Source organism: Limanda limanda, chromosome 7 (genome assembly GCF_963576545.1).
Source record: "Limanda limanda chromosome 7, fLimLim1.1, whole genome shotgun sequence".
Taxonomy (NCBI): Eukaryota; Metazoa; Chordata; class Actinopteri; order Pleuronectiformes; family Pleuronectidae; genus Limanda; species Limanda limanda.
The window spans coordinates 10,742,726-10,869,116 of NC_083642.1; the positions used below are offsets into that span (position 1 = coordinate 10,742,726).

The 126,391-nt window shown below is 45.0% G+C and overlaps 2 protein-coding genes across 3 annotated transcripts; one reads left to right on the forward strand and one right to left on the reverse strand.

The window, feature by feature from the left end:
* The first annotated feature begins 7,290 nt into the window (after positions 1–7,290).
* Positions 7,291–46,361, forward strand: slc2a4rg (SLC2A4 regulator). Of its 2 annotated transcripts, XM_061075500.1 has the most exons (9): positions 7,291–7,788; positions 10,199–10,434; positions 29,119–29,219; positions 31,622–31,860; positions 34,780–34,880; positions 36,806–37,079; positions 38,017–38,157; positions 39,255–39,382; positions 40,213–46,361. In XM_061075500.1, the coding sequence occupies exons 1-9, from the start codon at positions 7,525–7,527 to the stop codon at positions 40,322–40,324; spliced, it is 1,596 nt and encodes a 531-aa protein (XP_060931483.1). In that variant the 5' UTR covers positions 7,291–7,524; the 3' UTR covers positions 40,325–46,361. The 2 variants fall into 2 exon arrangements, with proteins under 2 accessions (XP_060931483.1, XP_060931484.1); XM_061075501.1 differs by lacking the exon at positions 38,017–38,157.
* Positions 46,362–50,349: 3,988 nt separating this feature from the next.
* Positions 50,350–111,119, reverse strand: zbtb46 (zinc finger and BTB domain containing 46). Its single transcript, XM_061075407.1, has 9 exons — positions 111,056–111,119; positions 89,175–89,398; positions 88,097–89,030; positions 64,406–64,687; positions 58,343–58,680; positions 56,868–56,910; positions 56,634–56,756; positions 52,856–53,031; positions 50,350–50,927 (listed from the first exon to the last, which is right to left on the reverse strand). The coding sequence occupies exons 2-9, from the start codon at positions 89,358–89,360 to the stop codon at positions 50,487–50,489; spliced, it is 2,523 nt and encodes an 840-aa protein (XP_060931390.1). The 5' UTR covers positions 89,361–89,398; positions 111,056–111,119; the 3' UTR covers positions 50,350–50,486.
* Between the last annotated feature and the right edge of the window lie 15,272 nt (positions 111,120–126,391).

Below are 126,391 nucleotides of genomic sequence, written 5' to 3' on the forward strand. Positions count from 1 at the left end.
GACCAATCACGCTGCGCAAAGCACGTCTTACCGGATGAGTATCAACTGCTCGCAGACCGCTTGGAAACTTGCACCGTATATTTGCTATTCAGAAAGTTGATCACACAAAGATGCATCGCTTATGAATACTGTTGTGTTTCCATGGATAATCACAGTGTGCAGAAATTAAAAAGGACTTTCCAAAGCCTAAGTCTGGGCAGAGAGTTAAAGCAGAATCAGCCGAGACTTAACGGAGAGAAGAGCAGGCTGAGGGGAGAAGAAAAGAAAACATACAGTGCACAGGCTTCCTCAACAGCTGCAGCCCAGTTTTGAAATCCCCATCATCTTGTGACTTCCTTCCTCTGCTGCACAGAGCTGCAAATTCTGTGTGCTCAGATGCACCCACACTCGCGCAAGTGCACATACGCACATGCACGCACGCACACACACACACATACAAACACACACACATAATGCACGTTGTGTGCACACAATTGTAGCATACGCCAGGGTCTTTGTTTATCCAAAAAGGTCACACAAGAGATTTGTGGGGGCAGGGTATCCGTGTCGCTGGAGGTTTGTCAGAGACGGAAAGAGAGAGAGAGAGAGAGATCTCCACAATTACAGTCACAGCGGTTTTCACTTTAATCACATTTCCTGATGTTATGTTTCTCTTTTGGAAGATTTAAAATACAAAGGCTCCATGAAAGTAAAGGCAAGGCGAGCTCAAAGAGTTGTGTCCATTGTATGTGTGCTCTCAGGTTTCAGTTTTTTTGGAGCAGAACAAAAATCTGTGTGTGAGTTTGTGAAAGAGAGAGAAAGAGAGAGACAGAGACAGAGATAGAGAGAGAGAGATAAAGAGAGAGAGTTTGCATAGCCGGTGTTTCTCAGGGCCACGAGAGCAGAGCTGTTAGTCTGGGTGTGAACACGGAAGGTAAACATGACGACGTCCCACAATCCTCTGCTCCTGTGCTCTCCTCGTGGAATTTTGACACAGAAATGCCAGAGGTCACAGCGCTGGTGTATCCGAATTCCCCAGAAGACCTCACACTGTAAAAAGCGCACACTTGAACAGAAAAGACACAGAGACACTTTATTTGCAGACTCATGCATACACCTGCAGAGAACACAGTCAGGAGAACAAGTACATTTGCCTCATTCAGAGCAAAGTCCATTAATGAACAACACAGTCTTTTTTCCTCTGCGCGCTGGCTATCATCCAGATCTTTCACACCAGTTCTCCTGCCAAAGCAGTTGTGGTGAAATTTTAACAGGTCCGTCCACTGCAAAGCTAACTTTGTCTCTGTGCCTAGACCGCAACGGACTGATAACACAGTTTACTCTGTCTTATCCTGCCCCGTCAAAATAGGTCAGGTTACAGCACAGAGCAAGCTCTGTCAACACATGTGCAAACTACTGTGCACACCCACACAATCCATGCTCACACACCAAATTAAGAGCATCGTATGTTTACTCTCATGTTAACATATTGTTCCTTTTTACAGTTTATAGGTGCTTAAATGTAGAAATGTGCACATAGTCTACTCTCAGCAAATTCAGAAACCTGAGACTGAAGGTGGGAAAGAGTGATACTGTGCTGTATAACTTCACTTATAGAAACAAGAGCATGAATCAAGCAGAGTTACAGTCACCTTCTATTTCAGGTCCTGTCGCCCATAGACTGAAGGACATAGTTGGACTGTAGTTCATTTCCATTAACTGACACCATACCCTGCTCCTGTCTTCTGTGTGCCCTCAGATTGCAGACACTTACTCCATCGTGTGTAAATCCCAGAAGAAGAAACCTCCTATGGAAAACAACGGAGCTAAGACCCTCCCACGCTCCTTCGGTGGGGATAGGGGAAACCGGGGTCGAGGCAGAGGAGTCCAGGGGCCGGCACGTTCCCAAGAGGAGCCCTGCTATGAGTCGGTTGGAGACAGGTCCTGGTCCACATGCCCAATGGCCGAGTCTGATCCTGCGTACGCTACTATCGACAGCCACCGGAAACGTGAGCAGGTGGGAACCAATAACGGCACACCAGGGGGCAGTGCCACTCTGAAGAGAAAGAAGCCGGTGCCGCCGCCGCCGCCACCGCCGCTGCCGAAGCCGCCGCAGCTGCCACAGCCGCCACCGCCGCCACCGCTGCCGCAGCAACAACAACAGCAACAACAGCCGCAACAACAACAGCAGCCGCAACAACAACAGCAGCCGCAACAACAGGCAGCACCAGCGGCACCTCAGGGCTCAGGACCCACCGCCCCGCCTGCTAGAGGCCTGCCTGGTGGGGAAAACTTCTATGAGAGCATCAGTGATGTGAAACAAGGGGGCAACAGCGCCAGCACCACCACCATCTTCACCTTCAATGATGGGATGGAGATGTACGTCACTGGCCTGTAGCTGGCTGACAGTCAGACGGGCCCCAGAACCCTCTGGTGCTGAGTCAGCAACGGGACCCTGGTCACCTGCCAGCAGGTTACTGTACATAGATACAAAGCCCTCTATAGACAAACAACATGAGGATCCATTTTTGTGTTGACATCAGGTACAAACAGGGTCTTAATCCAGGTTCAGACTTCCCTTGATTGCTCTGCACTTCAGAACCAGCCTACGCCTAGTCCAGCCCAAATATGGACCAAATACATTTCAACGACCGAGAAAAAAAAACAAAGAAAAGAAAACTGGAATTAACTGTACAACTTAAATCTACTGTCACTGACCATACTCACCTGTCTGTGCATCATTTTCCATAATATCTTTATTTTTATAAGAACACCGTACTCTTTAAAGAGTATGTGATGAAACTCACAACATGAGAGAGAAAAAAAAACACACTTTAATATATGTATAACTAAAGAAATGTGCATGCATTGGGCAAAATCAAACACAACTGAACATAAAGTGTAGTAGCAAGGAGCCTGGATGTATTAAGAGTGTAAGGCACAATGATAGCTATTGTCACCCATAATCACACACAGCCACAAGCACACACACACACACAGACACACAGACACACACCCATAGGCCTCATCTTGGTGAGACTTATGTAATATAAGCAGATGGATGTTACAGAGATTTGCTGTGCTTAGCTCTCACTGAGCAAACATCTGAAACAGGTTCTCGGTGCACAGTGGGCTAATGCCTGGCCGACTGCATTGTGGTGCCTTGTTCAAACAAAGCCCATATAATTTGTAGTTCTCCTTCAGCAAAGAGGCCAGTAAAGCCTTTTGTCACAGTTACATCAATTACCTTCAACATGTATTAGCAATTACCAATAACAACCCTTGTGATATATATATATATGAAAAGGGACTTCTTGCGCAATAAAGTTAATTATGAGATTAGTTAACAATAGGTGCTCAGATTTGACAAACATCTGTAGCCAGAGGCATGATGACACACCTCAGCACACACCCCTCACGGATACACTCAGACTTGGCGGGGTCATGCAGGGTGAAGTGATCAGGTCAGGGGCATCGAGTGGGTGACAGGTTTCACAATGTGAGATGTTTACTGTGTTACTGGGATCAAATGAGGGGAGAATATTAAGAACTACAAATAAATAAGGAAGTGAAAGTGTCCAAAATAGCACAGGCTGTTTCATTCCATGCAGTTGATATGTCATAACATTTTGGCTTGGTTTCAGGACCAGTTTAATTTTGCACTAGTCAGCTGCAGGACTGGTTTGCCTAATCGTGCATTAGTGTGCTTTAAAGGGTGTGTCCAAAACGCCGTCCTGATTCGCTCCCATGGTCTCCAGACAGAACCAGAGTGGCCCTGAAGCTCACCAGACTTAAGTCTGTTTGAAACAGCAACAGAAGCCTCGGGGTTCCAAGAAAAATAAAGAGCCGGCCACGAAAATTGCCAGCGAGTGTCCTTTGGAAGGTTGCCCCTCGCCCCCTCTCCCCCACCCTCGTCTCCAGCCTCTGAGTTCTCTCCCTTTGTAAACACTGTCTTTCCCATGTAGATTTGGGGAACATTCAAACAGCGGAAGAAAACAAAACATTAGAGCCTTAATAAATGGGCGTAAAGATAAGAGTTGGAGAGGGATACAAACTGCTCACAGGCTGAGACACGGAGGACGCATTAGAATGACCTGCCTGAGACAAACATGAGAAAACAAAGAAAACACGGGTTTTAAAATGTTAGTAGCATACGCTCACAAATGCTACTGCGTCTGAAAGTATGTACAAATGATTGCACTCTGTATTTTATGCACTGTTTCTCTTTTTTCTTACCTACTGACAATACCATTGGTTAAATAGCTCATGCCACTGCCATAAAAACAGTATGTTTATGTTGTTGATGCAATTTTTTCTGCTTGATCAAAAAAAGTGCATGCTTTGATATATGGAGATGAAAACAAATATTGTGGTACTTAATTGATCTCTTGTTCGTTGAACTTTTCTGTTGTACTTTTTTGCCGCGTGATGCAAAGCAGCATTCTACTTTCTCTTTTTTTACAAAGCAACAACTCGGAGGAAGAGAGAAGAGAACATTAGAGAGAGAGAGACGGAGAGAGAGAGAGAGAGAGAGAGACGGAGAGAGAGAGAGAGAGAGAGAGAGAGAGAGAGAGAGAGAGAGAGAGAGAGAGAGAGAGAGAGAGAGAGAGAAAGCACAGAGAGTTTATGGCAGAGAATTGTTTATCCTCCCCTCTGGTGGAGCAAGACAGAGCGATGAAGGTGGGGGAGGGAGATGAAGAACAGCTTGTGTGGAGTTGGATGAGGATCGCTACAAATGGACATGGATCCAAAGGACCCTCCTCCCCCCCATAGCGTGTGTACACTCATACACTGGCAGGCACACACACACACACACACACTGCAACATTGAGCCATGTGCGTTTTCAGTTTTCGGGAAAGAAGCACATTTTGCTTCCACTTGGTCGACCCTTGCACACACTCCTCCCCCGGCTGTGTTCAGCCTCCAGTAACCGACACAGGCCTCTCTCTCTTCTCTGCTCCACCTCGCTCCCTCGCTCCCTGGCTGTGCAGGGGAGTGGCGTTTGATGTCCAGTTCTGAGGGACTCTGGGGAGTGATATGAGGGGGGGGTTGGGATGGGGGGGTTTGGGATGGGGGGGTTTGGGATGGGGGTGAGACAGAGGCTGCGGGTCAGGCCAACCCCACGTCTGATATGAACGATGCACCAACGGCTCAACCACTGTCTGAAATGAGAAATGGCGAACAGCTGAGGCGCTTAACAAGCTCTGCTGAGGCTACGCTTTAGACACCGCTGGCAGGAAATCACTATCACACTCAATCCTTCTCCTCTGGCTGTCACTTTACGCGTCACCGTTTCTTTATCCTAAGAGAAAGCACTGATCTGATATATTTTTTGCTGAGCACTGTCACACGCCAATCGAGACGGACGTTCACTGCACAATCGAAATACAGTATGATGATGTAAATGTGTAAAAAATACTCTGTTGCTGTTCTGATGTTGTTCCAATGTAACATACAGTATACAGTATATTTGTTGAAAAAAAAAAAAGATGGTTATCACAGACACAATGTACTTTGTGGATGCAAAGTGTTTCATGCTTTCCAGGCAGATACAGATGCTGTTTGTTAATCGTCTTCAGATATAATTATGGGCCAAAACTGCTGTGACAGCTGTAGCCAATGTTGTATGTACTTAAAGCACAGGGTTTAGTCTAAAAATAGCAAATATAATAAAAAATATAGTGACAGTGCAGATATGCAAAAGATTGTAATGTTTTATATTAACCTTCATAAAATATTTAAGTGAGTTTTTACTTTTCTAATAAAGTGGCACATTATAACGCGTCTCTGTCTTTTGCCTGTGGTGTTATTGCTTCATGCACTTAATTATACCAGGTTAAATCTCTGGAGCAGCCTTACAGTAATAACTGTAACTTACAATAAATTCATTTTGCAGTAAAAATGGGTTTGTGTAGTATTAAGCAATACACTTTAAGGGGCTCTGCAGGCACTTTAGAAATAGGTTATATTGAGAGACAGGGAAACAAACAATGATATACTGCATCTCTCAATAATAAAACGTGTTGGTGTTCATAAAGTCCCTCTTCCTATGACTACATCAAGGAAGTTGTTACAAAATGATATTAATATCATGTATATGCATCTAATGTTAACAGGAACAGTTCAGACAAACAAATACTTTGCAATGAGACTACATTCTCCACTGTGTATCTATATGCTACCGGAAAAAAAATATTCCCCCATTTTCATATTCAAATATTATCTTTTGCATTGCAAAGAAATGAAAAAAGCAAAGTGTCTCTTAGTGTGTCCACTTTATAACGCAATCAAGTCACAAACTGGACCTCAAAGTTGGCTTGGATGTAAATCAATAAGTGTGGGAAAGTGGTCTCAGACTTTTGGAACCCACTGTAGCATGACAGTCTCCGTGTTTATTGCAGTATAATTGTCTTGGGTTCCTTATTTAGTACAGTGTTATTGTGAGCGGTGGAAGTACATGTATTAGGTTTAAAGGTACTGGTACTTTCCCCTGAATATCTCCAGTTTCTGCTACTTCACTACATGTCAGAGGAAAATATTGTATTTTTACTCCACTACATGTATCAGAAGGTCGGCTACTTCATTTCAAGATTTTACATCTCAAATGCGATCAGTTCAAAAATAGGATGCAACAGTTCAAACATCAGTCAAATCAAAACACAGAAATGGCTCAATCCACTTTTATCACTCTGGGGCCATTTTTGAAACACTTGGAAGCAAATTTACATTTAAATTGAATCAAAGTCCAATGCTAATAATTTTGTTTAACTTGTAATTCAACGTTTATATACCGTGCTATCATAATTTGTACACAAGCAGAAGATCTTGGCTTCTAACACCACTGCTTAGTGTTTGCAGACGCCATCATGTTAATGTTTACACGATGACAACTGGGCTCTTAAGACACATCCCATAATAGATCGAATTTTGAAACTTCTGCTGGAGTAAACAATCTGCATCGATAATAACACGCTTGCACAGTTTGGTTCGTGCACTGACACTAGCACGGCTCTAGCACGGCTCTAGCACGGCTCGCTCTGCAGGCGGGTAAATGCGCAGGTCTCCGGCCTCCGCCACAGACACCGGCCGGTAAACTGCAGGACACGCCCCCCTCCCGGCCTTCCACCCACATCATTCGGATTAAAAAACACAGTGATTGACGCGGCGGCGGCAGCCAATCAGCGCCCGCCTCGCCGTGGAAGCGTGCCAGAATGTGATGTTTATGCGCTCGGCGGACCAATGGGAGCGAGGCAGAGGGGGGCGTGGCGTGGGTTTGGAGGAAAGAGGCAAAACAAGCTTGAATCGTCCGGACCGGGCGGCAGCTGGAGATCCTGCTGGAGGCGGCGGTGCAGGGAGAGAAAACCCCAAACTTTACATGTAGAGTAGAAAGTTCCAGAGTCGGATCCAGTCGAGACGACCCCGATCAATGTATCAAACTCCAGCAATTTGCACTAAAACCTTTAGAAAGCTGGTTTTCTTTCTTTAGTCTCCACTCGCCCCCCCTCCCGGCTCTGAAGAAGAAGAAGAAGGAAAAAAAAAGAAAAATGGATTCCAGATACATTTCGGAGAACTCCTCGGTTGGGACGAGGGTCGGCGGCGGCGGCGGAGGAGGGGCGGACTTCGGGTGCCGGGCAGGCCGTTCCGTGCTGCGCGACGCCCGGGTCCTCCCCCCGGGGAACAGCGGGCCCGCGGTGCCGGTGTTCACCCGCGGGCCGGTGCTCTACAAGTTCGTCATGGACGTCAGCACGGGGGGGGTGAAAGGTGGAAGAGCCCCCGCGGGAGGGAGTTTAATGTTCGACCCGGAAAAAGTAAGTGACGTTCAGAATTGTTTTCTGCGTGTGTGTGTGTGTGTGTATGTGCGACTCCCGTCAAGTGTCAACAAACACAACATGGACCGTGACGCTGTGCACTGGGGGAGTTTGACAGCTTATAATGAGACGTGTGTGTCACCCGCCGCTCCGCACCGTGTTGTGTTGTGTTGTGTGTTCTTTACCGGACTCACAACTCTCCAGCCTCCTCGGCAAAGTGTCGGTCATTTCGCCGACTGACGTCTGCGCTACGTCGCATCCAGACGGATTAAATGGCGGCGGCTCGTTCTGTGTGCAAAAGTTTAGCAGAAAGGGGGGAAGGGACTTTCAAACTACCGGCCACGCAGCCCCCTCCCCCCCGGCAACTTCAGGGCGGAGCTACAGCAGAGGCGTTGTTAGGATGGGTGGGGGGGGAGTCCAGGCCTGCCAAGCCCAGAAATCTCAACACGTCCAACCCACTTTTCAAAATAAACAACACATAAGACACACAACATCCACATCATCATCTACTTCTGTTGCTTTTTCATCACATTGTTTCTACTCAATCCATCGAATATTCACAATGGTGATTTCCACAGTTATATCCATTTGTAAATGGTCTGTATTTATATATATATATATATATATATATATATATATATATATATATATATTGCTTTTCCAGTCAACTCAAAGTCATTTCCACACTCGCACCCATGCACTTTTACTATGAGCTTCAGCATCTTGCCCAAAACAAGAATGGAACCGCTGACCTTCTGGTTAGAGGATGACCGCTCTACCCACTCAGCCACAGCCGCCCGGTCTACTTCCAAAAATGTTTGATAACCTCTCATCGGCCATCTGCAAAATGTCGATGACCCAACTAGTCTAAACTACTCTCTGTGTTCGTAACTATGTGATTGTCGCAGGATTGTGAGGTATGACAACAACGTCAGCCAGTGGAAAGTCCCGCAATAAATTTGTGGTGTTGATTGTGCAAATAGACGTGCAGTAAAAACAGACTGCAAAAGAAGCTAACAAAATAAACACAATCACTATGTGCAAATAGAGTGAAGCTGCTCCGGTGCAGCAGGACAACAAGCTGGGCAAGGGCGGACATTAACATTTAATTACTATGCAGATGTGATGGATTTGTGACCAGAGGACAATAGTGCAATGAAGGAGGTTGCAAAGATGTAGGAACCAATATGGATTATTAATTTACAAGCACGTTGAAGGACCATCTTTAAATGTACAGATAAACTTGTTGCTCTTATTTTCATTTGTTCCTGCTGCCAGTTTTGAAAATTGACCAACGCTTGTCTCATGACTTCTGCTTCTATTGTGAGACAAGGGCTCCTTATGAACTGTGACAAATTCGAACTGTGACAAATGCTCAGTCTGTCCATTCTGATCTGATGCTCTCCTCTTCTTCACCTATCTGTCGGTGTCTTGTCTATCTGTCGCTCTCCTCATCTCTTCGCCTCTCTCCTGCTCCAAAAAAGGATACAATCAAACGTATGTCAACATAAATCTAACTGCATCTCCCATATTAAATGTGACAATTACTTCTTAAACATATTTTATTCATCGCTTTATCAATTAATAGACTTAACCAATTATTTGAACACACCGATCAATATCACATTGGGAAAACTATTAATACCTTAAAGTTGCCAAAAAGTTGCAAAATTGTCATCAATACTAATTATTCCATATGTTTTGATAGTTACACATAACACAGCAGTACTGGGTGGCCAATACAGGCAGGTTTTCAATACAGCAACAAGTGCACATTAATCAGCACAATTTTCCTCCGGTGGATTCTGTGATCTGATAATATCTATATATCTACCACAGCATCATCCCTTGCACTTTGCACCTCTGTTGCTTTTTCAACATCTCCCGCTCAGATTCTTTCTGCTTAATCCTTTGAATATATATAATGGTGATTTAAATAGTTATTATAATTTATAAAGGTCTACTTGATGTGTTTGCTCTCAAAAACGTTTGACAACCCCTGAGCTGGAATAGCTAGGTTGCCACAGAGCACAAGTTTGCAAACAAAGCTCACAAAGTTTGCACTGCGCATGAGCCAAGGTATGGGAAGTAGATCAGCTGCTTGACTGAAACGCAGATGACCCAAAATCTATAAGCAGTAATCTGAGAAAGTTCTCTCTGGTTTTCCTTTTCATATGTGACTCAAGATTTATGTTTTTCAGCTTCTGAACTTATGCTAGCTAATAACAAGCAAACCTGATATGTGTTACTTATACTTAACTTTATAAAATGTGTAAATGGGCAACAGGAAAAGAAATGGGTATTTATTAGGTCCAATAACAGGACTGTATTTATTTTACATGCAAGATATACAGCCATGAATTTTCCAATAGATAGACTGACTCTAACATTCATTATTTTAATTTTCTAGACTGGTCTTGGGGATCATAAAGACACTGGCTCCACTGGGATCTTGAAGAGGGCCAGTCCCACTCACTGCCCTGGCATCAACGGTCTTTTACCAGGTGGCTTCAAACATCTGGACATCAGCAACCCGTGGAAACAGGCAGAGCTGGCCAACAGCTTCAGGGCAGCACAAGTGCAAAACGCACCACCGGCAGAAAGACAACCGCTCCCTTCCTCCCACATCCCTGTCCCCAGAAACAGGTACAGAGGCCATTAATCTTCTTAAACCCCGTTGTATCTTTATCTTTGGTTTTCTTGTGTTTTATCGGTGTTGAGAGAGAAAAGACATCGCCTTCAAGTTTTGCGGCCATTTCATGGGTTTCTAACATTACTGTGGCATTTAACCATGAGGTTTGGGCAAATGTGTAATCACCCTAGTGAACTCTGGAGCACATAGTTATCTACCAGACCTATCTGTTATGGCATAGCTCTAGTTTCAATTCAGCCCAGTCCAGGAGCTAATTTGCTTCGGACTTTGTGGTGTTAAAAACAGTCAACATTTTCATGCTCAACTCCGACCCTGTGTTCTATAACCGAGTCCTGACTGGAAGTGGAATGCACCCTCTAGCTGCAACAGCACAGTGGTTGGGTTATGAATGGTGTGGGGGCGTACTGGTCAACTGACCACATGTTTGGTATTCTATCCAGAATAGTTACGAAATATGCCCTAAGCGAGCCAGACCTGGAGATGAGGGCCACGATTTCCCCATCGCTTGACAGAAGGAAAAGAGAGCAAAGGAATGAGATAGTAACAAGATGTTGGTGTTGAGTATTTATAGATCAGTTTACTGTGTTTTGGATGGTTTTCACTAATCAAGCATCTCAGGGTCTTGCTTGCATTATATTCTGTACTTGTTTACCCTCTTTTCACAGGCCATGCTAGCGTATGTTTCGGCCTGACGTGCTCTCTGCATGTCAGGCAGGAAGACAAACTTTGTTTTGCGTTTTGCTTGATGTCTCTTGCTTCAGTGCAGGGAAGTGAACCTTTGTTGCAAATTTTTAAAGATTTACACCGGCACATGTTTACTCAGGAAATTCTTTAATCGTCCTTTGGCAAACATCCATGCACAGTTGCACAGTTTCACACAGAGCAAGCAGAAAATGCATCCAGGGACAAGCCTACTGTACTGATAAGTGATTATGCAACAGGGAAGAGGACTGGGAGAGGCTGCAGGCGGTGCCTAAGTCTTTGTTTTACACTGCTATTGGTTACTGTCTGAATCAAGTTGGTGCTTATACACATTAAGCAACAGCACTTATACATTAACCAAATACCTGGGACAGTACTCTCTACAATCTCAGCAGCCCTTTATTGAATAGGCATTCAACATTCTACCTTATTTTCTAAACCACAGTATATGATTGTTTCAAAATATGTTTGGATATAAGCATTTTAAATGCAGATAGATGGTAAGCTGATTACAGTGTAGTTCAAGAAAACAGTGTAGTTGATCATAGGTGTGGTGGGTGTGTGTGTGTGCCGCACTTGCCTCCTTTCTTTCCTTCTTTCTTCATCATGTGAGCTTCACGTGCCACTGGTCATGTATGATGTGAGGGAGTGTCTCTGGGAAGCGCGCAAGACTGAACACGCTTTTAAACTAAATTGTGGTGAATTTATCACGTCACAAAACTCTCAGAACCAATCAGAGAGAACAAAGGAGAAAGGAGCTGTTGGGTCAAACCCTCACTGTCCTCACCTGCGCGGCTTTATCCCGATATTTAACATCTCTATTCCACAGCATGTTGACGGCTATCTCAGCACACTGCTACAGCTATAATGAGCTCTGCGTTGACATTACACAGCTGCTAAAGGAGATTGCATAACATTATATAACAGTGTGGTCATGTCAGCCCGGCCTCGCTGCTGCTCCATTGGTCTTTCATATTAAGTCGCTGTCTTTACCCTGCTCAAATTGGCTTTTGTTTTGCAGTTGGTGACAAGAGGCCCTGCTCTCCTCTTTCACCATGAAACAATCCGCTTTTCTTTTAACCCTGAAGCACTTTTCGGTTTAAACCATTTTAAACACAATATTCAGTTGATTGGATGAACTTTCAAAAGCTTATCTCAGCTCTGTCTATTAAAATACAACTACATGTGGCGCTCATCAGAAATGATAAAAGCAGTTTGGACAGGCACTGTACCACATGAACCTACCGACAGTAATTGGATTTGACCGGAGTGCAACAGTTTCACCAAGTTACGTTCGCACAACACTAATACACTTTTGAACTGCAGCGTGATGCAACATTTTTTTCTTCCAAGTACTGGTCACAGTGGCGAGGCTGCACTTACCGCCCCAGTGAGTTTGCACATCTCCGCTTGCGGGTGTGACTAATTGTGCATTTGCTGCACTCTGTGCCCTACTTTAGTTAATGCCAACAAACCCATTTATTTTCATTTGCTCCCCACCACCTTAGGCAATACCTCCGTTGTGTTTCGGGGATTAAGTTTGTTTACCGAGACCTAAGCTATAAAGTCTTTGTGTTTTCCACTGTCTCACTTAAGGTGTTGTTTGTCAGGTACAACTTTCAGTGCATTCACACCTTGTCTTTGTCATTTTGCAAATGCTGCAAAGTAGGTCACTATCTTTCAGGCAAGCATGGGCAAAGCTCTTGGACGAGGAAAGAGGAGGAACCTAGATATTCGCTCACTCACACTTGTGCAGATTCACCCAAATACATTCAAACATACACATATATTTGCACTCGTACCCATCTTATCAACTTTGTCGCCTTGTGTGTCTTTCTCTCTCCTTCCCTCGTCCTGTTAAAGTCTCTCTTTCACCCACACCCTCATAGCAGAGCTTGTTCTACCTGTCAATACTCATCAGCTCAGGATCCAGAGCACTGATAACAGAACAAAGCACAGTGTGAATGGGCCGAAAAACGAGGTCTGACGAAATGAAGCGGGGAGGGGGTATTTTGTATTGATGTGAAACGCTTTTCTTTCTTATCTGTCCTTGGTCAGGTACACTGTCACCACAGTAGGATAACATGAATAGAAAACACTGAGTCTGCATAAACAGGACACCCGAGAAAAACCAGCTAGGGGAGGGTGGTGGGTGGGTGTTGGTGGTGGAAATGACAGCTCTGTTTTTAACATACTTACCGGCCAGCCGTCCACTCAGACTGCTCAGTCATCGGAAGGGCTTAGACCAGGCTGGGCAGTGCGTTGACCACCTCTCCGTCCCCCTTCAACCACCCCACCACCAATCCTCTTCTCCCAAAGGAGACATTGCAGCCGGTTGTTGAAGGTCAGAGTCAGAGGAACAGCCACCCGCCCCCACTCTTGTCTGGGATGTTTAACCCACATCCAGACTGCTGACGAGGACTCCAGAGTCCAGGACTCCTCTCTCAGGTGGTTTATCTCGTTTATATTTTTTCATATCAATAATATTTTCCTCTTTCTGTTTTCAGGTTAGTCTTATAGTTAGTTTTGCAAAACTCTGAATTTCATGCAGCCATTTCTACACTTTTTTGTTGCCCTTTTTTCCCCCCCTTCCAGACCATAAGAGGTTAAGGCTCTTGCACTGACACAAGCAGGGGTGAAAGGTCACCCTCCATGAATAGAGTTATGCAAAGGGGGTTGGTGGCGGTAGGGCTTGTGTGCGGGTCAGATCAGGACATGAGCAGGCATCTGGCACGTCTGCTAGGTCAGCCTCAGGATCTGGGTTAGGTGCTAGTGTAGACAATTTATAACCACAGATGATTATAGCAGACATATAATCACTTAACCGTAGCCTCACTGGATCCTGATTTATGGAGAAGTGAGGATCTAGTGTCAAAGCATTTTTTCCTGTTTGATCTGTGTTTTGCAGCTTTGCACCAGGCTCTGAATCTCTCCCAGAAATGAGGGCCTCTGGGAGAAGCTCCATCTCTTTCTCTCTCCGTCTCTCTTTCTCTCTCTCTCTCTCCCCCTCCCTGCCTGTGTGAGTACAATGCCCTAATGAGACATTAATCTTCTGCTGTTATGCAGGGAAGACGAACCAAGGCAAAATCAATTTCATAAGTGAAGAGTGGAGTAGGAGGCCATGAAGGAATGTTATCTGCAAACCTTCTGCTCCATTGCAAAAGTAGATAGACGATGTTAAAAGTGGATTGATTGTACGTGTATTCTAACTCCTCACATACTTTTTCCACATCTAGTCGTGTACATGTAGGTTGTTTATCTGACCTCCAGCACGGGGCCATAGGGACACAGCCAGAGAAATAAAATCATATCAAGAGGGAAGGAGAGTCTTGTTGCGCAGCTCTGGCTCTGCTGCAGCAAAATACTTTACTGCTTGCTCACTCACACTAATAGAGCCTTACATAAGGCCCCCTGTTCTGCCTCAGCAGCATTCAAAGATACCCCAGTCAACCGTATTTCTTCAATCAGTCTTTCTGTTCTTCTACCCAGCTCTTCATACCAACAGCAGCTGCTCAGAGGCTTGCCCCTCTGCTCACCAGCTCCTCCAAACCATCTCAGCTTTCATTATACTCCTCCTACAAAGTTTCTGGATCTGCAACTCTCATCACTCCCTCAATAACCCTCCCTCTCTGTCCGTGAGTTATAGACTAGCTATAAACGTGTCAAAAGAGTTCCTCAGTGAAGTCCGAGTTTACTTTGACATTGTTGTTTACAAAGCTTTCTCCATTGTGAGGCACGGACCACAATATAATACAAAATTGTTCCATGGTCAGAAGGTTTTTGCCTTTTCCTCATTTTGTGAACTGTCCCCACCTCCCTTTTTTATGTGTTGTATCTGTTCCATACATCCCATTTTCCCTTTCTCTTGGCCTTTTGCCCTCTTCTCCTTTGTCTGAAAGACACATGCTAAATCCTTCTCAATTCCAAAGAAGATGAAATCCTCTGAACAATGCCAACTCCCTCTCAAACTCCCCCTATGCCAGAAAAGATTATTCCATACTGCTCTAGAAAATAAGTTCCCTTCCTATCTGCGTGCATGTATTTATCTTTCTTTTTTTCTCAAACAGCCATAAACACACATCTTCAGTGTGTATGTTATATTGTTTAATTTCCATTAGTTTAAAGTAACTGTGTTCATTCACAAGGCATGAAAATCATGGCATAGTCATCACAGGAATGTTCACTATGTTTCTATTGGCACTGAAACCGCAGATTCTCAGACATTACACTCACAGGCCAAGGGTTGATTTTCAGTTCGAAATATTTCTTCACTGCTGAGCAAGTTCCACGTGTTGTTTTTCTTAAATTTAAACAGAAAATAATAAAATTATACACTTAAACTGAACATTATAACTGTACTTCTAAATGTGGCCTGTTTTATTTTACCTCTCACAATAGCAGATTACAACACAGTAGGAACATGTTCTGAATCCACTGTGCAAAGGCAGCAATGCAGTTGCAAATGGCCTCCAAAAGCAGATCCTTGGTGTGCGAAGAGTTGGCTTTTTAAACTCTTTTCAAAATGTCCTGTACGTTCTTAGTTTAATGGGGTTTGCTTTGTCCTGCGCTCAATCGCTGCACTTATAAATATCCTCACACACAAACACACACTGTGTCTTGCGCAACTCTGTCATAAGTCATCACGGTCCGCCAACGACAGGCAGGGAAATTCTGTCCAAACCGCAAAGAGAAAGAGGTCTGAGAAACCGCTAATACTTTGTACTGTGCAGCACTGAGTGGCTGACATCTGTTTTAATGCAGGTACTTTGCTTTTGTATCTCTTCTCAGTATTTGAGTTGAATATGTTTTATCTTTTCTTTTTAATAGGTGACATATTTTAGCTATAATCCTTTATTTCCATTCAGACTCCTAACATTTAACCATTCTTTGATTTTAGGTAGTTTGTTTATAATTTTGGAAAAATTACATCAGACTTGAGTTCCCCTCATCTCCCCTTTGCTGTGTCTGTGACCCATGAATTAAGGAACATGGCTTCCTTCACGTCACTATGGCAATATGAGAGACATGAAAATTACAGTGCTTTCTGACTGCTTCCTGAGGAGCATCACATGTTCACGATCTCACTTGTAATTAAAAGATTATCGACTGCCCTGTCCTTTAGCTCGGCTGTGGAAGGAGAGCCGCACTGAACTTCTGAAATCCCCATTGATTTCTCGTTGACACAGTTTAGTGATGTGGGAACCTTTTTAATGTGAGCCTGCAAGGAACTGGGTTAATCAAAGTGTGAATGAAAACCCAAAGCACAGCATAGATTCAGTGGCTAGCTCCTTCATTCAAATACTCAGCTTGAAATAAACTAGTTTTAAACAACATGCCGCACCCAGACTTCTAATACCAGTGGGCCCAGGTCAGGTAAATACTCTGTGGGTGTCTACAAGTGTGTGGGTGTAGATATGTACGACTTTAACAATAGAGCGGTGAGGGCCAGGAAAATGACGCATCCTTGTGCTGTCTAACAAAGCTGCTGGAGGACAAAACAAGCAATTAAGTAGCTTTGGAGGTGAACAGATTGTGTTTTCCCATTTCCTCCCCCTGCTTTTTCTTTTCTTTCTCACCTACTTGCACACACAAGCTAAATTATGTAGCCATTGTGAGGTAGTCAGGCTTCATTTGACACTGATGTGCTAATAATGCTGCTCTCCATCAAAGTGTTGGCTGTACCGTGCCGAGCCAGTCAGCAATATTTGCACACAGGCATATGTACAAAGTCACACACCCCTCAATTACATATGAAAGAATACTCTTTTTGAACTTTGCTATCTGATGTTCATTCGCTCTTTGTGAGCTAAAATAAGGATGTGAATAGTATCTTACATGCAGTTCTTCACTTTGATTCTTTCCCACCTTGTGAATATTGCTTGCACTACTTTCTAGTGGAAGATCAATGAGCAGATGAACAAATGGAGGTGAGATATATCATCTTTTGATGATTCTTCTCTGGTGAATTTTGTCAATTTTTTGCAGCTCTAGTTTCAAATTAGTCTTTAATTTTACGTAATGTTAAAAAATACATTTAACAGTCATACCTAGTCTGTATGACTCCAAAAAGTAGTTTTGGCTAAGATAAGTTTCTTTCCGCCGAGAAGTCTCTTTAAAACAGGAGCCGACACACACCCCTGGACGCATGTGACTGCTGCCAAGATAACGTGGAGATTTCCGGCCTGGTGAAAGTATCCACACTTCATTTTAGTGGTGGCGGCTTCCAGCACCAACATGCCACTGCACAAAGCACTGAGTGTGTGAAGCTGTTCCGTCAGGTGCAGAACCCTGATCACTTCCCAAGTAACCCCACAAACTCTTGTAGCTGTTCCTCCAGGGCATGGGTGTACTCTGAGATTTTCACTATCTGGTCATTTTCACTCTCCTCTGATGGACTGTGTTTCCACCTACACTTGGTTTTCACCCAGAGATGCAAATGGTCACTTTTTTCTTCTTCTTGTTCTGTTCCCTCACTTGTGATTTATGAGAGGACGGAGCCGATCTCCTATTACTTAACAGCTTTTGCTCCTCCTCCCTCCTGTTCAATCTGCCCCAATCTGGTTTGAACCAAGAATCAACACCATGGTCACTATATATATACAAACTTGTGTTTACACAGTGTTTTGTTCACCATAATTACACTGTGAGGAAACGATGGAAGAACGAGGGCTGGAGAGACAGGGAGGAAGAGGAATAGAAAGTATAACACAAGTAAATGTACGATTTTCTGACTGTAATTTCCCTCAAATTAACACCAGTTTTGTTGCATCATATCCCATATTAAGAATGTATATCTTTAAAAACACAAAGTGGCTCTATTAAAAATATTTTTTTTTATTTTGACTTCCCTTCGGTCCCTTTCTTTCATTTAGTCTGAAGAAGACATCACAGGAAGAGATCCCTCATAAACACGTTGTTCATCACATCCCCACCCTGTTCTTTTAGATTTAACAGTGTACTATTAACAAATGGCACACATTGCACAGTTACAGGAAATGTGATCAAGATGTGGGTTGTAGCAAATGGACTATAACTACGTGACGACAATGTTGCCCTGTACGACTGTCAGGCCAAGAGCAGAGGAGAAAAAAAAGGATGTGAAAACAGGGGATAAGTAAGGTCATCTCTCTATAGGGGAACAAGGGAGTGCTGTACATCTTGTATATGTAAAGCTGAGCAGCTGTTTCGGTCTGCGGGGTGGCATGCCAGATTCTGTACATTGGACCAGATTTATTACGAGATGTAAGTGCACTACAGGGGACTTTATGTTCCAAGTACGTGCATGTGTGCGCGCCTGTGAGTGTGTGGATAAATGTGGTGTAGCGGTATGGTGATATTTCTGACGCTGGATCTGATTTAAGCTTCGGTAGCTTCACACAAGGCTCCTGTCTAGTGTCCCAACAGCATTACACAGCCTTTAAACCTTTAAAACTGTAACGGCCCCGATTGGCGGCTTTTTATCTGCTGACAAGATTAATAAAGTTAAATTATTAAAGCATCACTACATAACTTTTGCAGAGCAACAGCAGCCTCTGCAGTCGCAAATGCTTAATAATTCTGCTGTGTTGTGGTTTTCCTGTGCAGAAAACAAAGTCAATCAATCTCTCAAGCGTGTAGTCCAAACCCTGTGTGGAATTCTTGATATTTTAAGTGTCTTCACCCAATACGTCTTTTTAACTGATTTAAAGTCAAACATCACCGACATTTTAAGCTGCAGACTATCACTCTGTTTGGCACCTCTGGCAAGAGATTGAACCCACACACCAAAGTCACATAGTGCAAGAAGTGTGGAGTGGGAATGAAAGAGGCAACATTCTCCCTATAACAAGTCAGTGTGACATGAAAAAGGATTTTGAAGCTGCTATTTTAATGTGAAATTGTTGTCTCCTGTTGTTTAAATTTAATTAGATTACTAAATTATCCTGTGATTTTTTTTAATTGCACAGTATTTTGAGAAAAAGCATTAAAACACTAGATTTGACTGTCCACTCATGACCTTTGGAACAGTAGTTGACAAAACTCAGTGTGTGTAGGTGTTTCTACTTTAAGTCAACAAAACCTACTGTTGTAATTTAATCTTCAAGATTTTGCGATAGTGTTTTTGCTTCGTCTGTCTGACAAAAATACAAGTCACAACTTTCCTTGGGCCAAGGCTGGTAGCTGAGTCTGAACGTTCTCCCATCTGCCTGTTTGGAGGTTCAGGAGAACCAGTCTGCTCTGATCTGACCCTTGCTCAGGTTTGGCCATGTTATTAATTACTCAGCTCTCACATCCAACAAATAGTCATTGTGTTTAGAAATGATAAATGTCTAAAAAAAAACCTGAGTCAGGGTCCCGGATTACTCTCTGTTTTATCATCATCTCTCCAGTGTTTTTATAATGTGCTCTTATTGCCTCCATTCATCTTGTTAACTATTCTGTTGTTGGCATTGAAGGGTGATAGAGGGGCCATTTTCCTTTCCTTATTCCCAATAGTTCAACTGCCTCCATCTGTAGGATGTTGAAACACTGATAATTTGGAGAGGGGTGAATAGCTTTTGGAGGCACTGGGCCAGAGGATCTACTGGGAAACTTAATTTTTTTTCTATATCTGGCAGTATCCAGTCTGATGGGGCCCAGTTTGGCCTGCGGATAGGGTGAAACACAGGGGCTACTCCTAGTCCTAAGGATAGGAGCCACACTAGGGAATTTAAAGCACACTCACTCCCACCATTAAAAAGTAAAAATAAGCTTCTCTTTCACACAAACTATCTTAACACACAGATACCATGCAACATGTATATTATGAGTATTGTCTAGGTTTGTAAATGCTAAGCACAGGTCTGTTTTTCACTTGGGGTCAGTTGAGAAATTATTTTTTATTTTTCATATTCTTTCAATACTTATGGCCTGTAAATATGTAGATATATATTTAGTACCTAGACCAAGGTGCTTTTCATTTGCGTTTGTTTGTTTGTTATTTAGCAGGATTATATCAACATTTACAAAGTGGTTTATCATAAAAGTTGGTGGAAGGATGTGGCATGGGTCAGGAAAGAATCCATAAAATTTCGGTGAGCGTAGAGGGTGGGGGTGATCTAGGATTTTTTTTCTTTGCGAGATTGAACATTTCTTAGAGAATAATTCATGGATCTTGATGAAACAAAGTCTGACATATTTAGGAGACTGATATTTATGAGTGTGTGTAAAATGGCCCATCTCCAAATCTGGATCTGGTGAATTTGAATGTGGTTTCTTAAGGGGACTGTTGGGCCTTGGCAGAGGAATGCACTTTCCTGAGTGCTACTCTAGTCGCATTTTGTAGTTCAAATGTTTTGGAGCCGTTGTTAAATTCAAATGCGTATTTAAAATGCTAAGATATAAACCATAAACAATTCAAATGGGAGATGTTGTAGGTGCGACGGACTGAGACACTCAGCTGCTTGGTGGACAAATCTCTTTCTGTTAAGAGCTTGTGACAAAGCAGCTGAGGCAACAAATAGTTAATTTGAAGTGATGGTGGGAGCTGCTTTATTCGCTTAATGAATCAGACTCGGTCATGGCTGAAAATCAAACTATTAATGTGCTTAAACCGCTACTAATCCTGTGTTGTTATAGTTGTTAACATTTGTGTACAAGAAGAAGCACATACAGGCATTGAGTGTTTGATAGGGTAAATCTATTAATTTGTTCAGTTGAACAAAATGTAAATGTATTATTATTCACACAGACTTACGAAAAAACACAAAGAAAGAAAAAGAGTCACACTTCCTTTGGAATCTGCAGCAATAATTCTTCGACACCTTTCAATGCTTTCAGCACTTCATTCCTCTGAGCTCCGAATCTGTCACTTTCTCTTTCTAGAAAAAAAAAAGATATGGATCAGTTTATTTTACTGGCTGGAGTTGTTGTCTGTGTGGTGCTGCCCTGCAGATGTTTGGTTCATGGGAGTTACTAGAGCAGAGTGGCTTTGGAACAGCAATGGGCTGCTTTTGCAAAACACAGGAAACTAGGCAAAGGCCTGCTCTGGCTTGTGATGGCAGAAGGGCAAATCTGAAGAGCAGGCGAGAGGGGGAGAAGAATGAGGAACAAACTAAGAATGCTGAAGAGAACGGACTGCTTTGAGGCACTCCAGCATTTTAATCTGTGCTCCAAGACTTGTTTCTTCTGTTTAATTTGGGTTTTATTTCCCTCTTTTCTTGGCTATTTTACTTGTTTTTTCAGAGTCTGGGTTGTTACATCCTTTGAATTCTTTTTTTTTTCAAAGTCAGATGGAAACAGGCATAGTTAACTATATGTAGATTTAACTTTTCCTGCTGTGATTCGATCTGGTTTCTCTTAACAACATGATCTGGTTTCTCTTAACATCCACACAATGAACAGGCAGTTTCTTTTTCGGAGGCTCAGTGGATAACACACATCTTGTTTCTGGAGAATCAAAACCTTGTGAAAATGTAATGAGAAATGAAACTGAAAATGGACTTTTGATAAGGAGGCATTTTTTTGTCTATCATTGTTGTCTCCCTTGCTAGAAGACGGAAAAAAGAGAAACTGCCCTGCTCTCCCTTAGCAACAGCATTGTTACAGCAGGGACTGAGAGAAGTTGCGGGGGAAGTTGCTATAGCTACAAGTTAATCTTTCTGTTTGGCCTGAAGTGACATGGGGGTAATAAAGTGAGTTACCTGTAGCTGTTAGTTAGTTTGCTTATTGACCAAAAGCAGTATACTGGTGTTGTGTAATGTATATCCTCAGATTCTTTTCTCCACATATTGTCATCTGTTTGATGGTGTTACATTTAGCAGCAGTATGTAATACTTAATAGAACATTATGTAACTTATAATTTGTTGGTTAAAGTCAAGCAAAGGTGCCAAACTAATGTTCAACCAGTGTTTTTTCCAGCACTGGTCTGACATGCAGTGTGGGACTCGTACTTCAGATGTAATGACCCACAATTGCACCACGTTTAGCTGCCTCCACGTGTTGTGGGCAGGGCATGCATGTCGCTTTGTGCGTCAGGATCCTCTCTGTCGTCAGCCTGTTAATTGCTTTTGCTGTGTCAACATTTTTCTCTGTGTGGAACTTGCGCTACAAGCACGGCTCTGATCTAGATCCGAGATGTTCATACGAGTTACTCCACGCAGAATAAACGCCCGTTCACTGACAGATGACTTGTCAGTTTGTCGTTAAAGTTATATATGTTTTTATATTATTGTGTCTGTGTAGTTTATGACATGTAGGTCAGACACCTCGGCCGCCTGCTCCGTCTATCCTGTCCATTATTATTTTCCCAGAACAAAGCAGTCCGTTGTTTGTGTTTGGCCCTAAGGCGACAGATTGCATTCGAGGATCAAGAGAGAGAAAGAGAGGGCCGTTTGTCCCAGGACTGAATAGCCATTACTCTCTCAGCCCACGTTTAAGAGACACGGCTCCTGCCTAACAGCCCCTGCCTCTCTATGGGGTTCAGAGCCCAGGGAGTTTGGCAATGGGCAACACAGTTATAGACTGCACACACACACACACAGACACACACATGCATTCACACATTGCAACAGCAAGGCCTAAAGCTTAGGCACAGGTTTACATTTAAATTCATATTAATTGCGCATTTGCCAAATCTTCTGTGTTGTACAAAGAGATCATAGGAAAAAAAACTGAACAAGAGTCGAGAGAGTGATCACGACAGAAGGAGAGGATCACGGCTGACAAATGGGCGGGGGTGTGAAGCCTCGTATTAGGTCAGGGGCTAGACTGTTTACTGCTGACTATCCGTCTCTTGGCTGGGATAGAGGGACAGAGGAGGTTACATAATACTGTGGAGTCGAGGCGTGATGATGACGAGCAACGACTGAGGGATAGTTGGACGAAGAGCGGTGGGTGTTCTATTAATAGTGGGTGTGGATGGGGCAGCTGTCGGGGGGGCACACAGCAGACAGACGACCATCAACACCAGCCTGGTCAGTTTTAATAGCCTCAGTTGTCACAACTTTACCTCATTATGCAGGAGGAAATCGTTTGATTACATCATACCATCGCCTTCATCTACATCTTCATTTATGATTTTGAAAGCTTTAGGATAACGCATCCGCAGGGCATAGTCCCAGTTCATTTTTCGAGCCAATCTGTTTGCTTTGAGCCTCGAACAGACCCAAAGGATAAAGTAAAGAGAGATGCATATCAGGACATGTGACAGAAAAATGTATGGTTAACAATTCTCGTGTGGTTTTGTGGTTTCCATCTCTCTCTCTCTCTCTCTCTCTCTCTCTCTGCCAGCCTCCCTCTCGTTCTCTCAGAAGAGAAAGAGAACATATGTTTTTAGAGATGAATTGACAAAAAAAGCTTCCCCTAAGGAAGACGGCTGCCTCATGACTAAAAACATAACCCTCATGCTTGATGTGCGTATCTCGGCCGCCATGTGCATTTGCATTTGTTTGTGTTCAAGAGAGATAAAGCGAGAAACAAAGGCGAGAGAAAAGCAGCACGGAAACTTCAGCGGGTGTCACTGTGTATCCTATCTCGATGAGCCATGTTTGAAAGTTGGTTTTATTTATACGTGTCTGCGTGACAGCGTTTTTCGACTCCTTAATCGCCAAGGTCACACACCACTCTCCATGCCAGTCTGAGGCATACATAGCTGCCTTGGATATAAAGAAGTCGGCACACTTGCAAATGCATACAGTTCATACAGAGACACAAATACACCCGGTGCCTGTTTTGGGGATGACGCTGATCACATATTGGAAGGATAAGTGCTATTTAAAGTGACCACCACCAGGGCTCAGGGGGGAGAGCAGAGATTATTGTTGGCGGTGTTCATCCCGAGTGAAAACAAGACCTGCCATATTAAACTCTGCACAGCTTTGAATCATCCTGATGAAAAATGGATAAGCTTTGTGGTCAGCCAACTCAAAACAATGAAATCCACTGATACTGCCCAGGCCCTTCCACTCTGCCTTTCTCTTTTTATCTTGACCTTCTAAAACTCTTCTTTTAAGCCGCCTGTGTGACGCACAGCTGTTTTCCCTCTGGTAACGAGATAGAGCTTCAGTTTGTTGTACAGGACTTCAAGTGATAATCAAACTACAATCTGACATTTGACAATGACACAATCACACATTGTATCATAAGACTTGGAAGGTTTCTCTAAAATGTCCATCGTCTGCTCTTCCAAGCAAAGCAAAAGATGCAATGTAAGATGGGGGGGGGGGGCATGTGGAGTCATGTTCTGGTAAACTGAATCTGAGCTCTGCCAAACAGGTGGGATACACATGGAGAGAGGGAGAGTGATTACATTAGGTTAGGCAGAAAACAGAGATGAAAAATACACCGTATATGAAGGTCAATGCACCGCAAATGAACATGCCGAGTTTTTGCCGTGTGTGTGTGTGGCCTGACCGGCCGGTTTGTTGGCTCTCAAGACTGATGTATTTGTGGCACTTGGCCTCGATCTTAACTGGGCTTGTACCATGTGTGTAATAGGTGCTATAAACCAAAAAGATCCGTGGGATTTCTTCTGTGCTGGTAACTTGAGCAGAGTTGCTGTGTTAAATATAGAGGTAAGACCCCGTCGCCTCCCCAACAACAGCAGAGAGCCCACTATAGTACCGGGTGGGATCGGTGTGTGAGGGGGGGCCAAACGGCCAACACGGTGGCATCACATCACCATTTTCAGAGTCAAAGTCCGAGTGTCCTCCCAGGACCTTGTTTGGAAATCGAATCCACTGTTGGAAGTGTTTTCATATTCAAGTAATAAAGTGAGTCGTGAAAATCAACCCACAAAAATGCTCAGGCTGTTCCTCGACTCGCTGTTATTTACTGCACCAAGGAATAAATGATGGTTACAGCGCTTAACCTTTATTAGCACACAACATATAGACACACACGCACAACACTTTCTCCCTCTCTACACTCTGAGCCAGTTGTTGCTACTCATCTCTCTCTCTCTCTCCCTCTCTCCTCAGTGTGGGTGTGTGTATGTGTGTGTGTGCATGTATGCCTGGCTTGTTGATTTGAGTTGGCCCATGTGTTGTGCTGCTGCCAGAGGGGAGGGGTTTTGGCCTAGTCAAGGCCAATACAAGCTGAGGGGGGAAGGAAGGCGAGAAAGTGGGTGTTATATATGTGAGAGTGGGTATTTGTTTATGCATGCATATTTTATAGAGCTGGGATAATATGTTTATCTCTTGATTCAATACTATCACGATGGCTCTTGTTGACTTTTTCAGTTTCCACTAATGGTCCTTAAATCTGAGATATTACTAACAAACTGGTGACTTCTGACTGTCTTTCAACAAACTGTAGAGCTCCCCAGTTCACTGCAGCTAACAGGCTAACTTGCTAGCTCCTGGGCTGATGAATGTCATTACACCTGCTTAAGGTTACTATTAAATTAGAGGATAATCCAAGAATCAGCATCATCAGAAATTTGCATAAGGGTTTGAAGATAAAATGACAAAAATAATCAAATACTTTATATCAACTTTTCAATGGATTTACAGTAAATTAGCAATATTGTGAAGTAGTAAGTATCAGCAACTCAATTTTAAATGACCCATATCGGGATGCAAGATTTTGGTCATATCACAGCGAAAATATTTAACTGTGCCAAATACATCAACCAGAGTATGCGCTATGTTCATATCCCACACACACACGCACATACACAAGGGAAGTAAAAGGAGGTTAAGATGTTCCGATTGATATAATACCCGTCTCATTAAGCACATTGTTTCAGTGACAGGGGATATAAATTTGACAGCTCAGAGCATGAATGGTGTCACTCCTCTACATAAATACATCATGTTACCACTCAGGGCCGGTATGTGCCTACTCGTATTCATCTGCATATGTGGGAGGAGACTGTTATGTTTATCATGTCATCATTAGATTTACTGTTTGCCGTAAACGCAAGGTGGTTGGACTGAAAGGTTCGTGTAAACATCCATATTTGGGCGCTTGAAAACCAAGAAACCCCAAAACATCCTTGTCGTCTAACACACACACACACACACCAGCTTTTTGTTGACAGAGATCTCTCCAGCCGCCTCTTTCTGGGCACTAAATAAAGGCATCCCAAGTTTAACTTGCTCGAAAATAAAGCCTCACATAGGAAGAAGCAGACAGATTTACTCCCTTGCCAGTGCAGCCACTCTTTAGCTTGTCCTACGCCCCCACCAAGTTTAATGGCTCCATAGTTATTTCACAGAGAGGCAGGATTGTGACATTTACAGTATCTGCTCATTAGAGCGAGCTGTGAACAGGAATAGCAGGGCCATTATCTGTGGAAACTGGTTTTATGGTGGCAGAAGATGGCAACATCTGCTCCTAACTTTAACACTGATATGAAAATCAATCTAATGACAACATTGGATTAGCTCCACCTCTGTCAGCCTGAGTAAGAGTCAATCAGCGAATTGCCCTCAGAGAAAGTGTCTCACATGTCGTTGTCGTTGTTTATTGCTTAATACATGCACACACACACACACACACACACACACACACACACACACACACACACACACACACACATACACACACAAACACTCACACCAGATGTAATGCAACTGTGGTGGAGTATCAAGGTTCTGCCGGGAAGCAGAGGAAGGAAAAAGCTCAATGTCAGGAAACCAGAGTGGGTTGGGAGGGTGTGCGGGTATTAATGGGGTCTGGTGTGTGTTGGTATCTGTGTGTGCGAGTGTGTATGTGAGCGTGTGTGTGAGGGAGAGAGAGAGAGAGAAATAAATAAGTGACGGAGAGGGGAGAGGGGGATATTCAACTTTGAGATAACTCCGGAATCAACAAATAGTTTTGTTTTTCCTTATCTGTCACACACACACACACACACACACACACACACACACACACACACACACACACACACACACACACACACACACACACACACACACACACACTAGAAACAGACATGCATGACTGCAAGTGATATGCTATTAGTAAACCACTTTTCCACACAGGTCAAATCGGACTTTACTGGGACTCTAAACATGCATTTTGTAGAATTGAAGGCATAACTTCTGTAAAGCTGACAACACGTTGTCCATGTTGGCGGCAGAATGAGGAAAAACAGCACAAAAATGTTATTAAAAAAATAGACGGGTCCATAAATCAGGAGCTTGTCCCTGGTCGGCCCTGTTCAGTGCTGAAAAGAGAGCTAATGACTGAAACAGGACACGGCTAATCTTGTTATCTCTTTATCTCTCCTCCAGACTGTGAGTGTGTTTATGCATGTGCGTGTTTGTGTTGTGCGCGTTTTGCATTAACCGCCTTTCCCCTTCTGTGTTATTCTTTTTATACTGTGATATTCTCTATGTTGTTGTTTTAGAATTGGCTGTTTTGGCAACGTTGTATTCAGAACTCACACACACACACACACACACACACACACACACACACACACAGACTATAACCTTAAACATGTCTTCATTTTATGATTTAATGAAATACGTCTTGGGTACTTGCTTTTTGTCCCCATAAGGATGGTATCTCTGTGTGATTTGACAGTGTAAAGCGATTTGGGTCCCCACAACATTAGTAATACGTCGACCACAGACTCACACGCGCGCACACACACGTAGCCCATGTTTTGAGACGCTGAAGAGTAACACCAGTGTGTCTTGTGTGAACATCACTGCAGGACGTTCCGATTCCTTCATATCTGGTGCATTCCTCTGCAAACTGTTTGCCCCACATCCAACACATTCTCCTCAGCGTGGGAGCTGGGACACTCTGAACTTTTTCTGTGTCATATAAAGTTTTTTTTAAACATAGTCACTTCTTGTGTGTGTGTGTGTGTGTGCGTGAGTAGGTACACGTACGCTTGCAGATTTTAAAGTGTTTGTGGGCTCCAGAGTGAAGTTTTTTTGTTGAGTATGTGTGAGTGTGTGCACGGAGACTCGGAGTGGATGTCTGCCAGGGCTCAGGGCTTGGCTCACAGAACGCCTCAAACCAGTTTGCTCTGGTTGTGTAGTGGAGGAGTCTGTGGGCGGGACATGGACCTCTTAAAGCTGCAGACCATGTGTATCTCCGTCTGTGTACCAGTGTCTGTCTGCTTTGTGTTAGTTTGTTCGTTTAACCTTTTACAGCGTTTGGATCTGTATATTACACAAAGTGCCTGGTTGCTCACCACATTGTATGGCTCCCTTTTTTTACGGGATTTTACTAAATAAGTAAATAAAGTACTTAAATCTTTTTTCTGCTTGTGTGTGTCTGTGTTTACGTGTGTGTGTTCTTGGCCCTGACTTGGATAATTTCCACTGTATTTAACTTTCAAGGGCAGAACGGACAGAGGTGCAAAGTGCAAAATAGAATAGATTGTCCGTCTGGTGAAGCGTGTTGTTCATTACAGGATGGCACAAAAATTACTGGTGTTCCCAGTCACGTTTTTTATAAAAAATGCCAGATGCCAAAGCATACTCATTACTGTGCATGTATATTGTTATTATTGTGTGTAAGTGTCTGTTGCCAGTTCAAGTGGGTAGTATAAATAAGGTTTAGGCTGAGCCTGGACTCAGCTCAGCATGGGGTGCACTGAGCAGGAAGGGAGGAACAAGCATCCCTCTCCCTCTCGATGTGAAGTTGCTCAAGCTGTGCAGAAACACACCACAAAACCCTTTTTACTCTGGAGGCTTTCAATTGTACATACACGCACACACAGAGACACACATGCACATACTCAGGCATAAGAATAGTAAGTTTCCCAGCTATATCACGTATCTGTGCACTGGCTACTATTCTTGTTGGATTTGTTTGCTCCATCAAATTTTCTTGATATTTTTGGGAGGCTACAGAGGTTTGAATTTTTCTCTAGGGACAAGGCCTGGCTTGGACAGAACACTTATTAAACCATTTTCCATTACTCTGAGAAACTGTCCAAACAAAAAAATAATAACTAAACTGGCTTCGAGGTGAGCTGGGGACAAGAGATAATCCACACCTGTTTATTTATTCCTGTTTGGTCAATCTATATTTGTGTGTTTTGCAGGAAGCCCTCAGGTCACGCTGATAAGGAAGTGATGGCTGCCACCGTCCTGACCTCACTGTCCACATCCCCTTTGGTGCTCCACCCTTCCTCTGCTTCTACAGGTAACAGCCCCCCCAGTGTCAGCTTCATGTAACACAGCACACAGCTGAAGCTCCTTCATAAAATACTGACTCATCTACCGAGTTAAACAAATCTAGGACATTCACTTCATATCATGTCAGGGGTTACTCAGTGTCATTAAGGTGAAGCAGGGGACAGTGGGAAGAAATACTCTTCTTAAATCATTTGATGTTCGCACAGACTGAGCTGCTGATTGTTCACCTGCTTTAACCTTAGTGTTAATCTGTATCCATCCAATGGAAAGGTAGTTTTACTATTTTTTTTAAGCCCTGCTCCCTTATCTTTGTACGCCTGCTTGTTTACCCAAGCCCAGTACTTGGTGCCAACTGTTCAGCCCTGACTTTATCACTATGGTTCCTTTTGCTGTTTCAAGTCTTGCTGCGGTTGCCATCACCATGCCAACCGCACCAGATGGTCAAAGTCCTGTCAGTGTTAAATAGTTTTTAAGCCCAGCATTAAATCAAATCTATTGTTTTGCTCTCAGTAAAGCAACATGTTGTACTTCATATCCCCGAAGGCCCAGAGGCATCCTGATAGAAATGGTGGTACCAAGTGGGATCAAGTATAAACAAATGAAACTAGAATGGCACTCAGTAGAGCACATACCTCCACTAAGGCCCAACAGTCTCTTTAAATTCAATCGAGCAGCACCAAAGTGCACTCACTCATAGATATCAGTCACTTTAATCTGCCAGATTTTTCCATCAAGATCCATGAATTATTCCTTTGGAAATATGTGAAAATGTGAAAAAAAGAAAGAAAAAAAAAGCCCTATCTTTCAACGCTAAGGAGAGTTTAAATACCCTGGATCTGCTCCAAAATGAAATGGGTTCTTTCTTAGTCAATGTCCCTTTCTTACTCCAAGTTTTGTGGAAATAGGTTGGGTTGTTTTTGCGTAATCCTGCTGACAAACAAACATGCAAACAAACGGACAGGGACGAAACCACCTCCTCTGTGGATGTAATAAATCTATAGCTCTATACGTTTTTTTTGTATAATTCATCAATCTTCCAGTCTTGCTTGAAGATGCTGAGGGTTTGGGAGGAGCTATGCTTGATGAAAGATTTATTTAATACGCAGTGTTGCACAGTAGGAATGCGGGTTGAAGTCTTTGATTCATCACAGTTTGGTCATAAAAATGTCTATGTATGTTCCATTGTGCGTCTCAACTCTTAACACCACTCACTCCACGCCTCTCTTATAATGTCTTTTATGATTGGTGGAGCTTGTGATTTTAACTTGTTTTTCTTGGTAATTCACAATTTCCCCATTCTGTCTCTTTAAGGAACTCAAATAGATCTTTTCATGCTGTGATTTGTTTCCCTTATCGGTGTGACACATGGTTTACTACAGCGCTATAGTCACTCTGTGAAGTGGGACACATGACTTAGAGTTCTCAAAAATAAGTATATGGAAAATGTTTATGCTGTGGGTCAGCACCATAAAGCACATGACACTGTTATCATTGCCACAATCATTCACCACAGTAAACCTTACATGCCTCATGATCGATGTTGGAACAGGCGTTGAAAGTTATGCTTGGACTCGGAACAAAATTGAGACTCCAGTTTCTGACTGAGGACAGGACCAAGAGCTTATACTTATTACCACCCCTCAAGTTAATGTGAGGGTTCATGTTTGTAGCCTGTAGTATGGCTTTTAGCATCTTGAGCTGGCTTTGACTTCAAGTCCCAGGAACCTTTTTGCACAGACAACCACCACCATCAGTTAGCCATAAGGACTACCAGGCCCTGGTGGGCTGCTGCTTCAGTGGGCTGGTGGACCAAGTTTCAACCCCCACTTCAACCACATTTATAACACCACATTTTCATTGCATTAAGCCCTGAGTGCACTAATCCTACACAAGTGATCTATGCTACATATTCATTTGAGCTGGGATTGGTCTCCTTACATTAATATAGAATAGTTATGGTTTGGTATAACTTAATCCAATGGGGATTAGTATGTCAAAGTGTACGGTTGGATTTTTACCATGTTTTGCCACAGTGTAATTATTAAGCTATATAGATTTAGCATGATTGTATTTGTTGAGAAGCCAACATGTATAGAAAGGGTTTGTGGGCCAAGACTAGAAATAGTAGATTATAAACCTTGTAAGGGAAATTAAAGCTGTGTTTAGTTTAATCAGTTGAGCTCAGCTGAGCTTGATGAAAAATGTTGTGGCTGTGTTTACTATATGTAATATATGAAATATATTTGAATGTAAATATTAAACCTGCTGTCATAGCTCAGGGCTTCTCAGAGATTTTAATGTCCATTTCTGATTTGTTTGCCAGTTTGTATTTCAGGCCTTTTAAAGTAGGGCAGTAGAGCTTTTTTGCTGTTGATCTGAAGTTAAATGTGTGCTCTCTTTAACCTGCAGTCCCAGAGCCAGCCAGCAGGGCTTGGAAAGAGGTGCTATCAGCTAGCTACAGCAGTTCGACCAGCGGCAACTGGAGCTGGGATACCAGCGACCAATCGGTGCCCTCCACACCGTCCCCTCCTCTCTCCAACGATAACACCAAGAACTTCCTGCTCTCGTCCCAGGGTGATGATGTCAATGAGGATAACACAGAGAGCACGCACTTCATGTTTGAGGACCCCATACCTCGGAAGCGAAAGGTAAAGATGGGAGATGTGATGTGAAGTTCATGTCTTGTCCTATGTTACAGCTTGTAACAGTGAATTTCGTTTTGTAAATAGCTTCATATGTATATTCAGTGAATTTTTTTCCATATATTTATCATATCCCATGGGAAGCTCATCTCCCAAAAAAAAAGTCACTAGAACGTTCTGTGAATGCAACATAAGTAATGCAGTACTTTTCACTTACACGCTTATTCTTTGTGAGTATTGTCAGCAGTAAGGTATAAAGAAATGCAACACCTGTGTAATTGTCCAAGTGAAGTACAACTGGAATGGCCCCTCAGTAGAGCACAAACCTGCACCAAGGCCCAACAGACCCCTCATGAAACCACATTTATATTCACTAGATCAAGATTTTTATTTTTATTTTCAATGCCCACTCTCATGATTATCTGTTTTATTTTTTGAGAAATTTAAGAAAATGTTTAAATCTTTTTGACTGAATTGATGATTGAATAGAACCTTTCGAGTTGTGACAGATTGAGTCTTCCAATGTTATCTCTGTGCACTATTAGACTTTTGATCAATGTGGCTGCATTTTTCATTGTTTTGGTTAAAGATTTGACAGTGAAAGCTGAAAGACCTTTATTGTGTATTTTAGCTTAAAGCCTCCACAGTCGCTGTCACAGTCGCTGTCACAGTTTCTCTGTGGTTTTGCGGTTAGCATGGAAGCCCTAGATGTCGTTAACTCCATTTTTAACCCCACGTATGAACATGTGTCATAATGTGACAATACTCGTCCACAATTGCAGAGAAGTAACTCAGATTTGCTTCAGTCACTTTAATTAGCAGTAGAGCAGTTGTAGTAGCAGGGGCAGACTTTGCAAAGAAGCACCAGAAACATTGGGAACATGTAAGCACCATTCAGTTTTACAAGCCTCTGATGTACGGCTCGTCTCTCTCTCTGCTTGTGTGGGTGATGTATTATGTTCAATGTCGTTCAATCCTCCCCCTCTCTCTTTTTGACTGTAGCAACAGTCCAGAACATCAAAACGATTCACTGTAAAGAAGCTTTCTCTTTTCCTTTCAGCCCTTTCAGGGGGGAGAGGTGGGAAGGTTAAGTAAGAATGAAGGAGAGGAGGCAGGCGGGGGAGGGATGTTCTGCAGGAAGTATAAAAGGGTTCATGGGATGTATGAAAACGAGGACAGTCAGAGGAGAGAAGAATTGATGCTCAAGTTAGTAACGGGAGGTAAAATGAATCTCAATATTTCCCTCCAGCCATATGGTGACAGAGGAGATACTCATATACTGCACAGTTTGTGGGAGTTTGCAATACAGCCTCCCTGGAGAGGGGCAGCAGTGAAGATTATCGAGCCGCAGAATACATGAAACCACAAAGACTCCAAGGACGATGCTGCAGGAGACCAATGCTGTAGCATAGATAAGCAGACAGGAAATGAAGTAGTGGGATGACACTGGGAGGAATAGAGACACATGGGTTGTGTTGAAAAACAGCTCAAATGTGAGCGTACTCTCTCTCTTGTGTTGCGATGTAGCTGACACCAACACCAGAGGTCTCAAACTTCCCTGAGCAGATGCCCCTTGAATTGTAGACTGTTTGAATTTGTGCTGGCAGTGAGTTAAGAGGATTATTAAACACTGCAATCACCAGTCTTACTGTAACAGTGTTAAGATGCAAGAAAAACACTTAGGGAATTAAGTGATTTGTGATTGTTTGTGGGATTAACGTCGGACTTTTTCTGTGTAATTTGTATTAGGAAGGTTGTTTCAAACAGCGTGACAGAGCGCGGCCAGCTCCACTCAGCTAGTTTAACAGCATGCTGGTGTCACATTAAGTGAAAGGAAGTGATTTTCAATGAAAAATAGTTCAGATTAATAGTAGCGTATTCAAACAAACAGAGCCATTGATTAAAAGACCTGTTCACCCCCGACTTCTCTTGATCTATTTTCCTCTTTCTATCTCTCCTGCTCTCTTCCTCCCTCCCGTTCCTTGCCCTTCCTTCTCCGCAGGCTGTTGAAAGGTAATGAGAGTACACACCCACTGCCTTTCATTAGCAGTGATGCAGGTCCCTGCCTGCTCACGGGACAGCTGCCAGCCCCTGATATGAGGATACGAAAATGAATTGAAACAAGAACACCCACTCTCTCCATCTATCTTATTGCGACTTGCTTCTAATGCATGGAGGGTTATGCTTGTTCTTTGTGTGTGAAAGATTTCAGGAAGATCAGACAGGGCAAGCATTTCCGAATGATTCCCCTTATCGATCGGAGGTTAAAAAGAGGTCTCAGACGTGCTTGTGTGTCTGTGTTTACATGTATGTTGTAAACATTAAGGTGACACCCTCAGGCTGCATCTGACACCCATTTCTGGTACAACAGGTCTTCACCTCATCCCACAGCCTGCACAGACAGCAGCAGGAGGTCAAAACAGTGCGTTTAATTTGCTCATCATTCTGCCAGTGAACATGAAAGTACTGTGAGGTAGACAGAGGAAGGTGTCGTTTTATTGTCCCCTTTCTGTCCCTGTCTTTTTTTTTTTATCTGTCTCTCTTCCTCTTTCGCGCTTGTATGTGTCTGAACTTGTCACATATCTGGTTTCTATTTTTATAGACTTGCTGCTCTATTAGCTTTCTAATGAGGTGTAGTGTTTGGCCCCATGTAGAGTGGCACTCAATCCCCCACGAAGGCATTTCTATTCAGTTTGCCAGTCAGATCCACACAGAGGAACATGAGAACACACACTGCGTAAATCTCTGTTTCCCTTAGAATACCCGTCCGAGGAGGAAACCGATCTTAGTCTAAAGGAAGAAGAAACATTCAAATCCCAAGAGCAAAACCAAAGACAGATGTTGTCGCATAAATGCATAGATTGAGAAGTCGACATCAGTAACTGTCTAACGTATTTATTTGTTTGTTTGAATATTGTCCTGCAGAACTCCATGAAGGTGATGTTCAAGTGCTTGTGGAAGAACTGTGAAAAGGTCCTCAGCACTTCCTCAGGGATCCAGCGACACATCCGCACCGTCCACCTGGGGTGAGTAGCCCGTCATCAAGGGAAAATCAAACACACCCTTAGTGTGTCCTGGATATCAACTGTCCCATATGCAGGGATCTTATCTGTTTGCCATAAAGGTTCTAATTTTAGCCACAGTTGTTGTCTGAGCTAAACTCTTACTCACACAAACGCACACCTACACCCACGCGCCCAGGGAGTGTGATTGTGATATTGTGACTCATGAGCCACATTGATCATCTTAATTTTGTCATTATTTAAGTAATCCTACATCATATTCAGAATCAATGTGGACACTGATATACATTTTATAGAACTGCAGGCTTGTTTATTCCACTTTATTAAAGACATTCACTGTGAAGGTGTGAAGTGAAGTAATCCCTCCTCCAGAGCTTTAGAGTAACAGTGTCAAAGTGTGATGCAGATTGTGTGGTACGACAGGGAAAGGGACACACATCTGACTTGTCACAGCTTGGCTGCCGTCCAACTCGCTGTCTTCACACATGACGTGGGAGCCAGTGTGGTACCAATGAAAACACGTGCACATTTTTTCATATATGAAGTTACATTGTGAGGGTTTTATCAACACAGCTCTTGTTACAATTTCCTGCTTTTATCCAGCACTGCACTATAATAAATTATTAAATATGTCAACCTGTGAAATATGAAGCAGCAGTAACTGGGTTTGTATAGTTGTTATTGTAAGGATGTTTTTAAATGGATTGGAATTATGGTAATTTATGCTCACATATTAGTATATGCAGACAGAGAGAGAGACCTAGTGTCTTTCTGTGCATTAGTTAAACACTAAACAGTTTTTGAAGACTGCAGCATCCACTGAAATTACCCTCACAGTTGTTGTCATTTCATCAGCAGCCTGTTTGTGTGAGGAGCGCTGCAGCACACTGGCTTTACACTGCCCCCTGCTGTCAGGAAGACTAACTCCTTTCCAGCCTCTTCTGTTACATAACAGACAGCTGTGCTTCAGACAGCTGTGCCGCCATCAGTCAGCCACAGCATTAAAACCAGTAACCGGGTTTATTGTAGTGTTAATGTACTGTAATGATGGTAACTGGGTTTAATGTTGTGGCTGTGGTTTACAAAGTGGTCAGTAGTGCTTAAGTAAAACGGAACGTCTACACGGGCGTCTTTCTTGAGCACCATGATCCCATGACACCATTCAAAGTAAATCTTTTTGAAGAATCCATTCATTATGCTCTTCCTCTCTTTATGTTCACAGTTTATTATAAAATACACATGTAGTGTGCAAATTCTTTGGTATAATTATCAGTTGCTCTAGGCAAAGTTATTTATTTATGACAAAGTCAAGTTTTCTTTCTAAAATAAAAAACGAATTTAGAACCATTTTTCAAAGTGGATCCCAAACACTGAACTTATATTCAAGTCAACCATAAATAAATAGTAAACACCTGAAATATTGTAAAGTGGAATAAATATTCTTTAGTAATTTACAGAACGATTTCCTACTTAATATCCAGAGTAACGTCAGATGAAAATATTGGGCTAAAGGCAGTGGTAATATATCACAGACTTTAGTCATCAACCCGCCTCCTGCACAGAAAACAGTCTTTAGACTAATGTACCTCAGAGGAGCATCTATTTGAGATCATGGACCTGTGCCACCAAATTAATGAATCAGATAGAAGTGAAGGTAATTATTTCAGATACATACAGGAAAGTAAGTGCTTCTCATTTTCTGGTATTAATACTTAAGCGAATGCACCAATAAAAATTATGTGGTCACGCAATTAGCAATTAGCAAGTACAAGTACAAGAAGTACTAGTTTGAACCGGCCATGTGTTCCTTGACCCAAACTTCAAGAGGCCCCAGGTGGTTTATTATCACCTCTAAGATGGAATTTAAATTAAACCCTCTTAAATTTGGGGAGTCAAGATTTTCAGTTGTTGCTGTTTCTCCCCTTCAGGCGAACCTGCGACTCCGACTTCAGCGACGGAGAGGAGGACTTCTACTACTCAGAGATCGAGGTCAACATGGACAGCCTGACCGAGGGCCTGTCCAGCCTCACCCCCACCTCGCCCACCACGGCCGGTCCTCCGCCCGTCTTCCCGCCACCGCTCACTGATGTCCCTCACTCCGAACACATCAACATGTATGGTTTGCAGAGCCACGTCCCAACACTGCTCAGCCAATCAGCTCCCTCCACGCTCTGCCACATCCGCACTGACCACGCCTACCAGGTAATGCACCACCAGTCAGACACTTCATAGACACACACAAAACACGAAACATTAAGTAGTCCATACGTTACCTTGCAACACATTTTTTGAATTCATTGAATTAAAATTGTTGACATCAGTGCAGCAATAAAAGCAATAATCTTAGGTTTCAAATATTAACACAATTTTACATTAAGAATTAAGTCTAGAAATGTTTAAGCCTGGAAACTTGTAGTCATGTGGCTTAAATCTGCTGGAAACACTTCATGTGAAGTGCTGTGCAGGTCTGGTTGTCCGTGCCTTCTTCCTCTTCCTTTTGCTCGTTGTCTTCATTTTACTTTCTGCACTTCTAACAGTTACCAATTCATGTGTGTTGCTTACTTTTACAGCCTTGGAGGTAAACAAAATTGAAATGCTTTCAGCTTGAGGTAGAAATCTTTAAAATATTCAATATTGAATTCAGTCCTGCGCAGCGGTTCAAGGTTGTATTGAAGTTTTAGTTGCCATGACAACACCAAACGCATGTTAAAGTACGCTTACGTCAATGCATATGCAGTGCAACAGCTTCTCATGTTTCATTTTCTCCGGATTGCTTATACTCATGCTCCTCTATTCAACACTGATCACCGTGTTTTCTCTGCTATTCTTTATGTTGACATAGAAACTGTTTTGTGCTGTATTGTACAGAACCTGCCAGGATTCTTGAACTATTGTTGTCAAAGTTTAAAATTGTCAGTTTGTGCAAAATACAAAAGACAACTTTGATCTTGATTCATGATCAGTGTTGATATGAAAGCACGTTTTAGTTTAAAAAGTGGAGAAAATAATCGGTCCCGCGCTAATTATGTGATCTCTGTTTTCTGTACCCTCTTTCTGTCTGTTTCATTCTGCACGTTTCCTGTCCGTCCTTGTTTCTGTCACGTCCTCTCCTGGCTGTGGTGGGGTGACCATGTTCCAGGCCACTGCTCCAGTGAATATCCCAGTGGGTCCCGAGCTGGCAGGGTTAGACAGTGGTAATGGGACCCGGCCTGGAACTGGGATTGGGAATGGCATCAGTGTGTCGTGGCAGTCCCCTCCTGTCATTTTCAAAGGCACCCCGGTGAGTGAGGCTCTGTCTCACGCCTTTTTATCTGAATCTTAACTACGCTCCCGCTGTTTCTCCACTTGTGGCTATTTAAGCTGTTTGTCGCTCTAGTTTTTTCACCCCGTGCTTGACTGAACCATCATCTTTTTGTATAGAGCAGCATCATTCTGTCTGAACATTGCAGAATTCATCCAAAGATGCTATTTACGGTCATTTAAATAAATCTGAAGTGCATGCAAGGTTATGCCACATTTGAATCGTTGATACTTGATGTGCTGTTTCAGTGTTATGCATATAAGAAGAGAAATTCAAAAACAAAATGCATATGTGTCAAAAACAAGCTTTAAATATTGCATCGTAAAATCCTCCGTGTCTTTTGCAAACCATTGAGTGCGGCACGTCCATGAATCGGAGTCTCAGCTCCAGCACTCCACAGGAGACACTACGAGGTCCTGAGGGATGTTGGAGGCACAAACTGTATCTTAAAAGCACATCAGACGTACTCAGGCACAGAACTGTTTAAAGATTTACGATCCAATAAAAGGATCTTAAAATCAATAATAAAACTTAAGGGCCTCCTCCGCTGCAGGGACAGAAGAACCTGTGTAATACCAGCTTCTCTGGTTGTAGATAAAGACATACAGATGAATTTAAGATGAAATGATGTTGAATGGTGGAAACAGGAAGGTGAGTAAGATTGAGCCGCCAGTTAGTGATTATGGTGCGTGTAACGAATGCTCTTCATCTGATAAACACAGAAAAACAGACATTTTTAAGTCATATTAATCAAAACCACAGCAATGCATGTAACTGCGTATGTTACTTGTCTGTCTGTTGCTTTTTGACGTTGCACAGCACAGAGCGCCACAGTTATTGTTACTAAAGCTATCTGTGTTCTCTGTGCCTGGTTTTCATGTCGGTTACAATGATAATGACCGTAACAAGTATAATATCATATAAATGCTTGTTGCTGGAGCAGAGACGGTTCATAAAACAGGAAACTGTTTCACTGTAAAATATGAAAAATTACTTGAGAAACATACTCTGAAAAACTTTAGTGACAGTTTCTGAATACTGGGTGCGGCCCTCATGGTGTCTCCTCTCTCTTGCAGGGGCCTGTGACCCACGTCCGAACTGTCAGCATCGGTGAAAAGCGGCAGCCGGCAGCCAACACACACACCACTGTTATTAAGAACCCTGCTTTGGTAACGCCACCAGCTAAGTCGATACCAGGAACCAGGTATGTAGCAGCTGTTTACTCACAAACTCAGTCTATCATATGTTTTGCATTTGATTATGTGCAATGTCCCCATACATAATTTGTATGAATACAAATGAGTAAGAAGATGATGATTGCAAGGACAAAGTGATTCAACAAAATAAGTTGATAGACTAAACTAAGCTCCGTAGATTCATGAACAACGTGTGAATTCAGTCTGCAGACACACAACATACAGTTACACAATAACATGTTAGTGTAGTTTTAAAAGCTTTGACGGACAAACCATGACATTTTGTCTGAAGTCCCCACATCATCCTTTGAGCTCAATATTAACTTGTCTTGCATTCAAAGTTCTGCAGACAGGAGACCATCTTGGATCCAGTTTCCCTCTGCACTCTCATATAATCCAAAATAACACCACATTTCAGACTCAGTCCTCGTAGGCTAACTTTAGGATTTAACGTGAGCTTTTTTAAAGTGCAGCCAGCAGAAGCGATTTTAATTATAATTCAAATCTAAATCACGCTGTGGGGAATTTGACTGTGAACCTGAAGCTGTTTTATCCCTTCCTCAGTAGGAGGTCCAGAGTTTTTCATCTCACATGATTCTAGTCTGATTCTAGTTTACATTATTATAAATTATCCTGAATCTTTCTATAGAAAAATTATATAAATTCATTCTCAGTTATAATTAATTGTTGATGGGAAATGCACCTCTATGCAAAGGGATACATTTAGGTCCCACCGAGCACATTGTACATATGTGCATGTTTTTGGTTTTATTTGCCTGTGTGGGTGCCTGGATGTCTGTGTGCATGTCCTTATGCTGTCACATCTGCTGTTACCAAGGAAACCCCGTGGGGAGGCAAAGAAGTGCCGAAAGGTGTACGGCATGGAGAAGAGAGACATGTGGTGCACAGCCTGTCGCTGGAAAAAAGCCTGTCAGAGATTCACCGACTAATCCAGTCCCCTTCCCAACCTCTGTGAGATGAGCTCTTCCTCACTGGGAGCGATGGCGAGGTGGACTCTTCCACTGAGGAGACGAGGGGAGATCTCTTCACGACGGAGCTCTCGGCGCTGCTTCCTCCAGCCCAGCCGGGGCTTCGCCTTCTCTTTCTCTTTCCGTTTCCAAACACAAAGAGAAAATAAAACCGGTGGGTTAATAAAAAAAAAGAAAAAAACGGCAAGAAAAAAGAACTTTATGTAGGTTTGGAGACTTTTTCTAAGACTGAGATATTTTCACTCTGATGATGAATAATAAGAAAAAAAAACGACTTTTTAATTGGATTTTGAAATGTCTGATTTGATTTTTGTTTATCACATTTTTTCTCAACTCAAGGCAATGTGTAAAGACTTCAGATACGCTTTTTGGTATACTCTGTTGTTCGTTACAGGAGCATCATGTAAGCTACTGTTTGTCGGCTGGATCGTGACTCTTTTCGGAGGTTTAAGGGTTAACCAGATTTGCTTGGTAAGACCTCTGTAGCATTTTGTTTCTCATTATCACTGTTTAAGGGACTTCAAACCTACCAAAGGCAAGACGCCGGTTCACTTACAACCCACAGCGTAGGTGTGAGCTCGATACCAAATCTAACATCACTGTCTCCTGCAGTCGTACTGTGTATCGACTGCATGTTATTTCAATATCTTACCCACCAATTAAATTCAGTACAGCCAGCGACACGTCTATGAATTTAGCAAAAAAAGTGCACAAAAAACTCACACCAAGTGGTACAGAGTTTCCCCTTGACTTTCCAAAAAATATTTTCTAGAGATGTACACAATCCATGAAATATATGTCCCTCTCTCCTTTACTATAATTTTGCCCTAGAGATATGCTCCTTGAAGAAATGAGTCATCTTTTGGAGTATCACTGTAACCGCAGCAGAGAGAGCGGATATCTATTTCGTATTATAGAGTTTATTTTCGGCGATGAGTTCTTGAAGCAACGAGCAGTTGCACTGTGCAATCAGCAGGATTACAGCATTTAATATTGTATTTCTTTCTTTGTGGTTGTCATTTGCTGACAATTGATGTTCTCAAAGAGATTGTTTACCACGGTGAATGATACATGAATGATAACTGCCCTTTGAAACTAACTTATAGTCTGACTGGTGTAAATTGTATATGTAGGTAAATAACATAGAGATTGTAAACCAACAATCACTACCTGATAATAAGTCAGGCCCTCTAAATCATTTGTTACAGTTTTCAACGGAGAGGTTACGCAATCGGTAGTAGTTTGAAAAATGCTAATTAACCAGCATTGAGACATTTGTAGATTCCCCAAGTTAACTTCATAGGAATCAAGACTTTCCCTGTAGTAGATGTTTAATCTTTTTTAAATGGTCTTTTACTCTGGTCTCAGACATTTGAAAGAAAAAAAGTAAGAATCTGTGAACGACTGTAGACTGATTCAATTGGAAGTAAGTGTAGCAAAAGTTTTAAAATGTTGTACCAAAGTGGAGTCTTACTTTTTTAGAATAGGTCTCAAATATTAAATAGTAGCGGCCCACGTTTTCCAACTTTAGATAAAATACAGGCAGATTTGTAGTTTGTTAAAAATGTAAATTTTTTTAATATATCCCTTTCCATTGGCCATTCTTAGAAAATGTCATCCTTTAAATTTAATCCCCAATTTGTTTGTTGCTTTAAATCTGTATCAGCTGGATATATATATAAGATATAAAACATTAAAACAAAGAAAAAATGCAAAGACAGCAGTCATCTTACAATTTGAGATATTTGTAAAAGACGTTCAGAGTTTTTTCTGCAAAAGTCAAATACTGTGACATGAGTCAACTACTCGTTACCAAACTCAAAATGTGCACCTGCAGGCTGAAACGCATTTGTAATTGACCTGATGACATTTATAGACATGATAATAATGATAATGATGAAAGTAGAAGGCAGAGCCCCACATCAGTAGCCAAATTTAAAGGTTCAGTGTGTAGAATCTAGTGACATCTAGTGGTGAAAGTTGCATGTTGCAGCTGAACACCCGTCAGCTCACCATCCCGTTCCAAGCATGAGAGAGAACCAGTGGCAGCCTTTGGTTTTCACAGAAAACTCAAAAAGATGTTTAGTTTGTCCAGTTTGGACTAATGTAAAAAACATGGCAGCCTCCGTAGAGAGGACCCGCTCTGATGTAAATATAGAGTATTTAAATATAAAGGGCTCAAGGAATATTTTATATTAAATTTCTGCCAATAGACCCCTTTCACCTTAATCTTACACACTGAACTTTTAGAGTAAATCCCTGAACTTTCTCATGTTTCCCCTCATTAGTTGTGGACGATCTTCCGAGTCGCACTTTAGATTTAAATAAGTTTGTTTCTTATAGCCCATACACTAAAGCCAATTTATATATTTATGTAGCCCCTAAATCTCAAATTTGCCTCAAACTATTGAACCTTCATCAGGCGTGTTACTGATCTGGAGGCAGAGTCCTGACAGTAGATGTATATTTTTGAGGAGATTCGCTCTCTCGCTGTGTGTCAGCAGCGTTTTGAATGTAGAATCCGTGTCCCCTCCTCTCTGAGTGCTCCTGACACTGACCTTACCTAGTCACCATGGCAACGTCTGACACACACACACATGCAGAGAAACAAAGAGTGCCTGTCCTTCCCTGTTTAAAGCAGGACAACTTTGAGCGTACTTAGAATCAGTGCGGCCTCACACATCTGTCGCCATAGAAACACCTGCACTGTCCTCTGCCGCCACAGGGTCACTGGTGCTGTCGGCTGATGCCACCTGGTCGTAGCTGACCAGTTAGGATTTCTCTGGAAAGGCGAGAAGCAGATGGCTGATTGTTCACTTCCAGCTCGAGGTCAATAAGCAGAAAAGAAAAAACACGAAGCACACATTCGATCGCTCTGGCTGTAACAGTACTTAATTAATATGTCCTTCAGTTCCTGTTGTGAATCCACCGTGATGTTTTTAAAAATTACCAATCCTGCCTGTAAAGTGTTTATTCCAGGGGTGTCCCAGATAAGCTAGGCCCCCCCTCCCCCCTCTCTCTCTCTCTCTCTCGGGAGGCCTCTTCCGGTCAGAAACTTCACAAAGTGCCAATGAAAAGAACATTAAAAAGGAAAAAATGTATACTGACCTAATGAAATTGCACTATGTTGCTCTGCGCAAAGACATGTTTTTATACATGGACATTTTATATACTTACATTTTTGAAGTTTATTTTCGAGGGGGGTTGGGAGGGGGGTGTCGTCACTGCCCGATGGAGTGAAATGGGGTATCAGGGAACGGGGGTCTCTGTACCTTCGGGTGGCCCCCCCATTATCAGCTCGACAGATGATGTCTTGCTCTCTGTGTCGGATTTTATCGCACTAAACATCGTGGTGCTGGCAGCCGTGGAGGTGCGGTACTGGGAAGTACAGTGTGGTACTTGGGTCACTTTGCCTTTCCTTGGAGGAGTGCCAAGGGCCGAGAGCAGCACCTGCCTTGTCTCAGTGATGGGAAAACACCGGTCTCATTCGGTAGCTACACATTATCGTCCTGGTAACAGATGCTTAACAGCGTTTTATCGCCTGGAGTTTCTTTCATATAACACACACACACACTTTCTATCCATAAAGCTCCTCTTTGTGCTTCCTTTACTTAAACAAAAAAAAACAAAAGACAAAAAAACAGGTTCAAGCTTCTTTACATTTTACTGAGCTGAGGTAGTTACTATTATTAGTGCTGGATATCACTTTTAATTCTGTTATCTCCAGTTTGGTCAAATATCAAGTGTCAAACGCAGCCCATCAGCTCCCTCTCCATCCTCAGTGTAAGCACTTTTAGATTCCACCAGCAGGGTCAGAGGTCGGTGCTGATGCCAGCACTGAACAGGCCTGTGAGCACGTGATCCGCTGACAGGCTCCTGCGCTGGTTGGCTCCGCTCCACCGCTTTTTTTTAGATGCACTAAACTGGCCAGTTGCGATTGAGGCCCAGGCTGCATCGTTAAGAGCTCGGCTGGGCTGGGACGGGTGGGGGAGGGCGGGTCATCGTGGCCAGAGAGAACTCTGGGTACAAGGGACAACAGATCCGTTATTGGTGGATTTCTGCAAAACAGATCAACAATTAAACAGTTTCCCGTAGAAAGCGAGAGGTGGAGATTAAAGCTGAGGTCACGGGCGTGCAGGGGAACTGGAGATTGACGGGGGGGGGAATCAGACGCGAGACGATATTGATGGATTTTGCTGTTTCAGGGCTATCTTGTACATATGCAACAAAAGAGAACCGTGAGGCTTTTTTTTCATATATTGTTGTTTTCTTTTTCTTGTTGTATCTTGTTATATGAAAAGGAAACTTTTTTTTTCTTTTTTTTTACAGTGCAGTTGCTCAGAATATTTTTCTTTCATTTTTTTTTTTTTAAAGAGTCGATTGAGAAGCTATAGTGAACATAACACGTAATGATTCAATGTATATTGTAGCTTAGAGGCAAAGGGGAGAAAAACAAAAAACCTGTTGAATGTAAAAACCCACAAAAAGAAAAGTCTTTTTTTGTCGTTCTATTTGTTGGCTTGTTGTGTACTGCCTGTAGAGAACCAGTAGCGCGTCCAGATTTTTTAGCCTCCGAACCTTTAACACCCACAGACAGCTGTCGCCACACTGCTAGATCATAACACAACCATGCAGTATTGCTTTACTATCTTACTTTGTGCAATCGTGTGCTTTATAATGGAACAAGAACTAACTTGAGCTTTTTTCTCTGGTGACATCCGGGCGACTCGCTCACACTGTTGCTGTTTCGTCTTTTTTTGTTGATGTTATTGTTGATGTTGTTGTCTTTTCTCCCTGCCATTTAGAATTTGTTTTGGAATGTGTGGTTATCGTGGATGTTGTTTGTGGTTGTGACGTTAAGGTGTTGATAGGCAGGATAACCTTCGCCCTTATTTTGGGGGGGGTCATGATAAAAACGTTTTTTTAACCTGGCGGGAACCTGTATCCTGCCCTGCACATTCCAACAGACGGCACGCTTTTAGTGTTTTCCACTTGTTTCCTACTCGACATATCCTTCCCATTTCCTTACTCACTACAGTGATTCTTCTTTAATCACCTTGTCCTTTTCCATTTCCTGTTCGTGTGCTCTCCAGCTTTACTGTGGTCCCACCTAAGCCTTTACCCAGTATATTAAGCTAAACTAAACCCTTGAAATGTGCATAAAAAAAAAAGCCTTCGTATTTTCCAAATATGTCACAAAAGTTTGTGTGCTGCTTTCTTGTCAGTTTTCATTTGTGTGTAAACCAGCAGCAGCAAAGCCAATAGATCTCCTTCCAAATCAAATGTAATGCATTGCAATGGCAGCTCCACTCATTTTTCCGGCTTCTTCTACTGTGCTCGTATCGTTTGTCCACAGGCTTTTACACTCTGTCTGTCACATCACGTTTTCCCTGTCGTGTTTTTACTGAGCCTTAAACTGGCTGGGGTGAAAACTGACTTTATTTTTTTTAATTTTTGTTTTGCTTTGTTCCTGTTTTTCTTATTGATTGATTGATGATTGATTGATTGTCTGAGTTGAGTTTGAGGTTGTTTTGCATGTCTAGCATCGCTCATTTCTTTCCTGTTTTGTTTTTGTGTTAGGAGAAAGAACACTGAAGGGTTTTTATGTGTTAGATGTCCCCCCCCCCCTTCAGGAACTGATGACCCAGGGCTGATGTAGCTCGTTTCCCTCTCAATGCAAACACACTCGCCGCTGACCACATGTGCAGGGCGGCGCATTTTGAAGGGAAACGTGAGATTAGCCTCGGGTCGTCACTGGAGGGGCGAGATTCCTCCTGCGTGTGGGCTCCGCCTCTGGTCTTCAACAGCACCCCCCCCCCCCCCCTCCCACGCACGGAGGAAGCACTTTCTGAGGAGTGGTGCACTCAAAGAGTATTTGTGTGAATGTCAAGCCCGTGACTAGTGCTTGAAAAGATGGATGACCATGTATGATGCTGATAATGTGATCAATGTGATATAATGTGACAGAAAGAAAATAAATCTGAATGGAAGAAAAGAAGGCTGGTGTCCCATTCATTTTTTTTTTTATTTAATATGTAGATGAGTCACTTCAGGAGATTAGTTTATGATAAAATTTGACGTGCGGTGATGGAAGCTAATGTTGACTGGGTTCATCCCTGTATCTTCTTTGTTTGACTTGTCTATTCTGACCCCTTGTGGACAGCGGTTGCTAATGACAACACACAAAAAGGCACAGCACACAGTCGGTCACTTCTTTACAGCAGCAATTTCAAAATTTATTGAGACTGATTGGTTTTTGCAAATAATACTCAAGCTAATTCTTCCACTAAACATGAAGTTAGAAAGAGGCTTGCCCGCCCCAACATCAAAACAGGAGGCTCATGGTAAAAACGTTTTTGTGATCAGTACTATCAACCGAAAAATATCTGCACAAGAGCACTTAAATCTGCCCGAAACAAAACGGGTGTAAAAACAGGACAGGCTTTTTTTTTTTGTTGTTGATTATTTAACACATTTTGTTACAAACACAGGTTTATGATAATCATCAATATAAAGTCAGTATCATATTGAACAATATTCCCAATGAAAATAAACAAACCTCAAGCTGCAAGGGCAAACTTTTACAAATTAAACACCCTCTGAAACTCGAGGGGGAAAATAAATAATATATAATAGTAATATAAATTCATATATATGAAGGTATACACACATCACTCTTAGTAGAAGAACAAAATCTAAAGTAAAAAGCGCCAAATTTTGAAATATAGTATAATATAGATATACCCATATCTATGGCTTCATGATTTTGCACATGTGAATCAAGCTGTACAGGCTAAATGAGGATTGCAATTTGTACACGTCTAAGAATACCCATATTCATCTGCAGCAGAGCAAACAGTTCCAGTTTTGCATCGTGTGGAATGAGACGGTTGTGTGCAGATGCCGAAGACGTCGCTTTGGTATGACAAAAATGAACACAGGCATGCAGTTAAGACCACGGAATCAGGGCACAGAAGGTCATCAACACGCGGCGGGAAGGAGAAATCGTAGGCGCCCATCATGATTTGTCTCGTCGAAAGTTATCATCCTCTAATATGATCAGTCACATCTCGGTTAATCTCTCTCCGTCGACACAGGTGGTCACGGAGCAAGCACTCTCACAACAAGCACACACGGGTGGAATGTCATTGAGGCACATATTTGAGGGGCTGATGGCAGACGTTTTCCTGAAGTAAAACCCGGTATGAGGAAGAAGACATACGGTACAGGTTGTGAGAAGAGCGCAGGAACAGGGGTGGGGGGGTGGGAGGGTCAGGGGGGGGGGGGTCACACACATACATCCAGACGTCTCCCGGTGGCCACGACAGAACCACGGGAGACAGAGATTGGTCGCTGATCACGGGCTCCTTCCACACCCAACATTAACATTCGTAGAAATCCTACCCCATTGTCTTTCTTCTATTGTCGCCTCGGAAAAAAGTACTACGTAAAATGGGTCCAACACAAAAACAAAAACACACAAAAAAATATCCAATAAATAACACCAATCAAATAAAAAGACATCGCCGGACATGAAGAAAGCATCACAAATTGGATTGTACTGGTTTTTTCAGTGGGGGTTGATGGGAAGTGCAGTCAATGGCACCTGTAGCGGAGGCCTGATGTGTGTTTGTGTGTCTGTATGTGTGCGACCAGCACTGGCAACAACATGTTTCCCAGAGTTTCTTCCCCTTTACGTGAATGAACAAGAGAGGAGTCATTAAAACGCCAGTGGACAGAAACACAGCACGTGGACTCAACCCCATCGTCGGCGTGTTGCATTTCTACTTGATTGTGTCCCTGTGAAGGCGTGAGACAGTCGCACAAAGGAAATAGACACAAAAAAATCTGCTTGGTTCTAAGATGCAGTCTTCAAAAGCTAGCCGGTCCTTTCACGCAGCCCTTCATAGTCACGATAATACCATAACATGTGCACATTTTCAAACTGTGACAAATAGTGACAGGTTCAAAAATAATAATAATAGTAAAAAAAACAACAACAACAAAACTGTTAACCACAACAATAAATCAAAAAGCACCTGCACACACAGACTGTGAAACAAAAGCACTTCATGTATACAAGGTACTAGATCGGTTTTGGTTCGATATTAATCAATTAGTTTACATTAGTGATGCAAAAAAAGCGTGTGCGGAATATATGTTTCAATCAATATCTAACAGAGAAGTCTGACGGTGACCTTGTTTCCCCCCTTGGTTGAAAATAAGGAAAAAGCAAATACGACAGGAAATGAGTAAACTGGCACAATAAAAGGTTTGTAAAAGCCCCATGGCTTGCTGTCCACAACAAGGCAAAGTATAAAAGCTTTTGTTCCCTTTTACAAGATATAAAATATCAAAAAAAAGAACACACAATAAAGCTTAGCATCCAGCACTTAATAATAATAATAATTAATAATAGTAACATCAACAACAGTAATCATAGTTCTGATAATCATAATAAGACACATCATCTGCCTCACTTGAATTGTCATCAACTTTGCCAAAAAACATGGAAAGAATCTTAAGAAAATCAATATAGACTTTTTTGGACACTCAGGTAGTCACGCACACACGCACACACGCACACACACACAGAGGAGGGAATTCTCAAAAGAATCAGGAATCCACAAACAGGGTTCTTCAATAAATAGCCGTTAAAACAAAGCAAATGAATATTACACTCTCTACAAATATCAAACTCTGAATTTTCAAGCACAAGTTTTGATCATCTTCTTTTAAACCTTACAAAGCTGGAGGGAAAGAAAAAAAAAATATATATATATATATATATATTTCACCAAAAGAAAGATAAAGAGTCTGCATAATCTGTGTGTTCAGAAACTGGAATTACATGAGCAAGGGAAACGGAAACAGAAACAGGTGAGAGACGAGGCTCTCAGGTCCGAGAGGAACTTGAGAGAGAGACAGAAAGAGCTTGTGGTTTCGGTGCTGTGGATCCACTCTGTGCTCGTGATGAGTTTGTTTCCAAACAGGGAAGCAGAAGCCGATGTGCACCGTGTTTAAAACTCTCTCTCTCTCTCTCACACACACACACACACTTCACTCCCTTGTTTTAAATCCCCCATAAAAGCAAATCTGTATGTACATTTTCTCAAATTTCTCGTTGGAATGAATCGATAAGAAACCGCGGTGGTAAACTCAAGTGAAGAAAAAGATTAAGGACCCCACCGAAAGGCAGCGGCTATATAGAAACAGCAATCTGCACAAAGATTCAGTGATCTCGATTTTGTGATAACAGTCAAGAGGACGTGAAGTTCGTCCTTAAAGGTAGGTGCGGTCACCGAGTTGTCTAGGTCAGTCAAGATCAGATCAAAAAATGTAAACCACGGGTTCAGGGCTTTGATAGGAGTCAGTTGTCGTTAAAGTGCAAGTCTGTGGCAGTAGGACTCTGCATCGCCGTGCCAACGGGCCGCCCCCCCCCGTCCTCCGACACACACGAAGCTTTGCAATAGATTCAAACTCTCCCTTCAGTCGTAGAGAGAGAGACACTTTCCCTAGAAACAATACAGCCGAGGTGGACCCCCCTCCCTCCTCTTCATCCTCCTCCTGGCTGTTTCCCTACACTGTCAGTGATTCTTGGTTTCCATGGTGATTGTGATGGCAAACATACAAAGTTACAGTCTGACGTCGGCCGTGTCCTTGGCAGCGTCCTCGTTGATTCCTGCTGTGACGGAGTAGAAAACTTACTGGACTCTGGCCTGAACCCTCAAGAAAGAAAAGAACAAACACACACATACACAAAAAAAAACAAAAACGCAACACTGCATCAAAAGTAAAGGAGGTAAGCAGAAAAAGCCTTGAGCCAACTCTTCACCACTCTCCCTCTACTATGGCAGCCAAGGTTGAGAATAGCCTAAGTGTGTGTGTGTCTGTGTGTGTGTGTGTGTGTGTGTGTGTGTGTCTGTGTGTCTGTGTGTGTGCATTCGAGCATGTCACTCATAACGGTTTTAGATCATTGTCGCGCATCACCCTACAGCATTTCCGTTCCGAGGAAGGCCCGCCCACGTGGGGACGAACGGGTAAAGAGAGCAGTGGTGTCTGCCCAGCAGATCGCAGGAGATCTTCAGGAGGTCACGTGACTCGAGCAGGAGCCGGGCGGGTTCTAGGAGATCCAGGTGAACTCCCGCTCAGTCCCGTTCTGCTGCTCGCCCTCCTGCGCCGAGGAGTCGCTCTCCTCCTTCTCATTGTCCAGTGCCGCGTCTGCCTCGGCGCTCATCCCTGAGTCCTTCCACTTCACCGCCTCCTCCTCCCCTTCTCCCATCATCTCGCCGTCCCCTTCCACCAGCATCTCCTCCTCGCCCTCGCCGTCGCCGTCGCACTCCGCCTGGTCGTCGTGGAAGCGGTCGCCGGGATACAGCTCCTCCTCGGGGGAGATGTCTCCTCCCACCTCGCCGTTGTGGTCCAGCAGCGCGGCCATGCCCCGGCCTGAGCAGTCGGCGCAGACGCCGTGGCGCCGGGAGCCGTGTTTGATTCCCACGCTGGCTGCCGACATGAAGACCCGGCTGCACACTTTACATACGTACTTCTTGTCTTTGCTGTGGACCTGTTGGACAGAAACACATCATTTCAAACAATCAGTCATTTACACTTTGGATAAGGTGTAATTTACGTTGTTCCCACAGCCCTATGTTCCCACATTTCTAGATTTTTCAGAAAATTAGGGTTAGGGTTAGCGGTGTTGAGCTCAAGAGAGTTTGGAAGCTAGCTAGCTCCTTCAAATCACCAGCTACAGAATGGTGAACCCTTAACTACAAGCCAGGGGTAGAAATGTGGGAACTGTTGGAACATAGGGCCTAATTTTGTAATGAATATTAGAAATGTGGGAACATAGGGCCTAATTTTGTAATGAATATTAGAAATGTGGGAACATAGGGCTGTGGGAACATAGGGCTGTGGGAACAGGGCTGTGGGAACATAAGGCTGTGGGAATATAGGACTGTGGGAACATAGAGCCTAATTTTGTAATGAATACTAGAAATGTGGGAACATAGGGCTGTGGGAACATAGGACTGTGGGAACATAGGGCTGTGGGAACATAGGGCTGTGGGAATATAGGGCTGTGGGAACATAGAGCTGTGGGAACATAGAGCCTAATTTTGTAATGAATACTAGAAATGTGGGAATATAGGGCTGTGGGAACATTGGGCTGTGGGAACATTGGGCTGTTGGAACATAGGGCCTCATTTTGTAATGAATATTAGAAATCTGGGAACATAGGGCTGTGGGAACATTGGGCTGTGGGAACATAGAGCTGTGGGAACATAGGGCCTAATTTTGTAATGAATATTAGAAATGTGGGAACATAGGGCTGTGGGAACATAGGGCTGTGGGAATATAGGGCTGTGGGAACATAGAGCTATGGGAACATAGGCTGTGGGAGTATAGGGCTGTGGGAACATAGGGCTGTGGGAACATAGGGCTGTGGGAGTATAGAGCTGTGGGAGCATAGTGCTGTGGGAGTATAGGGCTGTGGGAGTATAGGGCTGTGGGAACATAGGGCTGTGGGAACATAGAGCTGTGGGAACATAGTGCTGTGGGAGTATAGGGCTGTGGGAACATAGGGCTGTGGGAACATAGAGCTGTGGGAACATTGGGCTGTGGGAACATAGAGCTGTGGGAACATAGGGCTGTGGGAATATAGGGCTGTGGGAATATAGGGCTGTGGGAACATAGAGCTGTGGGAACATAGTGCTGTGGGAACATAGAGCTGTGGGAGTATAGGGCTGTGGGAACATTGGGCTGTGGGAACATAGGGCTGTGGGAACATAGAGCTGTGGGAGTATAGGGCTGTGGGAACATAGGGCTGTGGGAGTATAGGGCTGTGGGAGTATAGGGCTGTGGGAACATAGGGCTGTGGGAACATAGAGCTGTGGGAACATAGTGCTGTGGGAGTATAGGGCTGTGGGAACATAGGGCTGTGGGAACATAGAGCTGTGGGAACATTGGGCTGTGGGAACATAGAGCTGTGGGAACATAGGGCTGTGGGAATATAGAGCTGTGGGAACATAGTGCTGTGGGAACATAGTGCTGTGGGAACATAGAGCTGTGCGAGTATAGGGCTGTGGGAACATAGGGCTGTGGGAACATAGGCACGCTCCCTAATTTACTGCCCAATCTGTCTGTGTGTATTCTGCTTAATGTAAATGCTATATTTTCTACACTGAGACATTTTTAAAAGAAAGATTTTATTCTATGACACTCAGAGATTTTATTCTATTTATACTAAATAAGTATAATTGCAGAAGAAGTTTGTTGGTGCCCAGAACAGGTTGTTGGTAGAGTTCATCTGGCACAGGTAGAGCTGAACGTGTCCGGACTATGACATACTGGAGCATATTTGGCAGTTACAAGAAGCTTTATGTGAGATGTAAAGAGTAAATTATAAATTTCATGTATACATCTATTTATTTTTGACCAGTTCATCAAAGCAGATGTTGAAAAACCTATAGATGACGGTGTGCGGCCCCTCACCAGCGTGTGCCTCTTCATGTGCTCCCTCCTGGTGAACTTCTTGCCACAGATTTCACAGGGGTAGGGCCTCTCCCCGGTGTGTGAGCGCATGTGCCTCTTCAGGATGCACTGGTGCATAGCGGAGAAGCTGCAGTAGGGGCACTTGAACTTTTTACGGATCACCGTGAAGTCATTCACTGTAGGGACAGAGAGAGAGAGAGAGGGACGGAGGAGATACGAGAGAGAGAGAGAAAGAGAGAGAAAAGATTATTGTTGAGTGAAGCTCGTTTGAATAAACCGAGACGTCACTTCTCAGTTATTACATTTAATTAGCAGCAAGGTCTAGAAATGTACCATCAATTCCCATGGCCACCCCAATCCCAGTCAAAGCTACAGTTGCCCTGGCAACAGCTCTTCCTCCATACTAAAGCAATAAAGGCAAAGAGATACTATAAACACACAACACAACAGTCGGTCTGCCTCCACTGCTCTCGAAGGTCTCGGCTATGGACAGCGAAAACACAGACAGAAAGACAAACACAGACGGTGACATGAAGTTTGAAGGTTGGGAAATAAAAGAGCTCACACACACACACACACACACACACACAGACACACAAAGGCAAAATTCACCTTACAAAAAAAAATTGAAATCATGTTAATACCATGTCCGATTCTTGTGTAGAGGTCTGTTAAGCCAATTATCTCAAGGTCTAGACTTAAATGGTAGTTAAGCTAGGTGAAGGGCATCCAAGTAAGCAGATTGTGTGTGTGTCTGTGTGTGTGTGTGTGTCTGTGTGTGTGTGTGTGTGTTTCTAGCCAATGAGACGCTTTGCAGTCAAATCATACAGTATATTAACCATGAAAGATCAGGGCTGAATTTATGCACAACACAACACACACGGTAAACATTCACTGTACACAAAGGATGGAGTCAAACACACAGTTAAGGGTCGAGTTGCGCTATGAGTGAAATAATATGATATAATTACCTCCGTCGGCAAATCGACTTCTGTTCTGATTAAAACACGTGACAGCAACAAAAAACAAACAAACATGCATGTACACAAACTGCACAACAGATGAGAGCAGACACCAAATTAACGCAAACACGTGAGACAGACATATTGTTGTGATTGTGTGAGTATGTGCAGGACACAGACAGCTGCAGAAAAGAGGAAAGTTTTCACAATTTCCATAATAGTTTAATTACAGCATTTCAAACTACAAGCAGAATCTCAATCCGTTTAGAAAAGTACATATTTTTGTACAATACATGTTTTGTCTTTTTATAACCTAAAATTATCTTTCAGTCTTAACAAACAACACATTTTCCAATGCAAAAAAAAAAGAAGAAAAAGAATAGCCTACACAACATGCACACACTATTTGCCATTTCTCCTCAGCGGCTGATACTGCAGAGATCCTGATTAGTTCCTGAATTCTCTAAGCCTACCAGTCCGTTTCAGCTGCTGGCTAGGGACAGTGTGTGCTACCTGAGAAATGGGATTTTTTTATTAGAAAGGATTTGGCATTTGGGAGTTCATTGTGTATATACTGTATATACATACACACACACACACACACACACACACTCACATACGTACAACAGCAAGGGGGGGGTAGATTCCCGACACATACTAATAGATGGTGTTTTTTCCGCTGCACGCATGCAGAAATCACAGATCTACGTATGTTCCCGGAGCGAGTGGATTATTAGAGCGGAGCACAGGTGGACGTCTCCCCTCCGGGTGCAGTATCCACAGTGTGAGTGCACACACAATAAAACCTTGAGCGCTGGGTTGTATCAGGACAACATCTCGTTGCAGGGTAAAGGCCGGCTGGAAACTCAAAGGAGGAACATTTGGCAGAAATGTGTCTAGATTTTTTAAATACTGAGTCCACGCTCCTGCAGCCTTCTGTCTTCACCACCTCCCTCACTCTCCTCTCCAGCATTTTCCCACTTGTCACCCCCCTATCCCCCCTATTTTTCTCCCTCGCACTCACAACCACACCATTATCTTGCCTGCAGCAGTGACATCACTAAGCCTGTCTGCTTTAAAAGGAATCTGCCCCTCGGTCGCCACTTCCTCTTCAGATGAGGGGTTAGGGGTTAAGAAGGGTCGGAGCCATGAAGGGCCAATTACTGTCCAGCTCCAGCCACACTCAGCCACTAGAAGATGCACAGATCTGTGACAGAGAGAGAAAGAGAGAAAATGACACCACCCCCAACCCCCATCTGAGCAGCTACAGCTCTATTGTTTTAGCTGTGGCTTTGTCTCGATCGGCACATCCCCTCCATCTGCACTGAAGTCACAGCACTGACCCAAGACAACTGTGTCAGACTGGAGACAAGCTCCTGCACGTCCAGTGGAGGTGGATCCGTGTCAGCATCACTTTCTCTTTCCTTTCTCTTCAAGTTACTGTAACCACAAATATTTTAAATGGACATCGTTTACGCCAATAACGGATATTTTAAACATTTATTGAGTTGCACTGCCGAGGGAAAATTAACCTGATTTGACTTTAATCAGCTCTCACCGCTGCAGTACTACAGAGTTCCTGCAGGTGGTGTGGTTGTGTGGGCCGTGAGCTACAGGAAAGCCGAGCAGATATGAACTGTGTGTCTGAGTGTGTTAGTGCCCATGATGCAGGCAGGGGTGGACTAAAAGATAAAGATCTCTCTGCCTAAAAAGGAGAGAAGACTTGAGTCAGACTGGGGGACTGGCGACAGCGAGCCAGACAAGTGGTTTAGAGCTAGGGGGGGGGGACACAACCCCCTGTTCTCTGCACCCGCAGCACAAAGTCATTCACCTTCATACGTCCAGTTCAACAAAGCTACTCACAAACCCTGCGTACAGCCGGAAGTTTGTTTTAAAAGATTCGTTTTGCATAGAACTTCTGCACCTCTGACATGTTGTTATATCATCTCTCATAAAAAATATGACAAGAAATTTAACAAGATGTAAAAAAAAAAAAAAAAAAAAGAATAATTTTCTCTAGGGATTAATAATCATGTCCACAGACATTCTGATCAGTGCAGTGACACTACAAGTCATTTTTGGCATGAACAAACAACACAAGTGAGGACACAACTCTAACTGGTGGGTGGGGGGGTGTGGGGGGGTGTGAACATGAACCTGCAGCCTGTGCATCCAGTCTCAGTCTTCCACATTGATACTGTGATTATGATTGTCAACTTTCATCTCTTGAGAAAGCCGCCACAGTGGATATATAACCCCGCCCCTGGACATTTCCATCCCGGCTCCGCCTCCCAGCATGCCCCCTGGCACCGAGCCCACCTGGCAGCAGACTTTAACGTGTGTCGCCAGGTTCTTCTGGGTGCTAAAGGCCTTGGCGCAGGCCGGGCAGGTGTGCCCTCTCTCTTTGGAGTGCACGGAGGACAGGTGCCGGTGCAGGTCGGTGCGGTCCCTGAAGTGCTTCAGACAGTACAGACACTGCATCAGCTTCTTCTTGAAGTGGATGGTCTTCTCGTGCCGGTCGGCGTTGGACTTGAGAGTGAAGCTGGCCGGGCACTGGGAGCAGAGGTAGCGCGCCGGCACCGACTCGGCCACGGCGGAGCGGTAGAGGGACTGGTGGTACGGGAGAGGCTGGGACTGCGACTGGTGCCGGGGCTGGAGGAGCGGACCCTGCATGTCCCAGTCCATGGACAGGGCCATCAGAGACAGGGTGTGGCGGTATTCGTGTTCCCGGAGATGCTCCAGGCGGCTGAACAGCCGTTTGCACAGGGAGCAGGCGAACCCCTGGGAGGGCCAGGCGCCTGATCCAGCCTCTTCACCCAGCACCAGCAGCCCTCTCGTCCCTCTGCCAGCCTCGGACTCTGACGCAGGCATCAACCCACCGGCACAGCTCCCATGGACCATCTGATCCCTCTCGACAGGAAACTGATCACCTTCCAAGCCTGAGATAGCAAGAGGCAGAGTGAGAGAGAGAAATAGACACGTATGGCACAGGAAGAAAAAGAAAAACCTCTCTTCAGTTATGACGTATTTGGGTACAGACTGACACGTACCTGCACTGTATTCTTTCATATCCTCTTCATCCTTTATGACCTCCTGCGAACACAAAGCAATTCATTATGCCACAAACACACATTCATACAGGCTGTATGGAATATTGTCTGGGCATGCAGGAGGCAGGCAGGTGAGAGACGCTGTGAAGACAAGGCTGTGAGACACACAGAAACACACACATGAAAACAGAATAAGAAAAAAAACAGAAAAGAAGAGAAATGACAGGTCAGAATGATTTAAAGAGACGAGGAAGCAGAAACAGTAAAAGTCTGATACGGTAAAGAACTGACAGTTCCTGGATGCCGGAGCCGTCCCTCTGTTGATCTACAGTATTAATAATATAATCCCTCCGTTACTCATATACTCAACCCCCACTTGGATGCACCCCACCCGTCTCCCGTCTTGCATTCCACCTCCACTGTATCCGTCCTCCATCTACACCACGCTCCTGTCATTCCTGCACCCCCCCCACCCTACCCATTTCCTTGGCCTCTTCCTCCTCCTCCTCCTCCCCCTCTCCAAGAACAGAACACTGTGCACTGGGCAAACAGATGGCTTGTCCGTAGAGATGGGGAGGCTTGTTGGGAGGCAGGTCCCCTGAAATCAAACGCCGCTCCTAAATGCTCACCCGCTCACACACGGAGAGGCAGTAAAACCTGCGTGGACACATGCTCATACTGTCGTGTTCATACACACACACACACACACACACACACACACACACACACACACGCACTAAGCAGAGCAAACAATTTCCTGGCCTGCGAGAGCAAACCACTCATTGTCTACTTGTATTGATTCTACTCAGTCTCATCTCACTACCTTTCCCCTCATCCACCATATCTAAGCACACACTGCCATTGTGACAAGATGTGTCATCCCTAATCCCACCACTATAAACCACATTACTGCTAATGCCGAGCAAAGACTCCTGGCTTCCAAGGTGAATTCTGGTCTGGCTATATTAAAAGAGAAAAAAAGAAATTATATGAAAACGTGAGACGAGAGAGATGGAGCCGGAAATCTGAAAAGGGAAGAGAAGGAAAAAACAATCGTGCAAGAAGAAAAGAAAGACAAACAAAAGAGAAACAGTGTTTCTTGTGCGGCGGAGCAGGAAATGTGCCAGATTCCACACGGAGAGAGAGAGGAACCAGAGAGGAGTTGAGCGATGATGTGCTTGTGTGTAAAAAAGACTTTGCGCTGATTAAAAATAACCCCATTAACACCCAGCCCCCCCACCCCCATCCCCCCCGACACATCGCCCGGTACCACCGTCACCTCTCAACCCCTCTCTCTCTCTCTCTCTCTCTCTCTCTCTCTCTCTGTGTGTGTGTGTGCAGGAGCAGGGTGGAGCTGCCCCCTGGATCCTCCTCTCCACTTTTTCTACACGCTTCAAAACTTTAATCCGACTGGAGGTGCGGTACCCAGAGAGCAGCCTCCGCCCTGGAGCTCATCCCCGGCTCTGTGTGCTTACCTCAGGCAAGGTGGAGGGCTCCGGGCCCCCGGGAGCGTCTTCCACGTCCATGTCCGACCCCTCTGCGCGCAGCGGGGGTGCCCCAGCCCGCGGACCGGGGGCCTCCAGGGGCCGAGGCTCAGAGGGGAGCAGTGGAGTGGGTGGAGTGGGTGGGCAGTATGCCAGAGTTGATGACGACGATGATGGCGGTAGTGGTGATGGTGGAAGATGAAGAGGTAGAAGAAGAGGAGGAGGAGGAGGAGGAGGAGAAGGAGAGGAGCCAGCCCCCTGTTTGTTATGAACTGTGGCCCCCGTGGCCCCTGGCCGGAGCGTGCTGCAGTAGTTGTTGGAGCGGAGCCCTGAGGAGCACAGGAAACGAGTCTCACCCACCCACTCACGTACAACTGCAGCTCTGCTAGCAGCTGGCCACCACAACACAACGGGAGAGAGTGGGCAGGGGGGGGGGGGCGCGCACCGAGGCTGCCAGTGCTACACTATCAAACACAGCGGAGAGGGGGAGGAAGAAGAACTCTGAAGTTTCACTTTCCACCAGCCAAGGGGAAAGGGTTAGGGCTTCTCTTCTCTCTCTGTCTCTCTCTCTCTTTCTCTTTTGCTCCTCTGCTCTCTCCTTCTCCTTCCACCCACATGCGTGCGCAGAGGGTGGCAGCGTGTGTGTGTGTGTGTGTGTGTGTGTGTTTTTGTGAAGCGTTGTGCATGTGCTGTGTGTGAGCAAGTGAAATGCATATAAGGAGAGGGCTGGAGGATCCTCTGTAGCGTGGAGGGAGATTGTTTGGACAGGAGCCATCTCGCAGCTCGAGTGAGGACTTTCTGTACACGCAGGCTAAAGGACAACTATATCCACCGTGTAAGATGTTTACCAGCAACAAGTTAAGGCAAACGCTGGAAGAAGAAATACGACTTTCTCACAGAACCTTTAGCTCTTCTCACACTGAAGCTATTTCTGCCTGCATTAATACCCCCATTAGCCCGTAGCACGAGTGCCTCTCCTTTTCCTGTAGTGCATATTAATCAAAGTAAAATGCACGGCAGGTTATTGCAGACTCTGAGTGCGTCTCTCTGTGTGTGTGTCTGTGCATGTGTGTTTGTGTGTGTTCGCGAATGTGTGAGTGTGGGCAGCGTTTTGGGGAATGTCTCCAGAGTTATGCAGTGGGTTAGCCATTCATTGCCCTCCTCTGCACAATGGACAGAATCACACAACCATGAGGCTTCGACCGTGGACGGATTCTTGGAATGTTAAACTACCGCGCCCGACACTCCCCACTCCCACTCACTGAGAGTACACACACACGCACGCACACACACACACACACACACACACAAACGAATGCTCAACTCCCCATCTCCTCTTCCCCACCTCCGGCCGTGACGGGAGGAACAACATTAACAGGGAAGAAGAAGACGGAGAGTCAGGAGATGAGCTACAGGTGAGAGACAGCAGCTCATTAATAAATGGCGTCCAGGTGTAACAGGCCAAATTAACCCCCGCCCATAATAAACCCGGGTATACTTTGGCCCGGGCCAGAGTATACCCCAGGGGATAAACTGTCCAAGGCAAAACCATACATGGTGGATATGTGGTTGATTTAGCTCTAAGGTCAGGTAGGCATAGTAGTTGTATTGTGCTATCAAAGCATTTGAATCTGCAAAATCTAGGCTTGATATTCTCTTATATTTTAATGATAATTTACACTGCATTAATTGAAGTTCAGCTGTAGGCATATATGGGGGTATAATCTGGCCTGAGGGGTATAATCTAGCCTAGGCCCCTTTAACCCCGGGTATAGTCCGGCCTGGGGGTATAGTCTATGGCCTGTTACACCGGCAGTCGACACCTCTTTATCGCGGCAAATATCTACATCCCCCGGGTTTTACAGTTTCGGTTCAATACGTCGCTAGAAGAGTTTTCAACATACGTCTGTAATTTCTAGCGCTCTCGTCTCGCTGAGTTTAATTTTGAGAGAGAAAACAAATAACAGCAGGATGAGTCACTGGACAGCGACAAGAGCTGAAGAACCAGAAAGAAAAAAATGTACAGTAAAGTGGTGTAACTTGATTTACTTTGAACACTCGATGAAGGCGGAGGAACTCAAACACAAGCCGCTGTCCTCTCCTTCACCTCCACCTGCTCACGGGACACGGTCATGTGACCTCTTGGCTCTGTCGGGTGACCTTTGCAGGTGAGGTGACCGAGCAGTTGCCAACCGCTAATCGCCTAAAAGCTGGTAAGTCCGTCGTAAGGAATGAAGAGCGAGATAGGATTGGGGCTAGCCATGACTTAATGGCAACAAAAAAAAGAGGCTTAATGACACCTTGTTAGCACTACCCCCCCGTTCTCTCTCTCTCTCCCCTATTTCTTCTTCTCTCACCCCAACCTGTCGAGGCAGATGGCCGCCCACACAGAGTCTGGAGTTTTCTCTCCACCCAGTCAATCATGTGCTTGCTCATTGTGGGAACTGTCGGGTTTAAGAGCCTTCAGATAATGTGTGTTGTGATGTGGTGCCACACAAATAACATAGAATAGGACCCCACCTGTATTTGGTGTGTATCTCCTGAGATGTTTGGAAAAGTGAATCCAAATCCAAAATCTGGTGAGCGGATTAAGTCCCACAATCAGATTGGAGTTATCTCCATCTCCTGTATCAATCTCTATTTTTAAATTGACCCCTACTGTTCTGTCTTTACTTGCATTTGACCAAATTAAAGGTACACTATTGTGGAGATACCCATTTGTTGTTCTGCACATTATTTTGTTGTTGTCTCTTTGTCGTCTAAAGCGTTATCTTTAAAATTAATCAGATTATATTACAAATTAAAGTGGAAGGGGTTGCTATTTAAAATCCAAATTTTGAAATCTGGTGCTTGGCTTAGTTTGGCAAAACCTGTGATACAATAATTTCTAAAACTGGAGAAATCTCTAGTTTTAAACTGACCCCTACTGCTCTTTCTTTACTTGCATTTGAACACATTAAAGGTACACTATTGTGGAAATACCCCTTGTTGTCTAAAGCATTATCTTTAATATTTATCAGATAACAAAACAAATTATAGTGAAAGGGGTTGCTATTTACAATCCAAAATTTAAAATCTGGTGCTTGGCTTAGTTTGGCAAAAATCTGTGATTGAATAATTTCTAAAACTGGAGAAACCTCTCGAGTGGAGCTGTGGAGTCACTGGGAACTGGTGCGTTCAGGGTCCATTTTCAAAAGTAAACGTGAAGTGACGAGAGCGGCTAGTGGAGGGAAAAGTTCAATAATGTCAGCATCATCCCTGCAGTTAATTGGATGTTCTTTCTACAGCCGGAACGAGGTGGCCGTGTGGACAGGTGCGCAGGGACTGTCCGGTTCAAAGCCACAGTCTGGCATTGATCGTGTGACGCACGCATCCAAATGATCTTAATTTGACTCAGGAGGGCTGATTGACACACGGACCGGATCCAGTGTATTGTTGGCATTCCGCGCGCTAAGAGGGTGTGGCCTGTGGCCCCGGCTGCGGAGGAGGAGAGGAGGAGCGAGTCCCGTCAATACGCCGTGAGGTCAGAGCGGTTTGAATCTCTAAAGAGAGAAACAGGTATTCAGCGGCTAAACGGCGAAACATCGATTCTCCGTTTGGTCTGATTGTGAATGTTATGAAATCCCATGGGAAGAGAAATATGTTTTATTAAACGGTCTGTTGTCATGAAAAGAGAGAACAGGAGAAAAGTGGGGAGGAAGAGAGGAAGAGAGGGAGGGAGGGAGAGACAGAAACTCTGTGTCGAGGCCTGTTGTTGATATCCAGCGGTCTCTCTCGATTTGGGCCAGGTGACCTCGTTCTACCTCCTTCTCTTCCCGGATCAATACTTTCCCAGGATTTTTTTTTTTTTTTTAGACCAACACACTTTGATGCTCCGCAGCGTAAGTTAAAGAGGGGAGGAGGGGTGGGGGGGCAGGGGGGAGAGAGTCGTGGAGTCAGACAAGTATGGTGCAATTGAAGGAGCCAGCCAGAAGGGGAGGGGAGGAGGAGGGGAGCGAGGGAGAGTGTGAGGGATGAGTGTTAAGGAGGGGTGAAGGAGAAAAGGATGGAGGGAGGGAGGGAGGGAGGGATGGATGGCATGAGGGGGAGTATAAGAGAGGGAGGTAGGGAAGAGGGGGGAGAGCAGGAAGGATGTTGAGCAGGGGTGAAGGAGAAGAACAGGGGGGGGGGGTGCATGGAGGGAGGGAGGGAGGGAGGGAGGGAGCGGCGATCTGTCAAACCGGGCAGACTTCTCCTCCGCCCAGTAATCTGAGGTACACTGTTTGTTTATTTTCTGTCCTCATTTAGACACAGGGACAGACTCGGGGAGGGAGGGAGGGAGGGAGGGAGGGAGGGAGGCTGTTGGCCATCTCGGCAAACCCATTTCCCCGACCCCTATTGTGCAGGGAATTCAAAATAGGGTACGGCTAACCGAAAAAAACCTCCCCCAAGGTGACAGCTGAACGACAGCCATCGGACTCATTCAACAAGTTTTTCCTTTTCTTCCAAACGGAGGAGAGCAAACGATTAACATTCTCTGAATTCTCCAAATCTCCCTTTCATACAGTCAAGGCTGTAGTGAATCTGTAAAGTGTATCAGAAAAGCCTCCTCTCTCTCTCTCCTCGGCAGCTTGTGAGTCTGTGACAGCATCCGATTCTCCTCTTTAAGCCGAGAGAAACATCTCAATCCCACACACTTAACACTCGCACAAAAGGGGGTTGATGTGACGTGACGTGCGTGTTTTGGGTCTATTCAGTCCCGGCCCTGTCTTTTTAGTTTGTGTAGGTGAGTGGGGCTCAACTCTAAAGGCGTGACGAGGCTCGGAGTTGTACCCTTCCTCTGCTTTTCTTCCGCTCACAAAGACGGGCAGAATTCGGGACAAAAGATCCAATTACCAGCCAGTAAAAAAGCAAAGGAACACAAACACACGAGTCACACACGCACAAACACACAAGTGTGCCCACGCGGACATGGACTCGAGCAAATATTCGCTCACTCGAGTACACACACACACACACACACACACACACACACACACACACACACACACACACACACACACACACACACACACACAGACAGACACACATCTACTTGTACACCCTGGCAGTTTAGCACCCTCACTGAAGGAAAGAGAACACCAGAAGAAGAAAGACGTCCTCTGTGGAATTAGGGACAATATTGATCTTTTCATTTCACATTTTCATTTTTAGATTTTCTGTTGTTGTAAGGGACATTAATCCATCGCTGTTGTTAATTCATACTTTCCTCTGTTTTATTTGAACCAGGTCAAAGGTCAATGAACGCCTGTCATTGCTTTGTCTTTACTGAACTTTTCCCTTAATCTGTTATTGATATGATTAGAGATTGAACCATTGATTCACTGATTTGAACAGTATTTTATGATATTCTACAGGTTTTAGAAGGATTTACACATATACACATGAAACTATATTAAATATAAATGACAAAATGTCGTTCATGATCACAAAAAATGTAAATGATTTGGTAAATAAATTATTTTTCTGATGCTTCCAGGAGCAAAACGCAGGCCTGGGTTTGTCTGAAGCGATTCTTCCTGTTCGCTGCTGAGGTTCCAGCGAACGTCTGAACAGTTGCTGCCGTTCTGTTGTGTTACTTTGCTGCTGTGAAGTGCAGCTGCAGACCCACTTATACGCACAAAGAAACTGTCACATAAAACCAAACAAATTTGTTCTCACGACAAGCCAGAGCGATCCCAGCAAAATGTTCTCTCACTGAGTCACCACCGACTACTCATCACTGGCACAGCCACACACTCAAGTGGCACCTCGCACACGTTCACCCACACACAAACACACAAACACACACACACACACACACACACACGCATTTATAGTTATTAAAATACAGTTGGCTGATAAGGTAAACTCTCTGCAGCAGGAGACACTCATGTCAAGCCTGTACATGTTTAACGTCTCACAGGTGACACTCAACCGCACACTGGTGTATTTTTGTGTACACGAGTTGTGATGATGTGTGTCTGTTTGAGTGTAAGTGTGTGTAACGATCAGTGTGGGTAAATAGGGACTTACACGACAGGGAGTGTCCTCCTTTGGGCAGGTACTCATAGAGCAGGGGGTTATCATCTCCCATCATCTCCGCCCGCAGCGACAGCAGGCTGTTCTTACTCATCAGCGCCGCCTTCAGATTGGCCACGGACGAGAGGCTCCCGCCCCCGGCTCCGCCCCCGCCGTCCTCCGATTCGTTGGCGCCCATGAAGCCCGGCTCCGCGGTGAGGGCCTCTTCCTGTTTGAGGAAGAAGTCGAGGCGTTCGCCGCGGCTGTCTGAGCTGTTGGGTTCGGTCACGTCTGCCCCTGAGAGGAGATGAGGTCACAGAGGAGGAGGAGTGAGCTCTTGTGTTCTTCAAGCACTTTTTTTGAAAACAACACAAACTGAAGCTTCAAGCAGGTGGAAAGAGACAAAGCCTTGAAACATTTCACACAGTTTTCTACTCAATATGACGTATTACATGTGTCTTAAAAGGCGGACAATCCAGACCCTGTTGGATTTGTGGCATCCTTTAAAAAGGAGATGGTGGTAAATCGGCAAAAACCTTTAACATTGTACTTGAAAAGTTGTCACTCGGCCGATTTGAGTGTATTTACTGTGACAGAAACAACTGAGGATAAATACAGGAAAAAAATCCAAAACAAACTATTTGTTTAAACCTCTCAGCCGAGTCATCGCTTACACCCGGTGTTTTCGGTAGCGACTACCAACACGTCACCGCTCTGATTCATCTCTCTCTCTCTCTCTCTCTCTCCTCAACTCCCGAACATACCTCATCATCACCAGTCAACAAAAATACATGGAGATCATAAAGAGACGGTGAGAGAGAGAGAGGCAGACAGACGGTGTGTGCGTGCGTGTGGGTGTGTGCATTATGACTGTGTGTGTGTGTGTGTGCATTATGACTGTGTGTGTGTGTGTGTGTGTGTTTTTGGCCGTCAGTGTCATTGAAAAGAGAGCGTGTAGAAAAGCTGTCAGCAGTAGACATGTCGCTGGTGGTTCCACTGTAGATCTACAAGACTGTCAGACCACACTGCCCGACGACGGCTTCGCTCAACACTACCACAGACTCACACACACACACACAGACACACACAGACACAGACACACACACTTCCTAATTGACATTTTACTGATGACAGCTTTCTCTCTTGAAGACTTAGACAAAAATACACACCACGCACATCGCTGACTTAGACACTTTGAAAGGATGGCTTGGCTACACCTAAAAAACACACAAACACACACACACACACACACTCCCACACACACACACACACACAAACACAGACTTCTGAGCACTAATATAGAAATAACAGTTGCCTCGTGCATAATTATGTGAGATTGTTCTGGACAGAAACCCTCTGACATCCTAATATCCAAGTCTCCTGCTCTACACACAGTCCGTGCAGTGACGCCTGAATCCTAATGGGGAATAAACAAAGTAAAGATAGAAATGGGTGGGGGGGGGGGGGGTCCGGGCTCACAGAATACAAAACATGGAAAAGAAAAGCAAATGAGAAAGAGTGGGGGAAAAAAATTGCATCAGGGGAACAGAATAGTCATATTGTCCATTTTACCAACAGCCAGGTAGTGCTAAGTGTTTCCTGTGCAGCCCGGTGCTCGTCTGCTGGGGGTGGGGGGGTGGGGGGGGAGTCAAGGTGACAGAGGCACTGGTTTGCCTCTACGTCTGGAATACCGATGGGTATACAGCCTCTTTCCAGCCCACAGGGTCAACGCTGACCACTCTGTGTCTCTCACACACACGCACGCACGGACACTGTCAGTCATTTTTCATGCTCAGTATAGATAAACGATCCCAGATCAGATGGATGGATACACGCACGCTCTGTATTGCACTGTCGCGCCCACGTGCATAAATCTGAAAGGTGTAGAGTTACGAGTGAGATATACGGAAGGACGCCGGGAAGGAGATGGGGCGCGACAGACAAGATCGACACACACACACACACGTGAAGTAATCGCGCCATCAAACTAACGGCAGACACACGGAGGGAGATATAAAAGAGAAGAGGAGATGAAGAAATTGAGAAGGAAGAGAGGAGGAGGAGGAGGAGGAGCGGACAGGGGAGAAAGAGAAAGAGTGAGAAAGGAAAAAAAAGGCAGGGGAGTGTAAAAGCGGGGGTGCTGAGCTGTGGAGGAAGCAGAGAAGATACACACAAAATACACGTGCATGCAACCACGCACTCCTCCATCCCACACACACACGCACACACACACACACACACACACACACACACACACAGACAAACAAAGTTAATTAAGGAGGGGGTGTAGGGGTTGGCGCAAGGGGGCAGAAGGTGCAGGAATTCATTAGAGCTCTGCCCCCCCCCTTCAGTGGGCAGCCCGGCAGCCACAGGAGTCAATCAATAACATGGATCTGCTGTTGGCCAACAACAAACACACACACACGTACACACACACACACACACACACACACGTACACACACATGCACCGACACACGCACACATGTATGGAGAAAGGAGAGGCAGACAAATAGAAGGAGAGGAAGCGAAAGGAGAGAGAGAAAAGAGGGTCACCTCTGACCCCCATCTCCCTCCACTCATCTGTTCATTGGAAGAGTGAATGACCCCTGACCCCTCTTCCCAGCATCCCCCTGGACACGTGCAGCTACAGATGGAACATGTCCGCCCCCCCCCCACAGTCATACAGTAACAATGCTTCAGTCACACGCTGCAGATTCAATGGCAGAGCTGTGGAAACGTGATCGCTGGTTGACGTCCTCACGGAAAACTGTTTTTTTTTTTACGTGAGAAATATGTGAGAATATTAATACATATACGTTTTATAGCCATTAGGAAAATGACTCTCCGCTGCCGAGTCTCCGTGGCGCAAAATACAGTATCCTGCTTTCTGAGAATTGATCCACATTTGCCGGACTAAGTGTGAGATATTAGAAATTAGTATTCATCTGACCGCAAACAGGCTGCCGCGCTAACTAATTGGAATATAGACAATAATCCTCCTTCACTTGTGTGAGCTTTAGCGGGCCCAGCGTAGATGTTGTGTTACTTAAACCTCATCCTGTTCCAACAGATAAAATCAGTTACCACACCAGAAACAGTCGCACCTAATCCCATGCACGCAGCTTATGGATTTCGTCATACGTGTGTGAGGATTTGTCGGCACACACACATATTGTGGTGTCTTCCAGAGGCAATAGGTTTAGCCATAGTTTTAGAGACAGTGCCGTTACATCATTCCTTTGTGCACATATGCTGAGTGTTAACATACTGGTTGTCATGAGACAACCTATGAATTTCAATGGCATGGGATATGTCTTTGAACTGCATGGTCTGATCCAAAAAAACAATGGCATTTTCCTCGTTTTTTTTCCTCTGCCCTCCTTTCTTCTGCCTTTACAGTGCAGCGGTCTCTATGTACAGTGAAGGGAATTTTCATTTTCCCCTTCATAAAAGAGTCCGAATAATTTAGATTTCTGCTTTCTGAAGAGATCCTCCGTTTAATTTGGTTGCCATGGTAGCCGGGCACCCTTGGCTTCAACATTTATGCTAAATCAAACCCCCTTTTAAAAGGAGAGACAAATATGTGGAAATGGTGGTTCTCTTTGTTCATGTGTGAGTTGGTTCGTGCGATTGTGTGAACGTGTGCGTGTGAGTGTGTTTGTGTGAGTGAGTGTGTTTGTGTGAGTGAGCAATGCTGCAATATACGTGGGGGCTTGAGTGGGAAAAAGCAAAGGCGGAATAAGACTTACCTTGGAATAAAAGATGTGTGTGTTGAACTATACTTCAAATGTGTTGTGAGGGATACTGCATTTATAAGCCATTGAGAGAGTTACAGCTAATGGATAGGACATACAGTTTGATGTGCTGTGGCTGGAAGGCTGCACTGTATCTGAGTGTGTGTGTGTGTGTGTGTGTGTGTGTGTGTGTGTGTGTGTGTGTGTGTGTGTGTGTGTGTGTGTGTGTGTGTTTCTCAAGGGGAGTTGTGTTATTAGAGAACACGCTTTGACGCAGTAAAGCGGAGGAGAGAGAAGGTCTGAAAAGGGAGGGAAGGGTCAGCTGACCCAGTTTGACCTCTGATATTCTGTTCTGATTGTGCTTGAGGAGTGTGTCCCTGTGTGTGTGTGTGTTTGTGTGTGTGTGTGTTTCAACATATGCCTCCCTCGCCCTCAAATGAAGCCAAACACTCTGTTGTGTAATGGAGTTTCCATTTTCTCAAATAAATATAGCTTTAAATGGATGAATAAAAATAAGTTTACTCACAGCCCCTATTTGCTCAAGCACTCATGGCCTGGCTGTCGGTTGACACACTCCTTCAACACCTCCAGTCACACACACACGCACACACACACACACACACACACACAACACCACCACACCTTCAAACCAACAGAGACAGTAGCCAAACACATTGGAGAGAAAAAGTCCAGGGTGGTTAAGCAACGAGTTACTGAGGCTTGTCGACCACAAGAGAGCTGTCAAGAAGAAAGTAGGGCTTGTGTGCATGTTTGAGAATGGGAGAGCAAACAAAGGAGAAAGACTCTCTCACTGTGTATCTTTGTGTGTGTGTGTATGTGTGTGTGTGTGACTGAAAGAGGGACAGTGAAAGACTCAGAAAGAAACCTTGCCCCAAGTCGGGCCTGGTTAATGGCTCGGCCAGCCCGAGGTTGAAAAGGACAAGAGACATTACAAGAGCCGTCTTGTCACAGGACTCCGCCACTCGCCGTATTGTCCACGAGACGTTAGAGCGACATGATTCCCAAACGCAAAGTGTCTCCTTCACCTTTATTCTTCCCACAAACGACTCCGTTCACTGTACGTGTGATTAGTGCATGTTTGTCCTCGAGTGGACAAAGAGGGGAGGGAAGGTAGAACTTGCTTCCTCAGCATGCCAGAGTTTGAGAGGGTAAAAAAGTAATTTCAGCCGAGAAGGGGGAGTGAGGCACTAAAACAGCTCAAGAATTCAGAGGCAATTTAAAAAGCAGTGTGGGAGAGGGGAATGAAAAAAATGCTGGGTTAAAAAGGAGGGAGGATGGAAAGTAAAAGAGGTTGTTATTCTCTCTCTCCCTCTTTCTCTCTCGCTGTCTGTCTGTCTGTCTTACTCTCCCGTGCTCTCTCTCTCTGTTGTTTTTAGGGACTAGCCGGGCCACAACCTCCAGGAGAGATAGGGAAGAGTGGGTGGTGGTGGTGGTGATGGTGGTGGGGTGTGTGTGGATAGGGAGGGCAAGCATAAATCAAGCAGAGCCTGAAGGCTTTAGAGGAGGGAGGGACAGAGGGAAGAGAGTGGTAAAGGACAGGGAAGAGAGAGAGAGAGAGATAGGATGGTTCTGGTGGTGATGGTGGTACTGCTGGGGCTCGGAGAGAAAGAGAGAGTGTGGGTGGAGGGGAGGAGAGGAGAGGAGCGCAGCGATTGCAAGAGTGGTGGGGTGAGAGGTGGATGGTGGGGTGATGGAGTGTGGGTGGGTGGGTGAGTGAAGGGGGAGCGCGGAGAGGTGAGGGGGAGGTTACCGAGGCTGTGGGAGGGAGGGTGGGTATAGTGCCGGTGGGGGTGAGCAAGTGAGTGTGCGTCTACTGTAAGGCAGCTAAATTTGAAAGTGCATCTTTTCTCTCTACGCCGTGGCCCTCCATCCATCCACAGGAAGACGCGGCTGCAACATGTCATTACACATATAGACAGTAGGGGGCAGTATATCAAGATGTTAAAACGTATGTAGCTGCCATAGAGTCTGAAGATAAAGATGGAGGATGTGTCTCCATTTTCTCTCAGTATCCAGAAATAAAGCGAAAATATTTAAGATACGAACGCTGCCATCTTAAGCATTTGGAACCAGAATCTGCAAAGTAGCGATGAAGGAACTCTCTTACTGTATATATGTATATATTGTTTTGTTTTATATTGTTTTATATTGTTTATATATATTTTTATATATATATATATTGTTGTTTAATGTCTGATTGTTATTTATGTACAGTGCACCAACCACACCAAGGCAATTTCCTGTATGTGCAGATATACTTGGCAATTAAAAGAATTCTGATTCTGATTCTGAGGGAGTGTAGCAACGGTAGCGCAACACCATCGTTAGCACACGTGCAAACCAATCGTAAGACAGTTTCACTCCGGTTTTATAGCATCAAATAACAAAATACGTGAACATACATCAGATTGATCTGTGAGCAAACTTTATATAACGTCCATGTCCTACGGGGGGGCCTATACCGCAGCCAGCCTCCAGGTTCCATTTACATCTAGAACCGTTCTCATGGAAGATGCTACTGCGATGGCCAGGGATGATCTGGTCACATCAGCGAGCGGTGCAGTGAGATTCTTCACAGCTGATGAACTAGCCCTGCTAGCGCTGGTCCGTCACAATATCTCTCCAATTCTCCAACTTGGTGCTGAGCCCTTTACTCCCCCCCTGGCATTTTCTTCTCAGGATTGTGCACCATTTCATTCAATGAAGAGCCACTGAAGGGGCAGAAAAACTCTCCGGAGGAATGATCCCAATCGGGTAGCAACTGAATGTCCGTGGTCTCTAATAGGAAAATAAATTCACAGATTTTAGTGAAAAATCACAGCCTGGTTTATGACTCTTTTATGGAGCAGTTAACTCTAAAAGGAGCAGGTTGAACAAACTGGATGATGCAACCCAGCTGAATGGATACTTCTGCCAAGGCCCAACCGTCGTCTTAAACAAAAGCTGCACCAATTTACAGACAGTCCCGTAAATATGTCAGACTTTTTGAATCATTATTGAATTATTTCTTGAGAAATTTTTCAAGAGCGTCATAATGTTACAGAACCCTAAATCTGCCCCCTTAAACAAATCAATATTCTTCCTTGGCCCATATTCCGCTCCTCCACCAAGTTTCAGTAAAACTGTCTCGTAATTTTTGCGTAATCCTGCTAAAAGTCAGACAAACAATAAACAGCGATTATAACATAACCTCCTTGGTTCAAGGTATCGTGCTTCGACAGCTTCCTCCACTGAAAGGCTCTTCATTTTTCTCAGCTCTTCGCCACTAAAATGAATTAATCAAAGAAAATGAATCTCTATACATACTCATGTAGTACGCTGGCAATTAAGTGAATACTGCAGCCATTAATCGACTCTTTTAAAGTATTTATCATGAGTCTTTGTGTGGATGGAGACGACTCAGCCACCGCAACACAATGATGTAAATCTGAATCGAGGCTGCACAGCATTGAAGTTCAAGAGACAACTTCCTGCATCTCTGTGACAACTCATTTTAATACAGCCAATCACAAGTGTCGTCATTAGTATTCATGCTCAATCCAGCAGATTATTATATGATCATAAGATAATGATTTGATTGACAGCTCAGCACAGGATTTACTGTTCGACTGGTGAAACTGCGGCTGCCGGATCTTGGATCAATTTTGACCATTTATGTTCATTCAGCTTCCTGACAACAGTAAATTAAAGAGTTAAGCGGAATTTAAAAATAGTGTTGATGATCATCGAGAGCAAGAGGTGCCCGTTCTTTTCCATATGTTGTCAGTGACTCATTGTTTTGCCGTTCTCTGTCTGTATTTGGTCGAAAGTAGCTTTCAAATCATATCTTCGTTTTTCAAAATTAGCCGCCATGATGCGGACGTACTCAGAGCGAGCAAGTGAATGAGTGAAGGAAGGATGGGGAGGGAGGGAGCGGGTGAGTGCGTGGGGGATGGAGGATTGCAGGGCTCAAGGTAATCTGGGGAGTTAATGCAGCTTAGAGGGACTGCGAGGAGTGGGAGGGAGGCAGAGAGAGAGAGAGAGGGAGAGAGGGAGAGAGGGGGAGTGATGGCGGAGGGAGAGAGAATATAAAAATAATAGGGTCAGCAGGGAAAGAGTGAAATAGAGAAATAAATGAAGATGTATCAAAAACAAAAGCCAAAGCAACTGAGGGGAGAGAGAGAGAGAGATAGAGAGAGAGAGAGAGAGAGAGAGAGAGAGAGAGAGAGAGAGAGAGAGAGAGAGAGAGAGAGAGAGAGAGAGAGAGAGAGAGAGAGAGTGTGTGCACAGGGAGTGTAAAAGCTGGGGAGATAGGGGAGTGGAGGGGGAGAGAGCGAGTCGAGTAAGTGTGTGAGATAAAGAGTGGGCTAATGAAAGGTAGGGTGAGGCTGAGCGAGTTGGCGGGTAGGAGGGAAGTCGACAGAGAGAGAGAGAAAGAGAGAGAAAGAGAGAGAGAGAGAGAGCGGGGGAGAGGTCTGCATGGGGAAAGAATGCTGGGTGGGGAAGGAAGGCAGACACGCAGGGCTTTGTGCTAAAAGCAAAGAGTGAGAGATGGAGAAAGAGCGAGAGAGCGCGAGAGAGAGAGAGAGAGGGAGAGAGAGAGATAGAGAGAGAGAGAGAGAGAGAGAGGTTATGTCTTAGGTTTATGCACAGGGGAGGAACTGGCGAACTGTCCAGCCCGGTTCAGGGTTATATTTGAGGGTAAGGTGGGCGAGAGAGAGAGAGAGAGAGAGAGAGAGGGGGGGGGGATAATGGAAAGTGGAGGAGGAAAACGACAACGACTCTGGGTGGGGATGCTGTACAGAGCCGGTGGGTTATTGGTGTGTGAGTTAACACACTGACCAGCTCCCAGGCTCAGAGGCAAAGTAACGGAGACAGAATGACTTCTTTACGGCTCCCGGGAAATTCATTTAGTTCAACAAACAAAAACTAAAGTTGGCAAAATCTAAATATTTCCAGCTGGAGCAAACCACAAAACCCAAATTGAGATAAATCTTTAAAATGGGTTGATTAGATTGTTGGTGCAAATTTTTTTTTTTTAATTTGTAAATTGGCAAAATGCTCCTGTAAAGAAAGTATCATAATCGGTCAAGGTCACTTTCATTATCTCTGTGCGTTGAACAATAGACACAGTGTGTGATGCACGGCACCATGTGTGTATCTGCTGTCTGCCGAGAGGAGACAAGTGAGACAAATGCCCACACTGCCTCCATTAGTGTGTTTCTTCATACCTCATAACACCCCTGAACATCTTGTTTTTGCTGACCTCCTCTGATTTAGATTGTCTCCTTTCTGGAGCGGTGCACAGATGTTCTCCAAGACATTGTGACATCACTGAGGGGTGTGGTCAGAGATAAGACCCGCCTTAAGGTCTCATTTTTTCCAAAACATTGTGCGATAGTGCTTTATCCTTTGTGTTCAAGGCAAAATGAGTTCTAGCTAGCATAACAATTTGTTTTGTTATTTAATGCATGAATACGATAAAAGAAGCAGACTCCTCCTTTCTATGTATTATCAATGTATTATCTATTCTACCCCTAAATTTGATAATGGGTACAGTGAGTTCACCAGTTAATCAGGAATTTCCCCAAACTTGAAATCAGTCAGGAAAAGGCAAATCAGCTCAGATATGAAGAAATTGCACCTGATTAAAGGAAACAGGTTGATTTAGGTTGAGATCATAATACCAGGTTGGTCAGGACTAACTAATGAATGTGACTTGCCTGTATAGAGATCTTTACTGTATGTTTGTGTCTAGCATCGCGAAACCTGTGAATGCACGGAGAAGCAAAACAAGACCTTTAAGAATTCCTGTGTCCTCAACCATTCTTTCGTTTGGATTATTTGACTTTTTCAGACTTTGGTCGAGATGGACAAATGCTTTTTCTTAAGAGCGACGACTCAGGCGACTCCATCAAGTGGCAGCCGGAGAAAAGTACAACAACAGGACACGTGATGACGTACGCTACGACCGTACGCTACGGTCACAACGGGCGAACAGAGGTCAGGTGACCGGTGCAAAAAAGTCGATGTCACTGTGATCTGTTCACTGCGGGACACTCCACTGAGCGGTGACTGGGGGGGGGGGTGTTACGTGTTCTCTGGAAAGCATTAACGTTGCCCAGTGACCAGCGCGCGGCTATTGCCCCTCTGTCTCTGCTCATCTCTCCCATCTCATAACATTAAGACTGTGTCTCTCTGCGCTTGTATCCTTGGCAACCTGCCTCCAACAATGGAGAGAGCTCTGGCCTCAGCATGGGAGGAGTGCGGTGCCATGGAGAGGAAAAAGCAAGGACAAGGGGAGATAGAGGGAGATGGAAAACTGGCAGAGAGGCAGCGCCAGCGGAGGGGAGAGCGGAGGGAGAGCGGGTCCCCGTGTTACAGGTCCGCAGGAGAGCAAAGGGTTAAAGGGAGGAAGGAAGTGAGACAAATGAGATGTGGATGAGGGAGGCAAACCAAACTGCGAGCTTGCTGTTAGTGAATCAGTGGAGAGGAGAGGAGGAGAGGAGGACTCCCTTTGCTTCAGACTTTGGCCGTGGTAACGCAAAAAATGCACAAACACATTAAAGAGAAGGGAAGAATCAAAAAAGCATAACATGGGCAATTTAATTAGTTTTTATTACCTATGCAGAGGAGGCTATGCTTTCTGATATGTCTGCATTTGTTTGTGTGATGGCAGGATTTCACCAAAACTACGGAACATTACAATGAAACTCAGTGGAAGGAAGTGGTTTCGGGATTTTTTTGTGAGATCGGGCCTTTCGCAACATGTTCATCGATTTCTCAGAGAATAATTCACGGATCTTGATGTCAAAACAAAACAACTGGCAAATTTAAGGAGCTGGTATTTATGAGTGTTTTCAATTTGGTGCAGATCCTCATATAAATCTGGATCTACTGAATTTAAATGTGGTTCCATTAGGGGACTGTTGGGCCTCTGGCAGAGGTACGTGATCTCGGAGCACCCTCATTTAAAAAACTTAACAAAATTGCTTTTCGGTGATTAATATGTTCAGGGATCTCAGGGCTCTTCTCATACACACAGACATTTTAAATATGTCTGCAAATCGGAGAATATACTGCAGGCGAACAGCAAGTGCGACAAAGGAGAAAAGAGGATCCAGCACGGTCTCTCTGTGGTATGAGTACAAGAGGTAATAATAACAGTAATCACACAGTATGAACAGAGAGGGGGGGAAAGCACAGAGAGAGAGAGAGAGAGAGAGAGAGAGAGAGAGAGAGAGAGAGAGAGAGAGAGAGAGAGAGAGAGAGAGAGAGAGATGCACCCAAGCTATAGAGGACTGTGCTCATCTCCTCTTCCCCCACTGCAGCCGAGCTGAACCATTGAGATTAATTGCTTATGATCAAATCAGCAGAAATTGTGCAAATTAAAGAACAGGCCAGGCCCCTCTAACCTCACCCCCCACACACACACACTCACCCCCCTCCTCGTCCCTCACCTCCACATCATCCTCCTCCCACCCGAGCCGAGCCAGACCCGGTGGACAGTGCCTGTGACGAGCCCCGGTTCTTATTCGAGGCTACAAACGTGTCATTTCCTCTTTCCCCCGGAGAAGAACATGGAGCTCAGAGAGGTCTCGCAATGGAGCAAGGGGTCAGTGGAATAGCGCAGGCATGTGTGAATACACACACACACAGAAGTACACACAGACTTAAGATGGACACGCACACGCATGCGAGCACACAGGAGGAGTCAGTGCCCTGAGCCGAACTGCTGATATCTCAACCCTGCTTCTCAAAACTGCTCCTCTCCCTCTGTCTCTCTCCCTCTCTGTCTCTCTCTGTCTCTCTCATTAAGAAACCATTAGAGAGAAGGGCAGCGTGAGACCAGATGACCTCTCCCTAACCCCTGTAACACACCCCCTGCCGAAAAGGGAGGGAGCGATACAGGGGTTAGGGAGGAAGGGAGAGAGAGAGAGAGGGGCAAAAGATATAAGCAGTCAGATAGCACGAAAGAGAGGGAGGGAAAAGAGGGGCAATAGGAGGACAGGAGGGAGAGACGGGGTAAAAGGGGAAAAGTTGAGAGAGTGTAGGAGTTCAGCAAGGAGAAAAAACGGAAAAAAAAGCATCAGCGGTGACTGATCAAGCCAACGGAGAGATGAGCAGCTGAGACTTCTGAAATTATGGTTTTGAATTTCATCTTTCCTAAAACATGAAATATCTGGCTCCACGGCGAGTAACCTCTGATACGGTGTTTCTAAAGAGTGTGACAGATCCCACGGGAACGGCAGGAGACGTGTTTTCAACATAATTCACACTGAAAAAAAAAAAAAAGGGTGACACTGCTGTATCTCGCTCTACCGGCTGATCTCTGTCACTCGCTCTGAAACAACATTTTTACAACTCACTACGAGATGATTCAACGTGCCGTTCGCTCGCTGGGAGGGATGGAGCGGAGGAACACATGGGAGATAGAGGAGGTATGTGTGAGTCAGGATGGAGGAGAGAGAGGTAGCGAGGCGTTTGATAAGTATGCAGTGACTTTAGGAGAAGGGGATAATTTGGGAGTGGAGGGGAAGACGGCTGGGCTGCTTCCTTAGTCGGACACAGGAATGTAGAACGGGCGGATCCCAGTGCGTGTGTGTGTGTGTGTGTGTGTGTGTGTGTGTGTATGCTTCGATGTGTATGTGTGTGTTTGTGCCAGACAGGAATCCCTAACCCCCACAGACTCCGGCTCCACTTATCAAGGTCTGAACAGAGGGGTATAGGAGGGGGAGCCGGGGGTCTGGGTGTGCCGTGCTATCAAATCCACCTCTAACCTCCATCGCTCCCTTTCCCCTCTGTGGTAAAACATACACACACACACGCACACACACACACACATTCACACACGAACACGCACGCACACACGCTAAACCTTGAAGCTGGATGTCTCTGAGGCCAGAGGAACTATGGGAAGGCCAAACAGTCTAACCACGAAAAGAAGAAGAAGAAAAAAAAAGAACCTGCCAGGGTCACAGACAATCACACCATGTACACATGCAAACACTGGCTGTCTCACTGCCTATCTGTCTATCTGCTTTTTCACACAAACACACACACGCACACACACACAAACAGACACAGACCTCGGTCACAACTTTGAAATCCTCTTTTTGAACAACCATCTTGCATCACAGAAGGAGTCTGAATTCACTCAGTTTTTTTTCCCCTCATCTCAGGTCAGGTGGATTCTCAACTGGGGAATCAGCGTTCATTAAAAAAATTAAATAAACCCTCGGGTACCCCTGTTGTGGGAGGTCCCACCTGAAACAAGCCCATGACCCATTTTAGTTTCAGAGATAGTGACTTACGAGGATGGGCGGGGGGGGGGGGGGGGGGTGAGGACAGATACAGAGAGTGGAAAGCAGAAGTTATTCTCTGCATCCTGCTGGAGAAGGAAAGAAGAGAGGTGGAGGAAAGTGGGAACAATGAGCAGTTCAGGCAGGTGATCTGGGGCAAAGAGGTTGGGGGAGAGTGGAGGAACAAAAGAGAATTTGGCCTCTTTTTTTTTTATATAAAACTAACATTTTCTTTAACGACAAAGAGAAGAGGATAAACAGGAAAAAGTCCTGGTATCATTTCTGGGCCAAAGCTGCATTTAAAACAGCCTCTAAAACTAAAAGAAAGTAAAACCTGATTCTGACATTTAGATAAATCTTAACTCTCCCTCCCTGATCACACCTTGTATTCTCCTCTCTTTATGCTTGTGAAATAGTTTTAAAATCTTTAAACTGATCAAAAACTACCCAACACTGACATAACAGCAACTTTTGAATTGATGCGAAAAACCTGTTTTCGGAATCTGCACATCCAGCAGACATGGAGCAACATTAACATTCACTTGGAGTTCAGTGTTCAAGTCAACCTGGCAGCTGTTAACTCTGATACTAACTCTCATTTTACTGATGTCGTTCATCCTGCAGGAGGAAGATCCTGCTCCAGCTTAATGCTCCACAGTGTTCACCAGCTAGTTGTTAACTTGTCATAGGTACAGGGCGAGTCGAGCGGAGTGGGATTTTAAAGCGTTTTTAACAAGCTGATGTTTGCAGTGAAACATCCGAGTGCTGAGGGTGAGCGCAACAACAAATACATCAATACCAAAATAACAGAAGACTGAGCTGAGAAGCTGCAGCGAGCTGAGGGGAACCACAGAGTCAGAGGGGAGATTCTCTGAGGGCAAAGACTTTCACACTGACGCAGGACTGACTGTTAACCAGGGCCGGAGGCAATAAGGCCAAAATGATGTAGATATAAGAAGGTTCAATTTGATAAATGAACATTCTTATTATTTAAAGATTGAAAAATGTTTTCTACTGAGTGGAGGTTGTAGTTTTAAGCTATATGAGCAGAACATTTAACAAATCGTAGGACGAGTATAAAACGCATTTAGGGAATTTATCAATATATCGTACTTTTACTGTATTTATATTGATAAAAATTATATTGCGATATTTATTGATATTGTTTTATTGCCTGGGACCATTTAGTGAAAGCAAAAATATTGACAATGGCTGGTTTAATTTTTTTGTGCATCAAGCCATGTTTGGCTTTTGGGCAAATAGTGTTAGTAAAAAACACAAAACTGGAATTGATCTTGATGTAAGATTGAGCAAAAAATAGATACGAACTACCCGACATTCTGTTGAGCAATATTATGTTGTCATTCTGGTTTTGTTGTTGCTGTAATTTGCATCTTTATGTGTTCACTGATTACAAAGAACATTTCTAACTTTTGGAAAAGAATCTGGAAGTTCCAGTTTTACACAACAAACAAAAAGACACCGATCTGACTGATGAGGAGGAAGTGGAATCCACAGCCCTGCCTTTGTTTGAGCCCATATACTCACAGTGAAACAACACGCACACACACACACACACACACACACACACGCTGTACACGAGAAGTGACCGTAGCTCCAGTGTATGTGATGAGTCAAAACAGAAGTGACAGCGTGAACTGACGGGATGGAAAGCAAGGTCCAAACAGACAGGGGGAAGGAGGGATAGAGGAGAGAAGGAGGGCACAAATGTTGCGAAGGACAGATAGTAGCTTCCAGGACTGTCTCCAACGCCTCTGTAACTATCAAACCCAAAAAGAGACACACACACACACACACGTATGTACACAACCCAAGCCATAATTGTTCCCTGTGGTGATCTTGGCCTCTCCCTCCTACTTTCTCATTGCTGTTGGCCAACTCTTCTATATCTTTAACACTTTCTTTTTTTTCCTCTTTTCAAAAGAGGACTGAGGAAGGGGGGGGGGGGTGTCACAAGAGAAGGAATGAGGGATGAAGGAGAAAGAGAGGTCTAAAGGAAGGAGGTGTGGAGGGGTGTGACAGCGGAAAGGGGGAATGGAGGCAAGGAGGGGAAAGGAGAGAATGAATACATAAGAGGAAGGGAGACTTTGCCCTCCAGTGGGAACACTCCCACGATTGTGTGTGCTCGAGTGTGTGCACACACGTGTGTGTTTGTGTGCACGCTGTGCCTCGGCCAAACCGACACACCCACAGGCTGTAGACCTCTATATCCTGTTCAGGTTGTCCGTTTGTCCAAACATCATGCACTCGCCCACCTCCTCCTCTCTTTCTGCTCCCCCTTTCCAACTGGTCTGACGCTGATGGGGGTAGAGGCTGTGGAGGGAGTGGGCTCGGTAAATAGAACAAAGCCACCTTTCTAAAATAAACAGACTGGGAAAGAGGAACGTCAGGTTGACTGAAAACGAGAGAGAGAGAGAGGGAGAGAGAGAGAGAGAGAGAGTGGGAGAGAGAGAGAGCGAGAGAGAGAGAGAGAGAGAGAGAGAGCACAGATCCAGCCATGAGCTCGTTTTGAAGCACTTTTCTTAAAGGTCAAATTCTTGTCAAAAGTTACTGTTTTTGCTTCCTCTCGTCAGTCGCTCTGCCACTTTTCTTCACACACACACACACACCTACACACACACGCGCACACACACGTGCACACAAATGCACACACTGTACTATATAGTCTCAATAACCCGGCTGCTTGTGCTCGGCTAGGTCTCGGTGAATGCTGGGTCCAGTGTGACACATACGCCACAGTGAGCAGTGCTGCCGGGCTCACGGCTACAGGGCCCATTACTGGCTATCAGATCACTGGGGGAGAGAGGAGAGAGACGAGAGAGAGGAGAGAGAGGCATCCTAGATCACATCACATCTCCATCTCATATCTCCAAAAGAGGAGCCTTGTCACGAATCTCCCATCAGAGAGGAGGAGGCCCAGCTCTCACAGATTTCACAAGGAAGTGGGTCGTGGTGCAGTCCCCTCACAGCAAGAAGGTTGTTGGTTCAAACCCTGGTTTGGGCCTTTCTGCTGTTTGTCTCTATACAAAACCTGCAAGATGTGTCCCCTGCATGGGATTTAAATATGTGGTAATCAGGAAACATTTACATTCAATGGATTACCACTAAGAGTAGTTTGGTTGCTGGTGAAATTTCCTACAGCGAGCTACATACTTCATATTGCAAACCACCTGCTGATTATCATTGTCAGCTATTGGTTTATTTAACCAACTAACCACACATGCATCATGTGTGCTGTAATTTCCACCAATGAACAATGTCCCTTCTAAAATAAATGGGAACTTTTATTTGAGAAATATTCAGCACAAAGCAAGGAAGCTCTGTGCCGAATTGCAGATTTACATTATAGTTATTTATATCGTGTTCATCAATTTGTTGCTGTGGGAACCAACAAAAGGTGAAAGCTGACTTTCCTTGTGCTATTTCTATTTCAAGAGGATTAATTGCAAGGCAACAACAACAGCTTTTCACCTTATTTACTGGAATTATTGGTTCTTTATCCTTTCTGTTACACTAATCTCAGACTGATTCATTTGACTTTGGGAAGCAGTTTTGTGTGGTTGTGACATTCCTGTGATGGAGTTTGAAATGTGTCGTATGTGGGGTGAGTGTTAAGCTGAGGGGGTAATGCTCTGAATGTTCCACCACAAGAACCTCCGGACCCACCCACCCCTTGTCCGTGCCAACAGGACATCCTGTCAGGATGCATTCTGGGTAGTTTAATTCTTAGATTTGGGCGATCAATGCCTAGAGACGTGTGTGAGTGTGTGTGTGTGTGTGTGTGTGTGTGTGTGTGTGTGTGTAAACAGAGTTTCAGCAAATACATTTTAAAGTTAAATGTAGGATTGGTACATGCATGGGTTTGTATACTTGTGTGTGTGGGCCATGGCTGACTAGAGCTCACACACAGGCACAACCCAGGTGCACTCAGGGTGGGATGGCTAATCTTTAACCCCCTCCTCCCCAAAATCACATATACTCTCGCCCTCCTCCTCCTCCTCCTCCTCTCTCTCCGGCTCCTGTTCCAGGGGCAGGAGGTGGAGAGGTGGGGGGTGCTGACATTTTGGAAAAAAACCACGGTCACTAGTGGGGAGGGGGCAGCTTCCGGTCCAAAGTGGCTGTTTTAAAGCCAGAGAATTAAAAATAGAGCAGGTGTCAGTAAAAAGAGAGAGAGGGGGAGAGCGGGAGAGAGAGAGAGAGAGAGAGAGAGAGAGAGAGAGAGAGAGAGAGAGAGAGAGAGAGAGACAGACAGACAGCAGGAGTGTGAAAAATGTTGTGATTGTATATGTGTGTGTGGGTGCATGTGTGTGTGTTTGTGGTGTGATGGTGTGGTGGAGTAGGAGAAGGGGCTTTTAGCTGGTGGACTGCCCATCGTGTCCAGCAGGATGTGAGGTCATATGACAAAGATGGCTGGTGGGTGGTGAGAAATTATTGGTTTCCACGGTGATAATGGAATTTTTTTTTTTTTTTCATTCAGTGGAAACCGAACAGGAGGTTGACATAACAGAGAGAGAGACAGAGAGAGAGACAGAGAGAGAGAGAGAGAGAGAGAGAGAGAGAGAGAGAGAGAGAGAGAGAGAGAGAGAGAGAGAGAGAGAGAGAGAGAGAGAGAGAGAGAGAGAGAGAGAGAGAGAGAAAATAAGACAGTACAGTATTTAAGTCCAACGCCACAACTCTCTAAACAAAAACAAGCATTCAACTCGTCTAGCTTCTACTGTAGGAGTGTTTGCATGTGTGGTGGAAGGGGACAAAAAGGGGAAAGGGAGGATGGAGGGAGCGGGGGGGCAACTGAGGTAGGTGGGGTGGGCAGGCCGAAAAAATAAGTCAATAGTGAGGGAGGACAGGGCTGAAGTCATCTGTGCAGTCAGAGGACAAAGGGGCAGAGCAAACAGGGGTGGGGAGTGGGGCAGAGCGAGACACAGTGAGGCCTGGAGTACAAAGACAGGACTGATAATAGACTGTGGAAAAAGTGAGAAAGATGAACCAGGAGCCACAAAAAAAACAAAAAAAAGAGAGAGCGGAGGATATGGAGGGTGAGAGGCCTCAGCTCGATGTAGTTATCTCACCCATAGCGTGTCAAACACCGAGCCATGAAGAAAGGGGTTAAAAATTAAGTCCACACAGTCTGAAATATTAAATCTATTTTGGTTTTTTAATGAAGGAGGAGTGAATTAGGGAGGAAATATGAGAGTAGATTATTAAACCGAGAGCGAGGCGAAGGGAGGGAGAGGGAGAAAAAAAAACGTGGAGAGGTGTGCGATGGGTGAGGGGGTTGAAATCTGTTCACGGTGTTTTAAATATTAAACCTATTTCAAGTTTAATGAAGTGCAAATACTACGGGGAGAGTCTTAACTGGAATGCAGAGAGGAAGGGGGCGAAAGGGGGATCCGATTCATTATTTCAAGTGTTCACCTTTAGACTGCCGAGACTTGGGGAGAGGAGCGCGGAGAGAACGAGAGAGAGAGAGAGAGAGACAGAGAGACAGAGAGAAAGAGGAGAGAAAGTTTCTGCGGAAGTGCAAACTGGAGGGTAATCTTCAGAGTGCCTGTCCCAGCTGAGTCCAGGAGGAACTCCAGAGGATGGAGGTCTGAGATCGAACAAGCCGAAACACGCAGCGCTGCACCAAGGCTTTCATGGGAAAAATTATCTCACTTCTTTTCTTTTTTTTTGCAGCATGTACTTGTGGGGCCTGTGTGTGAATATGTGCGTCTCTCCGAGCACGTGTGTTGTAGCGGTTGAGAAGGGGGGGGGCACTCTGAGGCCACCGAGCGCAGAGGAAAGAGAGTCAGATGAAGATGCTGGATTTCAAAAGAGATTCTCGATGTAATCAATGTGCAACAGCTAGAGGGAAATGGAAAGAGCAGCCCACGTGTGATTGAACTGCTCACGTCTTCATAATCACATGCTCCAAGATGTGCGTTTGTATGTGAGTGTGTGTGTGTGTGTGTGTGCGTCACACCGGCCATGTACTGTATTGCCAAAATCCCCCAAGCTGCCACTAAAGGTCACCGCGTGTGTGTGTATGCAGGGTTTTTTTCCCAGCAGAAAAAAAAATAAACAAGAATTATTTACAGGCTGTTTATGATGTGGGATAAAGATCAAGTTGGTGTGTTACTGAAGACGGAAAGAAATCAATTGTTTTCAGCAGCTCGAGCTTCTTCTCTGGGAGTGAAGGTTTGATATGAGCGGATGGAACCTGCCTTCAAGAGGACACACTACAGAGAGGTGACAGCTGCTTTGATAGAGCTGGTTTAAATGTGAGGGAAATGGAGACAATTTAAAATGACAGAAAGTTTTGTTAATGTGTAAGAAACAAAACCATTTACAGGTGGAAAAAAAAATCTGTATTTCAGAAATAACCACAACTTATAATTAATTTGCTTAATTATTGCAAATAGCTGATAATTCTGAAATGCAGCGATACAGCCATATATGTCATAGATGAATTATACAAGTCTAATCTAGAGCGTAAAATAAAGCATCAAATTTGGGCTGTAAATTAAAAATATTTTTTTATGTATTCACCCTTTCTGCTTGTCGGTTGGTTTATATTTTAGTTTGTTCACAAGATTATGCAAAAAAGATTATGCTGGACAAGTTACATTGACACTGTGGTGGAAGGTGGTTTGAGACAGGTGTAGATCTGAATCTGGGGGCAGATACATTTTTTCACCACTTTCTTAAACATTTAAAGATTGGGCGTTTTTTTTAACCTTTTTATAAATTTCTCAGAAATTAATTCATGAATCTTGACAAATAAAAAATTGGGCATATTTAGGGGACTGACATCAATGAGTGTAGTGCAGCTATAGGTTTCATTCTATTTTTATTTATTAGCGTGATTATTATTTCAATTTATCATTTCATTGTTTGGTCGTATTTATCAAAATATGAGAAAACATGCTCATCTGAAGTTTAATCTTTGAAAATAGTTTTGCATGATCTCAAGCTGCCGAGAATATTTCAACAATAAATTCGAACAAAAACTGAAAAAAGGCTGATCTTTAAAAAGCTGCAAGCAGCAAAAGTTTGACATATTTACTTGATGTGATTTGACAGGTGATAAATCAGTTATGGAAAAACTTGATTAATTGATTTACCATTTTATCATAAAGATTCTGACACGATGCATCTAAAACAAACATACTGAATTATCATAACTATTTATTTCAAAACGCTACGACTTTGATTTGCAGAGGCTTTTTTAATCCAGGTCTGGGAGAAGCAGCAGGGGTGGGGACCAAACTTAAAATAATTTGAGGTAATTATTTGAAGGTTTAAGACATAAGCAGGCGAGAGAAGTGGAGACTATTTAAAACCCTCTGCAAAGTTGTCACCTCTAATGTGGTACGATACAGCAAAATGAACGCACATGATGAGATCACTGATGCACATGTAAGATATCAAATATTTGTGTCAGCACACGAGGTGAGCTTAAGATAGGCTGAGATCAAGCATTAGAGAGAGAGAGGGAGAGCGAAAGAGAGAAAGAGAGAAAGAGAGGGAGGTAAAGGAAGGTTAGCGCTTAGATGACATCCAATGAACGCAGCAGATGTTTGCGAGTGAAAGGGATCTAAAGGAAACACATCCTAATTCCTGCGGCTGTTTATGTCAACACAAGCAACACGGCATGTTCATACAAACACTCAGTGAAACGCCTCTGTGCTAATACACCCAAGCCCTTACACGGCCATATATTATCCTTATATTACAGAATAATCCAGCTAAATCCTCCGTCTGCCAGCCCCTGTGTTGTGCGTAACACGGACGGGCATTTCCAATAGTGAAGCACGGACACAGATGAATGAGAGAGCGAGGGAGCCGGAGAGAGTGAAAGAGAGAGAGAGAGAGAGAGGGATGGAGAATGTCTGGGCAATTCTCATCAATAAGGAATGAAGCAATTAAGCTAATCTCAGACTGAAGGTGCCCTTTCTCCTTTTTTACCTGCCATGGCCTTTCATGGAAACCAACAGCTGGACGCCGTGGCCCCCCAACTTAAAAATGGTAGAAATAACCTTAAACCTTTAGTTCAAAGGATAATCCAACACTCCCAATAACACCATCATGTTTTTGATCTCATTGCTTGTGTTTGCTGGTTTCCTCTTAGCATAGATGTCGTCCGACGTGTCAGGCCGGAACCAAGAAACCCAAACTGTGTCATATACACACTCAGCAGCTCTTGGCCGTCTGTGAAATGGTGTAATTAGAAACTTTAAATAGAATTGTACATCCCTTTCTAATTCCCCGGCTCTTCCATATGCCTGTACATCTGATTCCGATCTCCTTCTGTAGGTGACACAATCCTGGACTTAAGGAGACTTAAGACTTAAGTAGACAAACGCTCGTAAGCTCATGTAGATCCTGTGTGTTTTTTACGGGCCGTGACTTGGTCAACGTAAAGAAAGAAAGAAGGAAAGAAAGAAAGAAAGAAGGAAAAATAAAACGCTCATTTTAAAAGGAACTGTAAGAACCTCGGAACTTCACGTGGTAGAAATAAGAGGAGCACTCCCACAAACGAAAATACTCCCCCCTCCTCCGCCTCCGGACCAATAACGACCTCACTAAACCTGCTCAGGTAATCCCCCCCCCCCCCACTAAACCTTGTCTAAACACACAGAAACCAACTCCTGCAAACTGACTCAACACACAGTCGTGGGGCAGATCCTCCCTGTCACACGCTGTCACACCTAAACCTCACGGCGGCCCACTGGTAACATGATCTTTTACTGCTAAATGGTAGCCTGGTCTGAACGAGGTCCGCCCCCCCCCCCCTTCCCCTACTCCTCCTCCAGCGTGAGACCAACCCTGAAACAAAATGTGGGTGTAATTTAGGGGTAGGGGGGTGGTTTGGGCTTGCACCAGGTGAGTCTACTCCAGCAGCAACACTACACTTCCTTTAACCTTTAGGTGAGAAAACACCCTCTCTGTAATGGCTGCTTGGCTACAGACAGACTTAAACTCTACCTTCTACCACAGACCAGAAGCATGCAACCGGCAAAGAGACTTAATAGAGACGTGTGTTTAGAGGGTGTTTGTGGTTGTACGTGTGTGTGTGTGTGTGTGTGTGTGTGTGTGTTTGTGGTTATACTTGTATGTGTGTGTGTGTGTGTGACTCTGAAGCTAAGTTGTTCCTTAGCAGCGTAAGAAGGTCTGACAGCCGGATCACAGAATCTGGAACTTAGGGCACAAACAGACAAACCCTCATAAGCCTTCGTGGATGCAACGCCTCTCTTCCTCTATTTTTTCCTTTCCTCTCTCCCTCTTATTACCCCTCACATCTACCGCTCTCTCCCATCGCTTTTCCCTCCTCTCGCCCTTTCCAGAAGGTCCTTCCCTAAACCCCAGAGAGAGAGGGAGGAGCCTGGGATGGCGAGGACGCGCTGGTAATCCGTGCAGTGACCCAGGTCAATTCAATTATCCTGTTTTCTTTCGCTGCGCGACGTGTGTGCCCATTTCACAGCCAACTCCCTTAATGCGCCCAGGATTAGCTTCTCTTACTTTTAATGATCTACCTATCGACGCCTTGGGCCCGGCAGCTCACACACAGACCCACAAGTACACACAGTCACACACAGGTAAGTGTTTTAGTTAATGCAAAGGAATTTACGAAACATTTCTGCGAGATCAAGAGAGGCTTTCTCAAAATAAATACGTGTTCTCTAGTTTGTTGGTGTGTGTCTCTGCCCATCTATGTGCGAGTGTCTACTACGTTAACTGCAGTAAGAAGAGGGTTGTTTTATCTACCTGCATTCGCCCTGGCTTCACCTCACACATCCAAGATTTGAGATAATCACCTTGGGCCTAACACGTTAGTGTTCGGAGCTCGCTAATCTCAACCCCCCAGGAGGTAAAGAGGTCAGTTAATGTTGGTAAACGGTGTGGATGGCTGACATGCACTGAAATATCCACACAGGCCTGAGCGCATTAACCACACGTTCACTGTACAGCGAAACGCACACTCTGCTGAACTTTGGGTTCAAACTCGAGTCAACAAAGAAGTTTGATCGCTCGCACGGAAATGTTGCCCTACTGGCCGGAAGGTGTCCTCTAAAAGTAAAGCACAGACCAATTTGATTGCGCAGTAGTTTAGGTGTTAAAGTCGTTCACACAGAAACCTAATCTCATTATCTCACCAGTCATTCACTAATTACCTCACTGGTTTAACTAAGTAGGGGCCAGGGTTAGAAACCACAGCGAATGACAGAACGTCTACAGTCTCATGCACTTTTCAGACATGAACAGCGCAATAAAGTCCGGTAATTCTGGTCCGGACTTCAACCGCTGTTTGCCTTTCACTAATGCACAGAGCAGCAGGAGGTTCTCTGCACAACAGCAACAAATCCTCTGCATTATTCAGGCGAGAGGTGGAGTAGCCGGGTGCAGCAGCCGGAGGCAGGAAGTGACGTATTACCTCCGCTGTGGAGATCAGGTGATTTTGTTTTACAGCACGTCAACACCGGCGTCGGCCCTTATCGTCAAACTCTCTTGACATTCTGTTAGTTTTTTTCATTTTGTGTTTGTCACGTGTTAGAAGCATCAAACCATCACACCTGAATCTACAGCATCACTTAAGTTTATACTGTTAAAAAGATGCAGAAGCTCTTTTCACTTAAGTCTGGAAACAGTATGAGAAGAAGAAGGTTCTTACCTGGGATGTACTGTCCATTGTAGTTCCATCCGGCCACAGCCAGCATGGAGGGCAGAGGAGACCCCGGCCTACTGTCCCTGTCTCTCTCCCTCTCCCGCTCTCTGTCCCAGTTCCTCTCAGACTGCTGGGTGATATGTCTGACCGTGTCCTTGTTCTTCCTATTCTTCCTCCGGCCTGACCCTGAGAGGGGTTGCCAGGATCCCTCTCCACCTCCTCCAGCAGCGCCGCCAGTCCCTTGCTCCCCCTGGCTCTGGGCTGCCCCCCTGGGAGTGTCCCGGGGATGGGAGGAGGAGGTGGGGGACACCTGTTCCTCTTTGACAGTGACAGGCCTGTAGTCATGCGGCCAGGCGGGCTGGGAGTCGTGGCAGGCTTCCTCCTGGCTCTCATGGCTCTTGGGTGGTTCTTGGTCCTCCTTGCCATACGTGCTCCCTCCCTCGTGGCAGCTGGCGATGGCCGAGTCCCCAGAAGAGTTGGCCGGGCTGGTGCGTCGCGCCAGCCAAGGGGAGGTGCTGCGACCAGACATGATGGAGGCGAGGGCTTCGGAGGCCATGCCCACGACCCCTCCTCCTCCTGCTCCTCCACCCAAACCCGCTCCGGCGACGCTCCCTGTTCCTGCCATACCCACTCCACCCCCGCCGACTCCTCCGCCTATGCCGGGAGCAGCGACAGCTCCCATTTCAAAGTCGGTCAGTTCGTCGGCCATCTCAGAGCGGATGCTGATGTCCAGCGCAGCCTTGATGAAGCCGTGGCAGGCCTGGACAATGTCTGTCATCTGCAGATAGCTGGCAGCCGACATGACCTCGATCACGTTTTTACTGGTGAGAGCAAGGTGCGCCGAGTACATGAAGTCCAGGATGGCTTTGAAACCTGTCGCCGTGACAATGTCCAGATGAGTGACGGTGGTTTGGTGGTGAGGCTCGGACCCTTTTTTAACCTGCAGGGGAAAAGGAGCAATCACATCAGTGTTTTCTGGTTTATTTATTTGACAAACACACCAATCAAAACTGCTCTGATCTGAGAGAAAAACGAGTGCTTAACCGAATCCCCTGACCCGTCCTCCCCATGTCCCGCCCCTTACCTGGCAGTAAAGAGTCTTGAAGTAGCGCGAGGAGCCCAGGAGGACGTTCTTGTGGGCCTTGAAGATCTTTCCGTCCACGATGACACAGGCGTCGCAGAGGATGCCGTGCTGCCTCTGCTCATTGAGCTCTCTGAGGAGCTGGCGGTAGTGAGAGGAGATCTCCATGTCCTCCTTCCTGTTGTTCATCTGTGTAGCTGAACAAAAGCCTCTCCTCCGAACGTCTGCTGGGAAACGAAAGACAAACAAATTCAACTTAGGATGTATCGATGTATTGTAAGTGTGTTGTACTATTAAACACTACAGTGAGGAAATTTGACTGTAGCAGCAGCAGCCAATTAAATTTGAATGAATGGATTTCGACAGAATGAAACAAGATTGCTGGCAGCATATTCAGGTATTCGGGTAAGACTTCATACGCTGTATAAGGTTGATGGCTGTAGCAATAGCAATAAATCAATTTAACGGACCGAGAGGGGGGGGGGTAAGCAAATTCAGTTGAACCACTCCTTTAAAGACGTGCCAGGGTAAGGATATCTCAGTAATGACTGTGACATAAAAAAACAATGACATCAATAGAAACCACATCTCAACTGCTGCAGTTTGATGTCTAAAAACAGCCCGGTAACAAATAGTCAAAAAAAAATCTGTTTCAATCGTGTCTGACAGGTTCATTTGTGTGTGTGTGTGTGTGCGTGTCTGTGCAAGTGTGTGTGTGTTCACTAAATATGTCCGTTAGAAAGCGGTACACTTCCACAAAGGAATTGAGAGAGAGGAAAACTCTAGGTTCAGTAAAGACCGCTTCACCATTACATTTATCAATACTCCGAGTTCCTTGTTTTTTTTCCTCAACTCATTTAAACTGAGAATATTCAGGCGTCTAGTTAAGACGAAACGTTTCCTCTTGAACCTTCACCTCCGTGTTTCTGATCTTGCTCGGTTCAGTCTGGGTTGTGAAGCTTGTTCCTGAAAACTACAGAGAAAAATACCTGTAATGACGATTCATGGAGCTGCTCAACTATCGGAGAAGATTCATGGCGATATTACAGGGACACTGGTATATGTTCTTGTTATTCTTACCAAATAAATGTAGGCCAAAGAGGTAAAAATTTGAATTTACAATACATTTTCCCTCTAGAGCTTCTTTGCTTCTGGCTTTTGGGATCACAAATATTGATATTATTCAAAAAAAAGAGACTGAATCCTTTTCCATTGTCAGTAAAGGAATCTTTCAGTATTTTTTCCGCAAGTGAGTTATGTTCGACGTCACAAATGTGCTGGAAACTGACTTCTCACCTCTCTGTCTTGCCATTGTTGCATCTTGCATGGTACGTAAAAAACTCAAACACTGTTGCACGTTGTTCCCCAAATGTAAGGTAAACAAATATACACGGCTATTTACACGCCAACGCCTGAAAGATCAATGTCCATCATAACATCACGCAGAAAAACGTGCAGCGTCAGCATCTTGACTGCCAAAATAAGGCAGAGGAAATTTGCTTGTTCACCCGAGTGTCAAGTTTCCATCAGTGTCGACTACACCTGTCTCTACGACAGAGTTTTTAAAGAGTGAATTAGTGAATCCCGGTTGTCAGATGTTATTGGGTTTTCTGACCAGTGGAAAAGGGGCTTATGATGCTCAAGGTTTGAGTGTAGACAAAACGTGACAAAGGCATTCTGAGCTCCCACACATCCTCCAGGTAAAGGCCACAGAGAAACACAGGGAGAGCGGAAGACAAAGGGAGATGTGAACATCGTTACGTCGAACCATTCAGTGATGTGGCGAAGAAACAAAGAGAAACCACGTAAGCCCTTGCCAACAAACACACACACACACACAGAAGAAGAAGCAGAAGATGAACACACACAAACACACACGCACACACACACAGTGCAGTGCATTAGCCAGAGCATTAGCAGCCGCCGCTCCCACTCTCGTCTCGGTAAGGGCTAAATCGCGGGGACGCATAGTGTTACCGAACGCAGCAGTGATTTGTTTTGGGAACGCCACAGCTGTCAGCTCTCGTGGGCCATTCTGAGACGTGACAGCTCGGGTTGGCCAAGGTGACAGCAGCATTTGCTCGGGGGCCGGCACACTTCAGGTCATGTTTAGCAAAGCTCTGCTCAACCTGATGGCCTGTAAGATCAAATAAATCCACAGTGTCTCCCAAGTCCACTCGGACAAACACACCTACGAACGACAGCAGGAGGAGCGGACGCAGCGCCGGCGTCCAGAGTCCGTTCAGTGCAGAAACTTTCACTGGAAGCCATTGAAAAGAACTCCAAGGAGGAAGAAACGTAGGTGTGAAAGCAGGATAACAGTGTTCCTCCGAGTCTGAAAAGGCAAGTTTAGACACAAGTGTTTTTCTCGTCTAGTTCACACATTTTCTCTGAGAAAAAAAATCTATTGGTGGCCTAACCTTGAGATATTTCTTCCTTTCTGCGATGCCCTGTTGGAGGCATTGAGAGTCCTCACCTCTCACCTTTGGAGACAAGCAGCTTTAAAGACACTGCACCCCCCCCAACACCCCCTCCTCCTCGCTCTGCACTTCTTCTCTCAGGGCCACTGGCACATTCAATTGTAAAGCCCAGTGTGTGAGATAGGCTCCTTACTCGGAGCCACATAAAACACAGAAGAAGTCATTTATTGACTGTGAAATACCTCAATAGCCTGCGATTCCTTCTTTTTTTTCAGCCAATGTGAATGGTGAAATACAGGGTCACTGTGCAGCACATGCCAATCAGCAGCTCCCATTCGAGACGTGCATCTGCTGGTAGCACAGAGGAGGCGGTGAAAGAAAGACATCTATACCAAAATCAGCAGCTGGAATTAGACCACCATTGCTCAAGTGTTGCATTCAAGGTCCTCCTGCTCGCTCGGTTTTCATCTTTGTTACCGTTTTCCACATCCTGAGATCAATGAAGAACAATGTCAAGCACTCGAGCAAACGACAAGCCGCTGAAGAGAACTGGGTTTTAAGGTTCAGTTCACAGAAGTTACAGAATAAAAGAGAGAGCACCCACTGGCCCTGAGTGTTATCAGGTCGCGCAGTCTGCTTTGAGATCCCTGAGATTCGTGATTCCTGCCTCCGCACAAGTTTGTTCAAGGGACCCAAAACATAAAAAATAAAACATAAGTTTTCAAGGTTTATCTTTTGTCAGAGAATGAAGCGTTTATGATAAGTTGATTATCTGAACAAAAGTGGTAACTCATTTCTTAATTTTGAAAAGCATAAATGAAAAAGAATATGTCCTATTTCCAACCTCTCAAATGTGAAAATTTGATTATTTTATTTGTCAAAAAATGGAATTTGGGTTTTGGAGCCCTTTTTCGAAAACGTATCGACGAAATGATTAAATGATTAATAATCAGCTGATTAATTGCTGATGAGAATAATCATTGCAGCTGCAGACCTAGTAGAAAAAAGCTCCGGACCAAAATTCATTAAAGAGCTGGTGGCAGAAAACGAACTATCTGCAGGGCTTCCTATTAAAAGAAGTAAGTGCGAAAGTACATTTAATTGTTATGTGGGTGAATGAGGCAGCTTAATGCAATCCTTGACAATTAATATTCAAATAAGCCACCGTGTGAGAACAGAGTCTGAGTGGGAGCAAAGTTCATTACAGCGACTTCTCATCCTGTGTGGTTAATGCGTGTCCACAGAGCGGCACTGGCCCCTGACACAGGAGGCCATGTTTCTCAGGGAGTATTAAAGTTGGGTTTTTATTTGGTGTAAGCGTGCGCATGTAGCGTGAACGCCCGGCCCTGGATTGCACCCAAAGACACGTTAAATGGTGCCTCAAATGTAACAATAACAATGATCAGTGGAGGGTAAAACAACAGCACAGGACTGAGAGGAGGAGCAGAGAGGTCTAATCAGATTTATTGCTTCATCACACTCGGTGATGCACTGAGCTAGTAGCTAGGCAGAGAGGAGGAACTTTAATGGAGTGTGCGCATTGACCTTTGAACTCTCGGCTTGCCTAATTGGCTCGTTTAATTTCAGCGAGTCCGACTCCAGCTGGCTAAGCGTTCTCCAGAGGGATCCAATCCCAGTGCTTACCTCTATACTGTAATGCATAAACACCCACAAAAGCCTCTTCAGTTTTCTTTTCTGACATTCTCTTCCCCCAAAAACAGCTACTCCATCTTACCTAGTGAGCCTGGACCATCAGCAGGACCAAACAACCCCTCCCCTGCCCTCGATTATGTGAGTACAGCCTTGATTTAGAGCCCACTTTTTTTTTCTCTCCCAAATATACACTTGACGCACAACGGCAAAGTAAGGTAAAATGAAGTTGTCAGACAATCAAGGGAGAGACAGAGAGAAAGGCAGAAGAGTTTTTTTTTTCTGTCTCATCCAAAGCAGCCTCACCAAGGCTACAGAAACTAAAGCCTGCTCTCAGGATGTCACAGAGCAGAAAAAAAGCTTTTCATCCCTCTATGAAATTTCACCACAAAAAAAAAAAAGGAAAAGAAAGAAACCAAGGGAAATGTCATCAGAAGGCAGGCTGACAGTCTGCGAGCGCTTATTTGTGGTCAGAGACGTTTGTTTCAGTAAAGCATGCCACTAGAACTCCAAGTCCCTGTCACCCTTCTGAGGCCAAATCAAAAGTGACTGTCCTCCTTAACCCACCCCTACACCCCCCATCCACACACACACGCACACACCCTTTCCCAGAAGTGCACGCTCACACACACAAATTATCGGGGGAAAGGGAGAGAGAGAGTCGCCCATCCCTAAATACGCAAACATGCAAGAGCTAAAACACACGTTCACACGCTTCGCGGAGCCGTCACGGCATCGCACCCGGTTTGTCCTGGTCACATCACGGCAAAGTCACTTTAGGCCCCGGCCAGACGACTAAAGAGATGAGACGTGTGATGGAGTGAGAGAATGGGGCTTCCTCCTCCTTGTGTTTCTCTTAATGCAGCCAGCCTGTCCCTCGGAGCCACCGCTCTGCCTCCTTGACCGCACAGGACCGAGGGGAGATGGAGCGCCAGGTCCTTCTGGATTAAAGCACAGACTCTGTTTATCTGGGGTCCAAAGACAGATATTTCACAGGGGAATTTCAGAAATCCCACGGGTTGAAGATGTGGCCGCATGTGAAGCATCTTCATACAGGGTCATAACACATGATTGCACAAAATATTGTAGCTACTATAACAATTCAAGCACTTTCACTTTCCCTGTCTGTTTACGGAATTCTCCTCATTAAGATTCCCGCAGGTTTAACTGGCTGCAGGTTCCATTGGTGCGTGTATCTTTGCTCAGTCCCAGCAGTTTCATACACTTATTTTTGAATTGAGGGATTTCTAGCTGGTAGAAGCAAATTATCATTTAGTGGCCGGTGTACCGCGTGCAAAATTGCCACCCTCAGCTAATCACTCTACATTCAAATTGTGGTCCTCTGCCCAAGCAATGTAACAATTCTGCTCATTATTTGATAAAATGGCTTTGGTTCGACGAGCATGTCGAACCCAGAGAGAGGAGCGAGTTCACAGAGTCCAGCATGTGAGCGGTAAAATAGATAAAACCAATTAATAAATAAAAATGAAAAAAAATTGACTGATAGCGTTTTTTTAAACTGCTGCGATTGTTTGTGCTAATGTACGTTTGCTCCAAAAAATTGCCAAAGTATCTATTGATTTTTTGGTAGTTTAGGGAAAAAAATCGTCTCATATGCATAAAATCTATTTATTTTGTATTCACCATGGGTCCAATGACTGTGTTGAGTGAAAGTTGTTTGCTCTTTATCGGGTTGGGGGTTAGCTGCTACCCCAAGTGAAGGGTTTAAGCTCTGGAGTGAAGGGAAGATGGAGGTGGACAAGTGGACAGGTGCCAGTGTTGGATCTGACCATTGTGGTGAAGGAGGAGCTGAGCCACAGGCAAAAGCTTATGATTTACTGGTCAATCTACATTTCAACCTATGGTCACAATCCCTGGATAGTGCTTGAACAAACAAGATGGTGGCTGCGCTCGGCCTTAGAGATAGGGTGAGGAGCTCAGACATCTCAGAGTCAAACCGCTGCTGATTCACATCTAAAGGGTACTAGCCAGAATGCCTCCTGGGCGCATCTATGCGGAGGTTTACTTGGCACGCCCCATCGGGTCCTCAGGGTAGACACAGTGCTTGCTGGAGGGACCACATATCCCATTTGGCCTTGGAACGCCTTCGGATCCCCCAGGGAGAGCTAGACACCATGGGTCATCTTGAACACCCTTCTTGGACTGGTTGCCTCCACGACCCAAACTCATGCTTTCTGTTTTGTCGTCTGATTCTTTCATTTCACTCTCATCAAGCAACTTGTGAACATCATGGAGTCTGGAGCAGCTATAGATATTCTTTCAGGAGCTGCTGGAGACTCCACAAATATAATAATGTTGCACATTATCTGCTGGATGTGCAGTTAAGTAACAGTGTCTGCACTTGTTTTGCCATTTCCACAAAGAAAATTACATCTCCTTGTTGTGTTTTCAGGTTGTTACGTAACCTCAAGTGGCAAAAAAATTATCAAGTGCAGAGTTGAGTAAGTTTAACCTAAGTATTTACATCAACACCTCAACACTCCAGTCTTTACGTACTATTACATGATCGGGTCATCTCACTTCTACAAGAAAGGATTCTCTGTTTGCTGTAATTTCCCTCCTTTTCACATTTATTTTTTCTTCTTGGCGCTTTAGCTCCAAATCAGCAGGGAACACGAAGGAGAAAACTGGCAAGAGACTGAAGAAGTGAATGAACGTGTGAAGGAGGAGGGGACATCAAGTCGAGACGCAGGAGCCAAACGCCGGCGCTCATGTTGTCAACTCTCCCAGCTTCATGCCTCGGCTACATTTTGTTTCATCAGTCAGGCTAAAAATGCAACATGTTTCTTTTTTGCATATTTTCCAGTCGTGACTTGGACCAGCGCACCATCGTATCATAGATGTACTTTCTGAGAACAGGTTGGTGGGTCGGCACAGAATGAATTATGTATTATGTAAAGCTTTCAATACAAAGTTAAACAAATGTTAGCGTACAGAACAAGATATTAAAAGTCCTTGACACGCTATGCTAATATCTATGAAAAATTCAACGGTGCAGGAAGAAAGAATTGATTTGATTGCAGTGGACTTTTGTCCAATATAATAATAGGAAATACTAGAAAAAAATTAAAACATGGGCAAGTGGAGTTAAAATGAGAGTATCATAGGAGCTGCTTTTAATTTTTATAGTCTCTCATTAGTAATATCAATATAAAATAGTAAATAAAATAACAAATTTAAAATCTTTTCTTCTACTATTTTCAAATCCACAATAGAATAGATACATTTTACTGAAGTTAACACCTGTAAACATGAGATGCATGAATGTTCATTCTTGACACATGGAGCTTCTCTTCCTCCTCTTCATCACATTAATGTCTCATCAATACAAATTACTGACGTGCCTTGTGATGATAGATTGTAAATCGTGACAAATGTTGGAATTGTAGATCATGGATTATGATAATGGAGGTGGAGCGTTATAGTGGATTATGAACTTCATTGCCCCCTTCATCTTTGTTAGACATTTTCTTATGTGACCTTAAACAATGTCTCAAACACATTCTTTTCTCATCAATGTTGTAAATATTGTTATTTTATTTTGGGCTCTGCTACTCGAGGCCTCTATTGCATTTCTGTCCGTCCCTGGAGATGGATCCCTCACATGTGGCTCTCTGTGAGGTTTCTATGTTTTCTTTGCTAATAGGGGATTTTCTGTCGTTTTTCCTGACTCTTGCTGAGGGTTAAGGGCAGAGGACCTTGCTAAGCCCTATGAGACAAACAGTGATGTGTGACTATGGGTTATACAAATAACATTTGATTGACTGATTGAACATACGATGATGTTACACAGAAGTAAAGTGGGAAGTCGAAAGAAGAAGGTTGAGCCGGAGAACGAGAGCGATAAAGAGCGGTGGAGAGCAGAGAGAAAATAGATATAGCAGAATCCCAGAGACGATAAAGATAGAAGGAGGGGGGAGAGAAGAAGAGAGGGAAGAGTGACTCCAGCAGCCAATATTTTTTAAACAGCTTTGCTTCCACTCAACTGGGCATCAAGGCCATTATCCCGGGGTTAATCCCCAATCCGACGGAGCTGGCAGCCTTCCGGGACAAGCCAGGGTGGCAGCCCATCAACGAGGCAGACAGAAATAACACACACATGCACACACAGGCAAGCTGCAATTAGGAGGGGGAAAAAAATAACAACACAACAATGCTATTAGCTGTGAATGACTCGTTCTTAGCTTCTTTGTCTGTTGAAAATAAACCAGCGTTCATGTTTCTCTCTCATTCTATCTCCCACCTCTTTATATCTCACTGTTTGGGCTTGTGTTGTCGGCTCCTGTGTCTCTTTTATCGTGCTCCCTCCATCTGTCCACCTTTTATTTTTTCTCCACCTCCACCAGGAGCTCTAATCGTGCCACATTTTGCACCTTTACCTCGCTCTCCCTTTCTCCGTCCACTGTCTGTTTCCCTGGCCGCCGTCCAAGGAGCCAAGGTGGAGGAAGAGATTGACTCAAAGAAGGATAGCCATGTCATGTGGAGAGGGACCAAAGAGGATCCAGGAGGCTTAGGGAGACTTAGCGCTGCCTCCCTCCACCACCCGTTACCCCACCCCACCGGTCGCACCCTGCAGTCACTGCCTGAAAACAATACCTGGACCCTCCTCCACACTCCAAGACCTCCACACTATGGGACTTTTCACAAATGTTCACTTTGAGATAAGCTGCCGAAAGAGCTGCACATACAGGCCTCCCATCCAGCTGAGGACACAGACACGTACAGTTCATCAGCTCCGGCTCCTTTCTGCCACCTTTTCCTCTCACCTTCAGGCACACAGGTGTTAAGCCGTGAGGGATCTTGTGGAAATCCAGCCCCAGTAAGGATGGACTGAGATTATCCCAGAGCGGCCGGTTAAAAAGGTGTCACTCTAAGACGCAAATGTTTTTGTCCTTTTGCTTGACCGCTACAATCGGCATCAACATCACCTCAAGTTCCTCCGGTGACCCCACTAAGTGTCACTTAAGCCGTTTTCAGACATGACCTACAGGGAAAATCCGGAGACTTGGCAGCAGAGTTTACCCACAGTTTGTCTTTCACACGTGCACAACACAGCGGGAGGTCTTCTGCACAGACGTGTTCACAACACCATCAATTCCTCTGCGTTATTCAGGCGGGAGGTGGATCAGCCCGGAGCAACAGGCGGAGACAGGAAGTGACGTTTGAACTCTGCTGCAGAGATCACGTGATTTGCGTTCACATACAGTATGCACCTCCACCGGAGAAAATACAGAGGAACTGTGGAGTCCAGTGGATATCTGAAAGCAAATTTATATCAGACATATAAAGAGCTTATAAAAGATCGAGAAATGCCATATCCCACCATCCATTTATCGCCCTCTTTCTCTGTGTCCTCCCGGAGTTGTGCATGTGTTTGTGTGCGTGTCGTTCCCGTGCCTCTTTCTCCCTCGGCCCCAAAGCCCACCACGTCTCCCACGGTAACTCCCTGACTGACGACCCGGGGCTTAGCCTAAATTCTCTCTCTATTAAAAGCTGTGAAATGCAAATAATGAAACATCTCATTACCACTGTCGGAGAACCCAAAAGGATAGGAGGGGGGGACAACGTAAAAAATGTCTCCACGGGAGGGAGGTGAGAGGAAAGAGAGACTCCAGAGGTGGAAAAGGGAGGCGAAAAGGATGAGAGACAGATAATCAGACAGTGTGTCCTTTGTTTGATAGGTGTTGCAGTCAGAGGAGTCGCCAGGACTATATAGACACTTATGCAAACAGGGGTGGAGGCCTGGTGGACTGAGGCGCCGTTCAAATGTCAAGTGACCGATGGAGGAATCTTCTCTTTATCTCCCTCATGCTACAGTTCAGTGTAAAAGCAGAGCATCCGGTCACAGGTAATGAATGTGCAGGTCATGCATAAAGGATATGTGCTCAGTGTAAACATGTATGTGTGTTGACTGATAATGAAATTATGCACACAAGAGGAGTATTTGTTGGAGTTTAACTTTTTTTTGTATATCTCCCATTAATCACCTCTGAACTACACTGGATTAAAGAGTAATGCATGAGTGTGTTTTCCTCATAATTACTCAGCTTTAAGTCAAATGACATGACAGGGAGGCGGCTGCACGTTTTGAATAATGTACCTGTGCGGGACAGGGAAGTGAAATCTCCAACAGGAAGTGTCTGCGTTTGGTGGTCGCAGGTGGGAGGAGACTGATGTTAGCCGTGGCGGGGGGGAGGAATGAGGTGAGGCGGTGGGGGGGGGTTGTCGCGTGACAGCGGACACAACACCTCGTTTGGAAACTCATCTGCTTCTGCAAAAACACACTGATATTATCTTTATACGTTGTTTTTTTACTGGTTACAAAATGAAACGGACATCTGTTAGCATCCGATAGATTCAGCAAAAACGACGTCCTCATTAAACTACGGCTAACAGCACCACGTGTTCTCAACAGTGTATGTGGTTGCCCGGGCATTACACCTACACTCACATGCTGCTGTAAAAGCCTCCACTCTTGTGAAAACATGGTTTTGGCACCGGGCTGCAGGGATTTACTCCCATCGAGCCAAGAGAGAATTAGTGAGATCGGTGCACGGATGCCGAGGCGATAAGGCCTGACTCTCCGTTGACCTTCCAGTTGATCCGAAAGGTGTTTGATGGCGTTGAGTTCAGGGCGCGGTGCTGGCCGGGGTGGAAATAGAAGATCTTCCAAATCTGTTGCTGTCTCCGATATTGCTGGAGGTTGAAGATAATTCCAAGCAACATGACCTGTACCTATGGCAACCATATGTCCAGTAGTTAGACACTGTCCACATACTTTTGGCCATTTACATTCCATGCATATGTGTGCAATGAGAAATTATCTACTATAACTCACATTATGCGAGACCACTTATGTTCCTCGACTTATTGGATGAGATCTCAGCAATTTGACTTTTTTATTTCACACTGATGACGATAACTGACAGAAACTTTAAAAACATTAAGATCTTGAGATTTTGAAAAGGTACAAATGGTTTTGTGGCTTAAGTGATGAAAACAACAGGAGGCTCAGAATGGGCTCAAAACTCCCTCAGCATGTGCATGCGTGTGTGTGAAAGAGTGTGTGTGTGTGCCTTTAATGGGTCTTAACATGAAACCTCTCACAGCAAAAAAATCAACCTGTCACGACTCAACTACACACGACTGTACGCGACTGTGCCACACAGAACACAAGCTGCCTGTTCCTGAGCTGCAGCCACCAGCTCCAAAAGGTCTTAAACACACACACACACACACACACGCACGCACGCACGCACGCACGCACGCACACGCACACGCAGAAACAAAACAAGTGAACAGTGCGGAGGAAACGAAACAAAGAGTTACCAAGAGGGAGAAAATGTTAAAAATTTACATATGGTGCGACAATACCAGTCCTGGAGGAATAGATGTCGGAAAAGGCCGATGACTGAAAGCTAATTGTTGTTTGTTAAAGTGTGCGGTTGTTGAATGTGCAAGCCAGTGACTGACTGATGGTGACTCAACGCTGGCGGCCAGTCGCTATCTGGTGCCGAGGCGGGTGTCCAGAGAGTGTGTGTCTGTGTGCATAGCTCCCTGTCGCTCTGTCAAGACGGCAAACAGAGGCATCTCTCTCAAATCCACACCGGGCCGCGGCTTACAATGAGCTCACGCAAAGAGGGGGAGCAGGAGGAAAAAAAAAGAAGCCGCCGCTTAAGTGTGTACTCACAAGTTCAACAGGCACACCCTCCATCCCCCCTGAGCAAATATTAAGAGAGACTTCACTCCCTGCTAATCTAATTCACAAACACGGCACAGCACACACACACAAATAGGCAAAACACACAATTTCAATGCATTACCTTGGCCCTTCAACAACATGCAACACTCACTTATAACTAACGCTCCCACAAGCCACTGTACAACGGCAAGTAAGCAGCACAGTGATTTACATATAGATAGAGGAGTGTTTATGAAAAAACACATTTGTATATAATAGCCCGGGGCCGTGTTGTCACTCATCAAGCTGATCAAAACGCAGCCACTATACAACACTGATGAATCTCGCAGAGCATTTTGCGAATCCGTCCTTCAACCGCAGGAAAGGGAGAAAAAAGGAGGTGAGATAAAGGAAGAGAAATCAAGGGGAGAGGAGAGGAGCATCTAAATATAGAGAGACTCACATTTTGGAGTCAGAAAAGAGACAGTGAAAGGTATGAAAGGGGGGGGGGGCAGGCGGGAGATGCAAGAGAGACGGGGAGAGGAAGAGAGAAACGGAACAAATGAGGAAAGTGGCGTTGAGGCTGGGAAAGACAGAAGGAACCGGATCGATGGCTGCCGAGCCTCGGTGGGTTTCTCATCTGCTGTAGCGTTGCGTAGTGGACGACTGGCCAAGCGGACATGCGGGACACTGAGAGACTTGAGAATTCAATATGAGGGACACTGTATCAACACAGAGGTTCATGAATGGGTGGAGAGTCAGGCTCGGCCCCTTCGCTGAGCTTTTCAATGCACTTTCACTGAGTTCCCTCTGCAAGACGCAAAAACTTAAAGTTGTAAGTCGTCTTTGTTTCTGTGCTGTGTGGTGATTAGGGTTGCAAAGGGGCGGAAATTTTCAGGTAAATTTCCGCAAACTTTCCAGAAACTTTCCATGGGAAGTTAAGCTCGGGAAATGGGGGATTTAAAAAAAAAAAAAAAAAAAAACTACGCAAATTAACGCTGAGCAATAAAAACATTATTCAAAACTCTATTTTAAAGATGTATGGAATGCAGCACACGCTGCACGTTGAATTTCAACCCTCCACTGTGCATTCTTCCATCACATGCACAGATAACTCCCAGCATCCTGCACACTACAGCAGGGCTACTGAGGCCTGCTGTAGTGTGCAGGACAGGTAAGTTTAGCCTATTTCCATTAATTTATCCTTCAATTGTAAAATATTTTCACAGAGGATTCCAATTGTTTGGCTAACTATTTATATCTCTGGCATTGCATTAGTGTTTTTTTTACAAGCTTTTTTCTCATCTTATTCTACAGAACAAAGCTCTGTGCACTATCTCATGTGTGGAGACATTTCACCCCATCCAATGTAGAAGGAAAGGCTGTGTACATTTTCAAATACTGTGCAAAGACCTATGTTAAGAATGACACAACGATGCAGAAGGGTATAGTCAAGTGCCCAAAGTTTCCTCAGGGCTCAAATTAGCCTATGGCAAAACAAAATGTTTATATTTATGTCTTTATATGACAAGGTAAATACAGTTGGTATAAATTATCCACAACATTTCCAGTTAATTCCCGTTAATTCCCATGGAAAGTTTCCAACTTTGAATATTCCTGGAATTTTGCAACCCTAGTGGTGATTGGCTCTTCATGTTGCCAAAGCTATACTGACAAAAAAGAAAAGTTGGATTACAACTTCTTGCAACTTTTTGCATAGAAGGCGGTGTGGCTCGAGGCGACCATGTCCTCTGTGATTTACGGAGGCAAGGTTCAGCCAGACACACACCTTACCTGGACCCCCCCCCCCCCATATCTGTCTGTCTTTCCACTCTGAGCGCGTTTACCCGAATGCGGTTTGACATTTGACTGTCACCTGTTGACTAACAATAACGGATGCCATGGCTCGCAGGCTTTTGGAACCGCGGCTGCTTTTCTTCCCAACGACAGCGACCGGGCGAAGAGCAAATAAAATCTCATGTACAGAACGGTGGCAAGGCCCGACATAAGGAGAGACAAAGAGCGAGGCAGAGACAAAAGGACCAGTGTGCAAACTCTCCTGGTTGTGCTCGCCATCGCCGAGGACAACACCCACCTTGGAAACCTAATTTTGAAGAAGTCACACATTCCCACATTGTGAGGCAGTGCCAGTATCAGGTGTCCGTCCAAACCACCAACCACCAATCAAACGCCCGTGACACCCCAGCGCACACACCAACACAAGCGGGAGGGTGGGTAAGATAGAAAGAAGGCAGGAGGGAGGGAGGGGTGCGCGGGTGAGAAAGAGAGTTAAAAAAGAGAAGAGGGCAAGGGAAAGAGCCACCCAGAGACAAAAGCAAAGAGGAGGACAATGAGTGAAAAGAGGAAGAAAGACGGGGGAAAAAAGAGAATACAGGGGACGAGATGAGGTGAAAAGCGCGTTGCCAGCTCCCTGTGTGCCTGCAGAGAGCCGGAAGAGAACAAAACCACGGCAACAATGGGACTTTCATGTTTGTGCATGTTTCAGTGTGGAGCTGGAACGAGCAGCGAGACGGCCGTTGGGGGAATTTGCCCCTCGCCACTGAAAAGGGGATGTGAACTTACTCACTTCTGTCGGCCTCACGTCTCCCGTTCGTAAAGGGAACTGTAGGAACGCAGGAGAGCTCATAAAGTGTCCAGCAGTGACGGAGCTGCACTTCTATGGCTGATTTATAAAGGTCACATAATAATACACACCTAGGAAAAGCCGAAAAGGCCTGTGTATATCAAAACAACTCCACTTCCCCTCAGAGGAGTCACCTTCGAACCTGAACGGAGAAGTTCTTCTAACTTGGACGGCTCAACTTGGCAGCAAAGAGACAGAAACACAAGTGTTTATGTTTTAGCAGAAAACTGGAATCCGCCTCCATTGTTGCAAGCTGTTGCATTAACAGGATGTATAAATATGAGCTAGGGTCAGGGGAAAGGATAAAAATGAGAAACGGAACAGGGAGAGGGTAAAAATGAGAAAGGGAGTAGAGGAAGGGTAAAAATGAGAAATGGAGTAGGGGAGGCCACAGGAGGCACCTGGCCCACTTACAGCAGAGGAGGGGGTGGAGGAGGAGGAGGAGGAGAGGTGGAAGATTAAGGAGTGGGAGGGAAAAAACGAGAAGGAGAAGGTGGAGGAGGATGAGGGAGAGGAGGAGGAGGAGTGGAGAGGGAGTAAAAACAGAAAAAAAAAAAAAAAGGGAGATGCAGCTGGGACGGAGCAGAGGGCACGGGGAGGACGGGGGTGGGGCTGGGGGGGGTGAAGTGACGGAACGGGAAAAGGTGAGGAGGGAGAGGAAAGGATGTGGGAGGAGGAGGACGCAAGTGTGTGTGGGGGGGGGGAGAACAGAAGAAAATAATGGGAAGGGGGGAGAAGGGTAGAGGGGGAGGTGAGAGCAGGATGGGAAAGAAAAGAGAAAGTGCGATACAGAGATAGAGAGAGGGAGAGGAGGAGGTGGGGTCTGGAGAAGAAGAGGTGGCCTTGTGATGCAGAGAATGGAGGTGGTGTGTGTGCGTGCGCGGCAGGAACGTGTGGCTTTGTGTGTGTGTGTTTGTGTGTGTGTTTGTGTGTGTGTGTGTGTGGGTGTCTGAAAAATTATGACGAAAAACTAACACCTCGCCCAAAGTATGAATAACCGACCACAACAGGCCAACGCAGGTTCACTCTCCTCTCCCAGCAGCCTGTCTCTACCACTAATATCCCACTAATACCACCCACAGTCCTCGCTCCACCTCACATCAATGAATATTTCATGTCCTGATGGCACTTTTAAAGCAAAAACTAATTAGCAAATCCAAGTTGATCTGGCATTAGTCATATCAGGCCAATTAAAAGCCCAGTTTCTACTGTACATGTTAATGGCAGCGAAGTGGAATAATTGTATGTTGAGCAGGGGGAGAGAATGTTAAACAGGCCTTGTTAGCAGCACTTTAGCACTCTAGCCCGAGTCCACGGCTGGATTACAAAACTCTACAAAGCAGGATAATGTTCATCGGGAACACACACACACACACACATGCAGACGCACACACACGCACACACATCTTTGAAAGCTGCAAATGAAAAAAAACTCCATCCATTAATTACAGAGTCGCCATCTACTCCATGGGGTCAGAGCTGGTACTTTTTAAGCAAAAGAGGAGAAATATTTCCAGGGAAAATGATGGTTTTATGCGTCGGTAATAATATTAAACAGGGATCCAAATATTGGCAGAAGCTGGCGGGTCAGATGTTAGGCGGTATTAGTGGGAGAAAAAACACCAACACACGAAGGTGTCGGTTTGTGTCCGGGTCTTTCCAGCCTTTCTCTCTGTGTGTTGTTTTAATGCAGAAGACAGACAGCACGGACACACACAGACTAAACTGTGCCGCACAAAAAATAAAAAAAGAGACAGAATAACAAGGGCTGGAACTCTTTTGGAGTGTTTCATCAGCCCCCACCTCCTCACTCCTTCCCCCCAGTCTCTCTCTCTCTCTCTCCTCCACGTCCCCTCTTGTCCTCCCTCCCTCCCTCTCTCTCTCTGCCTACCTCTCTCCCTCACCTGAGCTTTGATATGGAAATCTCTCACCAGCCAAAGCCCGAGGCTAGTTGACGGTTTCTAAAGATGTATTTGCTCAAAGCCACTCAATTTCTCATCAAATACTCACACTGTGCGTATAAAAGACAAACTCTTTCACTGGGAAAATAACAACTAACAACTTATCCAAAGCTTTCAGCGGGTTTCAAAACCCAGACGTCACGATAGAAAAAAAGAGAAAGAAGAGATTTCCAAGCCCAAACCTTTAAGCTCTTAATAGCTTATATAAATCTGACTGAAAAGATGGTGACCTTTCTGCAAAGTGGAGAGCTGAGGACGCTAACCATCTTGTCGATAGAGTACTTCGAATGAGAGCGTGTGTGTCTGTTTTTCTTTCCCACTGGTTTACCAGCCGAGCAATTATACATTAAGGATGACCAACCGGCACAACTACATAACACTCGTGAATACGTGAATAATATAGGAAGAAGTCAGAAACTGAACAGAAATCAGTCCCATGTCAGCTCATTACCAGAATATCTGTGGCTGATGTTTCGTGATATTGTGTGAAATAGAAAGATCGAGGTGATCGAGATCAGGGAAACCAAATATTCTTATCTTTGAAAATAGACATGTTTCCTTCATGATTCTCACAGATAAAGAAGGTAGAAGACAGAACCGAAAGACACTATTCAAACCATTCAAATTATTTATAATAATAATAAACTTTATCAGTACAATACCTTTCATTCAAGAACTGCAGCTCAAAGGGCTTTATATCCAATATAGATGAATAATAAAAACATGTTAATAAAAATGAAAACATGTTCAAATGTAAAATTAAATTAAATCAAAATAAAAAAGTCTAATTATATATATTTTTTAAATGCATAAGAACTGAAATTAACTAGCTCAAGTTTCACACACTAATAAATAGCAGTGCCCTAAACATGCCTGGTTTCTTTCATCATTCATCCATCATTCTCTGAGAAATGAAAGACAGTGTTGGAAAAACACTGCGTCTCGTAATGTTCAGGAAAGAAAACACACAACCAACCAACAAACCAACAAACAGACAGGGATGAAAATCATCGCCTCCTTGGAAGAGGCAGACAGAAATGTTCCAGTCAGAGTTTCTTAAAAGACAAAGCTGAGTAATTATGGAGGTTATATGTAAAAATCTAAAACACGTGAAGCATTAAAAAACATAAAGATAGAGTTTATATCTCTTCCTTTGTTATTTTGTTAACCACCGACAGATACCTACATGATAATATGCACATCTGGCTCGTATTACCTGACGCTCCCTTGTTGCAGCATCTTAACAATTGATAATATACAGGATTTTAAAACTAATAATTAGGACTGCATTAAGCAGGAACCAAAATTAGATGTAAAATATATATGATCCCCAAACTTCTGACATGGATGCGACTGATAAGTGAAGTCAGAAAACAAGAATGATGTGGTCGTTCTTGGACCTGGTTTAAAGATGGGGTCTGCATTCCTCAATAAAAGAAAAAACACACCCTGACGAAAACAAACTGAAATCCCTCATCTGCCTCCTCGGCAACGTGTGATCCAAAACGTGTTTCGCAATATCAACAACTTCTGAGAACAATTCTGACATCTTGCCACAAAACATCCCTTGGGTTTATTTTTAGCTACAATCAAAGTGTAGTTTTGCTTCTGGACGTTAAATTCTCAGTCGAAGATGAGAGACGTCGACTGAAAGTTATAGCTCCTGATGTAAAATGAAAATATGGAGAAAAGAAAAGGAAAGAGGGCTTTTTGCTTGCATTGACATCCTATCATGCGTTGCAGGTGCGTGCAGGTCTATGAAATATTAACACCTATGTGAAAAGACAAGTGGGGGGCTGGAAAGCGTTTGTGTGTGTGTGTGTGTGTGTGTGTGTGTGTGTGTGTGTGTGTGTGTGTGTGTGTGTGTGTGTGTGTGTGTGTGTGTGTGTGTGTGTGTGTGTGTGTGTGTGTGTGTGTGTGTGTGTGTGTGTGTGTGTGTGTGTGTGTGTGTGTGTGTGTGTGTGTGGAGGTGGGGGTGGCTTAAACTCACCTGTTCTCGCTGCTGGGGAGGAGGGGGTAGTATGTGAGATAGGTGGATAGAGAGGACAGCTGTAGCACACACACACACACACACACACACACACACACACACACACACACACAGACACACACACACACACACACACACGCACACACACACATCCCCCACAGCATCCATGTAACCCCATGGGGGATGAGGAACACCTGTATTCAGCACTGCACAATGAGCTATAGAGGCGGTTAAGCTAAAAAGCCTTGGGAGTTATTAGTGGGGGTGGGGGATGGAGGTGGTTGGGCTCCGAGGGTTAATGTGTGCCAAGCTGTGTTCGCACAAAATCAGACGTGAGAATGATAACGTTCGCGGCATGACAGAATACACACACACACACACACACACACAAAACCCAGAGTTGTCAGAAAACTCCGGAGAGACGCATGTAAGTCGTGCACATGATTCGAGTGTAAACGGCTCATTTTGCTGAGTGTAAGCCCAACAGGTGTTCCCATTAACAAGTGAACTCCAAGGGGGGACCGGGATAGAGAGAACAGGAAGAGAGAGAGACAGACGCAGGGAGATGAACGGTGGAGAAGGTTGTTAGCGGAGACAAATGTGTCTTCATGGAGCGTTTGGCCTCTTTTCTCTATTTCTGGAGAAATGCAGATGAGGGTTAAGGCACGGTGCAATTTATTGTCATGTTGTCGACACACAGAGATGCACTCGAGCGCTCCTGTGAGGGGGTAGTGTACACAACCTGCATGGGAGCAGTGGGCACCACCTACACAACAGCAGGCGTACACACATACACAAACACGCAAACACACAAACACACAAATACAGCAAAGAGGCAAGTTTTACGAGCTCCAAACCCGACTACCACCAACACCAACCCCCCTTCCTCTCTTTTCTCACCTTCATTGATCAAAATCAAGAGCAACAACCTCCGCCGCCTTCACCAAACGTCAACTTTGGCTTTTACCAGGACAAAGAGTGACGGGTAAATTTAAGTTGTGAATTATCACCAACTTTAAAAGGTCCATTCATGAGACACTACACAAGTGTTGAGTGCTTCAAATCTTCCTTTTCAGTCACACAAGCAAACGCACGGCTAATATTTTTTCCATCTTTCGTCCAATCTCGCCTACACTCCTCCCCCACTCATCCTTGTGGCTGTTGTCTTGGTCTGTATTACGTTTTCCCCCCGTGGAACACACAGATGGAGAATGGGCACACACACACACACACAAACACACAAACACACACACACACGCACGTGCACACTGACGTCCACTGCTCTTGCAATGAAAATGCTACAGAGCCTCACCTCAGGGAAGGAACCTCAGAGGGGGCAAACACACAAAGACCCAAAGCATTCTGGGAGATAGGCCGTGTCAAGGTACCAAATATAGGCAGTCAGCGTTTAAGTCAGATACCGCTGCTAAGCTCAGACAAAACGTGCATGGACAGACACACATGCATGTAGATAAACACACACACACACACACGCCAACAGTAATTGAATTACAGAATCAAAGACTTGAGGGTTTATCATATTAAGTGCCGACCCTTAACTCTGCTCTAGGAGGAACAAAACAACCACACAAATCCAGCGAGGCCTAAGACAATTTGGAATAATCACTCGATGGTCTATTAATCCCAAAGATCCAGTTAGCCGAGTTCAAACTGAGCAAAATGCTGGGTTAGGGTTAGTGCACGTAGTTAGAACCCTGAGCTCATAGGAAACAGTCCACAGCAAAGTTTGAAATGACTTCCCTGTGCTGGAAAGTTCCTCAAACTACACAGAGAAATAACCAGACACCACACACTCTGACTATTCTGATGAAGAGTCGGGGGGGATCTCCTGTATGTTGTGTGGTGGTTTGATATGAAGTCAGCAGCTGACAATGTGGCTTCCATGTCCCTTTGCTCTCAAATGATCAGCAGCAGCAGCAGACTCTGTCCAGACTTAACATCAAATAACAAGCAATTACACATCTCTCCAGAGAGGAAGACAACCCGGTGTTCATCTGTGACACACAATCCAAAAAGAGTGGACAAAACCTCAGAGCACAGATAATGAGGGACGTGAGGTCATATCTGTGTCACTCTCACGGATCGGGTTCTCAGGACTCACCTGGCTGCAGGAGGACGCACGGTGCTGCGTGTGGAGGAACCTTATTTATACGGGTCTATGGGAGGAACAAGTGGGGTTGTTCCCCTCTGTGGCATGGCAAGAAAATGGAGGAAGACGGAACTGGCCGGTGAGAGAGGGCAGACACAGACAGCAGACACACACACTTACACACACACACTTACACACTTACACACACACAGGAGGCAGACAGAGGAGCAGCGAGTCTGAGACGCTCTCAGCTCCAGTCGCCACACTTTTCAACTCTGGACATGGATCAGCTGGTGATCAGCGGCAGAACCTCGACAATTACAAGAGAAATCACCCGAGACAAAAGCCCCCCCACCACCACCACTGTCTTGTCTGGTACTCGGGGGCTGGGTGGTGGTGTTGACGCAGCAGAAATTTCCAGCTGGAGAAATCCCCCTTTCGAGGGTTAATCGAGGGGAGGAGGAGGAGGGGGAGGAGGAGGAGGAGGAGGGCTTAACACCTCTTGTCTTCCAGCCTCCGAGCGCTTTCATTTTGAATCCCCTGCAGACTGAGCGTCACCCTGCAGCCTGCTGTGTGTGGAACGATATGAGCGTGTGTGCGTGCGTGTGTGTGTGTGTGTGTGTGCGTGTGTGTGTGTGCACGACAAGCCCCATGCAGCCGCTGTTCCCAAACTTCGCACGTTTCACCAGGATCCCGCTCGATCAGCTGGAATCGAACCCACACAGCGGGCGATGAAGTGACACATCGTGTGTGTTTGTGTGTGTGTGTGTGTGTGCAGGTGCATCACACTCATTCAAACTAATGTTCTGGAATCAAACTGGAAATGTGTGTGTTCTCCTGTGCGCTCTGCATGCGCAACATGCAATTTAAAAAGTGTTTTCAATTTCTTTAAAAACATGCATTATAAAGTAGATATACACGTGTTTGTCCCTCTCGTTGTGTTTGTTCCATTATCATGAACACAATGTGAGAGCTGTACAGTGTTCGATCCCCGGCGGGAGACTGACAGCTTCTGCAGCAGACAGCTGGCTGTCACGTATGGAACAGGTAGGCGGACATTCAGCTGTCAGACACACACACTCACAGGCTGTGATGCCGATGGACCGGAATAAAGAATACAAATAAAAAAACACACAAAGCAGACAGGCCTTCACAGAACAGATCTCATGTCTCCTAATAACCTGCGCGGACACCAACTAGCAGCTGGGGACGCGGCGGCTCCGCTGGGGGGGGTGGGGTGGGGGGGTGAAAACTAATTGTTGACATGATGTTAACAAAAAAAAAATGAAATAAAGAAAAAACCTTCCGCGTCTGGACGAGGATGTGTCCGCAGCGGAGCGAGGCTGGATGTGAATAAAAGCGAGAGAAAGAGGTGGAGGAGTAGAGAGAGGAGGAAGTCGGACATACCTGTTACCCCATGGGGTCCGGGTGGTCGCGGTGTCGGTCCTCCGGTGTCCGATCAGTGGGGGGGGGGATGTCCACGGCACCGGCCACTGTCCTTCCTCTCCTCCGTGTGCTTCCTTCAAGTGTTATTCCCCCTGTTCTCTCCCACTCCCCGCTCTTCCTCCTCCACCAGCCCCTTTTTTTCTCCGTCCTCTCTCTCTCTCTCTCTCTCTCTCTCTCTCTCTCTCTCTCTCTCTCTCTCTCTCTCACTCTCTCTCTTTCCCTCCCCTGCTTTTCCGTGTCTTGGTATCAGGAGCCTCCCCCTCCTCCCTCTCCTCCTCTGTGCATATCCATGTCTCTTTCTCTCTCTCTATGTCACTCTGCCCATGCAATCTCTCTCTCTCTCTCTTTCTCTCTCTCTCTCTGGGCAGAGTCAGGAAATGAGACACGCATGTATCCATCTGATATAAGTCTCTTCTTATCTGTTATTTAATAAACTCTAATACTAATAATACAAATGATAATAATAACAATAATAATGATACAAAATTACAATAAAATAATAATAATAATGATAACTGTCTGTGTTGTGATGTAAGCAGTGGGATGTTGTATCCATGGGGCTTATGGGTCGTGCGTGTGTTGCCATAGGGCTCAATAGCGACCAGGGGCTTCGTGTTACTTACCCCCTCTTGTGGCAACAGCAAGAAAACACCAGTCGGTCACATTCACAGAACACAGGAGACTGACATGTCTGCAGCTTGACACTGTTTGGCTGGAAAACACCTTTGTGACGTGCAGCTTTGAGGCCAGTGTTTGGTAAAATAAAACAGAAAAAGTCTGGGGTAATTCCACCACAGCTGGGCCTCTTCTTTTTTAAACTCCGGATGGATTTATTTATTTTTGCATTATGCTTTTTTTTTTAAGTTAAGGGGGAAATTGTGAGAAGATTATTTACCGCTTGTGAGACAAAACAGAGAGAACGACAAGGCCAGTGGGAAGTTAGCAGCCTCTTTAAATAAGTATGTTTAAAAATAGTCTGTTGCAAGTTGCAAAGTCCTGGACTCAAAATCTTAGAGTTATGTTCTTAAATCATCGATCTGTCCATTATTTAGACCACTTATCCTTTTTGAGCATTGGACCAGTCACCCTTTTAGGGCTGACATATAATAGTAACTTCATAATAATAACTTTATTCGTGTATTACCAATTTAAACAAGGTTACAAAGTGCTTCACAAGATCCACTGTAAAAAATGAAAGTATTTTTTTGAGTTAAATTTTAAGCACAAAATCATAACTCAATAAGGTCAATACCTTAAATTCTCATAGAGAAACACAACAGTTCCCACAATGAGCAAACGCTTTGGTGACTGTGGAGAGAAGAAAAAAAAAACTCCCTCATTTACTGGAAGAAACCTTCAGCAGAAGCAGACTCAGTGTGGGCGGCCTCGACCGGTCGGGATGCCGGAGAATAATGGGGAAGAGAGGAGAGGTGGCAAAGAGGGGAGGGAAGAGAGAGAGAGAGAGAGGGGGAGAGCAGGAGCAGTTGTGTAACAGATCACATTTTAAGCTCCGTCAGACTGGTTGTTATAATGAAAATAATAATAATCCACAGTTGTACCCTGGCGTCATCGGGTGTTCTGGCCTTTTAATGGCAATAAGGTTAAAAGCCAAATCTGAGGCTAAAGGTAAATCTGACTTCATACTAATATGTCTGACATGTACTTTATGTCTATAAACATATATATCTGACATATACTACACTGTAGAGACAAACAACCGCCCATCCTCACATTCACAAAGACTCACATTTACCTAACTCCAATCTGCATGTCTTTTGACTGGAATTCAGAGAACATGCAAACACCAGACAGGAAGGCCCCAGCAAAGCGAGGGTTCCAACCTGGAACCTTGTTGCCTTGAACCTTGAAATACAGGATGATTTGACTTCTCTGGGCTTTGACAGGTTAAAAGAAAAAAAAGTTTTGAGATATCTGAAATGTGACTGTATAGGGCCTCTACAAGACACAACTTTTTTACGTAAGGTGTCACAAAGAGGTTTCATCTTTAAAATAATCTTAATATTAATCCTAAAATATGTTAGATATTTGAAGCAGAAGGTATTTTTATATATAGATCTGATCTGAAGAGAAACCGATAGTGAAAAGTAGCCTATGCTATTTTATAACACATGTAGGGCAGTGGATTTACAGAGCAGCATAAAAGTCATTTACTCAAGTAAAGTACTTAAAATTTGTATTTAAGTGCAGTAGTCGAGTGAGTGTACTTAGTTATTTCTACCACGTATTTCTAACAGATTCGACTGTGAACAGTAACTCCACAAGGTGAGTGAACCTGTCTGTTTCTTATTGGAAATGGAATTCGAATTGCAGTTAAATTGTTTTGAGAGTGACTTGGTGTATACGTGAGTGTGTGTGTGTGTGTGTGTGTGTTTCAGTGCACACAGTCCGCCCCTCGTGTGTCTGTACTAATAAGGAAGTGAGGAGGGGCTTGTTTCTTAGGAAATAGTCGTGCTGTGACCAGGAATCGTTGCAGGTTTGAGGAAGTGGGAAAAGTGCATGAGGAAGAGAGTCAATGGCACAGCACAGCATGTAGTGTGTGTGTGTGTGTGTGTGTGTGTGTGTGTGTGTGTGTGTGTGTGTGTGTGTGTGTGTGTGTGTGTGTGTGTGTGTGTGTGTGTGTGTGTGTGAAGCAGCTTGTTTATTGCAGGGATGTGTTTCCGAGCCCTACTCTGAGTGAGTGAGAGACAGTTTGTGTCTGTGCGTGTGTCTGTGTGTGTGTGTGTGTGTGTGTGTGTGTGTGTGTGTGTGTGTGTGTTTTAAGAGAGTGATGTGTGCCATGACAGAGCAGGGGGGTAGAGCCATGCCTCCATCAGTCTGGGTAGTTGGCTGCTTCGGGCCGGATAACAGAGAATGTCAGGCCATGTGGATTAAGGATGTAGGTCTGTAATGCCCAGGCACAGATCTCTCTCACTCTCACTCTCTCTCTCACTCTCAAACACACACACAGACACACACACAGACACACAGACACACACAGAGACACAAACTGTCTCTCACTCACTCGGAGTAAGGTCCGCAAACACAATCCCTGCCTGAAACAAGCTGCTTTACTCAAAGCTGTGCTCCCTCACGCCAATGTGGCCTTCCAATCCTCCTTACATGACAAGCATGACCCCAGAGCCCCCGGTTACACTAACACCCCCCCACCCCCCCTCCCTATAGTGTGATACCTATAGTGTGTGTGTATGTGTATGTGGTTCCTACAGTGTGTGCGTGTGTGTGGTACCTACAGTGTGTGTGTGTGTGTGGTACCTACAGTGTGTGTGTGTGTGTGTGTGTGGTACCTACATTGTGTTTGTTTGTGTGGTACCGTCTGTTCAGTCCTTGAAACACAGTTTGATGGGTGTGTTATATACCTCTGTGTGTGTTTTCATTGAGGTGTGGGGGGGAGGGGGTCAGTGTATTCCGTGTTTCAGAACAGAATTCTGATGCTTGCAGAGAAACTCGCTCCTCTACTGTCTCTCTACTTTGTGTCAGCGAGGAGACATTAGATGCACATGTCTTTGTTTGAGGAACGTGAACGCACTTTAAACCTAAACTTTTTGAAGTCGAGCATTCATTTGCTCTCCCAGCTTGCCGCCCCCCCCCTGCCGAGGAAAGCAGCGGTTGTAATTGGTCACATTGAATTAAACAGCAAAAAAAAAAAAATTAAAAAAAAATCTACAACTGTCGTAAAAATAGCACAGGGCGCTTTCAAAGCCCCATCCACTCGCCTTCACTATCAATTTACCGAGGGGAACAGCTGTGTGGTGCTGGTTGTATAGAGAGCAGAGCCGGCGGCTGAAAGAACACTATCTCTACCAGGTGCAGGCAGGGGATGGGGGAAGGCTCCACAAAGGAATATCTGGCACAAGGTGTGAGAAAACAATATGTGTGAAGGTGCAGCTCAGTGATACTCAAATCAGTATTGGAGAAAAACGACAAGTCCTCCCTCCGAGAGAAAGAGCAAATTAAGAGTATACGGGAAGCAAGTCCGTTGATGGTGGGAAGGAAGAGAGGACGGAAGAAGGATCGGGTAGGGGGCAAGAGAGGAAAGGAAGGAAGGAAAGTTGGCATTAATAGAGGAGGAGAGGAAGCCAGAGAAGAGAACGAGCAGGTTTGTCTCGAAGAAAAGTGTCAATGAATGAATGGAGAGAATGACAGAAGGAGCCGAGTGAATCGAGGTTATTGGATTTACAGGCTGTGTAATCATCTGGAGGATACAGGGAATGTGTTTGTGCTCGCTGCCCACACATTCTGTTCCTGTGTGAAGGCGACATTCGGGGGGGTGCCGGGGCTGTTCACACCACTGCCTGTCCTCATGTCACCCACAGGACTTCTCGTGTCCTCCGAGCAGCGGCCGGCCCTTTTGTGTCCATTGTATGTATATGATGGAGAGACGCAGGTATCTCTCTCCCGGTCGCCCCTCAGGTCGTGGCGCTCGTTGATAAGAGTGACCCCTGGCTGACCTCGCTCTGTCCATCTGCACGTGTGGAGTTAACACATGTGTCCATCCCCCCCAACCACCCCACCCCAAGCCAAGTACTTCATTTTTTTTGGATGGATGGTGGACTAGTGGCAGAAACTTGGACTATGGGCAGAAAAGGTCTCCGGTTCGTCAGTGGTTCGACTCCATGGAGAAAAAACAAAAAGACGAACCTGGATTGATCTGTCCAAAAATCCAAGAGGATTCTCCCTACCCTGTCTAGTGCCCCTGAGCAAGGCACCTTAAGGCCGGCGCATGCTTCTGCAACGGCGTCTGCGGCTTTTCACGCAGTTGTGACTAGGGTTGGGTACCGAGAACCGGTTCCAATATGGAACCGGTTCCAATACAACCGGTACCTACCCGGACCGAAATGCAACGGAGATTTCGGTGCCTCATTTCGGTGCCTGAGCCAATGGAAGACTGAGGTCTCCGCTCGTCCCGCCTGCTCACACTTCCGCTCCTTCCTTCACGGGAAGCGGCGGCTCCCGCCGGGCCCCCGCGGGCGCGGCTGCCGGTGGACAGACTCCTGACAGGACAGGCTCCCGTGCAGGTGGGGGGGGAATCTCCTTGTGAGACCTCTCCCCGGCGCTGGCTGAGTCACGAGTCAGAGTGTGTGTGTTTTGTATTTATTTTTATTTATTTAAGTATAGTGTAAACTTTTGTTAACAGTTCGTATGTTATTTATAGTTTTAAGTTCAAAAGGGTTTTGTATTTATTCATATTTATAATCTACTTTATACAGTTAATATATTTGGCAATAAAAAAGCCTTTCTTAGTCAAGTATCGTTTTGTGCACTTTTTTGAAAAAAGTATCGGTTCAGGCACCGTTTAGGCACCGGTATCGTTTTAAAAGTATCGGTTAGGAACCGGTATCGGATGAAAACCAAACGATACTCATCCCTAGTTGTGACGCAGGACTCGTTGTCATTCATGGTTTTCCAAGCGTTGCGCGTGTTGCCATGCAATTCCCTGCCAGAACAATAGGCGGAGTCATGTTTTTTGTCGAAGTCGGCTCTTCTTCGTGTGTGGCACAAAGAACAGGGGTTTATTTACATCGCCACGGCGGCTCCTCAGAGCCTTTTTCTGGCGGACAAATCCGCCGGTCAGTGACGGGTTATACTAGTGGTCATAGTTTCTGATCTCTTCTGCCAAGTGCTCTTCTATTTGTACTAAATCTTCCGTGGTTTCCGCCGGTATTATCGGGCATGAACCGGAAATGCGACTCCGGAAATGATGTAGTTAGCAGACCAATCACAGCCTTGCCGGCTACGTGACGCTTGCGGAGCTTTGCCGTCTAGTTAGAAAAATTGGGCGATGCACGTAAGCACGTAAGAAGGGATACTTAAGTACTTAAGGGGCCCGGAAGGGCTCTTACGCTTCCGGGCCAGTGAAAACGCAGAAGCATGCGCCGGCCTTTACTCCCCCAACATCTGCCCCCCCGGGCGCCGTACATGGCTGCTTACTGCTCTGTGTGTCCTGCACCAGATTGGTTAAAAGCAGATGTTAAATTTCCCTACAATTGCATGAGTGTGCTTGTGCATGTCTGTGCATGTGTTTGGTACAAATAAATGTATCTTAATCTTAATCTTACTCAGTTCACGGCAGAAATAATCTTTCTCCCAAATGAAGAAAGAGCCAGACTCACATACTGCCCCCCGTAGCCACTTTACTTTAGGGGAATTCAGATCTCTCTCTGTTTATCATATCTCTGTGTTATGAATCCCACATTGGACTGCCCTCCTCCATCTCTCCATCTCTCTTGATCCCCTCCTCCTCTATCCTACCCCCTCCAAATCTCATTTACTCCAATGGAGGTAGTAGGCGAAAAAGAGAGAGAGAGAGAGAGACGGGGAGAGAGAGAGAGAGAGAGAGAGAGAGAGAGAGATGGAGAGACAGAGAGAGAGGGGAGTACAAAATGACCTTCTCTTCCCCGAAGCAAGAACATCTTCTCATTGTGGAGGTCACCGTCTCAGTGCTCAGAACACTACTCTGCTTGTTTTAATGATGCACAGAGCGGAGGAAGAGGGAGGGAAAGAAAGAGAGAGAGAGAGAGAGACAGACTAAGAGAGAAGGGGGAGTGGATGGAGATGGGAGGATTGGGCTATTTTCTTTCGACTGACTCCGTTCACCCCCACCCCCTCTCCTACCTTCCCTCCCCCTCTCCTGCGCAGAAAGTGCACCTCTCTTTCCACATCCATCTTGAAAGATTCTTCTGAGCCGTCTAACCTCTGAGCGATATTATATATTATTGCCTGCTTCTACCCACACTGAAACCTGGGTTGCTATGCTACAATAATATGACCTCTCATCTCTTCTCCTCCACTACATTGCCTTCCTCGGTGCTTCCTCTCGTCTTCTACAGGAAGGCAGGGGAAGGGGTTAACAGCCTCCCCCGTTCAGCCTCCCCCCCATCAGGCCTCTCTCTCTCTCTAATGACCTTCTTGGGCTCAGTGCTGCTGTTTGATTTGACCCCACTGACCGTGTGGGGTCATGACCCCATTACACACCACAACAAATTATCTTTGACCCTCGTGGAAGAGAAGGGATCTTATGTATGCTAGTCACCATCTATCTGTGTAATTATGCACAATATCTTTCTATCTATCCATCCATCTATCCATCTCCATCTCCATCTCTCTCTCTCTCTCTATCTATCTCTCTATCTATCTATCCATCCATCCATCTCTCTCTCTCTCTCTCTCTCTCTCTCTCTCTCTCTCTCTGTCCATCTATCTATCCATCTATCCATCTATCTCTCTCTCTCTCTCTCTCTCTCTCTCTCTATGTCTCTATCTATCTATCCATCTCTCTCTCTCTCTCTCTCTCTCTCTATCTATCTATCTATCTATCTGTGTAATTATGTACAGTATCTATCTTTCCATCCATCCATCCATCCATCCATCCATCCATCCATCCATCCATCCATCCATCCATCCATCCATCCATCCATCCATCCATCCATCCATCCCTCCATCTTTCCATCCATCCATCCATCCATCCATCCATCCATCCATCCATCCATCCATCCATCCATCCATCCATCCATCCATCCATCCATCCATCCAACTACCTGTCCATCCATTCATCTATCTATCTATCTATCCAACTATCTATCTATCTATCTATCTTTCTATCCTGCATTTATTTTTACCGAGATAAAAGTTCTGAATTACGAGTAACAAAGTGCACTCAGTTCTAAGTTCTTGATAAAGTATTTGAACGAGTCAGAAGGTGTTTCATTGTTATTTGATCTGTATAAATATACTCTCATATTGCATTTGGCTGAGGATGAACATATTTATATATATATTTCATATTTTATTAGCTACAGCATAACACAGCATCATGTGTATTTAAATTTTTTGTTTTACTCCAGTACAGATCGTGTATGTTCACACCGCTACCTACCGACTGTCACTGGATTCCTTCTTCCAGTCCAAAAAAAAAGAGAATGATGGAGATATAGATATAGATAGATATGGGCTGGTATGAACTGCTGGTTCTCTCAACCCAAATCATGAGGCAGAGCCAAAATTCCCTGTTACATCATCCATCTCCAATCCTTTCCTCCTCCTCCTCCTCCTCCTCCTCCTCCTCCTTGTTCTCTCCCTCTGCCATCCTCTTCTCTCTCTCTCTCTCTCTTATCTCTGCTGGCCCCGTCTCTTGGGGGTCGTTCGTTTTTGTCATAATCACCTTGGAGATTGGGGACCGGTGCCCATGGCAGAGCTGAGCTGAGTGGAGGAGAGGAGAAAAGAGGATGAGAGAGCGATGGTATGGGGGTGGTGGGATGAGCAGTGGAGGACAGTCTTGCACGGGGTGGTGGTGGGGGGGGGGTGACGGCTTGTCTGGCTCAGTCCCGGCTAATGTGAGGGGACAGCCTTGGCTTTGCCTTAACCACACTTGCGCCGTCGATGCCAGCCGGAGCAAGGAGGAGAGAATGGACGGATGAGACGCTCTCCTTCTCCCCCCCCGCACTGGCTGCTATCGGAGGCGCGTGGGGCCCCCGATGTCACACCCTGTAGGTGTTTAAGCTGCTTACTTACAGCAACAAGAGAAAGGGATGAGGCAACAGAAGACAGGGAGACAGAAAGGGAGAAGGAGCCGCAGAAAAGAGGATGAGGAGAGGGAGAATGGGAGAGAGTCAGAAGAGGACGGGGGCGGGAGGTCACAGCTGGAGGAGGCTGTAATGTGTAGCTATCCCAATTTGACTGGCTTTACTACCAAGGGTGGGTTGTGTTGTACGGGGGGGGTTATACCAGTGTGGTGTGTGTTTTCCATGTATCCGAGTGTGACGATCAGATACCGCAGTGACAAAGACAATCGGGAAGAGGCCGAGTCATCCCGATGATTCAACGTGATCGGAGCTTTTCCCCCCAGAACCTCCCTGATGACCTTCTGACCTCTCAGAGTTTTACACTCTCCATGGGGGGAGAGTGAGGAGGTGGTTTCAGAAGTGTATTGGGGAGACTGGGCCGCGGTGAGTTACGTGAGTGATCAACTCTGCTATGGAAGCTCCTGGCGTCTGCTCTACTACCACGTATCCGTGTTGCGGAGAGGGAAATGACGTTGTACGGAAATGACGTCGTTAACGGACCAATCACAGCCAAGGGCTGTTCGTAGGCTATCCGAATTATCCACGGATAGTTAGAAAAATCAGAGGTGCACGAAAAGCTCTTCGAGGCGCTCGGAGAGGGCGTTCCACAGCGGATAGGGCGGTCCTATCTGTCCGTATCCGTAAAAAGGAGTAGCATAAATCGGCCTTAAGTTTGTAATCTTCGGAGATCGATTTAGTCTGGACGGGAGCAAACAGCGAAGACTGACCCTCACTTCCGCTTGCTGATTGGGTCTTTTTGGTCATAAAGGGGCCTTCGCTGATCCGTCGGGCTGCTATCACATGACTGCCTTCAGTACGGAAACAAGCGCCACTGGTCTCGGCTCAGACTGTACAACACAACATGGATGATAAATTACCTGTGGTCTTTGCTAACAGATGCTGTGCAGTTAAATTCTGTATTTTACAACGATACGGAGCATTTCCTGTACACACCGGCACACCCATGGCCTGTGTAGTTTTTCCGGCGTGATAGTCTGGGCGGAGACACAGATCCTAAACTCTTCTGTGGACAGACATCCTTTTCGTTTGAAAGCCCCAAAGATCCTGTCCTGCTGTCAGGTTGTGATCCTCAGACCTGGGTTCCTCACTGAGGTGTGTGGGGGTGATGATGACATATGTCAGGGGGTTTATGGTGTGTGTGGGGGGTGTGATAAGGCTTTTGTTTGGATCATTTGGGGCAATGATGTAAGAATAGACCCACACCCACACATACAAGGGGGGGTCAGAGGGTGACGGCCTGACAAAGACCACTCTCCCCAGCACACCTCGTCCGACGTGGTGCTTTCACTGGGTTTTATTATCTGGCCTTTCTGTCCTCTCAGCAGCCTCCTTGTTGATGCATGCTGGGTAGGTTCTCAGACACTCCCTCCTCAGCTCAGGTCGCTGACTCTGTTTGTCCTAGCCCTCCTTTCCTTCAAGCCATCTCCTCCCCTCCTTCCCCTCCGACTCCCCCTCTGCCTCTCCTCCTCGCCTGACCAGTTCCTCTAATTTGGTTTCTAATTTTTTTTTTCTTCTTTACCTCATCTCCTCTCCAGGGCCGGGTCTAGGCAGGGGCAAGAGGGGGCCTGGCCCCCTCAAATAAATGTTGTGCCCCCTCAAACTAAATCCCAATTTATAATAATAATAATATAATAAAGCACAATGCCCCCTCAAGATTTGTGGCTGCCCCCTCATACATGCCTGTCTAGACCCGGCCCTGCTCCTCTCCCTTCAGCTATGTGGGGGTAAAGTCCAGCCCCTCCTCCTGTTGGCTGTGCTTGTGTTTTCTCTGGAAGTATGTGCGTGTGAGTCAGTGTGTGTGTGTTTGTGTGTGTGGGTACATCCAGTTGCATGTAAATCCCCTGGAGTATCCAAGGGTTTCAGCTGAAAAACAAGCCCCAAATACAACTTACAGGTAACATGTCTTGCCATGTATAAGACAAAACACACACACACACACACACACACACACACACACACACACACACACACACACACACACACACACACAGCCACACAGCCACACAGCCACACACACACACACACGCACACGCACACAGAAACTAATATAGTATTTGTGAAATTGTGAGCTGCAAGTCAGACTCCAGTCCTACTTTGTTTTACATCTGAGGCAGAATAGATCATTTTCTCAAACGTCAACCTGACAGATTGTGTGTGTGTGTGTGTGTGTTTGTGTTTGTGTGTGTGTGTGTGTGTGTGACGGACAATGAGCTAGAGAGAAAATTGAGCACAACGTGATGATAGAGCTTACAGTAAATGGAGACATTTAGGAAAGCAGTGGATAGACTGGCACAACATACCGATCAAAAAGGTTTGAACATTACAGTACACTGGGGAGCAAAAGGAATAGACAGAGAGAGAGAGAGAGAGAGAGAGAGAGAGAGAGAGAGAGAGAGAGAGAGAGAGAGATCAATACACCACAGCTTGAGCCAGTGAAGGTACGGAGAAAATGCAAGAGGAAGAGAGAGAGAGAGAGAAAGAGAGAAAGTGGGTCAATGAGACGTAAAAAAAATGAATGTTTGCGCTCAGGACACCGAGAAGGGAACGAGAGATGTGATGGAGCAAGAACAGGGTCAGGAGAGGAGAGGAGAGGGAAGAGCCTGAGCGCACAGGCCTTTCTGACCCCTGCTGACCCCTCAGCCAGGAGGACCCCAGGAGCTCAGGACAGGGGGGGTGGGAGATAACGGGGGAGGTCCGTGGGGAGGTTGGGAGCGGAAGGAGGTGATATTGACGTGGCCGAGAGACGGGGGATGGGGACGTGATGAGGAGGGTGAGGAGGTGGTGTGAGGGTGAGGATGAGAAGGGCCAGGGGGTCAGGAGCCCATCCAAGGACAGTAGAGGGGGGTGGTCTCCACTTCTCACATCCATCACTGCAAAGCATCATATTCACTTCACCTTCATCTGTGTCGTGTGTTTATCTCTCCACTGATAACTGAATGATGTCATCGAGCATCACATCACATCTGGATTACAGTTAATGTCCTTTTCCACCGAGAGCACTTTACACCAAACAGGATTTAAAGACAAATCAGTTTCTGTTGGAGTGTCTGCCATTTTTATAGTTTTGTCTAGTGAGGCTCAAATTATCCCACAATGCATCATAACACGTGGCGAGTAATTAGAACTTTAGTTGTCATTTATCAAGCGCCAACTGGCATTGTTCACAGTTGATGCTGGATTACAAACCCGGCTCAGCCGAGGAACTGCCCCAGGGCATCGGGAACAGCTCCTCAGCCCAAAGCTCCCGGCACATAGTGTCTCCATGTGTGTGTCAGGTTAACAGCTCACTTGTTTGGGAATGCTAAAGCCCAAGAGGGACTAAATTATCTACGGGATTAATCCATTGTTTATTTGCCTGTGGTACAAGGACTACACAGCAAATATGGGGCCATTCCAGAATAGAAAAACTTAACATGTTGCACAAATAGTGAGAGGAATAAAGGATGTGTTGATGATGTTGATAGGATCCATGTCCATAGGCCCCTTTCCGCCGAAAACACATTAAAATATCACACTAGGTAAACGTCATGAAATTAAAAATTTAATTCATGATGCCTGGATTCCATTCAGTTGCTTTAGTGTCAGCGTCCTGGTGTTGTGCTGCATGCTGCTGTTACGATGAATTCAAGAGTCACCGTTAAATACTAGATCGTTTGTTTGTATATTTGTTTGTTTGTTTGCAGGAATTCACAAAAACTACTCAATGGGAATTTTGAAGAGGAGAGGAACGAGGAAGAATCATTTTGGGGTGGATCTTGGGCGGATCCAGGGAAATGTTTTTCTTAATTTTCTGTTTCCTTGTGAGAAAGGACCTTATTCAACATTCCATTGATTTCTCAGAGAAAAATCCATGGAACTCGATAAAAAAGAGTGATATTTATTGGTATTGGAACTGTTGGGCCTCGGCAGACGTATGCGCTCTATGAGTGCCTTTTATGGTTCATTTGTTACTTCTGTTTCTGCTTTTACCACAATGATGGAAGCCAAAATGTCTGCTGTGAAAAAAGGGCCAAATCTGACAACATCTCAATAATACACTTTGTTTGAAGCGTCTAAACAGCACATTTGTGATCCGGATCTGGATCAACGTACATAGTGACAGATGCATAGTGACACTGGATGCATCACACCTACTTATTATGTCCGTTTATTAAATTAGATATCACAATATATTGTATATATATAATGTCTTTACATGGTCTTACACCAACATGTCACATATGCTCACAGTGAATGGAGTCTTACAGCTCCTCAGGTCCTCTGTTATAAAGTGCAGGACAAAAACCTTTGGTGAGGCAGCTTTCAGCTTCAATGCTCCAAACCACGAGAATACCAACAACACAAGGTACAAGCTTAAAATCTTTTCGAGTGGCTTTTAAGAACAGTTTAGAGACATTATTTTGTAATATTATCAGAATCCTTTGTGTTTTTACCCTATATTATCTTCTAATTTTTGTACATAGAAACATACTGCTATTAAGACTCTTTAAATCAATTTTACGTCATGTCATTGTCAGTTTTTATTTGTTCTGTCAGTCAATCGTGAAACACTTGAAACTCCACGAACCTCTATGACAGGTGCTATAAAAAAGTTTTTATGCTAAATGCCAGTATCCCATGTACACAGCAACTTCAGGAAAGTCTGCACCTATAACCTTCACTGTCCTGTCTGTTATAAATAATGATCGTCACAGTCTATGGTCAGATTTGACTTAGTAATACTCCCTGTCTGTGATTCCGAATGTCAATGTCACCGCTCGGAGACACAGTCCAAGCTGTGGGATTCGGCCGCGGGATAATATTATGTGTGTGTGGAATATATTTTTAGCAAGGCATCTTCATGAAGAGAAAACTGAGTGGACGGGTGTGAACGCCTTGCAAAACACAAATGTCTTTTTCTCAGCCGACGCTCGCATGTGCACGTTCGCACACCTATTGTGTCTCTGTCGAGTGAAATCAATACATATTGCAGGATGTTGAGTATAACAGTGGAAATATGTAGCGTAATGACCGCGAGCAACATCCCTCCCTCTGCTGCTCTTGCCTGTAACTCTCTCCCCCACACCCTCCGTTTCCAGCTCTGCCTCCCTCTCTCCTTCGCTCTCTTCTCATCCCCCTGCACCCTCCTTCTTGCTTTCTCTCTCTCTCGCTCTCCTTCTCTGTCTCTCTCTCTCTCTCACACCACCACCACACTCTCCCTTTCTTCAGCCTTCTCGCAGTCCAGATGGCCTAGCTGCCCCCACACTCACTCCCCCACACACACACACTCACTTACTCCGTGCACTCCACCCCGCTCTTCCTCTCTCTCCCCTACAGAAACAGCACTCCCTTCAGAGGAAAAGGCCTCACCCCCCCCCCTCCACACACACACACACACACACACACACACACACACACACACACACTCGCACACACTCTTCAACACATCTCTGCTGTCCCTCCACAGACCACAGGCTTATGTACGCCCACTCGGATACACACAGACACAGAAGATCTCGTTCAGAAATCTCCTCTTCTGCAGCACAATGCCTGATGGGAGTTTGGTGGAGATGCTGGTTATTGTGAGGTGTGAGATGTGGTGTTTGTGAGACAGTGATCCGATCAGAGCGTGGCTGTTCTTGCCATTTGTGTGTTTTGTTTTTCCGTTGTTTTTGCTCTTAATTATTCCATCTCTTGCTCGACTTTTGGAAATGGGGACTCAAGTTTCCGCGAAGCTTAGATTTGACCCTTAATATCTCCCTCAATGGGAAATGCTGCCAACCTGTCACGAGTACCTGTAGCACCAACATGCCTGCCTACACGTGTGTTGACTTACCTTTATATTTAGTAGGACGGCATGGAGGAGCAGAGAAAAAGAGCGATGGTTGTCAGGGCAGAAAGAGAATAGAAGAAGGGAGATGTGTGACTAAGAATGAGGGAAGAGGACTATTGTTAGAGTGTGTGCATGTGTGTGTTCATAGGCCACGGAGAAACGGAGAAAGAGAGGAGAGCGGGTGTGCGAGCGCTTTCTGGGGCTTGGTGTGTGGTGGTGGTACGAGGGGGGGTGTAGGCCGGGGGAGGAGGGTGTGGTTAACGGTTATAGCGCTCACAGGAAGCCGTGAGGCAGGGAAAGGGGAAGTGAACCACTGCCCCCCCCACACACATATACACACAGATACACACACACACAGACACACACACACACACACACACACACACACACACACACACACACACACACACACACACACACACACACACTGCCCCAAGGCCACGGCGGCACTCTCCTCAGGGCTGGAGCTATAACTGACCTCAGCTCACACCAGACCTTTCAACCCTCTCTCACCACCCCTCCACACACACACACACACACACACACACACACACACACACACACACACACACACATAGAAGATGGATGATGCTCTGTCACGTCCTCACATAAACAATGATTGGTCAAGTAGAAGACGGCCATCATGTAGGTTTACCCATTAGTAATGTATCTGTGTTGCACTTGCTGCTACACTGACTCCCAAAGATTATATTTTTATATGTATATTTAGAAAATACTCGGAATGCGTATTGTTTTAGCCCCTTAGCAACAAATCCCATGTTTCTTATATTTTTGTGAGTAATTCTGAAGCATATTTGAATTAAACAACAGCACAATTAAAAGATTCCTCTGTCAGAGCCTTGAAAATAGCTTGACATAGATAAT

Bases quoted from the DNA above. Each gene is read 5' to 3' on its own strand.
- slc2a4rg (XM_061075500.1), top strand. From the start codon at position 7,525: ATGGATTCCAGATACATTTCGGAGAACTCCTCGGTTGGGACGAGGGTC. The intron at 31,861-34,779 runs GTAAAGATGGGA...ATTGTCCTGCAG, and splicing joins CCATACCTCGGAAGCGAAAG to AACTCCATGAAGGTGATGTT. The intron at 38,158-39,254 runs GTGAGTGAGGCT...TCTCTCTTGCAG, and splicing joins TCATTTTCAAAGGCACCCCG to GGGCCTGTGACCCACGTCCG.
- zbtb46 (XM_061075407.1), bottom strand. From the start codon at position 89,360: ATGAACAACAGGAAGGAGGACATGGAGATCTCCTCTCACTACCGCCAG. The intron at 58,681-64,405 runs GTAAGTCCCTAT...TGTGCTCCTCAG, and splicing joins AGGAGGACACTCCCTGTCGT to GGCTCCGCTCCAACAACTAC. The intron at 50,928-52,855 runs GTGAGGGGCCGC...TCTGTCCAACAG, and splicing joins ACATGAAGAGGCACACGCTG to GTCCACAGCAAAGACAAGAA.